Below are 144,179 nucleotides of genomic sequence, written 5' to 3'. Positions count from 1 at the left end.
GAGTGTGTGTCTGTGTGCATGTGTGTGTGTGTGTGTGTCTCTCTCTGTGTGTGTGTCTGTGTTTCTGTGTGTGTGTGTGTGTCTGCATGTGTCTCTGTGTGCGTGTGGGTGTCTGCGTGTGTGTGTCTGTGTTTCTGTGTGTGTGTCTGTATGTGTGTCCCTCTGTGTGTATGTGTGTCCCTCTGTGTGTGTGTGGGTGTTTACGTGTGTGTGTGTGTGTTTCTGTGTGCGTGTGGGTGTCTGCGTGTGTGTGTCTGTGTTTCTGTTTGTGTGTGTATCTTTGTGTGTGTCTCTCTGTGTGTTTCTGTGTGTGTGTGTGTGATTGTGTGATTTAATTTAGCTGGGCGGGAGATTGAAAGGGGTCAGATTGTGTGTGGGTTTGGAAACATGAAAAGGATTGAGGTGTTAACTTGAGGTACAAGTAAATCAGTTAGATTTAACTTTTGCATTTTTTAAATAAGTTGAGAGCTTGTTTGAATATCAATGGGGGAGTCAGATGTACCAAGATACAATTTTGCATCTTGCTGTATTTCCATAGGTAAACAAGCAATGGGGATGTTATATTTTATTGACCCAAACAGGTATACAAATCAGTCTTTGGCTTGCTTGTGAGGTGCAGATGGTGAAATGTTGTAGCCGTTAAGTTGGGTGATTCCAGTAGATCTGACTTTGGCAGTTGAGCAGTTGGCTTGGAGACACTTGGTTCAGTAGGTTGGCTGATGAAGCCGTTCTATTTCTTTTTTGATTGTGGCTCTGTTGAGCTTTGCCTCCAGCAACAGAGGGGGAGAGAGAAATAGAAAGACTTTGCCTGTAACTGGTCTTCTTGTGCCATCACTCTCATAGCACACTAGTCCTCTAGCACACTGCACTGCTCTGCAGATAGCTTTTTAACCCATTTTCCCCCTTGTATTCCTGTCAGAGAAAAATAAATGTCTTGCATCCAGAGTCTCTCATTTTTTATTTCTAACCATTTTACACATTCACAGATATGAATCAACAGAAGTTGGATTTTAGATGCCTGCTGAGATGTGGTAATCAGCCTTTGGCTTCCGCAACCACAGGAGATTAAAGTTCAGTCTTTTGCAACTTTCTTTTCTTCTTTTAAGTGTTTCTGATTAAAGAACACCATGACTGTTTGTCAGGTGCGACATTCCATGTTCCCTCAGGGCAGATCTGTCAGTATAATCCACAAAGGAATTATCCAGAAAGTGGTCACTTTACCTTTCAGCCAGCTTTTACTCAGTGTCCTTGCTTGTATTTCTTTAAAAACACATAAGCCTTCCTTAAAAAGTTCAATACACCCATAAGTAATTTGTAGCTGTAATCGGCTTTTCATGACAATAATGGCTGGACTATAAAGAATGTTAATTTCATTCTTCATACATTGAGGAAAAGCGAAATCTAAAGCCAGTCTTTTCCTTAGTCCAGGTTTATTTCAAAGTTTACAGAGAAAAGACCCAGATTGTCCACTTGGTCCCCCAACATCAAATTCTTTCGAGTTATCAACAGTCACAGATTGCAACTCTTTCGAGTACACTCACAGTTCTTGGTTTCCGGGAGTGGGACATGAACCCACAACCATCTGATTCAAAGGCGAGGGTGCTATGAACTGAGCCACAGCTGACACCTCCCTGCCCCAACATCAATGTGAACTGGTTTTATACACTTGCAATAAATCCTTAATCTTTCCCCAATTGGTGGCAGCTGCTGTTAATTACAAAACTTAAGGCTTGCACTCCATTGCAGCACTATTACTACAGTAATAAAGGAGAAGCTGTTATTTTGCAGTTAACTCTCAAGAAACTCTTTAATAACATGACAATTTCTTCTGTTGGCGTAGAATTTGCATAGAATGAATTGAGAAGGGAACAGGCCTGCGAGGCTGTGACCCAGAAGGGGAACAGGCCCAACCTGGTAGGAAGCCTGAAGTTTGCTAACTGGGAATGTACAATTTAAATAAACATACAAACATGAAGCAAGAATTTGAGTGTAAAGGGCGTATTCTCAAAGTTTCACCCAGAAGGAAAATATATTGAAAATTCAGGGTATGTTGCCCATGATGCAGATTCCCTGCAGAGATTCTCCCTAAATATTGCAGAGCTGTGTAAAGCCCAGGTACAGGTTTGTTCTCATATAAAAATGTGTTGTGTTTTCAGGGGAATTATAGTTAGAAAATGGGCAGGTTTGGATAGGGAGAGTGTTAAAGTCTTAAAACTCAGGTGCCTTCCCAAACAAACCTCTGACCCATCTACTTTTGGCTTTAACTAAAGCCAGGCTGGACAACCAATCCACGTCAAGGAGGCGAGTTGTCACTTTAAATATTATAATGAGGCTAAGAGTCTCCCTGTTCACCTTTGCCCATTAACGTGATCATCTGGGTTTCTCGAGCCTCAGGAAAACCAGTATCTACCTCCCAGACCAGGAGGTCAGGACCCTTATACCCACTCTCTGCCTGTCTATGCCCCACAATAGGGCACCCAAACCCCTTACGCTACCAACCAGGCCACCAGCCCATCCCTACACGATGCCACCCTTTCCAGAGTCTCCAACATCTTCACAAGCTTCTACCATACCCACCTGACACAACCTCCCCCCACCGAGTCATTTGATCTTGCCCCAGGACCTGGAGATTGACAGCCATCCTGGACCATCACTCCTTTCTCCTGCAGTTGACCGCCCCACCAGCTCCTGATCCACCCATCACCCTCGCCGGGAAGAGCCACTCACACCTCCCCACATCCCCATTTCAGGAGATGATCACCTTTGTCCTTCAACCTTCTCCATCCTGTTCCCGATCCGACTGGAAGCCAATCCAGGCTTCCGGGCAAGGTTCCTTTCAGTGAGGTCACACGCACGCTGTTGAGTTAAAATCCGACTTTAGGATTTCCCATATCTTTCCCACACCGCCCCTCACATCCCCATCCCCCCACACCAGGAGGGCCAAGGAAGTAACAATCCAGACCCTCATCTCCAGCGCCTTGTAGCCCAAGAGCACAATTCTTATGAACACCACTTGGAGAAAGGATTGAGTGTATCCAGGGCACTGGTGTGCTCTGATAGGCAGTTTCAATGTCCATCATCAATTGTACTTACACTGACCGAGCTGACTGAGCTCTGAAGGATGTAACTCCCAGACTAGGTTTGTGGTAAGCAGTGACAAAACCAACCCGAGAGAATTACTTATTGACCCTTGTGCTCCTCAATCAGCAATAACATTTTGCATTTATATAGCACCTTGAACATAGCTAAAATATCCCAAGGCCTCTCACATCCGATTACTTCACATCCATCTTCACCCAAGGGAATGAGGATGAAGGTATAGAACTCGGGGAGAGAGACTGCGAGGTTCTTGAGCAAATTGATATAGGGAGTGACAAGGTATTGGAGGTGTTGGCAGGCTTAAAAGTGGACAAATCTCCAGGTCCGGATGATCTGTGTCCCAGACTGCTGAGGGAGGCAAGGGAGGAGATCGCAGGGGCTCTGAACCAAGTTTTTAATTCCTCTCTGGCCACGGGGGAGGTGCCAGAGGACTGGAGAACTGCTAATGTGGTTCCGCTATTTAAAAAGGGTTGTAGAGATAAGCCAGGGAACTACAGGCCAGTGAGTCTCACATCAGTGGTAGGGAAACTATTGGAGAAATTTCTGAAGGAGAGAATCTATCTCCACTTGGAGAGGCAAGGTTTGATCAGGGATAGTCAGCATGGCTTTGTCAGAGGGAGGTCATGCCTAACAAATTTGATTGAATTTTTTGAGGAGGTGACCAGGTGTGTAGATGAGGGTAGTGCAGTTGATGTAGTTTATATGGATTTCAGCAAAGCCTTTGACAAGGTCCCACATGGGAGACTTCTAAAGAAGGCAAATGCACATGGGATACAGGGTAATTTGATAAGGTGGATTCAAAATTGGCTTAGTTGTAGGAGGCAGAGGGTGATAACAGGATGCTTTAGTGACTGGAAGCCAGTGTCCAGTGGCGTACCACAGGGATCTGTGCTGGATACCCTATTATTCGTCATTTATATAAACAACATAGATGACTATGTGGGGGGTAGGATTACTAAGTTTGCGGATGACACAAATGATTGGCCGGGTGGTTATCAGTGAGGATGAATGTCTTGGGCTACAGGAAGATATAGATGGGATGGTCAAATGGGCAGATAAGTGGCAGATGGAATTTAACCCTGAAAAGTGTGAGGTATACTCTGTGGAAGGAGAAATTTGACAAGGAAGTATTCAATGAACAGCATGGCACTACGAAGTTCTGAGGAACAAAGGGGCCTTGGCGTGTGTGTCCATAGATCTCTGAAGGCAGAGGGGCATGTTAGTGGGGTGGTGAAAAAGGCATATGGGACACTTGCCTTTATCAATCGAGGCATAGATTACAAAAGCAGGGAGGTCATGTTGGAGTTGTATAGAAACTTGGTGAGGCCACAGCTGGAGCACTGTGTGCAGTTCTGGTCGCCACATTATAGGAAGGATGTGATTGCACTGGAGGGGGTGCAGAGGAGATTCACCAGGATGTTGCCTGGGATGAAACATTTAAGTTATGAAGAAAGGTTGGATAGACTTGGGTTGTTTTTGTTGGAGCAGAGAAGACTGAGGGGCGACCTGATTGAGGTGTACAAGATTATGAGGGGCATGGACAGGTTGGATAGGGAGCCGCTATTCCCCTTAGTTGAAGGGTCAGCCAAAAGGGGACATAAGTTCAAGGTGAGGGGCAGGAGGTTTAGGGGGGATGTGAGGAAAAACTTTTGTACACAGAGGGTGGTGACGGTCTGGAATGCACTGCCTGGGAGGGTGGTGGAGGCGGGTTGCCTCACATCCTTTAAAAAGTACCTGAATGAGCACGTCATAACATTCAAGGCTATGGGCCAAGCGCTGGTAAATGAGATTAGGTAGGTAGGTCAGGTGTTTCTCATGTGTCGGTGCAGACTCGATGGGCTGAAGGGCCTCTTCTGCACTGTGTGATTCTGTGAGTTCACAGGAGCAATTATCAAACAATATTTGACATCGAGTCAGGTCCAAAACGTTTAGAGGTGAGATTCACAGCTCAACAGCATCAATACAGCAGCTGGAAGTCAGTGCAGAAAGTTCACAGATTAAAACAAACAATCTCACACACAATGACCGAGAAACAGCAGGTACCATGTATACAACAGCAAAGCAAATAACTGTTTAAAAGTCATTCAATCCCCAGCTTGAAGCAGATCTCCTGTGACGAGCACTTTGGACACCACAGGAACCGACTTTAAACCGGTAATGACAATGGATAAGGACATGGGAAATTCATCAAGGGATTTAGTAACCTCTTTACATGTTTCTCTGGGATATAATAATGTCCATGCAGGCTTTCAACACAACCTGAAAATACTTCATAAATCTTCTCCCATCGCAACTCCTGTACTCAGGCCTGTCTCTCCCATTCCCACACTGCTTGTTTGCTGGAGGTGAAGACCTGCTCCTTGAGTGTGACTGTGAAAAGGCGATGATTTCAGTGTAAATTAGGTACTCATAAATGTAGTGCAGGTAGAAGGCAACAACAACTTGCATTTACAAAGCTGCATCCACATAAAAAAAATCTCCAAAAGTTTCCTAAAAATAGAGAAATGGTGACGGACACCAAAGACGTCAAGAGAAAAATTCGAAGAGGTAATGGAAACGTTGGTCTAAATGATGGGTTTTAGAAAGGTTTCAAAATTGGAGAGAGAAGTGGAGGGTTTAGTGAGCAAGTTCCAAGCAATAGTCTGAGGCAGCTAAAGGCTTTGTTAACAGTGGTGAGGTGTGAAGTGGGAGAGAACACAGAGACAGAGCAGTGAAGAGCACAGGCGTTATTGATCTGGAGGAGGCTGTTGAGATAGGGTGGACAACACCAGGTAGAGATTTGAAGATGAGTGCAGACTATCTAGTGAATTAAGAGAGAAGCAGACAGTGAATGACTCCAGTGAAGAATGAGCAGGGCCCAAGCTCAATGCTGGGAGTTGGGCTCGATGGATTTGAACAGGTTGTTTTGTGAGTTGTAAGGATGGAAATTGGATGAAGATGCAGCAACAGGGAGCACAGATAGGGCCGAATGGTTTGTTTGAGGAGAGGATTGATGGCAGCGGTTTTAAGTATTTGAGTAATGCTACTAGTGTTTGAGCTATAGTGTAAAGGATGAAGAAGGGTCAGGGGGAGTAAGGAGTAGAAACGAGTGGGGGAGAGGGAGCCGTTGAGGAAATATGAAGAGAGTAAATGGGAGAGAGAATGGGAAGAATCTGGAATGATGGGGTTCAGGGAGGAAGAATTGGGGCGGTTGGGAATGGGGAGGATTGGCAGAGGAAGCTGAACATGTGATCATAATCTTAGAAACAAAGAAATCCTTGAGCTTTTCAGATCAGACTGTTTGATCATTTGTTTAGTATTTACCCAAGGTAATGTGAGCTGATACATTTTTCATTGAAACACTTGAGATATTTTGTAACCTTCAGACTGGTTTTGAAATTATTGATATTTTTCTCTTTGAAGGTGCAAATGCTCCAGTCCTTATCCAGTCTCCGAGTCTGGAACGTGTCACAGAGGGTCACACTGCACAGTTACAGTGCACCATGAGGAAAGCCGCAGTGACAGACACCGATGTTCACTGGTACCGGGAGCTACCAGGGAAAGATATGGAGCAGGTTTTAACACATGATATAAGGAACATCACACGACGGAGTCCAGGTTTCACTGGCCGTTTCCAGCCTTCCAGAGACACCTCCAATAACAGCTTCATTCTGACAATCACCAACGTCCAGCCCAGTGACACTGCCGTCTATTATTGCAAAGTGTGGGGAGATATCAGTGGGAATGGAACACGGCTGAATATAACCAGTAAGTATGTTTGGTTTAGTTTTATTCACAATAGCATCACTACACAGAGGGGAATTCTGTACCCATACACTCCCAGCAGAGGAATTGGGAATGTGATGTTGTAACCTTATCTCTGACCAATATCCCATGGGACTGTGACACCTCCCTGGGAGCATGACATTGTGAAATCCTTCTTCTATACACATTTCACCCTGAACGGAATTGATAAGCTTGATGTTAGTACTCTGTTTGGCCCCAAAATTGATTTCTGTTATCCAGGTAGACATTAGGAATTCAAAAGTAAATTAAAATTGAACATTACAAAACATTAATACTTGCCTTTATTAGTGGAGGCATAGAATATAAGGGCAGGGAGGTTATGTTGGAGCTGTATAAAGCAGTAGTTAGGCCACAGCTGGTGTACTGTGTGCAGTTCAGGTCGCCACATTATAGGAAGGATGTGATTGCACTGGAGGGGGTGCAGAGGAGATTCACCAGAATGTTGCCTGGGCTGGAGTGTTTCAACTATGAAGAGAGACTAGATAGGCTGGAGTTGTTTTCCTTAGAGCAGAGAAGGTTGAGGGGGGATCTGATAGAGGTCCACAAAATTATGAGGGGCATAGATAGGGTAGATAGGAAGAAACTTTTCCCCTTAGTGGAGGGATCTATAATCAAGTGGCATAGATTTAAGATAAGGGGCAGGAGGTTTATAGGGGGTTTGATGAAAGACTTTTTCACCCAGAGGGTGGTGGGAATCTGGAACTCACTGCCTGAGGGGGTGGTAGAGGCAGGAACCCTCACAACATTTAAGAAGTATTTAGATGAGCACTTGAAATGCCACAGCATACAGGGCTATGGGCCAAGTGCTGGAAAATGGGATTAGAATAGATTGGGGCTTGATGGCCTGCATGGACACAATGGGCCGAAGGGCCTGTTTCTGTGCTGTATAACTCTGTGACTCTCTGATTAATGCAATAGTAATCTGTTACAGTGCAACTCAGACAGTAGATTTTTTTCAATAATTCCTCACATTTCTCTCTATTTTCTCCTTGTGAGTGTTCATCACAGTCACTAGTACAAGTTACCACAAACCCTCCATAACATCACCATTTCATCCCAACATCAGGCCTGAACCATTCTAATAAATCCCCTCTGCACCCTCTCTAAGGCCTTGTCATCCTCCCTGAAGTGTAGTGTCCAGAATTAGACACATTTCTCCAGCTGGGGCCTTACCGATGTTTATAAAGGTTTAGCATAACGCCCTTATTTTTGTATAGTATTCCCTATTAATAAGACCCAGGGTCCTGTCTGCATTTATAAACAGCCTTCTCCACTTGTCCTATCGTTGGAAGAATTGTGCTCATTCATCCTGAGGTCTCTGTTTACAATTGTACCATTTCATTCATATTCACCTCTCCTCACACTTACCAAACTTTCCCCACTTCTCTGTGGTCAATTTCGCCTGTCATGTCTCTGTCTATTTCACCAGTCTGTCAATATCTCCCTGGAGTCTGTCTCTATTCTTCTCACTTTTTGCTACATTTATCAGCTTTGAGTCACCTGTTCACTTGGAAATTGTGCTTCCTATACCTGAGTCCATTTTAAATATTTAAAAATGTTGCTCATGTCCCCTCTCAATGAGATATCATCGGTGTGAAAAAGCATAATTCTATCATCATACTGAGCCTCCTCCATTACCTAACTGGCCCTCTGAGGGTCCTTGGCACAGCTCTCCGCACACTCAGCTGCCATCACTTTAGTGAGTGTGCACAAGAGGGCTGCAAATTATTCTCAGGTATGGGTGTGCATTGTCCCAGCCTTCCATTGGCATTTTTAGGACAATAGCGTTAAATAGGAAAAGAATGAAATAGTTGCTTTTACATAGCGCCCTTTGCAACCTCAGTGCATCCCAACACGTTTTACAGACAATGAAGAGCATTTGTGGTCACTGATGTGATGTAGGAAGCACACAAAGTTGCACAAACAGCAATTAAATAAATGGCCATCTCGCCTGGTTTAAGGATAATTATTGGCTGGGATTTTCCAGCTCCTCACACCAACGTGACCCTCTGGTCCCACTGATGTGAATGGGGATTTCAGTGGCTCACTGGCCCCTCCACAGGGAGGCTAGAAAATTCCAGCCCTTGTCTTGGATATCGGGTGAACTCTCCTGCTAATCTTTGAATAGTGTTTCACATCCAACTGTATGGGTGGACTTGGTTTAACACCTCAGTTCAGTGATGACTCCTCCTACAGTGCAGCCTCCATCATATATTCGATTGCCTAAATATGTGCTGAAATCCCTGGAGTGGGACCTGATCCCATTACCTTCTAACTCAGAGACAAGAACGCTGCCACTAAACCACACCACTAAACCGCACCTCACACTCTTGATCATGTTGAGTTGCACATTTCTCCAGCCACTCAGTTTGATGGATTAAACATCAGGCGGTCTTATAACATTACACTTTTTTATGAATTGTTGAACTTTGGATGATGGAGAAATATATTTCTTTGTGTTGAGCTCCATCTGTTCCCCACACACAGATCCATTGGCTGATCCCGTCCTTCTTCAGTATCCAAATGTTAGCAAGGTGCCAGAGGGTGTGACTGTTGAGCTACAATGTGCCATGTACAATGCCAGTGTGAATGATACCGATGTCCACTGGCACCACCAGAGACCTGGGTACAACAGCGAGTGGGCGTTGAGCCAGTTTGTGAACGGCACTATTACCAAGTCCCGGGGTTTTCACGACCGTTTTCAGCTTTCCAAGAATGTCAGCAGCAACAGTTACATTCTGACCATTGTGAATGTGACCCTCAAAGATACTGCTGTCTACAATTGCAGTGTGTGGAGCTACATCTATGGAGCAGGGACCCAGCTCAATGTAACTGGTAAGTCAATGTTAGCTAACACTGGCAGGGTGAACGTAACAGTACCTTACTGGAAACCTGTTTTACCTTCCCACAGCAGAGTAGACAAGTGGAAACATATACAGCCGCACACAATAGTGTAGTGGCCATGGAATGGAGATTGGAAATGTTGTTTGTGGAGTGAAAAATTCAAGAGTTGTATAGTGGAGATATGAGAATCAATAGTGTTTCTATCATCCATGGGATGTGGGTGTTGCTGACTAGGCCAGCATGTATTCCCCATCTTTAATTACCCCTTCAGAAGATGGTGGTGAGCTACCTTCTTGAACTTCCTCAAGCATAGATGTTTCATACAACTGAGTGTCTTGCTAAAGCACTTCAGAGGGCAGTTAAAAGTCAATCCCATTTCTGTGGGCCTGGAGTCACATGTAGGCCAGACTGGGTAAGGATGGCAAGATGTCCTTCCCTAAAGGACATCAGTGAAACAGGTGGGTTTTTATAACAATCCGATAGTTTCATGGCCACCATTACTGGGACTAAGATTTTTATTCAACATTTCTTAATTAACTGAATTCACAATCTGTAGATGCCACAAATGGATTTGACACATGAGAAATGTAAGAAAGAGGAACAGGTGTAGGACCTTTGACCTTCGAACCTGCTCCAACATTCAGTTTGCTCTTCTCCACCATCAACTCCACTTTCCCACCCTCTTCCCATCTCCTCTCATTCCACTGGAGATGAAAAATTGATCGAATTCAGTCCTGAATATACTCAACCACTGAACACCTACAGTGCTGGAGAATTCCAAGGATACACAACTATTTTGCTCCCTGGTCTCATGGCCAGGCATCTTATTTTGAAATTGTGCCCCCTAATTCTAAACTCCCCAGACAGAGGAATCATCCTCCCAGCATCTACCCTGTCAAATCCCTGAGGAATTTTTAATGCTTCAATGAGTTTATCTTTTATTCTTCTAAACTCCAGAGATGATAGGCCTTGTCTAGTCAATGGGCAGGACCTTATGGTGATTGTTTAATTCCAGATGTGAGGACCATTTCCGGTTCCTGATCTATACAGGGCATCAGCGCACAATCCAGCACCACGCTCTGGGTGGAATATTTGATGTTGTTTACGTGGATTTCAGCAAGGCTTTTGACGAGGCTGATCAGTAAATTTCAAAGCTTGCAGGATCCAAGGAAAGGAGCTGATTGGATCCAAAGTTGGTTCAGTAGAAGGAAGCAAAGAGCAATGGTTGATGAGTGTTTTGTTTGTGATTGGAAGGCTGTTTCCAGAGGAGTGTGTTACGGCTCAGTAATAGTTCTCTTGCTTTTTGTGGTGCATAATGATTATGACTTAAGCGTAGGGAGTATAATTAAGAAGTTTGCAGATAATAAGGAAATTGGCCATGTGGTTGATAGTGAGGAAGAAACCTGGAGATTGAAGAAAGATATCAATAGCCTGATCAGGTGCACAGAAAAATAGCAAATGGAGTTTTGGAAATTTATGAGGTATTTCTTGTGGGAAAGCTAACAAGGCAAGGGAATGCACAATATATTTTTCATTCTTTCATGGGATGTGGGCATCACATTGCTCATCCCTAATTGCCCTTGAGAAGGTGGTGGTGAGCCACCTACTTGAAATGCTGCAGTCTATAGTGTAGGTACACCCACAGTGCTGTTAGAGAGGGAATTCCAGGATTCTGACCCAGCGACAGTGAAGGAACAGAGATATATTTCCAAGTCAGGATGATGTGTGACTTGGAGGGGAATTTGCACATGGTGGTGTTCTCATCTGTCTGCTGTCCTGTTCCTTCTAGCTGGTGGAGTTTGGAAATTCCTGTTTAAGGAGCCTTGGTGAATTGCTGCAGTGCGTCTTGTAGATGGTGTACACACTGCTGCTACTGTGTGTCGGTGGTGGAGAGAGTGTACGTTTAAGGTGGTGGATGGGGTGCCAGTCAAGGCTGCTTTGTCCTGGATGGTGTCGAGCTTCTTCAGTGTTGTGGGAGCTGCACTCATCCAGGCAAGTGGGGTATATTCCATCACACTCCTGACTTGTGCCTTGTAGATGGTGGACAGGCTTTGGGGAGTCAGGAGGTGAGTTACTCACTGCAGGATTCCGAGCCTCTAACCTGCTCTTTTAGCCACAGTATTTATATGGCTGGGTCCAGTTCAGTTTCTGGTCAATGGTAACCCCCAGGATGTTGATAGTGGGGGATTCAGTAGTGGTAATGCCATTGGAGATGGTCATTGCCTCATTATCTGGCACTTGTGTAGCATGAATATTGCTTGCCACAGTTTAAAAATAAGGAGTCGCTCATTTAAGACAGAGATACGGAGACATTTTTTTCTCTCAGAGGGTTGTGAGTCTTTGGGACTCTCTTCCTCAAAAGGCAGTGGAAGCAGAATTTTTGAATAATTTGAAGGCAGAGCTAGATAGATCCTTGAGAAGCAAGGGGGTGAAAGGTTAAGGGGGTAGGTAAGAATGTGGAGTTGAGGTTACAATCAGATCAGCCATGATCTTATTGAATAGCAGAGTAGAGCTGAGGGGTCGAGTGGCCAACTCCTGCTCCTAATTCATATGTTCACATGCCACTTATGAACCAGGCCTGAATGTTGACCAGGTCTTGTTCCTTGGGGCACGAAACTGCTTTCATATCCGAGGAGTTGCGAATGGTGCTGAACGTTGTGCAATCATCAGCGAACATCCCCACTTCTGACCTTACGATGGAGGGAAGGTCATTGATGAAGCAGCTGAAGATGGTTGGGCCGAGGACATTACCCTGAGGAACTCCTGCAGTGATGTCCTGGAGCTGAGATGACTGACCTCCAACAACCACAACCATCTTCCTTTGTGCTCGGGATGACTCCAACCAGTGGAGAGGTGAGGTGAAAGTGAGCATTTGACCGAGTTTGGTATCAAAGTCTCCGAACAAAACTGGAGCCAATGGGAATCAGGAAGAAATGGAATTGGTAAAAAGTCCATGATTGGATTAAGTGCACATAGACATTGGAAGCTGATTAAACAGGTGGGTAGAGTCAATGATAGGGGAGGGTGTACATGGGCTGTGGGAAGTGATTATTTCAATGGGTGGATGCCATGATGCATTGTGTACAGTTTTGCAAAAAGGGGTAACAGTTGGGTGATCCATGGTGGAGTGTGGGAAGTGTGATAAAAGGAAATGAATGTCCCTTTGTTGTACTGAGGTTTATTTCTCTGGTTATCAATTGTCATTTTTATAGACACATTTCCCAACTGAGAATTATTACCAAACTTGTAAAATCATTTTTTATATATAATTAATCTCATTCAACAATTTATGTATGAACTGAGGGAAGAGAATAAAAATATTCCCACACAGCTGAATGCAGAATGAAGAGGTCAGGGTGCAGAAGCTCAGAAAACTATCCCATATTTTAATATCAGATAATATATTAACTCTTCTGATGTATTACTGGGACCTGTTCCTTTCAGGCTATAATCTATGTTACCTGATCTTTCCACTGAAACTTTGAGGACAATTTGAAGTTTACACACTGGTTAATATGTTGTTGATATCTTTTCCTAGATGCAAATGCTCCAGTCCTTATCCAGTCTCCGAGTCTGGAACGAGTCACAGAGGGTCACACTGCACAGTTACAGTGCACCATGGGGAATGTCGCAGTGACAGACACCGATGTTCACTGGTACCGGGAGCTACCAGGGAAAGATATGGAGCAGGTTTTAACACATGATATAAGGAACATCACACGACGGAGTCCAGGTTTCACTGGCCGTTTCCAGCCTTCCAGAGACACCTCCAATAACAGCTTCATTCTGACAATCACCAACGTCCAGCCCAGTGACACTGCCGCCTATTATTGCAAAGTGTGGGGAGATATCAGTGGGAATGGAACACGGCTGAATATAACCAGTAAGTATGTTGGGTTTAGTTTTATTCACAATAGCATCACTACACAGAGGGGAATTCCGTACCAATACACTCCCAGCAGAGGAATTGGGAATGTGATGTTGTAACCTAATCTCTGACCAATATCCCATGGGACTGTGACACCTCCCTGGGAGCATGACATTGTGAAATCCTTCTTCTATACACATTTCACCCCTGAATGGAATTGATAAGCTTGACGTAACTACTCTGTTTGGCCCCAAAATTGATTTCTGTTATCCAGGTAGACATTAGGAATTCAAAAGTAAATTAAAATTGAACATTACAAAACATTAATACTTGCCTTTATTAGTCGAGGCATAGAATATAAGGGCAGGGAGGTTATGTTGGAGCTGTATAAAGCAGTAGTTAGGCCACAGCTGGTGTACTGTGTGCAGTTCAGGTCGCCACATTATAGGAAGGATGTGATTGCACTGGAGGGGGTGCAGAGGAGATTCACCAGAATGTTGCCTGGGCTGGAGTGTTTCAACTATGAAGAGAGACTAGATAGGCTGGGGCTGTTTTCCTTAGAGCAGAGAAGGTTGAGGGGGGATCTGATAGAGGTCCACAAAATTATGAGGGGCATAGATAGGGTAGATAGGAAGAAACTTTTCCCCTTAGTGAAGGGGTCTATAATCAAGTGGCATAGATTTAAGATAAGGGGCAGGAGGTTTATAGGGGGTTTGATGGAAGACTTTTTCACCCAGAGGGTGGTGGGAATCAGAAACTTACTGCCTGAGGGGGTGGTAGAGGCAGGAACCCTCACAACATTTAAGAAGTATTTAGATGAGCACTTGAAATGCCACAGCATACAGGGCTATGGGCCAAGTGCTGGAAAATGGGATTAGAATAGAATGGTGCTTGATGGCCGGCATGGACACGATGGGCCGAAGGGCCTGTTTCTGTGCTGTATAATTCTGTGACTCTCTGATTAATGCAATAGTAATCTGTTACAGTGCAACTCAGACAGTAGATTTTTTTCAATAATTCCTCACATTTCTCTCTATTTTCTCCTTGTGAGAGTTCATCACAGTCACTAGTACAAGTTACCACAAACCCTCCATAACATCACCACTTCACCCCAACATCAGGCCTGAACCATTCTAATAAATCCCCTCTGCACCCTCTCTAAGGCCTTGTCATCCTCCCTGAAGTGTGGTGTCCAGAATTAGACACATTTCTCCAGCTGGGGCCTTACCGATGTTTATAAAGGTTTAGCATAACGCCCTTATTTTTGTATAGTATTCCCTATTAATAAGACCCAGGGCCCTGTCTGCATTTATAAACAGCCTTCTCCATTTGTCCTATCGTTGGAAGAATTGTGCTCATTCATCCTGAGGTCTCTGTTTACAATTGTACCATTTCATTCATATTCACCTCTCCTCACACTTACCAAACTTTCCCCACTTCTCTGTGGTCAATTTCGCCTGTCATGTCTCTGTCTATTTCACCAGTCTGTCAATATCTCCCTGGAGTCTGTCTCTATTCTTCTCACTTTTTGCTACATTTATCAGCTTTGAGTCACCTGTTCACTTGGAAATTGTGCTTCCTATACCTGAGTCCATTTTAAATATTTAAAAATCTTGCTCATGTCCCCTCTCAATGAGATATCATCGGTGTGAAAAAGCATAATTCTATCATCATACTGAGCCTCCTCCATTACCTAACTGGCCCTCTGAGGGTCCTTGGCACAGCTCTCCGCACACTCAGCTGCCATCACTTTAGTGAGTGTGCACAAGAGGGCTGCAAATTATTCTCAGGTATGGGTGTGCATTGTCCCAGCCTTCCATTGGCATTTTTAGGACAATAGCGTTAAATAGGAAAAGAATGAAATAGTTGCTTTTACATAGCGCCCTTTGCAACCTCAGTGCATCCCAACACGTTTTACAGACAATGAAGAGCATTTGTGGTCACTGATGTGATGTAGGAAGCACACAAAGTTGCACCAACAGCAATTAAATAAATGGCCATCTCGCCTGGTTCAAGGATAATTATTGGCTGGAATTTTCATATATTCGATTGCCTAAATATGTGCTGAAATCCCTGGAGTGGGACCTGATCCCATTACCTTCTAACTCAGAGACAAGAACACTGCCACTAAACCACACCTCACGCTCTTGATCATGTTGAGTTGCACATTTCTCCAGCCACTCAGTTTGATGGATTAAACATCAGGCGGTCTTATAACATTACACTTTTTTATGAATTGTTGAACTTTGGATGATGGAGAAATATATTTCTTTGTGTTGAGCTCCATCTGTTCCCCACACACAGGTCCATTGGCTGATCCCGTCCTTCTTCAGTATCCAAATGTTAGCAAGGTGCCAGAGGGTGTGACTGTCGAGCTACAATGTGCCATGTACAATGCCAGTGTGAATGATACCGATGTCCACTGGCACCACCAGAGACCTGGGTACAACAGCGAGTGGGCATTGAGCCAGTTTGTGAACGGCACTATTACCAAGTCCCGGGGTTTTCACGACCGTTTTCAACTTTCCAGGAATGTCAGCAGCAACAGTTACATTCTGACCATTGTGAATGTGACCCTCAAAGATACTGCTGTCTACAATTGCAGTGTGTGGAGCTACATCTATGGAGCAGGGACCCAGCTCAATGTAACTGGTAAGTCAATGTTAGCTAACACTGGCAGGGTGAACGTAACAGTACCTTACTGGGAGCCTGTTTTACCTTCCCACAGCAGAGTAGACAAGTGGAAACATATACAGCCGCACACAATAGTGTAGTGGCCATGGAATGGAGATTGGAAATGTTGTTTATGGAGTGAAAAATTCAAGAGTTGTATAGTGGAGATATGAGAATCAATAGTGTTTCTATCATCCATGGGATGTGGGTGTTGCTGACTAAGCCAGCATGTATTCCCCATCTTTAATTACCCCTTCAGAAGATGGTGGTGAGCTACCTTCTTGAACTTCCTCAAGCATAGATGTTTCATACAACTGAGTGTCTTGCTAAAGCACTTCAGAGGGCAGTTAAAAGTCAATCCCATTTCTGTGGGCCTGGAGTCACATGTAGGCCAGACTGGGTAAGGATGGCAAGATTTCCTTCCCCAAAGGACATCAGTGGAACAGGTGGGTTTTTATAACAATCCGATAGTTTCATGGCCACCATTACTGGGACTAAGATTTTTATTCAATATTTCTTAATTAACTGAATTCACAATCCGTAGATGCCACAAATGGATTTGACACATGAGAAATGTAAGAAAGTGGAACAGGTGTAGGACCTTTGGCCTTCGAACCTGCTCCAACATTCAGTTTGCTCTTCTCCACCATCTCCTCTCATTCCACTGGAGATGAAAAATTGATCGAATTCAGTCCTGAATATACTCAACCGCTGAACATCTAAAGCTTTCTGTGCTGGAGAATTCCAAGGATACACAACTATTTTGTTCCCTCGTCTCATGGCCAGGCATCTTATTTTGAAATTGTGCTCCCAAATTCTAACCTCCCCAGACTAGGGAAACATCCGCCCAGCATCTACCCTGTCAAATCCCTGAGGAATTTTCAATGCTTCAATGAGTTTATCTTTTATTCTTCTAAACTCCAGAGATGATAGGCCTTGTCCACTCAATGGGCAGGACCTTATGGTGATTGCTTAATTCCAGATGTGAGGACCATTTCCGGGTCCTGATCTACACAGGGCATCAGCGCACACTCCAGCACCACCCTCTGAGTGGAATATTTGATGTTGTTTACATTGATTTCAGCAAGGCTTTTGACAAGGTTCCACAGGGCAGGCTGATCAGTAAATTTCAAAGCTTGCAGGATCCAAGGAAAGGAGCTGATTGGATCCAAAGTTGGTTCGGTAGAAGGAAGCAAAGAGCCATGGTTGATGAGTGTTTTGTTTGTGATTGGAAGGTGAGTTACTCACTGAAACTTTGAGGACAATTTGAAGTTTACACACTGGTTAATATGTTGTTGATATCTTTTCCTAGATGCAAATGCTCCAGTCCTTATCCAGTCTCCGAGTCTGGAACGTGTCACAGAGGGTCACACTGCACAGTTACAGTGCACCATGGGAAATGTCGCAGTGACAGACACCGATGTTCACTGGTACCGGGAGCTACCAGGGAAAGATATGGAGTGGGTTTTAACACATGATATAAGGAACATCTCACGACGGAATCCAGGTTTCACTGGCCGTTTCCAGCCTTCCAGAGACACCTCCAATAACAGCTTCATTCTGACAATCACCAACGTCCAGCCCAGTGACACTGCCGTCTATTATTGCAAAGTGTGGGGAGATATCAGTGGGAATGGAACACGGCTGAATGTACCCAGTAAGTCCAGTTTACATGATTCTAACTGATTTCCAGTGGTGTGATTGATGGACAAGTTTGGATTTGGGGTACAGTTTTGTGCGTTTAAATTTTGAATTAATGTCTTAAAATGTTTTTAAAAATCTCAATAAATTTAAACTTTTTAGTTTTCATGAGCTTTTCAATGCTTTCAACTAACTGTTATGATCCTTAGCTGAGGCTGCCACTGTCCAAGCCTGATCCCAGGGTGGGACCCAGCTGAATAGATCCTAACTTTTATTTGTTTGTCTTGTTTTTGGTTACTGAACAGAGTCACAGGAGTTAGCTGAATAAAACTTTTATTCAACAAGAAAAAAATGAACTATATTACAATGTTCCTTCACCCACAACTATACATTTATGGATATATACAGATTTGTAAGTATAACACAACTTACAAAAGCTATCTTATACTTTAATGTCCATAGTAAGTACACAGTCCATGTACCAATAGGCATCCAATGGCCAGACACAACACACTCTGAAACCAAGTGACAGATGCCACCCCAGACAAATACCATGGGTCTCTCCTCAACTACCCCCAGACGCTTGTCACACTGTGAGCCAACCAGTCTCACTGAACTTCGTCTTTCACACGAGAGTTTCTAATCGCTACTCTCCAAGAACTTGCCTTGGAACCTACTCCCAAACCGATGCTCTCTCTCAGACATCTTCTGCAAGGGTTCACCTCCAGGGTTTCGAACTGTACTTCTGACGTTCCTCTTCCCTCCATCACCACATGCATTCAAGCTTTCTTCAATGCACTCTCTTTCTCAGTGACTCAGCTGTCAACAGTACACCACTTACTCATATGTCCATAGCAAAGAGTTACAGCTGTCTGTTTGGACCTTCTGGCTTCCTTTAAGCCTTTATCTCTTTAAGCTTGGAGCATTTATCTGCTCCTCACTCTTAAATCCACTTAACAGGACCTTTTCCAGGTTTCTGCCCTTCCTTTAACTGGAAGGTCTTCTTGGGACTTTCTCCTGTTCCACCCTCCTGGACTTGGGGACTTTCTTCCTTAGCTTGGGACTGGCTCTCTGCTCCGAAGGTGTTCCGCAAAGTGGTCACCCAGTCTGCATTTGGTCTCTCCAATGTAGAGGAAACTGCATTGGGAGCAGCGAATGCAGTAGACTAAATTGAGGGAAGTGCAAGTGAAATGGTGCTTCACTTGAAAGGAGTATTTGGGCCCTTGGACAATGAGGAGGGGTGAAGTAAAGGGGCAGGTTTTGCACCTTCTGTGGTTGCATGGGAAGGTGCCATGGGTGGGGGTTGAGGTGTAGGGGGTGATGGAGGAGTGAACCAGGGTGTCCTGAAGGTTGGATAGACTGGGGTTATTTTCCCTGGAGCAGAGGACATTGAGGGGGGATATGATTTAGATGTATAAAATTATGAGGGGCATAGATAGGGTAGACAGGATGGAACTTTTTCCCTTGGTGGAGGGATCAATAACCAGGGGGCATAGATTTAAGGTAAGGAGCAGGAGGTTTAGAGGGGATGTGAGGAAGAATTTTTTCACCCACAGGGTGGTGGGAATCTGGAACTCACTGCCTGAAAGGGTGGTAGAGGCAGAAATCCTCATAACATTTAAGAAGTATTTGGATGTGCACTTGCGATGCCATGACATACAAGGCTATGGGCCTAGTGGGATTAGAATAGTTAGGTACTTGTTTGACCAGCGCAGACTCGATGGGCCGAAGGGCCTTTTCTGTGCTGTAGAGCTGTATGACTCTCTGATTTCCACCAGGAGCAGGTTTGGGTCCTTGATACACACAATCAACAGCTAAAGCTGAGTCACGAGCAAACTCATCCACTAACATTCATGCACTACTCACCAAAGTTGTTCGTCTGGAAGACAGCTACTAGTATAAGGAGCTAACAAATATAAATTGCATTTCTATAGACCTTTCACATCACAGGACTTGCCAAAACACACCGCAGCCAATGAAGTAACTGTGAAGTGCAGTCACTTTTATAAAGTAGAAAATTCAGCAGCTAATTTTCACACAGCAAAATCCCACCAACAGCTGCTAATCTGTTTTAGTGATGTTGATTGAGGGATAAATATTGACCAGGACACAGGGGAGAGGTTCCCTACTGGGGGAGAAGTCCCCTACTCTTCTTCAAAAGAAGACCTTTTGTGCCCAACAGAGGGGCCAGGTGGAGCCTCAGCTAAATGCCACATCCGATAGATGGCACCTCCAACAGTGCAGCACTCCCTTACTACTGCACCGGTGCATCAGGCTAGATTATACGCTCGAGCCTCTCGGGTGGGATTTGAACCCACAAACTTTGGACTCATGGACGAGAGTGTTACCCACTGGACCATGCCTGACACTTACAATGAAATTCCCCATGCTTTCTTCAGCACCACATCCACTGTTCAATAAACTGGTAATCCAGGCCTCACTGGAGCTGCTGTGCTGGTCTCAGCTGCCAATGATATGTCCTGAGAGTGACAGGCCGGGAATGTCAGAACTGTCAATACCCTCACTTCACCACCTCCTACATACCAGTCCCTGTTTCAGGGGGACAGAGGATCCATCCTTTACAAGGTCCCATACTTTGTTTTATAAAGCTCCAGTGAAGCACGTTAAGATGTCTCATTATGTTAACGGCTGCAATGTAAATATAAGTTGTTGTTGTTATTGTAAGGGTAGGATCTGGACAGGCCTTATATTTGTGGCCTTTCTCCCAAATGTCTTTCGGAGTTAATGTCGGAATTTTCTGGAAGGAGTTCAGGTTTTCAGCTCAAGTGAGAGGATTTCTGAAATGCCCCATTTCAAGAGAAATGTTAAGGATATTTGAAAATTCTGGGCAGGAAAAGACCCAGTGGTCAGCCTGTCGGACCGTCAGTTGGTCAATCAGTCGGTCAGTCAGTCAGTCGGTTGATCTGTTGGTCGGTCAGTCCGTCGGCCAGTCAGTCCATTGGTCAGCCGGTCCATCAGTCGGTCGGTCAGTCAGTCAGTCGGTTGGTCTGTTGGTCGGTCAGTCCGTCGGTCAGTCAGTCCATTAGTCAGTCAGTCAGTCAGTCAGTTGGACTGTTGATTGGTCAGTCCATTGACCAGTCAGTCCATCGGTCAGCTGGACTGTTGGTCAGTCGGTCTGTTGATTGGTCAGTCGGTCTTTCAGACTGTTGGTTAGTCCATTGGTTGGTCGGTCGGTCAGTCCATCCATTTGTCAGTCATTCAGTCTGTCCATTGGACTGTCAGTCCGTCCATTGGTCAGTCAGTCGGTCAGTCTGTTGGTCCGCCTGTCCGTCCGTCCGTCCAGTGGTGATTCCTTCTGCGTCACAATACAGACGCTCCCCATTCACCCAGAACCATGTAACCCCCCCTTAAAGAGTCGAATAAATAGATAAAATCCAAAGCTGAATTAAAACCATAGCATTTTTCTTTTTGGGAGGCCGTTCAGCCCATTGTACCTTCTGCTGGCTCTTTGAAAGACCTTTGAAAATCCAATTCATCTTATGCCCCCCTGCTCTTTCCCTAAAACCAGGAAATTTTTAGTTTTCACATATTTATCCAAATCCCTTTTGAAAATTGCCACTGGACTGTTTCCAGTGCCCTTTCAGGTAGCACATTCCAGATTTAACTTACTGCACCAAATAATTTTAAACACAGTGGGAAAAAAACCTGGAAAATTCCTCTGTGACTTCTTCCAGCTCTTCACACTAAAGCAGGTGGTCAGGTTGATCCTGATTTTCATTACAGAATATTTACCTCTTGTGCGAGGTGTTTGCTGTTCCAGCTGGGAACAGGTCCAGTTCTCACTTCAAGGGATTCAGTTAATGAACTTCTGCAGTGTAAGTGACCAGCTTATTCCACAGGCTCAATACCTCTGGGAAAAGGACACGCAGCCTTTTCAATATTACACAATATTGCATATTACCCTTACATACATTGTAAGAGTGACACCTGGTCCTCCCTAACTTCTGCTGCTGAAATAAGTTATTCACATAAACACGTATCTCTTCATCATTTTATAAAGATTGATTAAGTCACCATGTTGATAGAAATATGAAAAATCTTTCTGCGATATCTCTCCTGTTGTTTCTGGCCTCACTCCCTTGGATCATAAAGCAGAATGCATGTTGACTCTGTACAAAGCGCTGTTTGTTAGAAAATGCCTGTGTGTTAACCCTGAAGAGGTCGAACATTCCCACTGCCTCATGGGAGTCCCTGCCTCGTGTCTGACCCAAATGGAAAAGGTTTTCTGGGAAGGCACCGAGCACATTGGGCGGAATCTTACAGAGCTGACGGAGGTTTTGGTGGCCCTGCCAGAGAGCTGGTGAGGACCACGTGTTGCCTCTTTTCAGGAAGGCCCACCACATCTTGAGCCAATCGGGCACTTGACAGGCCAGGATCCCGGGGGAGAAGTCCCACCCCCTGAGAGTTGCCGGCCGATCAGAGACTGGCAGCTCTATTGAACGGCAGCGCCATGGAGGAGGAGGTGGCTGTTGCCAGTATAACACCCACCTAACGCCTAGGATTGTGGATGGACCCAGGCCATAAGCTGAGTGATAGTGGGAGCGGGGTTGTGGGGTGGGGAATCAGGGGTTGGGCAGTGGGGGGGGGGGGTGGATTGACACAAGGCAGGAGTGTGGTTCTCAGCGGCACCCCCGCCTCCCAACCCCAGGTCCCCCAATCAGGCAGTGAGTGCCTTTGAACAAGGGTTTCCCTGTGAGCCCATAAGCCAGTCCCACACAGATATATTTCTAATGTTCCGGGCATGGCAAGTCCCCAGTCACCGCTGGGTTAATACCAGCAGATGCAGGATATGGCCCTTCCGTTGGCATTAATTGCTCAGTTAAGGGACTGAATTGGCAGGCCGGGTTGGAAGGCCATTCACGGACCTTCCTGCTTTAGAATTAATCAGGGTGGAGATGGGAAGGTAGCGGCGTACTCACTCACTACCACCCCACCTCATTCAATGTCACATGACCACCAAACACCCAATCGTGGAGAATCCAGCCATTGAGAGACTTTGTCGGGAACATCCAGAGGTAACATCAAGGCATCGGAGGGAGCATATAAACCTCCAAACACCTCATGTGCCTGACCCTCCAAGCACCAATCCCCACATGTGGCAGAATCTTCAGATGGCGCATCGGATTTATCAGCCAACTCTGAACCCACCAAACTGGCGGGGAAGCAAGACATCCTCAATCCTGAAGGACTGTCTAAGAGCGAGAGGATCCCACTACATTGCTTTAATAAATGAATATTTCACATCTTCACACATTTGGAAGGATAGTTCATTGTCATCCCTATTTTTGATTTTTGCTTGTTAATTTTGGACCAGTGTCATCCTCATCCAAGATTTGTGACCTGTTTACACCAACCCTGGCTGGTAAATACTTGCCAGTGAGTTCTGGGGACGGTAGAGGGGAGGAATGTTCAGATTCAAAACGAAGGGCCAAATTCCTCCCTCTACATCTGGGTTACCATCTGAAAACACACAAGTCCTTGTGTAAAGTAATGAACCATGTCTCTTGGAAATGGGCTGTCCAAAGCCTAGGTGAATGTGAAGAGTCAAAGGTCAGACTTCATCCACTCCTTTGGAAATAAACTGTCACAGGACATGTGCAAGGAATCATACTCTTGAGCATGGCCGTGTTCACAGGTGCTGGGTTGGTGGAAGGTGTCTTACGAACTAAAGTGGTCAGGGGCCCTGATATTTGATTAGACTGAGCCTCACTGACTAGGAAAGCTCTGCACTCTGTCTCTGGTCTGTGCTGAACAAAGAGATTTCAACCTGAGCCATGCTGAGTATGGGCAAGGGCAGCAGATAGATGGGAACACCAGAACCTGGCAGTTCCCCTACAAGTCACTCACCATCCTGACTTGGAAATATATCACCGTTCCTTCACTGTCGCTGGGTCAAAATCCCGGAACTCCCTCCCTAACAGCACTGTGGGGGTACCTACACCACAGGCAATGTAGCAGGTCAAGAAGGCAGCTCACCACCACCTTCTCAAGGGCAATTAGGGATGGGCAATAAATGCTGGCCCAGCCAGCGAAGCCCACATCCCATGAATGAATAAATTAAAAAAACACTTAGCAACAGTGCCTTCGGGCTAGGCAACTAATGCACCTGCGCCTGATCCCATACTTGGTGCTGGGGATTGTGTGGGGACATAATGATTGGCTATGAGTTGTAAGAAAAGGTGCCCTTCCGAATATTATAAAATTCTTATCCAATCGGCAGGCACAATACAAGACCATCTGGCAGAATACTGCTTTCTCTTCACTGTCTGGAAAAATACATAAACAGCCCCAAGTAATCAGGGCCTGGGATAAACAAAGAGACTAGCCATGGACGATAGTGCTTCCTGGGGTCTCATATGAATGCTCCTGGTAAAGGCTTCCAGGTGGACATTCCTGAGTCAATAAGATGGAGTCTTGACTCTCTTATTGTGACAACTGCCTGGCAGGAGTTAACAAATGGCACCCAGCGTGAGTTGAGCTGAGAGATGACCTCAAGCCAAAGTGGTGGACAGGGGGAAAGGCGACACTTGAGCGGGATCTCCTGCTCCCACCCACTGCCGGGATTTACCGGTGCCACTGAAGCCAATGGGCCTTTGGCAGGCTCGCCACATCCACTGCGGTTGGTGGGACCCGCGATGGTGGGGCTGGAAAATCCCGGCCCTTGGGCACCTGTCCTTTTGCTTAACAGCCAGGGATGCTCGAGCAAAGACTTGTATCCACTGGAGTTTAGAACAGTAAGAGGCGACTTGATTGATGGTGGATGTGGAGAGGATGTTTCCTCTTGTGGGAGAATCTAGAACTAGGAGTCACTGTTTAAAAATAAGGAGTGGCCCATTTAAGACAGAGATGAAGAGAAATTTTTTTCTGTCGGAGGGTTGAGAGTCTTTGGAAATCTCTTCCTCAACAGGCGGTGGAAGCAGAGTCTTTGGATATTTTTAAGGCAGAGCTGGATAGATTCTTGATTAACAAGGGGGTGAAAGGTTATCGGGGGTAGGCAGGAATGTGGGGTTGAGGTTATATTCAGATCAGCCATGATCTTATTGAATGGCAGAGCAGGCTCGAGGGGCCGAGTGGCCTACTCCTGCTCCTAATTCATATGTTTGTGTGTTGATATAGGGCAAACATCTGGCCCCTAGGAATAAAGTATATTACTGGGTGCTCAGGGATTGGAGGGGGAAGACCTCGTCAGGCAGCTGCCTTCTTTGGGATAGAGGGAGATTGGGAAGAGTGAGGAAGGTTGGGGGAAGAGCTTCCTAACACTTCGGTTGGAGAGAAAAAGGCTGTTACTGTAAGCTACAGAGATCAACACTCACTCCCCGCCATCTGTACATCCATCCTCCCGGACTGGTAAACTATTCACACCTGTCACGGGTCATATGCTTTCCATGTCTATTTAGTTTTTGGATAATTTTTGAGCCATTGCACTTTAATAAGCTACTTAATAAACTGCTTGAAAACCTCTTATGAGCTCAACCCCTTCTTGGGAATCTGTGACTCCGCAGCCTATGGATCTTCACTTGAATGGGAGTCACTGTATTCAAGAGGAAAGTCATTTAAGGGCAATCAATGTCAACATGTTTGGCTGATTGTTATCTGATTTGCCATTATTTTCCAGAGGACAGCCCCACTTGCTCTTGGTGTTCCTTCCCCTTTCTGTGGTTTGTATTCGAGCTCTGGCAACTGTATAAAGAAGTTGTGTGAAATTCAGCCTGTTCTGAAACATCAGGAATATCATATTATACTCTGTACAAAAGAACAGGAATGTAATCTGTGAAAAATAAGTTTGTTTGAAATGTTTGGCCCAACACTCTCAGCCTTGACTCTGACCTTCTGTGCCACGATGGGTAAGTAGATGCCCAGAGTTGAATTTGGTTTCATATCATTATAACTTTGAGTTTGATTTTGTGACTATGGGTGGTTGATGTGTATTTTGTCATCAGATGTTTCTGTTTAACAATTGCGATAATTTGGGTTTCTCATGGTTGAATGGGCACCCAGCCCGATTGTCTGTACGTGTGAGAACTACTGGACTGTGGAGACCGATCAGCTGCCCTTCAAGGGTGAGAAGTCTCAAAGAACAATCATTTTCATGAGGTATTGGAAGGCTGGTACCACCTGTGAGGTCAAGACAATATTAAACTAAAAGAAAAGGCTTACACAAATGCAAGAAAATGTGCAAAGGAAGGATATAAGAATGATAATGGGATAGAGAGAGAGAGGGAATAGTAAGGTGTGAAAAGGAAAGCAGAAAAAAAACTGAAGAATATCAAAGATAAAGCAAAAGTTTCTTTTAATGAGGAAATAAGTGGCTTAGGGGAATTGTAGCTCAACAAAGATGGACAGGTAAAACTAGAATAGATAATAAGGAAATGGCAGGTTTGTTAATGACAATGTTGCAGCCCCTTAGCGAAACAAATTGGATTTAATACATGTAAAAACAATGATAGTGGAGTAAGTATTGGGATTTAAGATCAATAAATTTCCATGTTAGGATTGTCAGGGGGATATAATAATGTTATTGTAAAATAGTGGTATCTGTGTCTGTGTGTGTGTGTGTGTCTGTGTGTGTGTGTGTCCGTGTGTGTGTGTGTGTGTCTGTGTGTCTGTGTGTGTGTGTGTCTGTGTGTGTGTATCTGTGTGTGTGTGTGTGTGTCTGTGTGTGTGTGTGTCCGTGTGTGTGTCTGTGTGTCTGTGTGTGTGTGTGTCCGTGTGTGTGTGTGTGTCCGTGTGTGTGTGTGTGTGTCTGTGTGTCTGTGTGTGTGTGTGTCTGTGTGTGTGTGTGTGTCTGTGTGTGTGTGTGTCCGTGTGTGTGTGTGTGTCCGTGTGTGTGTGTGTGTGTCTGTGTCTGTGTGTGTGTGTGTCTGTGTGTGTGTGTGTGTCTGTGTGTGTGTGTGTGTGTGTGTCTGTGTGTGTGTGTCTGTGTGTGTGTGTGTCTGTGTGTGTGACTTAATTGAATTAAAGACAGCTGCCTGAAGGCTTGGATGTGTTAAAAGAAAAGCTCGGTTTGAAATGTTAAGCAGGTAAACATAGGCATCAAGTAAACATTTGTATTTTTAAATAAACCAGACCAGGGGCAGAATTTTGCCGTCGGTGAGCAGGGGGGCGGGGCCCACTCGCCGATGGGTAAAATGACGCAGGATGTTGGGCAGAACCCCTGACGTTATCCGGCCCCATTTAAATTTTCAGGAAGGCTGGGGCCCAGGTAAATCAGCTGCGGGCCCACCGACCTGTCAATGGCCAATTGAGGCAATTGACAGGATCATTGAAACAATTAAAGGACCTGCCCGTCCAACCTTAAGGCTGGTGGGTCGGTCAGGAGCCCCAGCGGCAAATAGATAAAACATGAAACCTCATCTAGCGGCGGGATGAGGTTTCATGCGGGGTTTTAAAAAGTTTAATAAAGTTATAGTGTAAATTATGAACATGTCCCATCTCGTGTGACATTGTCACATGAGAGGGACATGTTAGGGAATTTTTTTTTTCTATTTTTAATCTTTTTCAAAACAGAAGCGATCTCCCCGAAGCTGCACTTAGCCTCAGGGAGATGTGCGCATGCGCAAGAGAACACACTCTCGCTTTTGGGGAAATCCCCCCGCCGCACAGGGAGTGCATAGTGCTTCCCGCCGGACGTCACGCTGGGTGGGCCTTAATTGGCCCGCCCACGTAAAATGGCGGCGGGGCCCACTTCTGCGGCGGGGATCAACTCCCCACCTGCCGGAGATTGGGTCGGGCCCGCCCGACAGGCAGAAAACCCTGCCCTAGGCTGTTTTCAAAGGAAGAGTGAAACAAGTCACTTGGGCCAGGTGAAGTTCAGAAACAGTGTGTTTATTTTTTCCAAAGATTGCTGGTAAAATTAGAACAATGAGAGATTTTTATTATCAGAAAGGTAAAAGTCCGAAGACATAGTGAAACATTGGGAATTTGCATTCAAAGGGGAAAATATGTATAAAGGAGTGAAGGCTGTGCGTAATGGTGGGCTTTATAAGATCCAACAAGTGTGAAAAGCCTCCAGCAACTAAGCCTCAAGCTGCTGTCTACAACAAACTGAAGTTAAGAAAACTCACTTTGAATTGGATTGTTCAGGGTATCATGTTTCTTTGCCTGAATCTTTTAAAATCTAAGGTAAAAGCAAAATACTGCGGATGCTGGAAATCTGAAACAAAAACAGAAAATGTTGGAAAAACTCAGCAGGTCTGACAACATCTGTGGAGAGAGAAACAGAGTTAACATTTCGAGTCCGTATGACTCTTCTTCAGGGCTTTTCCAGCATTTTCTGTTTTTGTTTCTTTTAAAATCTATGTGTCTTACTGTTGCCTTAACAACAGTGTAACTGGGATTTAAATTAATTAGAGGATTTAGAAGTTATTATAGTGGGAATTTGTAGACATATGTATGTGCTTAAAAATAACTTTTCTTGTTAATAAATGTTTAATCTAGTTTTGTAATAACCTATAAGACTCGATGGTTTTATGACCACTGAATTCAAAGCCCGCATCTCAAAACATACAACTTGCAAAATTAGTTGTAGTAGTTATTTCAAGTTTCCCCCTGGGCCTTGGGCAGCTCAGCATTTACCATCAGCTGTGCAATAACAGGATATCAAAAAAAACAGGTGAGGAAATTGTAAACGTGTTGGTCATAATTTTCCAAAGCTCCACAGAATCAAGAATTACGCCCTTGGGCTGGAAAATAACAAATGTCACTCCGTGGCCTGAATTTTGTGGTCATCGGGCACGTTGCGATCAGTGGGCCCGGGAGAGGCCAGTAAACGCACCCCCCGGTAGTGACCAACCCCTGACCACGCTTTCACGCTGGCTAGCCAATTACCCACTAGCCAGTGTGAAACGTGCGCTGAAGAGCTGAGCGCTGCTGGGGTGTGGGGTGGGAAGAGGGTGGGCGAGGGCATCACCTTGGGTGTGGGGTGAGCGCTGCGGGAGGACTTCCCGAAGGCAGGTAGCTGCCTCAGGGAGCTGCAGACCGGCAAATAATAAAACAAAGCTGTAAAAAGCTGCAAAGATAATGTCCATGAATCAGAATCAAGCCCCTGAAAGGATACCTCACAAAAATGCTGTTCCCAGATATTTATTCTTATTCTATTTCCAAACGGAAATTTCACCCCGGCCCTTGGATGAGGTTTGATGAAAAATGTAAAGGCCGCCTGACTGTTTAGCCCATTCGACAACCATATGGTTGGACAGGCCACGAAGAATCACTGACGATTGGGCCGTTAATGGGCTTAATTGTCTGCGGGTGCGCTTTGGGCTTTAGCACACACCCACCGAGCAAAATATTGTGCAAGTGCGCGATGATGTCGGGCGTGTGCCTGCCTGCGGGATGCAGAATCCTGGCCCATATTTTAAGGAGGGAGGGAAGCAGAAATCAAAATGACTGACTTGTGAGCTTATTATCGGTTAAGGGATGTTACTTGAGTCTATCATCAGAGACAGAGTTACTGAGCATTTGGGTAAGTGCGAGTTAATTGAAAAGTAAGAATTGATTTGTAAAGGCTGGTTAAACAAGTTGAATGTGTTTGGGAGGTCACTATTATTTCACTTCACGCAAAAACCACATTTGAGGATAGAGGTCGTACCTGAATCTGATATTAACCCTTTGCACACATAAATGAAAGACTTTAGACTTGCTAAATGCAGCATCATTAGTACATTCAAGGGCCCTAACACCTGTTTTAGCTGCTGTCTGTGTCCCAGTTTTGGGGTTATCTTGGGGCGTAGCGCAGAGCCTGATCAAACTGATTATTCTCACCCCCGTGTTCCATCTGGCCAGTGGGTTCAGTGATGTCTAATCTCTTAGCCAGTAACTCTCCAGAGGAAGCAGTTTGACACTGTTCATGTTCCCCTGATTGCCTCTGTTCTCAGGAAGTATCAACTCTTCTGTTACAATCAGTATTTCTATGATCTGTTTGAAATAACAATTTTCAGCGATTACCAGAAAATGTAACTATGAAGCAATTCTTTAGTAAGAGGAATTTGTGAAACTGAACCAGATTTCCTTTTGAGTTACAGTAAGTAACCATATTATACAATCTTGCTAACACTCAAATTCCTCTATTTTTACAGCTCAGTTACTAGGCCTGTATCAGAGGGAGTTGGCTGTGGGGCTGGGGGTGCAGGGGAGCAGATTCGAACATTTTCCACAACTCACCGATATAAGTCAGTTACTCCCTCTGCCCTCCCCACTTCTCCCAGGAGTTAACAGCCAGTTAATGATGTACTGGGAACTGCCCAGCACCACTGGAACTCACTGCCTGAAAGATCGGCAGGGGAGGGAACGCAAACCACATTTATTTGGATACGCAGCTGAGGTGCTGGAGCCTAAAGGCTGCAACAAAGAGCAGGGGTGTAGGATGAGGTTAGTCAGCTGTTGTTCAGGTGGGGCGGACATTACAGGCCAACTGGCTCCTTCCATGCTGTATATTTAGATGATTTTTTAAAATTCACAGTAACTGGGGGACCTCAGTTTCTTTCTGTCACCTTTTCCCCCATGATATATTCCCCCCCAAACCCTCCTCCTTTCGTGGGGGGTTAGCCCCTTTGTGGGGGTGAACTTTCACAGGTGTTGCACGCCTGCTGCCTTTTGGCCAATGACAATTGGCCCCACACGTGTTCCTTGATGATGACGCTGGCAGGATTAGACCATCAGGGGAATTAAACATTTGCATTTCTGGTATGTTTTGCTACATGACTCTCAGGAGTGTGTCTAGCTAATTTTCATCAGATTCAGAATGCCAAGGGCAGCTGTCAAATCTTTACAGTCCTGATGCAGTTCAGCTAACCCAGGGCCTGTGCTTTAAAATGGGTGTAAAGATTGTATCCATAAATGTGCGTAGCATTAAATCTACTACGCGATGTGTTGCCACCTTGGACTACCTTGCCAAGGTCAAAGCTGACCTGTTGTTTCTGCAGGAGTGTGCGATACCGCACCTCAGCTCCTACAGGCAATGGTCACGATGGTGGGTCCCACGGGCCATCGATCTGGTCGGGAGGAAGCGACTCTCGTTCCTCCGGCCTGGGTATTCTGCTGCGGGGAGGCAACTTCACTGTCTCTGAGGTTAAGGAGGTGGTGGGCGGGCGCCTCCTCGTAGCAGATGTAATGTACAAGAACGCTCCACTCCGGTTAATTAACGTCTACGCCCCGGCACAAGGGGCCGAGCGGCTGGAGGTTTTTCAGCAGCTCCCACTGCTGCTGGCGACCTCCAGGCCGGTCATTCTGGGCGGTGACGTCAACTGCAACATCGATGCGGCTGGACGATCCGGCAGGGCCGTCAGCAGATTGGACGCTACGTCCAGAACCCTGATGGAAATGCCAAGCTGCACGATGTCTTCAGCAACCCTGCAGATGGAGCGCAGCGTAGATACACCTGGTCGCGGCCAGACGGGTCCATTCGTTCCAGGATAGACTTTCTGTTTGTGTCCCGTGCATTCACAATCAGATCCACCGACGTCAAGCCAGTGTTCTTCTCTGACCACTGCCTCCTACTGGCTGACTGTCACTTAGAGGAAGACCAGAGGGTGGGCAGGGGGTCATGGAAGCTAAATGTGCAACTGCTGACCCCAGAGAACATTGAGGAGCTCAAGAGGGATTACAAAGGTTGGAGAACCGTGAAACCCCTCTTTGACTCCCTGACACACTGGTGGGAAGCGATCAAGGGAAACATCAAGAGGTTTTTCATCCTCAAAGGCATCCAGAAAGCTAGAAAGGAACAGAAGGAAATGTCCCGACTCCAGAAAAACATGCAGAATCTGCTCCGGCTGCAGTCGATGGGGGTCGATGCCAAGGAGGAACTCCAAGAGGTGAAGAGCCAGCAAGCCTCGCTCTTTGCCTCGGAGGCCTCCAAGATCATCTTCCATTCCAGAGTTCGCTCCGTGGAGCAGGATGAGACGTGCTCACGTTTCTTCCTCCAAAAGGTACACAGAGAGCGCTCTGTGATCAGCAGCCTGAAGGAAGAAGACGGCTCAGTAAAGTCATCGCAGTCCGACATTTTGAGGATCAGTAAATCCTTTTATGCCAGATTGTATGACGTGAAGCCCACAGACAGCACAGCCTCCCAGTCCTTCCTGTCCTCTATCACGGAGGTCTTAGACGACAGTACGCGGGAGAGCCTGGACAAACCGCTAACTCCTGATGAACTGACTAAGGCCCTCGAGTCCTTCGAGAAGAGTAAAACTCCCGGAAGCGACGGCTTGCCGGCGGAGTTGTATTCGGCTCTGTGGGACTTGATCGGCCCAGACCTGCTAGGAGTGTACGAGAGTATGCTCCTGGCCGGTAGTATGTCAGAATCCATGAGGAAAGGCATCATCACCCTCATCTACAAGCACAAGGGGGAAAGGGAGGAAATTAGAAATTGGCGACCTATTTCACTGTTGAATGTGGAACATAAGATTCTGTCCAAGGTCATCGCCAATCGGGTCAAGTCTGCCCTGGAGTCTGGTGATCCACCCTGACCAGACCTGCTCTGTGCCAGGCAGGAAGATCTCTGACAGCCTGGCGCTGCTCAGGGATACGATTGCCTATGTACAGGACAGGGGTGTGGACACCTTCCTCATCAGCCTGGATCAGGAGAAGGCCTTTGACAGAATATCACACACCTACATGGTGGATGTGCTCTCCAAAATGGGGTTTGGGGAGGGAATTCGCAATTGGATCCAACTGCTTTACACTAACATCAGTAGCACAGTCTCAATCAATGGGTGGGAATCAGATAGCTTTCCTATTAAATCTGGAGTCAGGCAGGGCTGCCCTCTCTCCCCTGTCCTGTTTGTGTGTTGCATAGAACCCTTTGCTGAGTCCATCAGGGAGGATCCGGGCATAAGAGGAGTGACGATCCCAGGCAGTGGAGGCACTCAGGTCAAAGCCTCCCTGTACATGGACGATGTCGCCGTCTTCTGCTCAGATCCGCTGTCGGTGCGCAGACTGATCCACATCTGCGACCAGTTCCAACTGGCCTCGGGAGTCAAGGTAAATCGTGGGAAGAGCGAGGCCACGTTCTTCGGGAACTGGGCTGACCGATCCTTTGTCCCCTTCACTGTCAGGGCTGACGGCCTGAAGGTGCTGGGGATATGGTTCGGAGGGACCGGGGCATGCGTTGAAACTGGAAGGAGTGAGTGTCTATGGTGAAAAGGAAACTGGGCACGTGGGAGCGACGCTCCCTCTCCATTGCGGGTAAGAACCTGGTCATCAGGTGTGAGGCACTCTCACTGTTGCTGTACGTGGCGCAGGTCTGGCCCATTCCACACTCCTGCACGATGATGATCACCCGAGCCATATTTCGCTTTATCTGGAAGTCGAAAATGGATAGTATCCGCAGGGACGCGATGTATAAGCCTCTAGATGAAGGGGTAAAAACGTGTCCAACATCGCCCTCATACTGATGGCCACCTTTGTGTGCAGCTGCATCAAGCTGTGTGTAGACCCTCAGTACGCAAACACCAAGTGTCACTACGTGCTGAGGTTCTACCTGTCCTCGGTGTTGCGAAGGATGGGTCTGGCCACGCTGCCGCGGAACGCTCCAAGTAGTTGGACCGTGCCGTACCACCTGTCCCTGGTGGAAAAATTTATGCAGAAAAACACCTTTGACCACAAGTCCATCAGGCAGTGGTCAGCACGTAACGTCCTAGAGGCCCTGAGGGAAAAGGAGAGGGTGGATCCTGTGGGATGGTTCCCCCAGCAGACTGTCAAAGTCATTTGGCAGAATGCCTCATCGCCAGAACTTTCCAACAAGCACCAAGACGTGGCTTGGCTGGTGGTGAGAAAGGCCCTCCCTGTCAGATCCTTCCTACACGCCAGGAGTCTCACCCCCTCTGCACGTTGCCCTCGAGGTGGCTGTGGTGGGGAAGAGACCGTTGTTCACCTCCTTGTGGATTGTGCCTTTGTAAAGAAGGTCTGGAGAGAGATGCAGTGGTTTCTGTCGAGGTTCATCCCGAGCAGTTCTGTGACACAGGACTCTGTGCTCTACGGGCTGTTCCCAGGGACACACACCGAGACAAACATCAACTGCAGCTGGAGGATCATCAACTCGGTGAAAGACGCTCTTTGTTCTGCCCGAAACTTGTTGGTTTCCAGCGCAAAGAGTTGTCCCCGACCGAGTGTTGCGGACTGGCACATTCCAAGGTCCAGGACTACGTGCTGAGGGACGCACTAAAGCTTGGGGCAGCCGCTGCAAAGGCGCAATGGGGAAAGGTCGCTGTCTAAGACCTTTCTGCCATAGTGCATCGAGGGGCTGGGAACTGTTGAGAGCCCCTCGGGCTGTACAGATCAAAATGAATGTCTGCATTGAGTACCAATCGTATTGAAGCACCTCAGAGTGCAACATGATGTATGTCGATAACTCCAATCCCATTGTCTGACTGTCTGCATTGACCATATTGAAATGATTGTAATATTCATTGATTGTATTGATGCACCTTGTGATCCATGTGTAAAAGTTGAATCTGATTGTACTTATGCGATGGTGAGTTTGAAATGGTTTGGAATGTTCTTCCAGATATTTGATGAATATAGTATATTTTTCAACAAAAAACCTGGGTCCTCCCACTGGAGCTGTGACCTGATGTGGAAGGACCATGACTTTGATCCTATCTGCTCACCCAGCGGAAGAGACCGATTAGCTCGCTGTGTCTTTAGTCGAGTGCTTCTAAGCTGGTGTGAAATTTATTGGGCTTTTTTCACTGTCCTGCTTTTCTCTATTTCAGTGTTTCTGAAATCGTGAATGTTTTTTTGGCGGAAGAAACGAGGAGTCTCTTTGATCCTCTTCAAATTCAAACAGTCCCATCTTCTTCATAAATGCAAATCCTCAATGTTTCCCACTGACAGACAATTTTCTAGTCAGAGTGAACTCATTTCTTTACTCAGAATCTAGTGCTTTCCGATACAGCTGGTGATCAGGGGGAGGAAGACAGATCGCAGGAGGGGCAAGCAAGATTCCAGGGGGGAGGGAGGGAGATTGAGGGGGGGAAGGAGGCAGTTAAGAGCAGAAAACGAGTTTGAGGAATGGGGGTGAAGCTCTCCTGCTCCCCCCGGCCCACAAACCTTGCTCCAAAATGTTCTCACTCTCTGGATCTGGCTGCCTTCACTTCCATTTGGTTGCCAGGATACCCGAGCTTTGGGGCTGCCATTATCTGACAACAGGGGCCTCATTAACATATTACTCAGACACCCTGAAACTCAGTTACACGGGAATTTGGGGTTTTCACCAAGGGTTGTGGTTAGAGCGCTGGGGGTGGGGGGTGGTTAAAACCTCCCACTGTGGGGTTGGTACAGAACACCAGCTCAACATGAGGAGGAAGACAATTGGCTCAATAACTAAAGAGGAAGTGTGAGGAAAGTGAAGAATGTTATCTCCATGCGTGACTTCAATCTGCCAAAAATAAACCGTGAAGCCCATGTGGGTGTGGATCAGAGTGGGTAGATATACCGTGTGACTGCTCCTTAACCCAATGTGTTAAGGAAGCAATGGTCACCGTGATCTGCTGTTTGTTGATGAACTGAAAAATGTAAAGGAAATGCAAGTCATAACTGAAGGTCCAGGGACCACAGAATGATACAGTTTAAGATGAGCTGGAAACCTGAAGATATAAAACCAGGACCAGGAACAGAATCTGGGCCTCCCCTTCCCCAGGCTCTCTACTCCCTCCAGGAACGTGTTCAGCTGGTGCCTCTTCCACCTCCACCCCCCACCCAAATCCACTCCCCTACACCAGTTACCCTATGCTGGGGATGTTCCCTCACACCGCACTTACTCCACATTGGAATTGCCATATTGTCTCTTTTACTGGTGTCAGACTCCTTAGTGTTGCTGTTTTTAGTGGCTCCAGAATTTGTCTCTTTCTTTTCATTTTTGCCTCTCTCGATCTGTCTTCTTGTTTCTGACTCTGTTCTGCACCATAGCTTTCCGATAAGAAGCACTGAGTGGTGTGGTGCGATGTGTGACGATCGGGGTGTGGTGCGACAGAGTGGTGTGTGCTGGGGCCGTACGGTGTGGGGCGGCATGTGTGCAATGGTGTGGTGTAGGGAGGTGGGTGAGGTGTGGAGTGATGTCGTGTGGTGAAGTCTGGTAAGGTGCAACACGCCATGGTGTCTGACAGCACAGTGTGAGAGTGAGCTGTGTGAGAGTGGGATGTGTGGGGGTGAGCTGTGTGTGGGGGTGAGCTGTGGGGGGGTGAGCTGTGTGTGGGGGTGAGATGTGTGATGGAGAGCTGTGTGGGGGTGAGCTGTTTGTGGGGGTGAGCTGTGTGGGGGTGAGCTGTGTGGGGGTGAACTGTGTGTGGGGGTGAGCTGTGTGGGGGTGAGCTGTGTGTGGGGGTGAGCTGTGTGTGGGGGTGAGCTGTGTGGGGGTGAGCTGTGTGGGGGTGAGCTGTGTGTGGGGTTGAGCTGTGTGGGGGTGAGCTCTGTGTGGGTGTGAGCTGTGTGTGGGGGTGAGCTGTGTGGGGGTGAGCTGTGTGGGGGTGAGCTGTGTGGGTGTGAGCTGTGTGGGAGTGAGCTGTGTGGGGGTGAGCTGTGTGGGGGTGAGCTGTGTGAGGGTGAACTGTGTGTGTGGGGGTGAGCTGTGTGCGGGTGAGCTGTGTGAGGGTGAGCTGTGTGTGGGGGTGAGCTGTGTGCGGGTGAGCTGTGTGGGGGTGAGCTGTGTGGGGGGGGTGAGCTGTGTGGGGGTGAGCTGTGTGGGAGGGTGAGCTGTGTGCGCGGGTGAGCTGTGTGCGGTGTGAGCTGTATGGGGGGTGAGCTGTGTGTGGGGGTGAGCTGTGTGGGGGGGTGAGCTGTGTGGGGGTGAGCTGTGTGGGGGTGAGCTGTGTGTGGGGTTGAGCTGTGTGGGGGTGAGCTGTGTGTGGGGGTGAGCTGTGTGTGGGGGTGAGCTGTGTGGGGGTGAGCTGTGTGGGGGTGAGCTGTGTTGGGGTGAGCTGTGAGGGGTGGGTGAGCTGTGTGGGGGTGAGCTGTGTGGGTGTGAGCTGTGTGGGGGTGAGCTGTGTGGGGCTGAGCTGTGTGTGGGGGTGTGAGCTGTGTGGGGGTGAGCTGTGTGGGGTTGAGCTGTGTGTTGGGGTGAGCTGTGTGGGTGTGAGCTGTGTGTGGGGGTGAGCTGTGTGGGGGTGAGCTGTGTGGGTGTGAGCTGTGTGTGGGGGTGAGCTGTGTGGGGGGTGAGTTGTGAGGGGGTGAGCTGTGTGTGGGGGTGAGCTGTGTGTGGGGGTGAGCTGTGTGTGGGGGGGTGAGCTGTGTGTGGGTGAGCTGTGTGTGGGGGTGAGCTGTGTGTGGGGGGGTGAGCTGTGTGTGGGTGAGCTGTGTGTGGGGGTGAGCTGTGTGCGGTGTGAGCTGTGTGGGAGGGTGAGCTGTGTGTGTGGGGTGAGCTGTGTGGGGGTGAGCTGTGTGTGGGGGTGAGCTGTGTGTGGGGGTGAGCTGTGTGGGGGTGAGCTGTGTGTGTGGGGTGAGCTGTGTGGGGGTGAGCTGTGTGGGGGTGAGCTGTGTGTGGGGGTGAGCTGTGTGGGGGTGAGCTGTGTGTGTGGGGTGAGCTGTGTGGGGGTGAGCTGTGTGTGGGGGTGAACTGTGTGTGGGGGTGAGCTGTGTGGGGGTGAGCTGTGTGGGGGTGAGCTGTGTGGGGGGTGTGAGCTGTGTGTGGGGGTGAGCTGTGTGGGTGTGAGCTGTGTGTGGGGGTGAGCTGTGTGGGTGTGAGCTGTGTGTGGGGGTGAGCTGTATAGGTGTGAGCTGTGTGGGGGTGAGGTGTGTGGGGGGGTGAGCAGTTTGAGAGGGAGTAATGTGAGGGTGAGCTGATTGATGAGCAGACTGTGGGTAAACGGACGTTGTGACTTGACCCGAGAAAGATTTTTTCGTGACCTTAATGAGCCTCACCCAACTTTTCCCAGCTTCTATCACCAGGCAGGGGATTTGCAGAAATTCCCCTTCTCAAACCTTGATCAATTTGCCCTCGATTACACAACCCCACCTGCTGAAAACTGCAGTTTAATCACGGACATGGGGTGAAGCAACCAAGCGCTGAGTAACAAAGATCTAATGGGTGAGAGAGTCGATTCAGTGAATGGAGCCAAGATGTTAGGGAGAGTGCTGGCTGAGGCTAACATCTGGGTTGATTAACGCAGACCCAAATTCAGGACCAAGACCTGAAAACTGCCCCATACCTTGGAAGTGGAAGTAGAGGGAGTTCACTCTCCATGTGTGGGACAGCACTCACTGTAGAGCAAGTCAATGCAAACTGAGAATAATCATTTCCGATTGGCACAGGGAAAGGGCACAGGGTCAGGGTAAGCCCTGGACGGACTTCCTTAAAGGTGGACACTAGATCACTCGATACTGGGACTATATCAGCATTGTAAATCTGGCGGGGTGCGACTGAATCAAGCTTTTTGTACGTGAACCTACTTCAGAATCTGGGGCTGGAGATTGCAAAATATCACTGAAGCTGAGAGCTTTTTTCCTGATTTTCCTGCTGCTTTTCACACCAACACCCGTAACCAGCAACAACTGGGAGGCATTATCTACAGCAGGAGTGATAGGTTCCTCAGGGCAGGCTCGGCGGGCGGGCGGGCCTGGGAGTGGTCAGGAAGCTGACCGCTGCCCGCGATCGGGCCCCTGCCCACAGTTTCACGTTGGTGGGGCAATTAACAGCCAGCCTGTGTGAATTGTGCGCTGCAGCGCTCAGTGTTGCTGGGTTGAGGGCAGGAGGAGTGTGAACACTGATGTTCATGAGGGTGCACACAGTAAAATCTCCCTGAGGGCAGGGAGCTTCCACAGGGAGCTGAAGACTTTTGAAATAAAATATAAAGATATTAAACCATCATGTGACCCTGTCACATGAGCAGGGACATGTTAAATATGAGTATTAAAAATTCTTTTTTTAAATTAACCAGTCGAAACCTCATCCAGCCCATGGCCAAAAATGCAAAGGCCACTTGACCTTTTCACCCGCCCACCAACTGAATGGTTGGATGGACAGTGGAAAATTTGAGACAATTAATTGATTAAGGGCCTTAATAAGCCATTTAATTGTCCGTGGGCGACACTGCTAACCCCTGTGTGTCCCCCAACTGAGTGTGCGATGACATTGGGATGCTCACCTGATGTCATCATGTGTCATTTTACACTCATTTGGGTTGGGCACAGGCCTGTCCAATGAGAGGAAAATTCTTCTCTATATGTGTAGTAATTATAGTTTGGGGAAATGGAGGACTGTAGCTTTAAGAATCATCTTGGGCTGTAAGATCACATGATCTATGTAAATCAATGTGTTATGAGCCCCGGGGGAACCTCTACAGGGAGAGTACTTCTTTAGTTATGGAGTTTGATGCACACGTGTAGTTGCCTCAGGTCTTGTAAATAAAGTCAAATATTTGCACTGAGAAAAGTTGTCTGAAGATCAGCTTTATAAGAATATGCTTTTGGGTTAACTTTATCCTGTTGATTGTTGGTCTGTACAGTGGAATGTGCAAGAGTGAAACTTGGGCATATGTTTAGAATAATGAGATTATTAATGGTGATAATACACAAAGTGCATTCCTAAATGTATAAAGGTTTCATCATAACACTGATTTCAAATGAGTATTTTTGTCTTTTCACATCAGTTCTGAAATTCAGTTATTTTCTAGTTGCAGGTCTGGAGGCCGATCCGGTTCTGATCCAGCACCCTGAAATTGTGAAGGTGCCTGAGGGTGGAACAGTGGAGTTTCGGTGTGACTTGCGGTCCCAAAAAGAAGGTGACACTGTGAAGAAATCTGATGTCCACTGGTACAACCAAACCATTGGAAATGTTATATTAACTTATGAAACAAATAACAACATTATCTGGGTACAGCACCACCATAACCTTGAGCCTTCCAGAGATGTTGCCAATAACAGCTACATTCTGACTATCAGAGATGTGCAGTTCCGTGACTCCACTGTCTATATCTGTGGGATTTGGGGAAGGATCTTTGGAAATGGAAGCCGGCTGAATGTAACCAGTAAGTACTTTCTACAGTATATTAATTTTATTCCTGAAAATGTTACCATATAACCATCTCATATTTAAATAAATGTTATACAATGTTGTCACGTTTACAGTAACAAACCTGAGTGGAGGTTTTAACCACAGAATAGAGTAAAATCTGGATCAAACCCAACTTGTTTCACATTGAACAAATGAATATGGGTACATGGTGCAACAAAATCACACACAGAATCCAGTAATTGTGAAGGAAAAGAGCAGTAGTGGGTATAAATAGACCTACCTGATTAAATCAGGACATTGAGTGGGATCTATTTAGTGTAAAATACGTATATTATATATAAATTCATCACCAATCTGCACTTATCAATGAAAACAAAGATCTCTTGAGATTTTCCAAGCTAAAATAAATGATGTTTTAGCTTACCTAGTGTAATTAAAGAATGTGAAATTGACTTTCATAATGTTGCGACCATTCCCCGGGCGAGGTCCCCCAATTTGTAAAATCCCCAAACGGGACCCCAATTTTGTTATGCTCCTGGGTGAGAAGGTTTAAACTGGCTCCCCTTCTTTATTCAAGCCCCTTGGTTGGTCACAACAAGGTTAATTTAAAAGGGATCCCTCCCCCCGTGGATACCTTTCCCCAGTCCAAATGTATTAGAAGGAGCCAGTTTAGCCAGGCTTTTTTGTCTGAGAATGGATGTTTTTTTTAACTTTTTTGTGGGAATATTGTGCTATTCTGTAAAGAAGGCTGGGTGTCTGTGTGTGTGTGTCTCTCTGTGTGCATGTGGGTGTCTGCGTGTGTGTGTCTGTGTTTCTGTGTGTGTGTCTGTGTGTCTGTGTGTGTGTCTCTCTGTGTGCATGTGTGCGTCTGCAAGTGTGTGTCTGTGTGCATGTGTGTGTGTGTGTGTGTCTCTCTCTGTGTGTGTGTCTGTGTTTCTGTGTGTGTGTGTGTGTCTGCATGTGTCTCTGTGTGCGTGTGGGTGTCTGCGTGTGTGTGTCTGTGTTTCTGTGTGTGTGTCTGTATGTGTGTCCCTCTGTGTGTATGTGTGTCCCTCTGTGTGTGTGTGGGTGTTTACGTGTGTGTGTGTGTGTTTCTGTGTGCGTGTGGGTGTCTGCGTGTGTGTGTCTGTGTTTCTGTTTGTGTGTTTCTCTGTGTGTGTGTCTCTCTGTGTGTTTCTGTGTGTGTGTGTGTGATTGTGTGATTTAATTTAGCTGGGCGGGAGATTGAAAGGGGTCAGATTGTGTGTGGGTTTGGAAACATGAAAAGGATTGAGGTGTTAACTTGAGGTACAAGTAAATCAGTTAGATTTAACTTTTGCATTTTTTAAATAAGTTGAGAGCTTGTTTGAATATCAATGGGGGAGTCAGATGTACCAAGATACAATTTTGCATCTTGCAGTATTTCCATAGGTAAACAAGCAATGGGGATGTTATATTTTATTGACCCAAACAGGTATACAAATCAGTCTTTGGCTTGCTTGTGAGGTGCAGATGGTGAAATGTTGTAGCCGTTAAGTTGGGTGATTCCAGTAGATCTGACTTTGGCAGTTGAGCAGTTGGCTTGGAGACACTTGGTTCAGTAGGTTGGCTGATGAAGCCGTTCTATTTCTTTTTTGATTGTGGCTCTGTTGAGCTTTGCCTCCAGCAACAGAGGGGGAGAGAGAAATAGAAAGACTTTGCCTGCAACTGGTCTTCTTGTGCCATCACTCTCATAGCACACTAGTCCTCTAGCACACTGCACTGCTCTGCAGATAGCTTTTTAACCCATTTTCCCCCTTGTATTCCTGTCAGAGAAAAATAAATGTCTTGCATCCAGAGTCTCTCATTTTTTATTTCTAACCATTTTACACATTCACAGATATGAATCAACAGAAATTGGATTTTAGATGCCTGCTGAGATGTGGTAATCAGCCTTTGGCTTCCGCAACCACAGGAGATTAAAGTTCAGTCTTTTGCAACTTTCTTTTCTTCTTTTAAGTGTTTCTGATTAAAGAACACCATGACTGTTTGTCAGGTGCGACATTCCATGTTCTCTCAGGGCAGATCTGTCAGTATAATCCACAAAGGAATTATCCAGAAAGTGGTCACTTTACCTTTCAGCCAGCTTTTACTCAGTGTCCTTGCTTGTATTTCTTTAAAAACACATAAGCCTTCCTTAAAAAGTTCAATACACCCATAAGTAATTTGTGGCTGTAATCGGCTTTTCATGACAATAATGGCTGGACTATAAAGAATGTTAATTTCATTCTTCATACATTGAGGAAAAGCGAAATCTAAAGCCAGTCTTTTCCTTAGTCCAGGTTTATTTCAAAGTTTACAGAGAAAAGACCCAGATTGTCCACTTGGTCCCCCAACATCAAATTCTTTCGAGTTATCAACAGTCACAGATTGCAACTCTTTCGAGTACACTCACAGTTCTTGGTTTCCGGGAGTGGGACATGAACCCACAACCATCTGATTCAAAGGCGAGGGTGCTATGAACTGAGCCACAGCTGACACCTCCCTGCCCCAACATCAATGTGAACTGGTTTCATACACTTGCAATAAATCCTTAATCTTTCCCCAATTGGTGGCAGCTGCTGTTAATTACAAAACTTAAGGCTTGCACTCCATTGCAGCACTATTACTACAGTAATAAAGGAGAAGCTGTTATTTTGCAGTTAACTCTCAAGAAACTCTTTAATAACATGACAATTTCTTCTGTTGGCGTAGAATTTGCATAGAATGAATTGAGAAGGGAACAGGCCTGCGAGGCTGTGACCCAGAAGGGGAACAGGCCCAACCTGGTAGGAAGCCTGAAGTTTGCTAACTGGGAATGTACAATTTAAATAAACATACAAACATGAAGCAAGAATTTGAGTGTAAAGGGCGTATTCTCAAAGTTTCACCCAGAAGGAAAATATATTGAAAATTCAGGGTATGTTGCCCATGATGCAGATTCCCTGCAGAGATTCTCCCTAAATATTGCAGAGCTGTGTAAAGCCCAGGTACAGGTTTGTTCTCATATAAAAATGTGTTGTGTTTTCAGGGGAATTATAGTTAGAAAATGGGCAGGTTTGGATAGGGAGAGTGTTAAAGTCTTAAAACTCAGGTGCCTTCCCAAACAAACCTCTGACCCATCTACTTTTGGCTTTAACTAAGGCCAGGCTGGACAACCAATCCACGTCAAGGAGGCGAGTTGACACTTTAACTATTATAATGAGGCTAAGAGTCTCCCTGTTCACCTTTGCCCATTAACGTGATCATCTGGGTTTCTCGAGCCTCAGGAAAACCAGTATCTACCTCCCAGACCAGGAGGTCAGGACCCTTATACCCACTCTCTGCCTGTCTATGCCCCTCAATAGGGCACCCAAACCCCTTAAGCTACCAACCAGGCCACCAGCCCATCCCTACACGATGCCACCCTTTCCAGAGTCTCCAACATCTTCACAAGCTTCTCCCATACCCACCTGACACAACCTCCCCCCACCGAGTCATTTGATCTTGCCCCAGGACCTGGAGATTGACAGCCATCCTGGACCATCACTCCTTTCTCCTGCAGTTGACCGCCCCACCAGCTCCTGATCCACCCATCACCCTCGCCGGGAAGAGCCACTCACACCTCCCCACATCCCCATTTCAGGAGATGATCACCTTTGTCCTTCAACCTTCTCCATCCTGTTCCCGATCCGACTGGAAGCCAATCCAGGCTTCCGGGCAAGGTTCCTATCAGTGAGGTCACACGCACACTGTTGAGTTAAAATCCGACTTTAGGATTTCCCATATCTTTCCCACACCGCCCCTCACATCCCCATCCCCCCACACCAGGAGGGCCAAGGAAGTAACAATCCAGACCCTCATCTCCAGCGCCTTGTAGCCCAAGAGCACAATTCTTATGAACACCACTTGGAGAAAGGATTGAGTGTATCCAGGGCACTGGTGTGCTCTGATAGGCAGTTTCAATGTCCATCATCAATTGTACTTACACTGACCGAGCTGACTGAGCTCTGAAGGATGTAACTCCCAGACTGGGTTTGTGGTAAGCAGTGACAAAACCAACCCGAGAGAATTACTTATTGACCCTTGTGCTCCTCAATCAGCAATAACATTTTGCATTTATATAGCACCTTGAACATAGCTAAAATATCCCAAGGCCTCTCACATCCGATTACTTCACATCCATCTTCACCCAAGGGAATGAGGATGAAGGTATAGAACTCGGGGAGAGAGACTGCGAGGTTCTTGAGCAAATTGATATAGGGAGTGACAAGGTATTGGAGGTGTTGGCAGGCTTAAAAGTGGACAAATCTCCAGGTCCGGATGATCTGTGTCCCAGACTGCTGAGGGAGGCAAGGGAGGAGATCGCAGGGGCTCTGAACCAAGTTTTTAATTCCTCTCTGGCCACGGGGGAGGTGCCAGAGGACTGGAGAACAGCTAATGTGGTTCCGCTATTTAAAAAGGGTTGTAGAGATAAGCCAGGGAACTACAGGCCAGTGAGTCTCGCATCAGTGGTAGGGAAACTATTGGAGAAATTTCTGAAGGAGAGAATCTATCTCTACTTGGAGAGGCAAGGTTTGATCAGGGATAGTCAGCATGGCTTTGTCAGAGGGAGGTCATGCCTAACAAATTTGATTGAATTTTTTGAGGAGGTGACCAGGTGTGTAGATGAGGGTAGTGCAGTTGATGTAGTTTATATGGATTTCAGCAAAGCCTTTGACAAGGTCCCACATGGGAGACTTCTAAAGAAGGCAAATGCACATGGGATACAGGGTAATTTGATAAGGTGGATTCAAAATTGGCTTAGTTGTAGGAGGCAGAGGGTGATAACAGGATGCTTTAGTGACTGGAAGCCAGTGTCCAGTGGCGTACCACAGGGATCTGTGCTGGATACCCTATTATTCGTCATTTATGTAAACAACATAGATGACTATGTGGGGGGTAGGATTACTAAGTTTGCGGATGACACAAATGATTGGCCGGGTGGTTATCAGTGAGGATGAATGTCTTGGGCTACAGGAAGATATAGATGGGATGGTCAAATGGGCAGATAAGTGGCAGATGGAATTTAACCCTGAAAAGTGTGAGGTATACTCTGTGGAAGGAGAAATTTGACAAGGAAGTATTCAATGAACAGCATGGCACTACGAAGTTCTGAGAAACAAAGGGGCCTTGGCGTGTGTGTCCATAGATCTCTGAAGGCAGAGGGGCATGTTAGTGGGGTGGTGAAAAAGGCATATGGGACACTTGCCTTTATCAATCGAGGCATAGATTACAAAAGCAGGGAGGTCATGTTGGAGTTGTATAGAAACTTGGTGAGGCCACAGCTGGAGCACTGTGTGCAGTTCTGGTCGCCACATTATAGGAAGGATGTGATTGCACTGGAGGGGGTGCAGAGGAGATTCACCAGGATGTTGCCTGGGATGAAACGTTTAAGTTATGAAGAAAGGTTGGATAGACTTGGGTTGTTTTTGTTGGAGCAGAGAAGACTGAGGGGCGACCTGATTGAGGTGTACAAGATTATGAGGGGCATGGACAGGTTGGATAGGGAGCCGCTATTCCCCTTAGTTGAAGGGTCAGCCAAAAGGGGACATAAGTTCAAGGTGAGGGGCAGGAGGTTTAGGGGGGATGTGAGTAAAAACTTTTTTACACAGAGGGTGGTGACGGTCTGGAATGCACTGCCTGGGAGGGTGGTGGAGGCGGGTTGCCTCACATCCTTTAAAAAGTACCTGAATGAGCACGTCATAACATTCAAGGCTATGGGCCAAGCGCTGGTAAATGAGATTAGGTAGGTAGGTCAGGTGTTTCTCATGTGTCGGTGCAGACTCGATGGGCTGAAGGGCCTCTTCTGCACTGTGTGATTCTGTGAGTTCACAGGAGCAATTATCAAACAATATTTGACATCGAGTCAGGTCCAAAACGTTTAGAGGTGAGATTCACAGCTCAACAGCATCAATACAGCAGCTGGAAGTCAGTGCAGAAAGTTCACAGATTAAAACAAACAATCTCACACACAATGACCGAGAAACAGCAGGTACCATGTATACAACAGCAAAGCAAATAACTGTTTAAAAGTCATTCAATCCCCAACTTGAAGCAGATCTCCTGTGACGAGCACTTTGGACACCACAGGAACCGACTTTAAACCGGTAATGACAATGGATAAGGACATGGGAAATTCATCAAGGGATTTAGTAACCTCTTTACATGTTTCTCTGGGATATAATAATGTCCATGCAGGCTTTCAACACAACCTGAAAATACTTCAGAAATCTTCTCCCATCGCAACTGCTGTATTCAGGCCTCTCTCTCCCATTCCCACACTGCTTGTTTGCTGGAGGTGAAGACCTGCTCCTTGAGTGTGACTGTGAAAAGGCAATGATTTCAGTGTAAATTAGGTACTCATAAATGCAGTGCAGGTAGAAGGCAACAACAACTTGCATTTACAAAGCTGCATCCACGTAAAAAAAATCTCCAAAAGTTTCCTAAAAATAGAGAAATGGTGACGGACACCAAAGACGTCAAGAGAAAAATTCGAAGAGGTAATGGAAACGTTGGTCTAAATGATGGGTTTTAGAAAGGTTTCAAAATTGGAGAGAGAAGTGGAGGGTTTAGTGAGCAAGTTCCAAGCAATAGTCTGAGGCAGCTAAAGGCTTTGTTAACAGTGGTGAGGTGTGAAGTGGGAGAGAACACAGAGACAGAGCAGTGAAGAGCACAGGCGTTATTGATCTGGAGGAGGCTGTTGAGATAGGGTGGACAACACCAGGTAGAGATTTGAAGATGAGTGCAGACTATCTAGTGAATTAAGAGAGAAGCAGACAGTGAATGACTCCAGTGAAGAATGAGCAGGGCCCAAGCTCAATGCTGGGAGTTGGGCTCGATGGATTTGAACAGGTTGTTTTGTGAGTTGTAAGGATGGAAATTGGATGAAGATGCAGCAACAGGGAGCACAGATAGGGCCGAATGGTTTGTTTGAGGAGAGGATTGATGGCAGCGGTTTTAAGTATTTGAGTAATGCTACTAGTGTTTGAGCTATAGTGTAAAGGATGAAGAAGGGTCAGGGGGAGTAAGGAGTAGAAACGAGTGGGGGAGAGGGAGCCGTTGAGGAAATATGAAGAGAGTAAATGGGAGAGAGAATGGGAAGAATCTGGAATGATGGGGTTCAGGGAGGAAGAATTGGGGCGGTTGGGAATGGGGAGGATTGGCAGAGGAAGCTGAACATGTGATCATAATCTTAGAAACAAAGAAATCCTTGAGCTTTTCAGATCAGACTGTTTGATCATTTGTTTAGTATTTACCCAAGGTAATGTGAGCTGATACATTTTTCATTGAAACACTTGAGATATTTTATAACCTTCAGACTGGTTTTGAAATTATTGATATTTTTCTCTTTGAAGGTGCAAATGCTCCAGTCCTTATCCAGTCTCCGAGTCTGGAACGTGTCACAGAGGGTCACACTGCACAGTTACAGTGCACCATGAGGAAAGCCGCAGTGACAGACACCGATGTTCACTGGTACCGGGAGCTACCAGGGAAAGATATGGAGCGGGTTTTAACACATGATATAAGGAACATCACACGACGGAGTCCAGGTTTCACTGGCCGTTTCCAGCCTTCCAGAGACACCTCCAATAACAGCTTCATTCTGACAATCACCAACGTCCAGCCCAGTGACACTGCCGTCTATTATTGCAAAGTGTGGGGAGATATCAGTGGGAATGGAACACGGCTGAATATAACCAGTAAGTATGTTTGGTTTAGTTTTATTCACAATAGCATCACTACACAGAGGGGAATTCTGTACCCATACACTCCCAGCAGAGGAATTGGGAATGTGATGTTGTAACCTAATCTCTGACCAATATCCCATGGGACTGTGACACCTCCCTGGGAGCATGACATTGTGAAATCCTTCTTCTATACACATTTCACCCTGAACGGAATTGATGAGCTTGATGTTAGTACTCTGTTTGGCCCCAAAATTGATTTCTGTTATCCAGGTAGACATTAGGAATTCAAAAGTAAATTAAAATTGAACATTACAAAACATTAATACTTGCCTTTATTAGTCGAGGCATAGAATATAAGGGCAGGGAGGTTATGTTGGAGCTGTATAAAGCAGTAGTTAGGCCACAGCTGGTGTACTGTGTGCAGTTCAGGTCGCCACATTATAGGAAGGATGTGATTGCACTGGAGGGGGTGCAGAGGAGATTCACCAGAATGTTGCCTGGGCTGGAGTGTTTCAACTATGAAGAGAGACTAGATAGGCTGGAGTTGTTTTCCTTAGAGCAGAGAAGGTTGAGGGCGGATCTGATAGAGGTCCACAAAATTATGAGGGGCATAGATAGGGTAGATAGGAAGAAACTTTTCCCCTTAGTGGAGGGATCTATAATCAAGTGGCATAGATTTAAGATAAGGGGCAGGAGGTTTATAGGGGGTTTGATGAAAGACTTTTTCACCCAGAGGGTGGTGGGAATCAGAAAATTACTGCCTGAGGGGGTGGTAGAGGCAGGAACCCTCACAACATTTAAGAAGTATTTAGATGAGCACTTGAAATGCCACAGCATACAGGGCTATGGGCCAAGTACTGGAAAATGGGATTAGAATAGATTGGGGCTTGATGGCCTGCATGGACACAATGGGCCGAAGGGCCTGTTTCTGTGCTGTATAACTCTGTGACTCTCTGATTAATGCAATAGTAATCTGTTACAGTGCAACTCAGACAGTAGATTTTTTTCAATAATTCCTCACATTTCTCTCTATTTTCTCCTTGTGAGTGTTCATCACAGTCACTAGTACAAGTTACCACAAACCCTCCATAACATCACCATTTCATCCCAACATCAGGCCTGAACCATTCTAATAAATCCCCTCTGCACCCTCTCTAAGGCCTTGTCATCCTCCCTGAAGTGTAGTGTCCAGAATTAGACACATTTCTCCAGCTGGGGCCTTACCGATGTTTATAAAGGTTTAGCATAACGCCCTTATTTTTGTATAGTATTCCCTATTAATAAGACCCAGGGTCCTGTCTGCATTTATAAACAGCCTTCTCCACTTGTCCTATCGTTGGAAGAATTGTGCTCATTCATCCTGAGGTCTCTGTTTACAATTGTACCATTTCATTCATATTCACCTCTCCTCACACTTACCAAACTTTCCCCACTTCTCTGTGGTCAATTTCGCCTGTCATGTCTCTGTCTATTTCACCAGTCTGTCAATATCTCCCTGGAGTCTGTCTCTATTCTTCTCACTTTTTGCTACATTTATCAGCTTTGAGTCACCTGTTCACTTGGAAATTGTGCTTCCTATACCTGAGTCCATTTTAAATATTTAAAAATGTTGCTCATGTCCCCTCTCAATGAGATATCATCGGTGTGAAAAAGCATAATTCTACCATCATACTGAGCCTCCTCCATTACTTAACTGGCCCTCTGAGGGTCCTTGGCACAGCTCTCCGCACACTCAGCTGCCATCACTTTAGTGAGTGTGCACAAGAGGGCTGCAAATTATTCTCAGGTATGGGTGTGCATTGTCCCAGCCTTCCATTGGCATTTTTAGGACAATAGCGTTAAATAGGAAAAGAATGAAATAGTTGCTTTTACATAGCGCCCTTTGCAACCTCAGTGCATCCCAACACATTTTACAGACAATGAAGAGCATTTGTGGTCACTGATGTGATGTAGGAAGCACACAAAGTTGCACAAACAGCAATTAAATAAATGGCCATCTCGCCTGGTTTAAGGATAATTATTGGCTGGGATTTTCCAGCTCCTCACACCAACGTGACCCTCTGGTCCCACTGATGTGAACGGGGATTTCAGTGGCTCACTGGCCCCTCCACAGGGAGGCTAGAAAATTCCAGCCCTTGTCTTGGATATCGGGTGAACTCTCCTGCTAATCTTTGAATAGTGTTTCACATCCAACTGTATGGGTGGACTTGGTTTAACACCTCAGTTCAGTGATGACTCCTCCTACAGTGCAGCCTCCATCATATATTCGATTGCCTAAATATGTGCTGAAATCCCTGGAGTGGGACCTGATCCCATTACCTTCTAACTCAGAGACAAGAACGCTGCCACTAAACCACACCACTAAACCGCACCTCACACTCTTGATCATGTTGAGTTGCACATTTCTCCAGCCACTCAGTTTGATGGATTAAACATCAGGCGGTCTTATAACATTACACTTTTTTATGAATTGTTGAACTTTGGATGATGGAGAAATATATTTCTTTGTGTTGAGCTCCATCTGTTCCCCACACACAGATCCATTGGCTGATCCCGTCCTTCTTCAGTATCCAAATGTTAGCAAGGTGCCAGAGGGTGTGACTGTCGAGCTACAATGTGCCATGTACAATGCCAGTGTGAATGATACCGATGTCCACTGGCACCACCAGAGACCTGGGTACAACAGCGAGTGGGCGTTGAGCCAGTTTGTGAACGGCACTATTACCAAGTCCCGGGGTTTTCACGACCGTTTTCAGCTTTCCAAGAATGTCAGCAGCAACAGTTACATTCTGACCATTGTGAATGTGACCCTCAAAGATACTGCTGTCTACAATTGCAGTGTGTGGAGCTACATCTATGGAGCAGGGACCCAGCTCAATGTAACTGGTAAGTCAATGTTAGCTAACACTGGCAGGGTGAACGTAACAGTACCTTACTGGGAACCTGTTTTACCTTCCCACAGCAGAGTAGACAAGTGGAAACATATACAGCCGCACACAATAGTGTAGTGGCCATGGAATGGAGATTGGAAATGTTGTTTGTGGAGTGAAAAATTCAAGAGTTGTATAGTGGAGATATGAGAATCAATAGTTTTTCTATCATCCATGGGATGTGGGTGTTGCTGACTAGGCCAGCATGTATTCTCCATCTTTAATTACCCCTTCAGAAGATGGTGGTGAGCTACCTTCTTGAACTTCCTCAAGCATAGATGTTTCATACAACTGAGTGTCTTGCTAAAGCACTTCAGAGGGCAGTTAAAAGTCAATCCCATTTCTGTGGGCCTGGAGTCACATGTAGGCCAGACTGGGTAAGGATGGCAAGATGTCCTTCCCCAAAGGACATCAGTGAAACAGGTGGGTTTTTATAACAATCCGATAGTTTCATGGCCACCATTACTGGGACTAAGATTTTTATTCAACATTTCTTAATTAACTGAATTCACAATCTGTAGATGCCACAAATGGATTTGACACATGAGAAATGTAAGAAAGAGGAACAGGTGTAGGACCTTTGACCTTCGAACCTGCTCCAACATTCAGTTTTCTCTTCTCCACCATCAACTCCACTTTCCCACCCTCTTCCCATCTCCTCTCATTCCACTGGAGATGAAAAATTGATCGAATTCAGTCCTGAATATACTCAACCGCTGAACACCTACAGTGCTGGAGAATTCCAAGGATACACAACTATTTTGCTCCCTGGTCTCATGGCCAGGCATCTTATTTTGAAATTGTGCCCCCTAATTCTAAACTCCCCAGACAGAGGAATCATCCTCCCAGCATCTACCCTGTCAAATCCCTGAGGAATTTTTAATGCTTCAATGAGTTTATCTTTTATTCTTCTAAACTCCAGAGATGATAGGCCTTGTCTAGTCAATGGGCAGGACCTTATGGTGATTGTTTAATTCCAGATGTGAGGACCATTTCCGGTTCCTGATCTATACAGGGCATCAGCGCACAATCCAGCACCACCCTCTGGGTGGAATATTTGATGTTGTTTACGTGGATTTCAGCAAGGCTTTTGACAAGGCTGATCAGTAAATTTCAAAGCTTGCAGGATCCAAGGAAAGGAGCTGATTGGATCCAAAGTTGGTTCAGTAGAAGGAAGCAAAGAGCAATGGTTGATGAGTGTTTTGTTTGTGATTGGAAGGCTGTTTCCAGAGGAGTGTGTTACGGCTCAGTAATAGTTCTCTTGCTTTTTGTGGTGCATAATGATTATGACTTAAGCGTAGGGAGTATAATTAAGAAGTTTGCAGATAATAAGGAAATTGGCCATGTGGTTGATAGTGAGGAAGAAACCTGGAGATTGAAGAAAGATATTAATAGCCTGATCAGGTGCACAGAAAAATAGCAAATGGAGTTTTGGAAATTTATGAGGTATTTCTTGTGGGAAAGCTAACAAGGCAAGGGAATGCACAATATATTTTTCATTCTTTCATGGGATGTGGGCATCACATTGCTCATCCCTAATTGCCCTTGAGAAGGTGGTGGTGAGCCACCTACTTGAAATGCTGCAGTCTATAGTGTAGGTACACCCACAGTGCTGTTAGAGAGGGAATTCCAGGATTCTGACCCAGCGACAGTGAAGGAACAGAGATATATTTCCAAGTCAGGATGATGTGTGACCTGGAGGGGAATTTGCACATGGTGGTGTTCTCATCTGTCTGCTGTCCTGGTCCTTCTAGCTGGTGGAGTTTGGAAATTCCTGTTTAAGGAGCCTTGGTGAATTGCTGCAGTGCGTCTTGTAGATGGTGCACAGACTGCTGCTACTGTGTGTCGGTGGTGGAGAGAGTGTACGTTTAAGGTGGTGGATGGGGTGCCAGTGAAGGCTGCTTTGTCCTGGATGGTGTCGAGCTTCTTCAGTGTTGTGGGAGCTGCACTCATCCAGGCAAGTGGGGTATATTCCATCACACTCCTGACTTGTGCCTTGTAGATGGTGGACAGGCTTTGGGGAGTCAGGAGGTGAGTTACTCGCTGCAGGATTCCGAGCCTCTAACCTGCTCTTTTAGCCACAGTATTTATATGGCTGGGTCCAGTTCAGTTTCTGGTCAATGGTAACCCCCAGGATGTTGATAGTGGGGGATTCAGTAGTGGTAATGCCATTGGAGATGGTCATTGCCTCATTATCTGGCACTTGTGTAGCATGAATATTGCTTGCCACAGTTTAAAAATAAGGAGTCGCTCATTTAAGACAGAGATACGGAGACATTTTTTTCTCTCAGAGGGTTGTGAGTCTTTGGAACTCTCTTCCTCAAAAGGCAGTGGAAGCAGAATTTTTGAATAATTTGAAGGCAGAGCTAGATAGATCCTTGAGAAGCAAGGGGGTGAAAGGTTAAGGGGGTAGGTAAGAATGTGGAGTTGAGGTTACAATCAGATCAGCCATGATCTTATTGAATAGCAGAGTAGAGCTGAGGGGTCGAGTGGCCAACTCCTGCTCCTAATTCATATGTTCACATGCCACTTATGAACCAGGCCTGAATGTTGACCAGGTCTTGTTCCTTGGGGCACGAAACTGCTTTCATATCCGAGGAGTTGCGAATGGTGCTGAACGTTGTGCAATCATCAGCGAACATCCCCACTTCTGACCTTACGATGGAGGGAAGGTCATTGATGAAGCAGCTGAAGATGGTTGGGCCGAGGACATTACCCTGAGGAACTCCTGCAGTGATGTCCTGGAGCTGAGATGACTGACCTCCAACAACCACAACCATCTTCCTTTGTGCTCGGGATGACTCCAACCAGTGGAGAGGTGAGGTGAAAGTGAGCATTTGACCGAGTTTGGTATCAAAGTCTCCGAACAAAACTGGAGCCAATGGGAATCAGGAAGAAATGGAATTGGTAAAAAGTCCATGATTGGATTAAGTGCACATAGACATTGGAAGCTGATTAAACAGGTGGGTAGAGTCAATGATAGGGGAGGGTGTACATGGGCTGTGGGAAGGGATTATTTCAATGGGTGGATGCCATGATGCATTGTGTACAGTTTTGCAAAAAGGGGTAACAGTTGGGTGATCCATGGTGGAGTGTGGGAAGTGTGATAAAAGGAAATGAATGTCCCTTTGTTGTACTGAGGTTTATTTCTCTGGTTATCAATTGTCATTTTTATAGACACATTTCCCAACTGAGAATTATTACCAAACTTGTAAAATCATTTTTTATATATAATTAATCTCATTCAACAATTTATGTATGAACTGAGGGAAGAGAATAAAAATATTCCCACACAGCTGAATGCAGAATGAAGAGGTCAGGGTGCAGAAGCTCAGAAAACTATCCCATATTTTAATATCAGATAATATATTAACTCTTCTGATGTATTACTGGGACCTGTTCCTTTCAGGCTATAATCTATGTTACCTGATCTTTCCACTGAAACTTTGAGGACAATTTGAAGTTTACACACTGGTTAATATGTTGTTGATATCTTTTCCTAGATGCAAATGCTCCAGTCCTTATCCAGTCTCCGAGTCTGGAACGAGTCACAGAGGGTCACACTGCACAGTTACAGTGCACCATGGGGAATGTCGCAGTGACAGACACCGATGTTCACTGGTACCGGGAGCTACCAGGGAAAGATATGGAGCAGGTTTTAACACATGATATAAGGAACATCACACGACGGAGTCCAGGTTTCACTGGCCGTTTCCAGCCTTCCAGAGACACCTCCAATAACAGCTTCATTCTGACAATCACCAACGTCCAGCCCAGTGACACTGCCGTCTATTATTGCAAAGTGTGGGGAGATATCAGTGGGAATGGAACACGGCTGAATATAACCAGTAAGTATGTTGGGTTTAGTTTTATTCACAATAGCATCACTACACAGAGGGGAATTCCGTACCAATACACTCCCAGCAGAGGAATTGGGAATGTGCTGTTGTAACCTAATCTCTGACCAATATCCCATGGGACTGTGACACCTCCCTGGGAGCATGACATTGTGAAATCCTTCTTCTATACACATTTCACCCTGAACGGAATTGATGAGCTTGATGTTAGTACTCTGTTTGGCCCCAAAATTGATTTCTGTTATCCAGGTAGACATTAGGAATTCTAAAGTAAATTAAAATTGAACATTACAAAACATTAATACTTGCCTTTATTAGTCGAGGCATAGAATATAAGGGCAGGGTGGTTATGTTGGAGCTGTATAAAGCAGTAGTTAGGCCACAGCTGGTGTACTGTGTGCAGTTCAGGTCGCCATATTATAGGAAGGATGTGATTGCACTGGAGGGGGTGCAGAGGAGATTCACCAGAATGTTGCCTGGGCTGGAGTGTTTCAACTATGAAGAGAGACTAGATAGGCTGGGGCTGTTTTCCTTAGAGCAGAGAATGTTGAGGGGGGATCTGATAGAGGTGTACAAAATTATGAGGGGCATAGATAGGGTAGATAGGAAGAAACTTTTCCCCTTAGTGAAGGGGTCTATAATCAAGTGGCATAGATTTAAGATAAGGGGCAGGAGGTTTATAGGGGGTTTGATGAAAGACTTTTTCACCCAGAGGGTGGTGGGAATCAGAAACTTACTGCCTGAGGGGGTGGTAGAGGCAGGAACCCTCACAACATTTAAGAAGTATTTAGATGAGCACTTGAAATGCCACAGCATACAGGGCTATGGGCCAAGTGCTGGAAAATGGGATTAGAATAGAATGGTGCTTGATGGCCGGCATGGACACGATGGGCCGAAGGGCCTGTTTCTGTGCTGTATAACTCTGTGACTCTCTGATTAATGCAATAGTAATCTGTTACAGTGCAACTCAGACAGTAGATTTTTTTCAATAATTCCTCACATTTCTCTCTATTTTCTCCTTGTGAGAGTTCATCACAGTCACTAGTACAAGTTACCACAAACCCTCCATAACATCACCACTTCACCCCAACATCAGGTCTGAACCATTCTAATAAATCCCCTCTGCACCCTCTCTAAGGCCTTGTCATCCTCCCTGAAGTGTGGTGTCCAGAATTAGACACATTTCTCCAGCTGGGGCCTTACCGATGTTTATAAAGGTTTAGCATAACGCCCTTATTTTTGTATAGTATTCCCTATTAATAAGACCCAGGGCCCTGTCTGCATTTATAAACAGCCTTCTCCACTTGTCCTATCGTTGGAAGAATTGTGCTCATTCATCCTGAGGTCTCTGTTTACAATTGTACCATTTCATTCATATTCACCTCTCCTCACACTTACCAAACTTTCCCCACTTCTCTGTGGTCAATTTCGCCTGTCATGTCTCTGTCTATTTCACCAGTCTGTCAATATCTCCCTGGAGTCTGTCTCTATTCTTCTCACTTTTTGCTACATTTATCAGCTTTGAGTCACCTGTTCACTTGGAAATTGTGCTTCCTATACCTGAGTCCATTTTAAATATTTAAAAATCTTGCTCATGTCCCCTCTCAATGAGATATCATCGGTGTGAAAAAGCATAATTCTATCATCATACTGAGCCTCCTCCATTACCTAACTGGCCCTCTGAGGGTCCTTGGCACAGCTCTCCGCACACTCAGCTGCCATCACTTTAGTGAGTGTGCACAAGAGGGCTGCAAATTATTCTCAGGTATGGGTGTGCATTGTCCCAGCCTTCCATTGGCATTTTTAGGACAATAGCGTTAAATAGGAAAAGAATGAAATAGTTGCTTTTACATAGCGCCCTTCGCAACCTCAGTGCATCCCAACACGTTTTACAGACAATGAAGAGCATTTGTGGTCACTGATGTGATGTAGGAAGCACACAAAGTTGCACCAACAGCAATTAAATAAATGGCCATCTCGCCTGGTTCAAGGATAATTATTGGCTGGAATTTTCATATATTCGATTGCCTAAATATGTGCTGAAATCCCTGGAGTGGGACCTGATCCCATTACCTTCTAACTCAGAGACAAGAACACTGCCACTAAACCACACCTCACACTCTTGATCATGTTGAGTTGCACATTTCTCCAGCCACTCAGTTTGATGGATTAAACATCAGGCGGTCTTATAACATTACACTTTTTTATGAATTGTTGAACTTTGGATGATGGAGAAATATATTTCTTTGTGTTGAGCTCCATCTGTTCCCCACACACAGATCCATTGGCTGATCCCGTCCTTCTTCAGTATCCAAATGTTACCAAGGTGCCAGAGGGTGTGACTGTCGAGCTACAATGTGCCATGTACAATGCCAGTGTGAATGATACCGATGTCCACTGGCACCACCAGAGACCTGGGTACAACAGCGAGTGGGCATTGAGCCAGTTTGTGAACGGCACTATTACCAAGTCCCGGGGTTTTCACGACCGTTTTCAACTTTCCAGGAATGTCAGCAGCAACAGTTACATTCTGACCATTGTGAATGTGACCCTCAAAGATACTGCTGTCTACAATTGCAGTGTGTGGAGCTACATCTATGGAGCAGGGACCCAGCTCAATGTAACTGGTAAGTCAATGTTAGCTAACACTGGCAGGGTGAACGTAACAGTACCTTACTGGGAACCTGTTTTACCTTCCCACAGCAGAGTAGACAAGTGGAAACATATACAGCCGCACACAATAGTGTAGTGGCCATGGAATGGAGATTGGAAATGTTGTTTATGGAGTGAAAAATTCAAGAGTTGTATAGTGGAGATATGAGAATCAATAGTTTTTCTATCATCCATGGGATGTGGGTGTTGCTGACTAAGCCAGCATGTATTCCCCATCTTTAATTACCCCTTCAGAAGATGGTGGTGAGCTACCTTCTTGAACTTCCTCAAGCATAGATATTTCATACAACTGAGTGTCTTGCTAAAACACTTCAGAGGGCAGTTAAAAGTCAATCCCATTTCTGTGGGCCTGGAGTCACATGTAGGCCAGACTGGGTAAGGATGGCAAGATTTCCTTCCCCAAAGGACATCAGTGAAACAGGTGGGTTTTTATAACAATCCGATAGTTTCATGGCCACCATTACTGGGACTAAGATTTTTATTCAATATTTCTTAATTAACTGAATTCACAATCCGTAGATGCCACAAATGGATTTGACACATGAGAAATGTAAGAAAGTGGAACAGGTGTAGGACCTTTGGCCTTCGAACCTGCTCCAACATTCAGTTTGCTCTTCTCCACCATCAACTCCACTTTCCCACCCTCTTCCCATCTCCTCTCATTCCACTGGAGATGAAAAATTGATCGAATTCAGTCCTGAATATACTCAACCGCTGAACATCTAAAGCTTTCTGTGCTGGAGAATTCCAAGGATACACAACTATTTTGTTCCCTCGTCTCATGGCCAGGCATCTTATTTTGAAATTGTGCTCCCAAATTCTAACCTCCCCAGACTAGGGAAACATCCGCCCAGCATCTACCCTGTCAAATCCCTGAGGAATTTTCAATGCTTCAATGAGTTTATCTTTTATTCTTCTAAACTCCAGAGATGATAGGCCTTGTCCACTCAATGGGCAGGACCTTATGGTGATTGCTTAATTCCAGATGTGAGGACCATTTCCGGGTCCTGATCTACACAGGGCATTAGCGCACACTCCAGCACCACCCTCTGAGTGGAATATTTGATGTCGTTTACGTTGATTTCAGCAAGGTTTTTGACAAGGTTCCACAGGGCAGGCTGATTAGTAAATTTCAAAGCTTGCAGGATCCAAGGAAAGGAGCTGATTGGATCCAAAGTTGGTTCGGTAGAAGGAAGCAAAGAGCCATGGTTGATGAGTGTTTTGTTTGTGATTGGAAGGTGAGTTACTCGCTGCAGGATTCCTAGCCTCTGACCTGCTCTTGTAGCCACAGTCTTTATATGGCTAGTCCAGTTCAGTTTCTGGTCAATGGTAACCCCCAGGATGTTGATAGTGGGGGATTCAGTGATGGTAATGCCATTAGAGATGGTCATTGCCTCATTACCTGGCACTTGTGTAGCATGAGTATTGCTTGCCACAGTTTAAAAATAAGGAGTCGCTCATTTAAATCAGAGATACGGAGACATTTTTTTCTCTCAGAAGGTTGTGAGTCTTTGGAACTCTCTTCCTCAAAAGGCAGTGGAAGCAGAATTTTTGAATAATTTGAAGGCAGAGCTAGATAGATCCTTGAGAAGCAAGGGGGTGGAAGGTTAAGGGGGTAGGTAAGAATGTGGAGTTGAGGTTACAATCAGATCAGCCATGATCTTATTTAATAGCAGAGTAGAGCTGAGGGGCCGAGTGGCCTACTCCTTCTCCTAATTTACATGTTCACATGCCACTTATGAACCAGGCCTGAATGTTGACCAGGTTTTGTTCCTTGGGGCACGAAACTGCTTTCATATCCGAGGAGTCGTGAATGGTGCTGAACATTGTGCAATCATCAGCGAACATCCCCACTTCCGACCTTACGATGGAGAGAAGGTCATTGATGAAGCAGCTGAAGATGGTTGGGCTGGGGACACCACCCTGAGGAACTCCTGCAGTGATATCCTGGAGCTGAGATGACTGACCTCCAACAACCACAACCATTTTCCTTTGTGCTCGGTATGACTCCAACCAGTGGAGAGGTGAGGTGAAAGTGATCATTTGACCGAGTTTGGTATCAAAGGCTCCGAGGAAAACTGGAGCCAATGGGAATCAGGAAGAAATGGAATTGGTAAAAAGTCCATGATAGGAGTAACTGCACATAGACAATGGGAGCTGATTGAACAGGTGGGTAGAGTCAATGATAGGGGAGGGTGTACATGGGCTGTGGGAAGTGATTATTTCAATGGGTGGATGCCATGATGCATTGTGTACAGTTTTGCAAAAAGGGGTAACAGTTGGGTGATCCATGGTGGAGTGTGGGAAGTGTGATAAAAGGAAATGAATGTCCCTTTGTTGTACTGAGGTTTATTTCTCTGGTTATCAATTGTCATTTTTGTAGACACATTTCCCAACTGAGAATTATTACCAAACTTGTAAAATCATTTTTTATATATAATTAATCTCATTCAACAATTTATGTATGAACTGAGGGAAGAGAATAAAAATATTCCCACACAGCTGAATGCAGAATGAAGAGGTCAGGGTGCAGAAGCTCAGAAAACTATCCCATATTTTAATATCAGATAATATATTAACTCTTCTGATGTATTACTGGGACCTGTTCCTTTCAGGCTATAATCTATGTTACCTGATCTTTCCACTGAAACTTTGAGGACAATTTGAAGTTTACACACTGGTTAATATGTTGTTGATATCTTTTCCTAGATGCAAATGCTCCAGTCCTTATCCAGTCTCCGAGTCTGGAACGTGTCACAGAGGGTCACACTGCACAGTTACAGTGCACCATGGGAAATGTCGCAGTGACAGACACCGATGTTCACTGGTACCGGGAGCTACCAGGGAAAGATATGGAGCAGGTTTTAACACATGATATAAGGAACATCTCACGACGGAATCCAGGTTTCACTGGCCGTTTCCAGCCTTCCAGAGACACCTCCAATAACAGCTTCATTCTGACAATCACCAACGTCCAGCCCAGTGACACTGCCGTCTATTATTGCAAAGTGTGGGGAGATATCAGTGGGAATGGAACACGGTTGAATGTACCCAGTAAGTCCAGTTTACATGATTCTAACTGATTTCCAGTGGTGTGATTGATGGACAAGTTTGGATTTGGGGTACAGTTTTGTGCGTTTAAATTTTGAATTAATGTCTTAAAATGTTTTTAAAAATCTCAATAAATTTAAACTTTTTAGTTTTCATGAGCTTTTCAATGCTTTCAACTAACTGTTATGATCCTTAGCTGAGGCTGCCACTGTCCAAGCCTGATCCCAGGGTGGGACCCAGCTGAATAGATCCTAACTTTTATTTGTTTGTCTTGTTTTTAGTTACTGAACAGAGTCACAGGAGTTAGCTGAATAAAACTTTTATTCAACAAGAAAAAAATGAACTATATTACAATGTTCCTTCACCCACAACTATACATTTATGGATATATACAGATTTGTAAGTATAACACAACTTACAAAAGCTATCTTATACTTTAATGTCCATAGTAAGTACACAGTCCATGTACCAATAGGCATCCAATGGCCAGACACAACACACTCTGAAACCAAGTGACAGATGCCACCCCAGACAAATACCATGGGTCTCTCCTCAACTACCCCCAGACGCTTGTCACACTGTGAGCCAACCAGTCTCACTGAACTTCGTCTTTCACACGAGAGTTTCTAATCGCTACTCTCCAAGAACTTGCCTTGGAACCTACTCCCAAACCGATGCTCTCTCTCAGACATCTTCTGCAAGGGTTCACCTCCAGGGTTTCGAACTGTACTTCTGACGTTCCTCTTCCCTCCATCACCACATGCATTCAAGCTTTCTTCAATGCACTCTCTTTCTCAGTGACTCAGCTGTCAACAGTACACCACTTACTCATATGTCCATAGCAAAGAGTTACAGCTGTCTGTTGGGACCTTCTGGCTTCCTTTAAGCCTTTATCTCTTTAAGCTTGGAGCATTTATCTGCTCCTCACTCTTAAATCCACTTAACAGGACCTTTTCCAGGTTTCTGCCCTTCCTTTAACTGGAAGGTCTTCTTGGGACTTTCTCCTGTTCCACCCTCCTGGACTTGGGGACTTTCTTCCTTAGCTTGGGACTGGCTCTCTGCTCCGAAGGTGTTCCGCAAAGCGGTCACCCAGTCTGCATTTGGTCTCTCCAATGTAGAGGAAACTGCATTGGGAGCAGCGAATGCAGTAGACTAAATTGAGGGAAGTGCAAGTGAAATGGTGCTTCACTTGAAAGGAGTATTTGGGCCCTTGGACAATGAGGAGGGGTGAAGTAAAGGGGCAGGTTTTGCACCTTCTGTGGTTGCATGGGAAGGTGCCATGGGTGGGGGTTGAGGTGTAGGGGGTGATGGAGGAGTGAACCAGGGTGTCCTGGAGGTTGGATAGACTGGGGTTATTTTCCCTGGAGCAGAGGACATTGAGGGGGGATATGATTTAGATGTATAAAATTATGAGGGGCATAGATAGGGTAGACAGGATGGAACTTTTCCCCTTGGTGGAGGGATCAATAACCAGGGGGCATAGATTTAAGGTAAGGAGCAGGAGGTTTAGAGGGGATGTGAGGAAGAATTTTTTCACCCACAGGGTGGTGGGAATCTGGAACTCACTGCCTGAAAGGGTGGTAGAGGCAGAAATCCTCATAACATTTAAGAAGTATTTGGATGTGCACTTGCGATGCCATGACATACAAGGCTATGGGCCTAGTGGGATTAGAATAGTTAGGTACTTGTTTGACCAGCGCAGACTCGATGGGCCGAAGGGCCTTTTCTGTGCTGTAGAGCTGTATGACTCTCTGATTTCCACCAGGAGCAGGTTTGGGTCCTTGATACACACAATCAACAGCTAAAGCTGAGTCACGAGCAAACTCATCCACTAACATTCATGCACTACTCACCAAAGTTGTTCGTCTGGAAGACAGCTACTAGTATAAGGAGCTAACAAATATAAATTGCATTTCTATAGACCTTTCACATCACAGGACTTGCCAAAACACGCCGCAGCCAATGAAGTAACTGTGAAGTGCAGTCACTTTTATAAAGTAGAAAATTCAGCAGCTAATTTTCACACAGCAAAATCCCACCAACAGCTGCTAATCTGTTTTAGTGATGTTGATTGAGGGATAAATATTGACCAGGACACAGGGGAGAGGTTCCCTACTGGGGGAGAAGTCCCCTACATTCTTCAAAAGAAGACCTTTTGTGCCCAACAGAGGGGCCAGGTGGAGCCTCAGCTAAATGCCACATCCGATAGATGGCACCTCCAACAGTGCAGCACTCCCTTACTACTGCACCGGTGCATCAGGCTAGATTATACGCTCGAGCCTCTCGGGTGGGATTTGAACCCACAAACTTTGGACTCATGGACGAGAGTGTTACCCATTGGACCATGCCTGACACTTACAATGAAATTCCCCATGCTTTCTTCAGCACCACATCCACTGTTCAATAAACTGGTAATCCAGGCCTCACTGGAGCTGCTGTGCTGGTCTCAGCTGCCAATGATATGTCCTGAGAGTGACAGGCCGGGAATGTCAGAACTGTCAATACCCTCACTTCACCACCTCCTACATACCAGTCCCTGTTTCAGGGGGACAGAGGATCCATCCTTTACAAGGTCCCATACTTTGTTTTATAAAGCTCCAGTGAAGCACGTTAAGATGTCTCATTATGTTAACGGCTGCAATGTAAATATAAGTTGTTGTTGTTATTGTAAGGGTAGGATCTGGACAGGCCTTATATTTGTGGCCTTTCTCCCAAATGTCTTTCGGAGTTAATGTCGGAATTTTCTGGAAGGAGTTCAGGTTTTCAGCTCAAGTGAGAGGATTTCTGAAATGCCCCATTTCAAGAGAAACGTTAAGGATATTAGAAAATTCTGGGCAGGAAAAGACCCAGTGGTCAGCCTGTCGGTCCGTCAGTCAGTCGGTCCGTCAGTCAGTCGGTTGGTCTGTTGGTCGGTCAGTCCGTCGGCCAGTCAGTCCATCTGTAAGTCGGTCTGTCAGTCAGTCGGTCGGTCAGTCATTCCGTTGGTTGGTCTGTTGGTTGGTCAGTCCGTTGGCCAGTCAGTCCATCGGTCAGTCGGTCTGTCGGTCAGTCGGTCTGTTGATTGGTTGGTCGGTCTTTCAGACTATCGGTTAGTCCATCAGTTGGTCGGTCAGTCAGTCCATCCATTTGTCAGTCATTCAGTCTGTCCATTGGTCTGTTAGTCCATCCATTGGTCAGTCAGTCGGTCAGTCTGTTGGTCCGCCTGTCCGTCCGTCCGTCCAGTGGTGATTCCTTCTGCGTCACAATACAGACGCTCCCCATTCACCCAGAGCCATGTAACCCCCCCTCAAAGAGACGAATAGATAGATAAAATCCAAAGCTGAATTAAAACCATAGCACTTTTCTTTTTGGGAGGCCATTCAGCCCATTGTACCTTCTGCTGGCTTTTTGAAAGACCTTTGAAAATTCAATTCATCTTATGCCCCCCTGCTGTTTCCCTAAAACCTGAACATTTTAAGTTTTCAAATATTTATCCAAATCCCTTTTGAAAATTGCTACTGGACTGTTTCCAGTGCCCTTTCAGGTAGCACATTCCAGATTTAACTTACTGCACCAAATAATTTTAAACACAGTGGGAAAAAAACCTGGAAAATTCCTCTGTGACTTCTTCCAGCTCTTCACACTAAAGCAGGTGGTCAGGTTGATCCTGATTTTCATTGCAGAATATTTACCTCTTGTGCGAGGTGTTTGCTGTTCCAGCTGGGAACAGGTCCAGTTCTCACTTCAAGGGATTCAGTTAATGAACTTCTGCAGTGTAAGTGACCAGCTTATTCCACAGGCTCAATACCTCTGGGAAAAGGACACGCAGCCTTTTCAATATTACACAATATTGCATATTACCCTTACATACATTGTAAGAGTGACACCTGGTCCTCCCAAACTTCTGCTGCTGAAATAAGTTATCCACATAAACACGTATCTCTTCATCATTTTATAAAGATTGATTAAGTCACCATGTTGATAGAAATATGAAAAATCTTTCTGCGATACCTCTCCTGTTGTTTCTGGCCTCACTCCCTTGGATCATAAAGCAGAATGCATGTTGACTCTGTACAAAGCGCTGTTTGTTAGAAAATGCCTGTGTGTTAACCCTGAAGAGGTCGAACATTCCCACTGCCTCATGGGAGTCCCTGCCTCGTGTCTGACCCAAATGGAAAAGGTTTTCTGGGAAGGCACCGAGCACATTGGGCGGAATCTTACAGAGCTGACGGAGGTTTTGGTGGCCCTGCCAGAGAGCTGGTGAGGACCACGTGTTGCCTCTTTTCAGGAAGGCCCACCACATCTTGTGCCAATCGGGCACTTGACAGGCCAGGATCCCGGGGGAGAAGTCCCACCCCCTGAGAGTTGCCGGCCGATCAGAGACTGGCAGCTCTATTGAACGGCAGCGCCATGGAGGAGGAGGTGGCTGTTGCCAGTATAACACCCACCTAACGCCTAGGATTGTGGATGGACCCAGGCCATAAGCTGAGTGATAGTGGGAGCGGGGTTGTGGGGTGGGGAATCAAGGGTTGGGCAGTGGGGGGGGGGGGTGGATTGACACAAGGCAGGAGTGTGGTTCTCAGCGGCACCCCCGCCTCCCAACCCCAGGTCCCTCAATCAGGCAGTGAGTGCCTTTGAACAAGGGTTTCCCTGTGAGCCCATAAGCCAGTCCCACACAGATATATTTCTAATGTTCCGGGCATGGCAAGTCCCCAGTCACCGCTGGGTTAATACCAGCAGATGCAGGATATGGCCCTTCCGTTGGCATTAATTGCTCAGTTAAGGGACTGAATTGGCAGGCCGGGTTGGAAGGCCATTCACGGACCTTCCTGCTTTAGAATTAATCAGGGTGGAGATGGGAAGGTAGCGGCGTACTCACTCACTACCACCCCACCTCATTCAATGTCACATGACCACCAAACACCCAATCGTGGAGAATCCAGCCATTGAGAGACTTTGTCGGGAACATCCAGAGGTAACATCAAGGCACCGGAGAGAGCATATAAACCTCCAAACACCTCATGTGCCTGACCCTCCAAGAGACTAGCCATGGACGATAGTGCTTCCTGGGGTCTCATATGAATGCTCCTGGTAAAGGCTTCCAGGTTGACATTCCTGAGTCAATAAGATGGAGTCTTGACTCTCTTATTGTGACAACTGACTGGCAGGAGTTAACAAATGGCACCCAGCGTGAGTTGAGCTGAGAGATGACCTCAAGCCAAAGTGGTGGACAGGGGGAAAGGCGACACTTGAGCGGGATCTCCTGCTCCCACCCGCTGCCGGGATTTACCGGTGCCGCTGAAGCCAATGGGCCTTTGGCAGGCTCGCCACATCCACTGCGGTTGGTGGGACCCGCGATGGTGGGACCGGAAAATCCCGGCCCTTGGGCACCTGTCCTTTGCTTAACAGCCAGGGATACTCGAGCAAAGACTTGTATCCACTGGAGTTTAGAACAGTAAAAGGCGACTTGATTGAAGGTGGATGTGGAGAGGATGTTTCCTCTTGTGGGAGAATCTAGAACTAGGGGTCACTGTTTAAAAATAAGGAGTGGCCCATTTAAGACAGAGATGAGGAGAAATTTTTTCTGTCGGAGGGTTGAGAGTCTTTGGAAATCTCTTCCTCATCAGGCAGTGGAAGCAGAGTCTGTGAATATTTTTAAGGCAGAGGTGGATAGATTTCAGGGGGTGAAAGGTTATCGGGAGTAGGCGGGAATGTGGGGTTGAGGTTACATTCAGATCAGCCATGATCTTATTGAATGGCAGAGCAGGCTCGAGGGGCCGAGTGGCCTACTCCTGCTCCTAATTCATATGTTTGTGTGTTGATATAGGGCAAACATCTGGCCCCTAGGAATAAAGTATATTACTGGGTGCTCAGGGATTGGAGGGGGAAGACCTCGTCAGGCAGCTGCCTTCTTTGGGATAGAGGGAGATTGGGAAGAGTGAGGAAGGTTGGGGGAAGAGCTTCCTAACACTTCGGTTGGAGAGAAAAAGGCTGTTACTGTAAGCTACAGAGATCAACACTCACTCCCCGCCATCTGTACATCCATCCTCCCGGACTGGTAAACTATTCACACCTGTCACGGGTCATATGCTTTCCATGTCTATTTAGTTTTTGGATAATTTTTGAGCCATTGCACTTTAATAAGCTACTTAATAAACTGCTTGAAAAACTCTTATGAGCTCAACCCCTTCTTGGGAATCTGTGACTCCGCAGCCTATGGATCTTCACTTGAATGGGAGTCACTGTATTCAAGAGGAAAGTCATTTAAGGGCAATCAATGTCAACATGTTTGGCTGATTGTTATCTGATTTGCCATTATTTTCCAGAGGACAGCCCCACTTGCTCTTGGTGTTCCTTCCCCTTTCTGTGGTTTGTATTCAAGCTCTGGCAATTGTATAAGGAAGTTGTGTGAAATTCAGCCTGTTCTGAAACATCAGGAATATCATATTATACTCTGTACAAAAGAACAGGAATTTAATCTGTGAAAAATAAGTTTGTTTGAAATGTTTGGCCCAACGCTCTCAGCCTTGACTCTGACCTTCTGTGCCACGATGGGTAAGTAGATGCCCAGAGTTGAATTTGGTTTCATATCATTATACTTTTGAGTTTGATTTTGTGACTAAGGGTGGTTGATGTGTATTTTGTCATCAGATGTTTCTGTTTAACAATTGTGATAATTTGGGTTTCTCATGGTTGAATGGGAAAATACAGTGTCAGATATGATACTGAGGCACCCAGCCCAATTGTCTGTACGTGTGAGAACTACTGGACTATGGAGACCGATCAGCTGCCCTTCAAGGATGAGAAGTCTCAAAGAACAATCATTTTCATGAGGTATTGGAAGGCTGGTACCACCTGTGAGGTCAAGACAATATTAAACTAAAAGAAAAGGCTTACACAAATGCAAGAAAATGTGCAAAGGAAGGATATAAGAATGATAATGGGATAGAGAGAGAGAGGGAATAGTAAGGTGTGAAAAGGAAAGCAGAAAAAAACTGAAGAATATCAACGCTAAAGCAAAAGTTTCTTTTAATGAGGAAATAAGTGGCTTAGGGGAATTGTAGCCCAACAAAGATGGACAGGTAGAACTAGAATAGATAATAAGGAAATGGCAGGTTTGTTAATGACAATGTTGCAGCCCCTTAGAGAAACAAATTGGATTTAATACATGTAAAAACAATGATAGTGGAGTAAGTATTGGGATTTAAGATCAATAAATTTCCATGTCAGGATTGTCAGGGGGATATAATAATGTTATTTGAATTGATTGTAAAATAGTGGTATCTGTGTCTGTGTGTGTGTGTGTGTGTGTGTCTGTGTGTGTGTGTGTCTGTGTGTGTGTGTGTGTGTGTGTGTCTGTGTGTGTGTGTCTGTGTGTGTGTATCTGTGTGTGTCTGTGTGTGTGACTTTATTGAATTAAAGACAGCTGCCTGAAGGCTTGGATGTATTAAAAGAAAAGCTCGGTTTGAAATGTTAAGCAGGTAAACATAGGCATCAAGGAAGCATTTGTATTTTTAAATAAACCAGACCAGGGGCAGAATTTTGCCGTCGGTGAGCAGGGGGGCGGGGCCCACTCGCCGATGGGTAAAATGACGCAGGATGTTGGGCAGAACCCCCGACGTCATCCGGCCCCATTTAAATTTTCAGGAAGGCTGGGGCCCAGGTAAATCAGCTGTGTGCCCTCCGACCTGTCAATGGCCAATTGAGGCACTGACAGGATCATTGAAACAATTAAAGGACCTGCCCGTCCAACCTTATGGTTGGCAGGTCGGCCAGAAGCCCCGGCGGGGGATAGAGAAAACATGAAACCTCATCTAGCGGCGGGATGAGGTTTCATGCGGGGTTTTAAAATGTTTAATAAAGTTATAGTGTAAATTATGAACATGTCCCATCTCGTGTGACATTGTCACATGAGGGGGACATGTTAGGGAATTTTTTTCTCTATTTTTAATCTTTTTCAAAACAGAAGCGATCTCCCCGAAGCTGCACTTAGCCTCAGGGAGATGTGCGCATGCGCGAGAGAACACACTCTCGCTTTTGGGGAAATCCCCCCGCCCGCACAGGGAGTGCATAGCGCTTCCCGCCGGACGTCGCGCTGGGTGGGCCTTAATTGGCCCGCCCACATAAAATGGCGGCGGGGCCCACTTTTGCGGCGGGGATCAACTCCCCACCCGCCGGAGATTGGATCAGGCCCGCCCGACAGGCAGAAAACCCTGCCCTAGGCTGTTTTCAAAGGAAGAGTGAAGCATGTCACTTGGGCCAGGTGAAGTTCAGAAACAGTGTGTTTATTTTTTCCAAAGATTGCTGGTAAAATTAGTACAATGAGAGATTTTTATTATCAGAAAGGTAAAAGTCCGAAGACATAGTGAAACATTGGGAATTTGCATTCAAAGGGGAAAATATGTATAAAGGAGTGAAGGCTGTGCGTAAGAGTAGATTTTTATGATCCAACAAGTGTGAAAAGCCTCCAAAGTCTCAGCCTTGAGCTGCTGTCTACAACAAACTGAAGTTAAGAAAACTCACTTTGAATTGGATTGTTCAGGGTATCATGTTTCTTTGCCTGAAAAATAACAAATGTCACTCCGTGGCCTGAATTTTGTGGTCATCGGGCACGTTGCGATCAGTGGGCCCGGGAGAGGCCAGTAAACGCACCCCCCGGTAGTGACCAACCCCTGACCACGCTTTCACGCTGGCTAGCCAATTACCCACTAGCCAGTGTGAAACGTGCGCTGAAGAGCTGAGCGCTGCTGGTGTGGGGGTGGGAAGAGGGTGGGCGAGGGCATCACCGTGGGTGTGGGGTGAGCGCTGCGGGAGGACTTCCCGAAGGTAGGTAGCTGCCTCAGGGAGCTGCAGACCGGCAAATAATAAAACAAAGCTGTAAAAAGCTGCAAAGATAATGTCCATGAATCAGAATCAAGCCCCTGAAAGGATACCTCACAAAAATGCTGTCCCCAGATATTTATTTTTATTCTATTTCCAAACGGAAATTTCACCCCGGCCCTTGGATGAGGTTTGATGAAAAATGTAAAAGCCGCCTGACTGTTTAGCCCGTTCGACAACCGTATGGTTGGACAGGCCACGAAGAATCACTGACGATTGGGCCATTAATGGGCTTAATTGTCTGCGGGTTCGCTTTGGGCTTTAGCACACACCCACCGAGCAAAATATTGTGCAAGTGCGCGATGATGTCGGGCGTGTGCCTGCCTGCAGGATGCAGAATCCTGGCCCATATTTTAAGGAGGGAGAGAGGCAGAAATCAAAATGACTGACTTGTGAGCTTAATATTGGTTAAGGGATGTTACTTGAGTCTATCATCAGAGACAGAGTTACTGAGCATTTGGGTAAGTGCGAGTTAATTGAAAAGTAAGAATTGATTTGTAAAGGCTGGTTAAACAAGTTGAATGTGTTTGGGAGGTCACTATTATTTCACTTCACGCAAAAACCACATTTGAGGATAGAGGTCGTACCTGAATCTGATATTAACCCTTTGCACACATAAATGAAAGACTTTAGACTTGCTAAATGCAGCATCATTAGTACATTCAAGGGCCCTAACACCTGTTTTAGCTGCTGTCTGTGTCCCAGTTTTGGGGTTATCTTGGGGCGTAGCGCAGAGCCTGATCAAACTGATTATTCTCACCCCCGTGTTCCATCTGGCCAGTGGGTTCAGTGATGTCTAATCTCTTAGCCAGTAACTCTCCAGAGGAAGCAGTTTGACACTGTTCATGTTCCCCTGATTGCCTCTGTTCTCAGGAAGTATCAACTCTTCTGTTACAATCAGTATTTCTATGATCTGTTTGAAATAACAATTTTCAGCGATTACCAGAAAATGTAACTATGAAGCAATTCTTTAGTAAGAGGAATTTGTGAAACTGAACCAGATTTCCTTTTGAGTTACAGTAAGTAACCATATTATACAATCTTGCTAACACTCAAATTCCTCTATTTTTACAGCTCAGTTACTAGGCCTGTATCAGAGGGAGTTGGCTGTGGGGCTGGGGGTGCAGGGGAGCAGATTCGAACATTTTCCACAACTCACCGATATAAGTCAGTTACTCCCTCTGCCCTCCCCACTTCTCCCAGGAGTTAACAGCCAGTTAATGATGTACTGGGAACTGCCCAGCACCACTGGAACTCACTGCCTGAAAGATCGGCAGGGGAGGGAACGCAAACCACATTTATTTGGATACGCAGCTGAGGTGCTGGAGCCTAAAGGCTGCAACAAAGAGCAGGGGTGTAGGATGAGGTTAGTCAGCTGTTGTTCAGGTGGGGCGGACATTACAGGCCAACTGGCTCCTTCCATGCTGTATATTTAGATGATTTTTTAAAATTCACAGTAACTGGGGGACCTCAGTTTCTTTCTGTCACCTTTTCCCCCATGATATATTCCCCCCCAAACCCTCCTCCTTTCGTGGGGGGTTAGCCCCTTTGTGGGGGTGAACTTTCACAGGTGTTGCACGCCTGCTGCCTTTTGGTCAATGATAATTAACCCCACACGTGTTCCTTGATGATGACGCTGGCAGGATTAGACCATCAGGGGAATTAAACAATTGCATTTCTGGTATGTTTTGCTACATGACTCTCAGGAGTGTGTCTAGCTAATTATCATCAGATTCAGAATGCCAAGGGCAGCTGTCAAATCTTTACAGTCCTGATGCAGTTCAGCTAACCCGGGGCCTGTGGCTAAGATCAAGTGTAGTTGTGAAGCAATGGCTATAACCAGTCGACCCCCAGACCATGGGGTATCTATCACCGTCCGGGTGACGGTGAAGGACAGAGATGGAGGAGCCCCCATGGATCGGGCCTTCCTCATCAAGCGGATCCTGTTGAAGGCGTGTGGATTTGAAGCGGAGGAGATCTACTCCCTGCAGGACTTCCCCAGCGCTGGATGTTTCGATGTGACTTTCAAGCGAGAGGCAGCTTGCGTCAAGTTCCTGAAGGTGTTCGAGGAGAAGAGAGACCAGCCGGAGATGAAGATCCTATTGGTGGAGCCGCTCTTTGCTCTGCTGTTGCAATGGGACCGTGTGGTGACGGTGCATCTCTCCAACCCCCACGTCCCTGTCACCGACGTGTTTACCTTCCTCACCAGGTACGTCGACAAGGTTGGGAACTGCACCGAGGTTAGAGACGCCTTCGCGATTTGGACATGCAAACGCCAGGTCAAGGTCACGCTCAAGACCGATGATAAGGGAGCCACCTTCCACCCTCCTTCCAGCTTCGCTATCGGAGGAAGCCTTGTCTACGCTGGGCAGCCCAAACTTTGTCGCTCATGCGGCAAGTCTGGTCATGTGGCGGCCAACTGCAGCGCCGCCCTCTGCAATTACTGCAAACAGGAAGGGCACCAGACAAAGGACTGCAAACAGACTAAGTGCTGCAACCTGGGTGGCGAGGCAGGTCACCTCTACAGGACCTGCCCCAAACGCTGCCTCACTTATGCACAGGCAGCCAAAGCCAACGAGGGGGAAGCAGAGGAAATGGTCAATGTCACTGCTGCCAAGGACACTTGCAACCCTCCAACCACTAAGTCCTCCAGCGAGAACAACGGGACAAAGGAGGACACGGAGAGAGACAGAGTCCTGTTTGTGTGTTGCATAGAAGCCTTTGCTGAGTCCATCAGGAAGGATCCGGGCATAAGAGGAGTGACGATCCCAGGCAGTGGAGGCACTCAGGTAAAAGCCTCCCTGTCCATGGACGATGCCGCCGTCTTCTGCTCGGATCCGCTGTCGGTGCGCAGACTGATCCACATTTGCGACCAGTTCCAACTGGCCTCAGGAGCCAAGGTAAATCGTGGGAAGAGCGAGGCCATGTTCTTTGGGAACTGGGCTGACCGATCCTTTGTCCTCTTCACCGTCAGGGCTGACGGCCTGAAGGTGCTGTGGATATGGTTCGGAGGGACCGGGGCATGCGTTAGAAACTGGAAGGAGCGAGTGGCTATGGTGAAAAGGAAACTGGGCATGTGGGAGCGACGCTCCCTCTCCATTACGGGTAAGAACCTGGTCATCAGGTGTGAGGCACTCTCGCTGTTGCTGTACGTGGCGCAGGTCTGGCCCGTTCCAGACTCCTGCGCGATGGCGATCACTCGAGCCATCTTCTGCTTTATCTGGAGGTCGAAAATGGATCGTTTCTGCAGGGACGTGATGTACAAGCCTCTAGATAAGGGGGGAGAAAACGTGCCTGACATCGCCCTCATACTGATGGCCACCTTTGTGTGTGGCTGCATCAAGCGGTGCGTAGACCCTCGGTACACAAACACCAAGTGTCACTATGTGCTGAGGTTCTACCTGTCCCCGGTGTTGTGAAGGATGGGTCTGGCCACGAATGGGGGTGAAGCTCTCCCGCTCCCCCTGGCCCACAAGCCTTGCTCCAAAATGTTCTCACTCTCTGGATCTGGCTGCCTTCACTTCCATTTGGTTGCCAGGATACCCGAGCTTTGGGGCTGCCATTATCTGACAACAGGGGCCTCATTAACATATTACTCAGACACCCTGAAACTCAGTTACACGGGAATTTGGGGTTTTCACCAAGGGTTGTGGTTAGAGCGCTGGGGGTGGGGGGTGGTTAAAACCTCCCACTGTGGGGTTGGTACAGAACACCAGCTCAACATGAGGAGGAAGACAATTGGCTCAATAACTAAAGAGGAAGTGTGAGGAAAGTGAAGAATGTTATCTCCATGCGTGACTTCAATCTGCCAAAAATAAACCGTGAAGCCCATGTGGGTGTGGATCAGAGTGGGTAGATATACCGTGTGACTGCTCCTTAACCCAATGTGTTAAGGAAGCAATGGTCACCGTGATCTGCTGTTTGTTGATGAACTGAAAAATGTAAAGGAAATGCAAGTCATAACTGAAGGTCCAGGGACCACAGAATGATACAGTTTAAGATGAGCTGGAAACCTGAAGATATAAAACCAGGACCAGGAACAGAATCTGGGCCTCCCCTTCCCCAGGCTCTCTACTCCCTCCAGGAACGTGTTCAGCTGGTGCCTCTTCCACCTCCACCCCCCACCCAAATCCACTCCCCTACACCAGTTACCCTATGCTGGGGATGTTCCCTCACACCGCACTTACTCCACATTGGAATTGCCATATAGTCTCTTTTACTGGTGTCAGACTCCTTAGTGTTGCTGTTTTTAGTGGCTCCAGAATTTGTCTCTTTCTTTTCATTTTTGCCTCTCTCGATCTGTCTTCTTGTTTCTGACTCTGTTCTGCACCATAGCTTTCCGATAAGAAGCACTGAGTGGTGTGGTGCGATGTGTGACGATCGGGGTGTGGTGCGACAGAGTGGTGTGTGCTGGGGCCGTACGGTGTGGGGCGGCATGTGTGCAATGGTGTGGTGTAGGGAGGTGGGTGAGGTGTGGAGTGATGTCGTGTGGTGAAGTCTGGTAAGGTGCAACACGCCATGGTGTCTGACAGCACAGTGTGAGAGTGAGCTGTGTGAGAGTGGGATGAGTGCTGGTGAGATGTGTGGGGGTGAGCTGTGTGGGTGTGAGCTCTGTGTGGGGTGTGAGCTCTGTGTGGGTGTGAGCTCTGTGTGGGGTGTGAGCTCTGTGTGGGGTGTGAGCTGTGTGTGAGGGTGAGCTGTGTGGGGGTGAGCTGTGTGAGAGTGAGCTGTGTGGGGGGGTGAGCTGTGTGGGGGTGAGCTGTGTGGGTGTGAGCTGTGTGGGGTGTGAGCTCTGTGTGGGGTGTGAGCTGTGTGTGAGGGTGAGCTGTGTGGGGGTGAGCTGTGTGTGGGGGTGAGCTGTGTGGGGGTGAGCTGTGTGTGGGGGTGAGCTGTGTGGGGGTGAGCTGTGTGAGGGTGAGCTGTGTTTGTGGGTGAGCTGTGTGGGGGTGAGCTGTGTGGGGGTGAGCTGTGTGGGGGGTGAGCTGTATGTGAGGGTGAGCTGTATGTGGGGGTGAGCTGTGTGAGAGTGAGCTGTGTGTGGGGATGAGCTGTGTGGGGGTGAGCTGTATGGGGGTGAGCTGTGTGAGGGTGAGCTGTGTGGGCGTGAGCTGTGTGTGGGTGAGCTGTGTGGGGGGGGTGAGCTGTGTGGGGGTGAGCTGTGTGAGGGTGAGCTGTGTGTCGGGGTGAGCTGTGTGGGGGTGAGCTGTGTGGTGGTGAGCTGTGTGTGGGGGTGAGCTGTGTGTCGGGGTGAGCTGTGTGGGGGTGAGCTGTGTGGGGGTGAGCTGTGTGGGGGGGTGAGCTGTGTGGGGGGGTGAGCTGTGTGTGAGGGTGAGCTGTATGTGTGGGGGTGAGCTGTGTGTGTGGGGGTGAGCTGTGTGTGGGGGTGAGCTGTGTGGGGGGGTGAGCTGTGTGGGGGGTGAGTTGTGTGTGGGGGTGAGCTGTGTGGGGGTGAGCTGTGTGTGAGGGTGAGCTGTGTGTGTGGGGGTGAGCTGTGTGTGTGTGGGTGAGCTGTGTGGGGGGTGAGTTGTGTGTGGGGGTGAGCTGTGTGGGGGTGAGCTGTGTGGGGGTGAGCTGTGTGTGTGAGGGTGAGCTGTGTAGGGGTGAGCTGTGTGGGGGTGAGCTGTGCGGGGTGAGCTGTGTGTGAGGGTGAGCTGTGTGTGTAGGGGTGAGCTGTGTGGGTGTGAGCTGTGTGGGTTTGAGCTGTGTGGGGGTGAGCTGTGTGTGAGGGTGAGCTGTGTGTGGGGGTGAGCTGTGTGGGGAGAGCTGTGTGTGAGGGTGAGCTGTGTGTGGGGGTGTGAGCTGTGTGTGGGGGTGTGAGCTGTGTGGGGGTGAGCTGTGTGTGAGGGTGAGCTGTGTGTGGGGGTGAGCTGTGTGGGGGTGAGCTGTGTGGGTGTGAGCTGTGTGTGGGGGTGAGCTGTGTGTGGGGGTGAGCTGTGTGTGGGGGGGTGAGCTGTGTGGGGGGTGAGCTGTGTATGTGGGGGTGAGCTGTGTATGTGGGGGTGAGCTGTGTGTGGGGGTGAGCTGTGTGTGGGGAGGTGAGCTGTGTGGAGGTGAGCTGTGTGGGTGTGAGCTGTGTGGGGGTGAGCTGTGTGTGAGGGTGAGCTGTGTGGGGGTGAGCTGTGTGGGTGTGAGCTGTGTGGGGGTGAGCTGTGTGTGAGGGTGAGCTGTGTGGGGGTGAGCTGTGTGGGGGTGAGCTGTGTGGGGAGAGCTGTGTGTGAGGGTGAGCTGTGTGTGGGGGTGTGAGCTGTGTGTGGGGGTGTGAGCTGTGTGTGGGGGTGTGAGCTGTGTGGGGGTGAGCTGTGTGTGAGGGTGAGCTGTGTGTGGGGGTGAGCTGTGTGGGGGAGAGCTGTGTGGGGGTGAGCTGTATGGGGAGAGCTGTGTGTGAGGGTGAGCTGTGTGTGGGGGTGTGAGCTGTGTGTGGGGGTGTGAGCTGTGTGTGGGGGTGAGCTGTGTGTGGGTGTGAGCTGTGTGGGGGTGAGCTGTGTATGGGGGTGAGCTGTGTGTGGGGGTGAGCTGTGTGGGGGTGAGCTGTGTGTGGGGGTGAGCTGTGTGTGGGGGTGAGCTGTGTGGGGGTGAGCTGTGTGTGGGGGTGAGCTGTGTGGGGGTGAGCTGTGTGGGTGTGAGCTGTGTGTGGGGGTGAGCTGTGTGGGGGTGAGCTGTGTGTGGGGGTGAGCTGTGTGGGGGTGAGCTGTGTATGTGGGGGTGAGCTGTGTGTGGGGGTGAGCTGTGTGGGGGTGAGCTGTGTATGTGGGGGTGAGCTGTGTGTGGGGGTGAGCTGTGTGTGGGGGTATGAGCTGTGTGGAGGTGAGCTGTGTGGGGGTGAGCTGTGTGTGGGGGTGAGCTGTGTGGGGGGTGAGCTGTGTGTGGGGGTGAGCTGTGTGGGGGTGAGCTGTGTGTGGGGGTGAGCTGTGTGTGGGGGTGAGCTGTGTGGGGGTGAGCTGTGTGTGTAGGGGTGAGCTGTGTGGGTGTGAGCTGTGTGTGGGGGTGAGCTGTGTGGGGGTGAGCTGTGTGGGTGTGAGCTGTGTGTGGGGGTGAGCTGTGTGGGGGTGAGCTGTGTGTAGGGGTGAGCTGTGTGTGGGGGTGAGCTGTGTGGGGGTGAGCTGTGTGTGGGGGTGAGCTGTGTGGGGGTGAGCTGTGTGGGGGAGAGCTGTGTGTGGGGGTGAGCTGTGTGTGGGGGTGTGAGCTGTGTGGGGGTGAGCTGTGTGGGGGTGAGCTGTGTGGGAGTGAGCTGTGTGTGTGGGTGTGAGCTGTGTGGGGTTGAGCTGTCTGTTGGGGTGAGCTGTGTGTGGGGGTGATCTGTGTGGGGGTGAGCTGTGTGTGTCGGGGTGAGCTGTGTGGGTGTGAGCTGTGTGTGGGGGTGAGCTGTGTGAGGGGTGAGCTGTGTGTGAGGGTGAGCTGTGTGTGGGGGTGAGCTGTGTGGGGAGAGCTGTGTGTGAGGGTGAGCTGTGTGTGGGGGTGTGAGCTGTGTGTGGGGGTGTGAGCTGTGTGGGGGTGAGCTGTGTGTGAGGGTGAGCTGTGTGTGGGGTGAGCTGTGTGGGGGTGAGCTGTGTGGGTGTGAGCTGTGTGTGGGGGTGAGCTGTGTGTGGGGGTGAGCTGTGTGTGGGGGGGTGAGCTGTGTGGGGGGTGAGCTGTGTATGTGGGGGTGAGCTGTGTATGTGGGGGTGAGCTGTGTGTGGGGGGGTGAGCTGTGTGGAGGTGAGCTGTGTGGGTGTGAGCTGTGTGGGGGTGAGCTGTGTGTGAGGGTGAGCTGTGTGGGGGTGAGCTGTGTGGGTGTGAGCTGTGTGGGGGTGAGCTGTGTGTGAGGGTGAGCTGTGTGGGGGTGAGCTGTGTGGGGGTGAGCTGTGTGGGGAGAGCTGTGTGTGAGGGTGAGCTGTGTGTGGGGGTGTGAGCTGTGTGTGGGGGTGTGAGCTGTGTGTGGGGGTGTGAGCTGTGTGGGGGTGAGCTGTGTGTGAGGGTGAGCTGTGTGTGGGGATGAGCTGTGTGGGGGAGAGCTGTGTGGGGGTGAGCTGTATGGGGAGAGCTGTGTGTGAGGGTGAGCTGTGTGTGGGGGTGTGAGCTGTGTGTGGGGGTGTGAGCTGTGTGTGGGGGTGAGCTGTGTGTGGGTGTGAGCTGTGTGGGGGTGAGCTGTGTATGGGGGTGAGCTGTGTGTGGGGGTGAGCTGTGTGGGGGTGAGCTGGGTGTGGGGGTGAGCTGTGTGTGGGGGTGAGCTGTGTGGGGGTGAGCTGTGTGTGGGGGTGAGCTGTGTGGGGGTGAGCTGTGTGGGTGTGAGCTGTGTGTGGGGGTGAGCTGTGTGGGGGTGAGCTGTGTGTGGGGGTGAGCTGTGTGGGGGTGAGCTGTGTATGTGGGGGTGAGCTGTGTGTGGGGGTGAGCTGTGTGGGGGTGAGCTGTGTATGTGGGGGTGAGCTGTGTGTGGGGGTGAGCTGTGTGTGGGGGTATGAGCTGTGTGGAGGTGAGCTGTGTGGGGGTGAGCTGTGTGTGGGGGTGAGCTGTGTGGGGGGTGAGCTGTGTGTGGGGGTGAGCTGTGTGGGGGTGAGCTGTGTGTGGGGGTGAGCTGTGTGTGGGGGTGAGCTGTGTGGGGGTGAGCTGTGTGTGTAGGGGTGAGCTGTGTGGGTGTGAGCTGTGTGTGGGGTTGAGCTGTGTGGGGGTGAGCTGTGTGGGTGTGAGCTGTGTGTGGGGGTGAGCTGTGTGGGGGTGAGCTGTGTGTGGGGGTGAGCTGTGTGTGGGGGTGAGCTGTGTGGGGGTGAGCTGTGTGTGGGGGTGAGCTGTGTGGGGGTGAGCTGCGTATGTGGGGGTGAGCTGTGTGTGGAGGTGAGCTGTGTGTGGGGGTGTGAGCTGTGTGGGGGTGAGCTGTGTGGGGGTGAGCTGTGTGGGAGTGAGCTGTGTGTGTGGGTGTGAGCTGTGTGGGGTTGAGCTGTCTGTTGGGGTGAGCTGTGTGTGGGGGTGATCTGTGTGGGGGTGAGCTGTGTGTGTCGGGGTGAGCTGTGTGGGGGTGAGCTGTGTGTGGGGGTGAGCTGTGTGGGGGGTGAGCTGTGTGTGGGGGTGAGCTGTGTGGGTGTGAGCTGTGTGGGGGGTGAGTTGTGTGTGGGGGTGAGCTGTGGGGGGGTGAGCTGTGTGGGGGTGAGCTGTGTGTGGGGGTGAGCTGTGTGTGGGGGTGAGCTGTGTGGGGGTGAGCTGTGTGGGGGTGAGCTGTGTGTGGGGGTGAGCTGTGTGTGGGGGTGAGCTGTGTGGGGGTGAGCTGTGTGGAGGTGAGCTGTGTGTGGGGGTGAGCTGTGTGTGGGGGTGAGCTGTGGGGTGGTGAGCTGTGTGGGGGTGAGCTGTGTGTGGGGGTGAGCTGTGGGGGGGTGAGCTGTGTGGGGGTGAGCTGTGTGTGGGGGTGAGCTGTGTGTGAGTGAGCTGTGTGGCGGTGAGCTGTGTGTGGGGGTGAGCTGTGTGGGGGTGAGCTGTGTGTGGGGGTGAGCTGTGTGGGGGGTGTGAGCTGTGTGGGGGTGAGCTGTGTGGGGGTGAGCTGTGTGGTGGGGTGAGCTGTGTGGGTGTGAGCTGTGTGGGGGTGAGCTGTGTGTGGCGGTGAGCTGTGTGGGGGGGTGAGCTGTGTGGGGGTGAGCTGTGTGGGGGGGTGAGCTGTGTGGGGGTGAGCTGTGTGGGGGTGAGCTGTGTGTGGCGGTGAGCTGTGTGTGTGGGGTGAGCTGTGTGGGGGTGAGCTGTGTGTGGGGGTGAGCTGTGTGTGGGTGTGAGCTGTGTGGGGGGTGAGCTGTGTGTGGGTGTGAGCTGTGTGTGGGTGTGAGCTGTGTGGGGGGTGAGTTGTGTGTGTGAGTGAGCTGTGTGGCGGTGAGCTGTGTGGGGGGGTGAGCTGTGTGGGGGGGGTGAGCTGTGTGGGGGTGAGCTGTGTGGGGGGGTGAGCTGTGTGGGGGTGAGCTGTGTGGGTGTGAGCTGTGTGTGGGGGTGAGCTGTATAGGTGTGAGCTGTGTGGGGGTGAGGTGTGTGGGGGGCTGAGCAGTTTGAGAGGGAGTAATGTGGGGGTGAGCTGATTGATGAGCAGACTGTGGGTAAACGGACGTTGTGACTTGACCCGAGAAAGATTTTTTCCTGACCTTAATGAGCCTCACCCAACTTTTCCCAGCTTCTGTCACCAGGCAGAGGATATGCAGAAATTCCCCTTCTCAAACCTTGATCAATTTGCCCTCGATTACACAACCCCACCTGCTGAAAACTGCAGTTTAATCACGGACATGGGGTGAAGCAACCAAGCGCTGAGTAACAAAGATCTAATGGGTGAGAGAGTGGATTCAGCGAATGGAGCCAAGATGTTAGGAAGAGTGCTGGCTGAGGCTAACATCTGGGTTGATTAACGCAGACCCAAATTCAGGACCAAGACCTGAAAACTGCCCCATACCTTGGAAGTGGAAGTAGAGGGAGTTCACTCTCCATGTGTGGGACAGCACTCACTGTAGAGCAAGTCAATGCAAACTGAGAATAATCATTTCCGATTGGCACAGGGAAAGGGCACAGGGTCAGGGTAAGCCCTGGACGGACTTCCTTAAAGGTGGACACTAGATCACTCGATACTGGGACTATATCAGCATTGTAAATCTGGCGGGGTGCGACTGAATCAAGCTTTTTGTACGTGAACCTACTTCAGAATCTGGGGCTGGAGATTGCAAAATATCACTGAAGCTGAGAGCTTTTTTCCTGATTTTCCTGCTGCTTTTCACACCAACACCCGTAACCAGCAACAACTGGGAGGCATTATCTACAGCAGGAGTGATAGGTTCCTCAGGGCAGGCTCGGCGGGCGGGCGGGCCTGGGAGTGGTCAGGAAGCTGACCGCTGCCCGCGATCGGGCCCCTGCCCACGGTTTCACGCTGGTGGGGCAATTAACAGCCAGCCTGTGTGAATTGTGTGCTGCAGCGCTCAGTGTTGCTGGGTTGAGGGCAGGAGGAGTGTGAACACTGATGTTCATGAGGGCGCACACAGTAAAATCTCCCTGAGGGCAGGGAGCTTCCACAGGGAGCTGAAGACTTTTGAAATAAAATATGAAGATATTAAAAATAATGAAAACATGTCCCATCATGTGACCCTGTCACATGAGCAGGGACATGTTAAATATGAGTATTAAAAAGTCTTTTCTTTTAATTCACCGGTCGAAACCTCATCCAGCCCATGGCCAAAAATGCAAAGGCCACTTGACCTTTTCACCCGCCCACCAACTGAATGGTTGGATGGACAGTGGAAAATTTGAGACAATTAATTGATTAAGGGCCTTAATAAGCCATTTAATTGTCCGTGGGCGACACTGCTAACCCCTGTGGGTCCCCCAACTGAGTGCGCGATGACATTGGGATGCTCACCTGATGTCATTATGTGTCATTTTACACTCATTTGGGTTGGGCACAGGCCTGCCCAATGAGAGGAAAATTCTTCTCTATATGTGTAGTAATTATAGTTTGGGGAAATGGAGGACTGTAGCTTTAAGAATCATCTTGGGCTGTAAGATCACATGATCTATGTAAATCAATGTGTTATGAGCCCCGGGGAGAGTACTTCTTTAGTTATGGAGTTTGATGCACACGTGTAGTTGCCTCAGATCTTGTAAATAAAGTCAAATATTTGTACTGAGAAAAGTTGTCTGAAGATCAGCTTTATAAGAATATGCTTTTGGGTTAACTTTATCCTGTTGATTGTTGGTCTGTACAGTGGAATGTGAAAGAGTGAAACTTGGGGATATGTTTAGAATAATGAGATTATTAGTGGTGATAATACACAAAGTGCATTCCTAAATGTATAGAGGTTTCATCATAACACTGATTTCAAATGAGTATTTTTGTCTTTTCACATCAGTTCTGAAATTCAGTTATTTTCTAGTTGCAGGTCTGGAGGCCGATCCGGTTCTGATCCAGCACCCTGAAATTGTGAAGGTGCCTGAGGGTGGAACAGTGGAGTTTCGGTGTGACTTGCGGTACCAAAATGAAAGTGACACTGTGAAGAAATTTGATGTCCACTGGTTCAACCAAACCACTGGAAATGTTATATTATCTTATGAAACAAATAACAACATTATCTGGGTACAGCAACACCATAACCTTGAGCCTTCCAGAGATGTTGCCAATAACAGCTACATTCTGACTATCAGAGATGTGCAGTTCCGTGACTCCACTGTCTATATCTGTGGGATTTGGGGAAGGATCTATGGAAATGGAAGCCGGCTGAATGTAACCAGTAAGTACTTTCTACAGTATATTGATTTTATTCCTGAAAATGTTACCATATAACCATCTCATATTTAAATAAATGTTATACAATGTTGTCACGTTTACAGTAACAAACCTGAGTGGAGGTTTTAACCACAGAATAGAGTAAAATCTGGATCAAACCCAACTTGTTTCACATTGAACAAATGAGTATGGGTACATGGTGCAACAAAATCACACACAGAATCCAGTAATTGTGGAAGGAAAAGAGCAGTAGTGGGTATAAATAGACCTACCTGATTAAATCAGGACATTGAGTGGGATCTATTTAGTATAAAATATGTTTATTATATATAAATTCATCACCAATCTGCACTTATCAATGAAAACAAAGATCTCTTGAGATTTTCCAAGCTAAAATAAATGATGTTTTAGCTTATCTAGTGTAATTAAAGAATGTGAAATTGACTTTCATAATGTTGCGACCATTCCCCAGGCGAGGTCCCCCAATTTGTTAAATCCCCAAACGGGACCCCAATTTTGTTATGCTCCTGGGTGAGAAGGTTTAAACTGGCTCCCCTTCTTTATTCAAGCCCCTTGGTTGGTCACAACAAGGTTAATTTAAAAGGGATCCCTTCCCCCGTGGATACCTTTCCCTAGTCCAAATGTATTAGAAGGAGCCAGTTTAGCCAGGCTTTTTTGTGTGTGAATGGATTTTTAAAAAAACTTTTTTGTGGGAATATTGTGCTATTCTGTAAAGAAGGCTGGGTGTCTGTGTGTGTGTGTCTCTCTGTGTGCATGTGGGTGTCTGCGTGTGTGTGTCTGTGTGTGTGTGTGTGTGTGTGTCTCTCTGTGTGCGTGTGGGTGTCTGCGTGTGCGTGTCTGTGTTTCTGTGTGTGTGTCTGTGTGTCTCTCTGTGTGCATGTGGGTGTCTGCATGTGTGTGTCTGTGTTTCTGTGTGTGTGTGTGTGTCTCTCTGTGTGTGTGTGGGTGTCAACGTGTGTGTGTCTGTGTATGCGTGTGTTTCTTTGTGTGTGTGTCTCTCTGTGTGTTTCTGTGTGTGTGTGTGTGATTGTGTGATTTAATTTAGCTGGGCGGGAGATTGAAAGGAGTCAGATTGTGTGTGGGTTTGGAAACATGAAAAGGATTGAGGTGTTAACTTGAGGTACAAGTAAATCAGTTAGATTTAACTTTTGCATTTTTTAAATAAGTTGAGAGCTTGTTTGAATATCAATGGGGGAGTCAGATGTACCATGAAACATTTTTGCATCTTGCTGTATTTCCATAGGTAAACAAGCAATGGGGATGTTATATTTTATTGACCCAAACAGGTATACAAATCAGTCTTTGGCTTGCTTGTGAGGTGCAGATGGTGAAATGTTGTAGCCATTAAGTTGGGTGATTCCAGTAGATCTGACTTTGGCAGTTGAGCAGTTGGCTTGGAGACACTTGGTTCAGTAGGTTGGCTGATGAAGCCGTTCTATTTCTTTTTTGATTGTGGCTCTGTTGAGCTTTGCCTCCAGCAACAAAGGGAGAGAGAGAAATAGAAAGACTTTGCCTGTAACTGGTCTTCTTGTGCCATCACTCTCATAGCACACTAGTCCTCTAGCACACTGCACTGCTCTGCAGATAGCTTTTTAACCCATTTTCCCCCTTGTATTCCTGTCAGAGAAAAATGAATGTCTTGCATCCAGAGTCTCTCTTTTTTTATTTCTAACCATCTTACACATTCTCAGATATGAATCAACAGAAGTTGGATTTTAGATGCCTGCTGAGATGTGGTAATCAGCCTTTGGCTTCTGCAACCACAGGAGATTAAATTTCAGTCTTTTGCATCTTTCTTTTCTCCTTTTAAGTGTCTCTGATTAAAGAACACCATGACTGTTTGTCAGGTGCGACATTCCATGTTCCCTCAGGGCAGATCTGTCAGTATAATCCACATAGGAATTATCCAGAAAGTGGTCACTTTACCTTTCAGCCAGCTTTTACTCAGTGTCCTTGCTTGTATTTCTTTAAAAACACATAAGCCTTCCTTAAAAAGTTCAATACACCCGTAAGTAATTTGTGGCTGTAATCGGCTTTTCATGACAAAAATAGCTGGACTATAAAGAATGTTAATTTCATTCTTCATACATTGAGGAAAAGCGAAATCTAAAGCCAGTCTTTTCCTTAGTCCAGGTTTATTTTAAAGTTTACAGAGAAAAGACCCAGATTGTCCTCTTGGTCCCCCAACATCAAATTCTTTCGAGTTATCAACAGTCACAGATTGCAACTCTTTCGAGTACAATCACAGTTCTTGGTTTCCGGGAGTGGGACACGAACCCACAACCTTCTGATTCAAAGGCGAGGGTGCTATGGACTGAGCCACTGCTGACACCTCTTAAAAATTATTTCGAGTTATCAACAGTCACAGATTGCAACTCTTTTGAGTACAATCACAGTTCTTGGTTTCCAGGAGTGGGACATGAACCCACAACCTTCTGATTCAAAGGCGAGGGTGCTATGGACTGAGCCACAGCTGACACCTCTGAATGGAAACTCTTTCGAGTTACCAACAGTCACAGATTGCAACTCTTTCGAGTACACTCACAGTTCTTGGTTTCCGGGAGTGGGACATGAAACCACAACCTTCTGATTCAAAGGTGAGGGTGCTATGAACTGAGCCACAGCTGACACCTCCCTGCCCCAACATCAATGTGAACTGGTTTTATACACTTGCAATAAATCCTTAATCTTTCCCCAATTGGTGGCAGCTGCTGTTAATTACAAAACTTAAGGCTTGCACTCCATTGCAGCACTATTACTACAGTAATAAAGGAGAAGCTGTTATTTTACAGTTAACTCTCAGGAAACTCTTTAATAACATGACAATTTCTTCTGTTGGCGTAGAATTTGCATAGAATGTATTGAGAAGGGAACAGGCCTGTGAGGCTGTGACCAGAAGGGGAACAGACCCAACCTGGTAGGAAGCCTGAAGGTTGCTAACTGGGAATCTACAATTTAAATAAACATACAAACATGAAGCAAGAATTTGAGTGTAAAGGGCGTATTCTCAAAGTTTCACCCACAGGGAAAATATATTGAAAATTGAGGCTATGTTGCCCATGATGCAGATTCCCTGCAGAGATTCTCCCTAAATATTGCAGAGCTGTGTAAAGCCCAGGTACAGGTTTGTTCTCATATAAAAATGTGCTGTGTTTTCAGGGGAATTATAGTTAGAAAATGGGCAGGTTTGGATAGGGAGAGCGTTAAAGTCTTAAAAATCAGGTCCCTTCCCAAACAAACCTACGACCCATCTACTTTTGGCTTTAACTAAAGCCAGGCTGGACAACCAATCCACGTCAAGGAGGCGAGTTGTCACTTTAAATATTATAATGAGGCTGAGAGTCTCCATGTTCACCTTTGCCCATTAACGTGATCATCTGGGTTTCTCGAGCCTCAGGAAAACCAGTACCTACCTCCCAGACCAGGAGGTCAGGACCCTTATACCCACTCTCTGCCTGTCTATGCCCCTCAATAGGGCACCCAAACCCCTTAAGCTACCAACCAGGCCTCCAGCCCATCCCTACACGATGCCACCCTTTCCAGAGTCTCCAACATCTTCACAAGCTTCTCCCATACCCACCTGACACAACCTCCCCCCACCGAGTCATTTGATCTTGCCCCAGGACCTGGAGATTGACAGCCATCCTGGACCATCACTCCTTTCTCCTGCAGTTGACCGCCCCACCAGCTCCTGATCCACCCATCACCCTCGCCGGGAAGAGCCACTCACACCTCCCCACATCCCCATTTCAGGAGATGATCACCTTTGTCCTTCAACCTTCTCCATCCTGTTCCCGATCCGACTGGAAGCCAATCCAGGCTTCCGGGCAAGGTTCCTATCAGTGAGGTCACACGCACGCTGTTGAGTTAAAATCCGACTTTAGGATTTCCCATATCTTTCCCACACCGCCCCTCACATCCCCATCCCCCCACACCAGGAGGGCCAAGGAAGTAACAATCCAGACCCTCATCTCCAGCGCCTTGTAGCCCAAGAGCACAATTCTTATGAACACCACTTGGAGAAAGGATTGAGTGTATCCAGGGCACTGGTGTGCTCTGATAGGCAGTTTCAATGTCCATCATCAATTGTACTTACACTGACCGAGCTGACTGAGCTCTGAAGGATGTAACTCCCAGACTGGGTTTGTGGTAAGCAGTGACAAAACCAACCCGAGAGAATTACTTATTGACCCTTGTGCTCCTCAATCAGCAATAACATTTTGCATTTATATAGCACCTTGAACATAGCTAAAATATCCCAAGGCATCTCACATCCGATTACTTCACATCCGTCTTCATCCAAGAGAATGAGGATGAAGGTTTCGAACTCGGGGAGAGAGACTGCGAGGTTCTTGAGCAAATTGATACAGGGAGTGACAAGGTATTGGAGGTGTTGGCAGGCTTAAAAGTGGACAAATCTCCAGGTCCAGATGATCTGGGTCCCAGACTGCTGAGGGAGGTGAGGGAGGAGATCGCAGGGGCTCTGAACCAAGTTTTTAATTCCTCTCTGGCCACGGGGGTGGTACCAGAGGATTGGAGAACTGCTAATGTGGTTCTGCTATTTAAGAAGGGTTGTAGAGATAAGCCAGGGAACTACAGGTCACTGAGTCTCACGTCAGTGGTAGGGAAACTATTGGAGAAATTTCTGAAGGAGAGAATCTATCTCCACTTGGAGAGGCAAGGTTTGATCAGGGATAGTCAGCATGGCTTTGTCAGAGGGAGGTCATGCCTAACAAATTTGATTGAATTTTTTGAGTAGGTGACCAGGTGTGTAAATGAGGGTAGTGTAGTTGATGTAGTTTATATGGATTTCAGCAAAGCCTTTGACAAGGTCCCACATGGGAGACTTCTAAAGAAGGCAAATGCACATGGGATACAGGGTAATTTGATAAGGTGGATTCAAATTTGGCTTAGTTGTAGGAGACAGAGGGTGATAACAGGATGCTTTAGTGACTGGAAGCCAGTGTCCAGTGACGTACCACAGGGATCTGTGCTGGATCCCCTATTATTCGTCATTTATATAAACGACATAGATGACAATGTGGGGGGTAGGATTAGTAAGTTTGCGGATGACACAAATGATTGGCCGGGAGGTTAACAGTGAGGTTGAGTGTCTTGGGTTACAGGAAGATATAGACGGGATGGTCAAATGGGCAGATAAGAGGCAGACGGAATTTAACCCTGAAAAGTGTGAGGTGATACACTTTGGAAGGAATAATTTGACAAGGAAGTATTCAACGAATGGCATGACACTAGGAAGTTCTGAGGAACAAAGGGACCTTGGCGTGTGTGTCCATAGATCTCTGAAGGCAGGGGGGGCATGTTAGTGGGGTGGTGAAAAAGGCAAATGGGACACTCGCCTTTATCAGTCGAGGCATAGATTACAAAAGCAGAGAGGTCATGTTGGAGTTGTATAGAACCTTGGTGAGGCCACAGCTGGAGTACTGTGTGCAGTACTGGTCGCCACATTATAGGAAGGATGTGGTTGCACTGGACGGGGTACAGAGGAGATTCACCAGGATGTTGCCTGGGATGAAACATTTAAGTTATGAAGAGAGGTTGGATAGACTTGGGTTGTTTTCGTTGGAGCAGAGAAGTCTGAGGGGCGACCTGATTGAGGTGTACAAGATTGTGAGGGGTATGGACAGGGTAGATAGGGAGTAGCTGTTCCCCTTAGTTGAAGGGTCAGCCAAAAGGGGACATAAGTTCAATGTGAGGGGCAGGAAGTTTAGGGGGGATGTGAGGAAAAACTTTTTTACACAGAGGGTGGTGATGATCTGGAATGCACTGCCTGTGAGGGTGGTGGAGGCGGGTTGCCTCACATCCTTTAAAAAGTACCTGGATGAGCACTTGGCACGTCATAACATTCAAGGCTATGGGCCAAGTGCTGGTAAATGGGATTAGGTCAGGTGTTTCTCACGTGTCGGTGCAGACTCGATGAGCCGAAGGGCCTCTTCTGCACTGTGTGATTCTGTGATTCTGTGAGTTCACAGGAGCAATTATCAAACAATATTTGACATCGAGTCAGGTCCAAAATGTTTAGAGGTGAGATTCACAGCTCAACAGCATCAATACAGCAGCTGGAAGTCAGTGCAGAAAGTTCACAGCTTAAAACAAACAATCTCACACACAATGACCGAGAAACAGCAGGTACCATGTCTACAACAGCAAAGCAAATAACTGTTTAAAAGTCATTCAATCCCCAGCTTGAAGCAGATCTCCTGTGACGAGCAGTTTGGACACCACAGGAACCGATTTTAAACCGGCAATGACAATGGATAAGGACATGGGAAATTCATCATGGGATTTAGTAACCTCTTTACATGTTTCTCTGGGATATAATAATGTCCATGCAGGCTTTCAACACAACCTGAAAATACTTCAGAAATCTTCTCCCATCGCAACTGCTTTATTCAGGCCTCTCTCTCCCATTCCCACACTGCTTGTTTGCTGGAGGTGAAGACCTGCTCCTTGAGTGTGACTGTGAAAAGGCAATGATTTCAGTGTAAATTAGGTACTCATAAATGCAGTGCAGGTAGAAGGCAACAACAACTTGCATTTACAAAGCTGCATCCACGTAAAAAAAATCTCCAAGCGTTTCATAAACAGAGAGAAAGGCTGACGGGCACCAAAGACGTCAAGAGAAAAATTCGAAGAGGTAATGGAAACGTTGGTCTAAATGATGGATTTTAGAAAGGTTTCAAAATTGGAGAGAGAAGTGGAGGGTTTAGTGAGCAAGTTCCAAGCAATAGGCTGAAGCAGCTAAAGGCTTTGTTAACAGTGGTGAGGTGTGAAGTGGGAGAGAACACAGAGACAGAGCAGTGAAGAGCACAGGCGTTATTGATCTGGAGGAGGCTATTGAGATAGGGTGGACAACACCAGGTAGGGATTTGAAGATGAGTGCAGACTATCTAGTGAATTAAGAGAGAAGCAGACAGTGTATAACTCCGGTGAAGAATGAGCAGGGCCCAAGCTCAATGCTGGGAGTTGGGCTCGATGGATTTGAACAGGTTGTTTTGTGAGTTGTAAGGATGGAAATGGGATGAAGATGCAGCAACAGGGAGCACAGATAGGGCCGAATGGTTTGTTTGAGGAGAGGATTGATGGCAGCGGTTTTAAGTATTTGAGTAATGCTACTAGTGTTTGAGCTATAGTGTAAAGGATGAAGAAGGGTCAGGGGGAGTAAGGAGTAGAAATGAGTGGGGGAGAGGGAGCTGTTGAGGAAATATGAAGAGCGGAAATGGGAGAGAGAATGGGAAGAATTGGGGAGGTTGGGAATGGGGAGGATTGGCAGAGGAAGCTGAACATGTGATCATAATCTTAGAAACAAAGAAATCCTTGAGCTTTTCAGATCAGACTGTTTGATCATTTGTTTAGTATTTACCCAAGGTAATGTGAGCTGATACATTTTTCATTGAAACACTTGAGATATTTTATAACCTTCAGACTGGTTTTGAAATTATTGATATTTTTCTCTTTGAAGGTGCAAATGCTCCAGTCCTTATCCAGTCTCCGAGTCTGGAACGTGTCACAGAGGGTCACACTGCACAGTTACAGTGCACCATGAGGAAAGCCGCAGTGACAGACACCGATGTTCACTGGTACCGGGAGCTACCAGGGAAAGATATGGAGCGGGTTTTAACACATGATATAAGGAACATCACACGACGGAGTCCAGGTTTCACTGGCCGTTTCCAGCCTTCCAGAGACACCTCCAATAACAGCTTCATTCTGACAATCACCAACGTCCAGCCCAGTGACACTGCCGCCTATTATTGCAAAGTGTGGGGAGATATCAGTGGGAATGGAACACGGCTGAATATAACCAGTAAGTATGTTGGGTTTAGTTTTATTCATAATAGCATCACTACACAGAGGGGAATTCTGTACCCATACACTCCCAGCAGAGGAATTGGGAATGTGATGTTGTAACCTTATCTCTGACCAATATCCCATGGGACTGTGACACCTCCCTGGGAGCATGACATTGTGAAATCCTTCTTCTATACACATTTCACCCTGAACGGAATTGATAAGCTTGACGTAAGTACTCTGTTTGGCCCCAAAATTGATTTCTGTTATCCAGGTAGACATTAGGAATTGTAAAGTAAATTAAAATTGAACATTACAAAACATTAATACTTGCCTTTATTAGTCGAGGCATAGAATATAAGAGCAGGGTGGTTATGTTGGAGCTGTATAAAGCAGTAGTTAGGCCACAGCTGGAGTACTGTGTGCAGTTCAGGTCGCCACATTATAGGAAGGATGTGATTGCACTGGAGGGGGTGCAGAGGAGATTCACCACAATGTTGCCTGGGCTGGAGTGTTTCAGCTATGAAGGGAGACTATATAGGCTGGAGTTGTTTTCCTTAGAGCAGAGAAGGCTGAGGGGGGACCTGATAGAGGTGTACAAAATTATGAGGGGCATAGATAGAGTAGATAGGAAGAAACTTTTCCCCTTAGTGAAGGGGTCTATAATCAAGTGGCATAGATTTAAGATAAGGGGCAGGAGGTTTATAGGGGGTTTGATGAAAGACTTTTTCACCCAGAGGGTGGTGGGAATCTGGAACTCACTGCCTGAGGGGGTGGTAGAGGCAGAAACCCTCACAACATTTAAGAAGTATTTAGATGAGCACTTGAAATGCCATAACATACAGGGCTATGGGCCAAGTGCTGGAAAATGGGATTAGAATAAATAGGGGCTTGATGGCCGGCACGGACACAATGGGCCGAAAGGCCTGTTTCTGTGCTGTATAACTCTGTGACTCTCTGATTAATGCAATAGTAATCTGTTACAGTGCAACTCAGACAGTAGATTTTTTTCAATAATTCCTCACATTTCTCTCTATTTTCTCCTTGTGAGAGTTCATCACAGTTACTGGTACAAGTTACCAATAACCCTCCCTAACATCACCATTTCATCCCAACATCAGGCCTGAACCATTCTAATAAATCCCCTCTGCACCCTCTCTAAGGCCTTGTCATCCTCCCTGAAGTGTAGTGTCCAGAATTAGACACATTTCTCCAGCTGGGGCCTTACCGATGTTTATAAAGGTTTAGCATAACGCCCTTATTTTTGTATAGTATTCCCTATTAATAAGACCCAGGGTCCTGTCTGCATTTATAAACAGCCTTCTCCACTTGTCCTATCGTTGGAAGAATTGCGCACAAACCGAGGTCTGTGTTTACAATTGTACCATTTCATTCATATTCACCTCTCCTCACACTTACCAAACTTTCCCTACTTCTCTGTGGTCAATTTCGCCTGTCATGTCTCTGTCTATTTCACCAGTCTGTCAATATCTCCCTGGAGTCTGTCTCTATTCTTCTCACTTTTTGCTACATTTATCAGCTTTGAGTCACCTGTTCACTTGGAAATTGTGCTTCCTATACCTGAGTCCATTTTAAATATTTAAAAATCTTGCTCATGTCCCCTCTCAATGAGATATCATCGGTGTGAAATAGCATAATTCTACCATCGTACTGAGCCTCCTCCATTACCTAACTGGCCCTCTGAGGGTCCTTGGCACAGCTCTCCGCACACTCAGCTGCCATCACTTTAGTGAGTGTGCACAAGAGGGCTGCAAATTATTCTCAGGTATGGGTGTGCATTGTCCCAGCCTTCCATTGGCATTTTTAGGACAATAGCGTTAAATAGGAAAAGAATGAAATAGTTGCTTTTACATAGCGCCCTTCGCAACCTCAGTGCATCCCAACACGTTTTAAAGACAATGAAGAGCATTTGTGGTCACTGAGGTGATGTAGGAAGCACACAAAGTTCCACAAACAGCAATTAAATAAATGGCCATCTCGCCTGGTTTAAGGATAATTATTGGCTGGGTTTTTCATATATTCGATTGCCTAAATATCTGCTAAAATCCCTGGAGTGGGACCTGATCCCATTACCTTCTAACTCAGAGACAAGAACGCTGCCACTAAACCACACCACTAAACCGCACCTCACACTCTTGATCATGTTGAGTTGCACATTTCTCCAGCCACTCAGTTTGATGGATTAAACATCAGGCGGTCTTATAACATTACACTTTTTTATGAATTGTTGAACTTTGGATGATGGAGAAATATATTTCTTTATGTTGAGCTCCATCTGTTCCCCACACACAGGTCCATTGGCTGATCCCGTCCTTCTTCAGTATCCAAATCTTAGCAAGGTGCCAGAGGGTGAGACTGTCGAGCTACAATGTGCCATGTACAATGCCAGTGTGAATGATACCGATGTCCACTGGCACCACCAGAGACCTGGGTACAACAGCGAGTGGGCGTTTAGCCAGTTTGTGAACGGCACTATTACCAAGTCCCGGGGTTTTCACGACCGTTTTCAGCTTTCCAGGAATGTCAGCAGCAACAGTTACATTCTGACCATTGTGAATGTGACCCTCAATGATACTGCTGTCTACAATTGCAGTGTGTGGAGCTACATCTATGGAGCAGGGACCCAGCTCAATGTAACTGGTAAGTCAATGTTAGCTAACACTGGCAGGGTGAACGTAACAGTACCTTACTGGGAACCTGTTTTACCTTCCCACAGCAGAGTAGACAAGTGGAAACATATACAGCCGCACACAATAGTGTAGTGGCCATGGAATAGAGAGTGGAAATGTTGTTTGTGGAGTGATAAATGCAAGAGTTGTATAGTGGAGATATGAGAATCAATAGTGTTTCTATCATCCATGGGATGTGGGTGTTGCTGACTAGGCCAGCATGTATTCCCCATCTTTAATTACCCTTCAGAAGATGGTGGTGAGCTACCTTCTTGAACTTCCTCAAGCATAGATATTTCATACAACTGAGTGTCTTGCTAAAGCACTTCAGAGGGCAGTTAAAAGTCAATCCCATTTCTGTGGGCCTGGAGTCACATGTAGGCCAGACTGGGTAAGGATGGCAAGATTTCCTTCCCCAAAGGACATCAGTGAAACAGGTGGGTTTTTATAACAATCCGATAGTTTCATGGCCACCATTACTGGGACTAGGATTTTTATTCAATATTTCTTAATTAACTGAATTCACAATCCGTAGATGCCACAAATGGATTTGACACATGAGAAATATAAGAAGGAGGAACAGGTGTAGGACCTTTGGCCTTCGAACCTGCTCCAACATTCAGTTTGCTCTTCTCCACCATCAACTCCACTTTCCCACCCTCTTCCCATCTCCTCTCATTCCACTGGAGATGAAAATTTGATCGAATTCAGTGATTGGAAGGCTGTTTCCAGAGGAGTGTGTTATGGCTCAGTATTAGTTCTCTTGCTTTTTGTGGTACATAATGATTTTGACTTAAGCGTAGGGAGTATAATTAAGAAGTTTGCAGATAATAAGGAAATTGGCCATGTGGTTGATAGTGAGGAAGAAACCTGGAGATTGAAGAAAGATATCAATAGCCTGATCAGGTGCACAGAAAAATAGCAAATGGAGTTTTGGAAATTTATGAGGTATTTCTTGTGGGAAAGCTAACAAGGCAAGGGAATGCACAATATATTTTTCATTCTTTCATGGGATGTGGGCATCACATTGCTCATCCCTAATTGCCCTTGAGAAGGTGGTGGTGAGCCACCTACTTGAAATGCTGCAGTCTGTGGTGTAGGTACACCCACAGTGCTGTTAGGGAGAGAATTCCAGGTCTCTGACCCAGCAACAGTGAAGGAACAGAGATATATTTCCAAGTCAGGATGGTGAGTGACTTGGAGGGGAACTTGCACGTGGTAGTGTATCCTATCTGTCTGCTTTCCTGGTCCTTCTAGCTGGTGGAGGTTGGAAAATGCTGTTTAAGGAGCCTTGATGAGTTGCTGCAGTGCGTCTTGTAGATGGTGCACACTGCTGCTACTGTGTGTCGGTGGTGGAGAGAGTGTACGTTTAAGGTGGTGAATGGGGTGCCAATCAAGGCTGCTTTCTCCTGGATGGTGTCGAGCTTCTTCAGTGTTGTGGGAGCTGCACTCATCCAGGCAAGTGGGGAGTATTCCATCACACTCCTGACTTGTGCCTTGTAGATGGTGGACAGGCTTTGGGGAGTCAGGAGGTGAGTTACTCGCTGCAGGATTCCCAGCCTCTAACCTGCTCTTGTAGCCACAGTATTTATATGGCTAGTCCAGTTCAGTTTCTGGTCAATGGTAACCCCCAGGATGTTGATAGTGGGGGATTCAGTGATGGTAATGTCATTGGAGATGGTCATTGCCTCATTACCTAGCACTTGTGTAGCATGAATATTGCTTGGCACAGTTTAAAAATAAGGGGTCGCTCATTTAAGACAGAGATACGGAGACATTTTTTCCTCTCAGAGGGTTGTGAGTCTTTGGAACTCTCTTCCTCAAAAGGCAGTGGAAGCAGAATTTTTGAATAATTTGAAGGCAGAGCTAGATAGATCCTTGAGAAGCAAGGGGGTGAAAGGTTAAGGGGGTAGGTAAGAATGTGGAGTTGAGGTTACAATCAGATCAGCCATGATCTTATTGAATAGCAGAGTAGAGCTGAGGGGCCGAGTGGCCTACTCCTGCTCCTAATTCATATGTTCACATGCCACTTATGAACCAGGCCTGAATGTTGACCAGGTCTTGTTCCTTGGGGCACAAAACTGCTTTCATATCCGAGGAGTCGCGAATGGTGCTGAACATTGTGCAATCATCAGCGAACATCCCCACTTCTGACCTTACGATGGAGGGAAGGTCATTGATGAAACAGCTGAAGATGGTTGGGCCGAGGACACCACCCTGAGGAACTCCTGCAGTGATGTCCTTGAACTGAGATGACTGACCTCCAACAACCACAACCATCTTCCTTTGTGCTCGGGATGACTCCAACCAGTGGAGAGGTGAGGTGAAAGTGAGCATTTGACCGAGTTTGGCATCAAATTTTCCGAGCAAAACTGGAGCCAATGGGAATCAGGAAGAAATGGAATTGGTAAAAAGTCCATGATAGGAGTAACTGCACATAGACAATGGGAGCTGATTAAACAGGTGGGTAGAGTCAATGATAGGGGAGGGTGTACATGGGCTGTGGGAAGGGATTATTTCAATGGGTGGATGCCATGATGCATTGTGTACAGTTTTACAAAAAGGGGTAACAGTTGGGTGATCCATGGTGGAGTGTGGGAAGTGTGATAAAAGGAAATGAATGTCCCTTTGTTGTACTGAGGTTTATTTCTCTGGTTATCAATTGTCATTTTTATAGACACATTTCCCAACTGAGAATTATTACCAAACTTGTAAAATTATTTTTTATCTATAATTAATCTCATTCAACAGTTTATGTATGAACTGAGGGAAGAGAATAAAAATATTCCCACACAGCTGAATGCAGAATGAAGAGGCCAGGGTGCAGAAGCTCAGAAAATTATCCCATATTTTAATATCAGATAATATATTAACTCTTCTGATATATTACTGGGACCTGTTCCTTTCAGGCTATAATCTATGTTACCTGATCTTTCCACTAAAACTTTGAGGACAATTTGAAGTTTACACACTGGTTAATATGTTGTTGATATCTTTTCCTAGATGCAAATGCTCCAGTCCTTATCCAGTCTCTGAGTCTGGAACGTGTCACAGAGGGTCACACTGCACAGTTACAGTGCACCATGGGGAATGCCGCAGTGACAGACACCGATGTTCACTGGTACCGGGAGCTACCAGGGAAAGATATGGAGTGGGTTTTAACACATGATAAAAGGAACATCACACGACGGAGTCCAGGTTTCACTGAGCGTTTCCAGTCTTCCAGAGACACCTCCATTAACAGCTTCATTCTGACAATCACCAACGTCCAGCCCAGTGACACTGCCGCCTATTATTGCAAAGTGTGGGGAGATATCAGTGGGAATGGAACACGGCTGAATGTACCCGGTAAGTCCAGTTTACATGATTCTAACTGATTTCCAGTGGTGTGATTGATGGACAGGTTGGGATTTGGGGAACAGTTTTGTGTGTTTAAATTTTGAATTAATGTCTTAAAATGTTTTTAAAAATCTCAAAAAATTTAAACTTTTTAGTTTTCATGAGCTTTTCAATGCTTTCAACTAATTGTTATGATCCTTAGCTGAGGCTGCCACTGTCCAAGCCTGATCCCAGGGTGGGACCCAGCTGAATAGATCCTAACTTTTATTTGTTTGTCTGTGGATACTGAACAGAGTCACAGGAGTTAGCTGAATAGAACATTTATTCAACAAGAAAAAAATGAACCATATTACAATGTTCCTTCACCCACAACTATACATTTATGGATATATACAGATTTGTAAGTATAACACAACTTACAAAAGCTATCTTATACTTTAATGTCCATAGTAATTACACAGTCCATGTACCAATAGGCATCCAATGGCCAGACACACCACACTCTGAAACCAAGTGACAGATGCCACCCCAGACAAATGCCATTGGTCTCTCCTCAGCTACCCCCAGACGCATGTCACACTGTGAACCAACCAGTCTCACTGAACTTCGTCTTTCACACGAGAGTTTCCAATCTCTACTCTCCAAGAACTCGCCTTGGAACCTACTCCCAAACCGATGCTCTCTCTCAGACACCTTCTGCAAGGGTTTACCTCCAGGGTTTCGAACTCTACTTCTGATGTTCCTCTTCCCTCCATCACCACATGCATTCAAGCTTTCTTCAATGCACTCTCTTTTTCAGTGACTCAGCTGTCAACAGTACACCACTTACTCATATGTCCATAGCAAAGAGTTACAGCTGTCTGTTTGGACCTTCTGGCTTCCTACAGGCCTTTATCTCTTTAAGCTTGGAGCCTTTATCTGCTCCTCACTCTTAAATCCACTTAACGGGACCTTTTCCAGGTTTCTGTCCTTCCTTTGACTGGAAGGTCTTCTTGGAACTTTCTCCTGTTCCACCCTCCTGGACTTGGGGACTTTCTTCCTTAGCTTGGGACTGGCTCTCTGCTCCTTCCAGGCTGCTTCTGCCTGCTTCAAATCCAACTGAACTCAAACAGATCCCAAATCAAAGCTGCTGTTTCTAGTTTCTTCCCTGTGTGCCCGTGGGAGGGACCTGCCTCTCTGGACCCCTGTTGCTAAGCAACACTCCAGTTTTTCTACTCTGGTTTGTTTAATTTAGCTTCAGCCGTCATAAAACTCTCATTAGAAATCAGGCACCTTTCAAAGTGAAGCTAAAATTCAATTTGACCTTTTCTTAACACACAGATACAGAAATACAAATCAAACTTAAACATTAAAGCTAAAATTCATTCCTAACACCCACAAATACCAATATAACTGACAAACTTTTTACTCTATTTCCATCTGCATTTGTATATTTTGGAGACAATTCTGATTGGGTGATTGCTTCACCGAATACCTCCATTCATTCCTGTGTCACTTGTCGTTTTAGTTTTCTCTCTCACTCCCACTCTGATGTCTGACCTTGGCCTCAGACGCTGTTTGATTGAAACTCAATGGAAGCTCGAGCAATCTCCACTTTGGTTTCAGAGTTTTTCAGCCTCCCCAACTCAATGCTGAGCTCAACAATTTCAGGTCAATATCACAGCCCCCATTTTCTCTGGCAGTGGTAATGAGTCTGCTGTTCATTTAATCTCTCCCATCTTCCAGCCTGTCACAAACCTTCCCTTTTGCTCTATCCTCCCCTCCGCATCCTCCTCTCGCAACTCTTTGCACTTGCTTAACACCTGTTATATTTTTTAGGGTACAACTTACTATCACCAACTGTAGCCACCCATCTAATTGCCACACATCATCTGGCCATGACAAAATCTTTCACTGGTGGATCAGCCGATGGCTGTGAAGGCAGATGAAAGGTTGCAGCAGCATCTTGTCCTCATTCTACAGACCCCCCCCTGATCACTGACAATCGCCAATGTCTCACCAGGACAGTGTGAGGCTGGCTGTCCGGGCCTCTGACTCTAAACGACAGCACGCACAGATCCTCCTGTAGTGATGGATAGATAGATGCTCTACCCTATCAGCCATGCTAGCCACACATTTAATCTCCCAAAGCCCACATACACTCTCTCTCATCATGGACTCCATTTTTATTTAACGCGCTGAAGAAAAGTTCTGCAAGAAATCTCTTTAAACTCTACATATATTGCAGCAGAACCATCCAATATCGATGGACATACACCTTTACCTATTCAAACCTCAGCCAGTTTGCAGCTCACTGATAACATGGTAATGATTGCAGTTTCACAGCTTTAATCAGATGATCGGGCGTTTAAGAAATAGCAGCTGTGGTCAAGCATTTGGTTCATCTCACTTCTCGTATCAAGCTTCAAAGCGACACTTCTCTCTTCCCAAAGACATCTCCTGTTTTATGAACACATCCATCCCATCCACTTCCATACGTTCTCCAAATAGCCTATTCCAGACCTTCATTAACCCCTAGCTAAAAATGCTCTTCACCCTGTGTCCTCTTATTCCTAACAGTCCGGAAGTACACGCTTCTCCTCGATAAAAACATTTGGAGACGCTAACGAGAAAGCCAAGTTCTGCGGGATGCTGGAAGTCTGAAATCAAAGCAGAGCATGCTGGAGATGTTCAGCAGGTTAGGCAGCACCAGGGGGAAAGGGAAAAACTGAGTTAATGTTTCAGATCAAAGACCTTTCATCAGAACTGGAAGAAGTTATAAATGTTACCGGCTTTAAGCAGGTGAAATATGGGAGATTGGAAAGAAGACAAAAGTGAAGGCCTTCTTAAAAAATTCTTTCATGGGACGTGGGCGTCGCTGGTGAGGACAGAATTCTTATTGCCCATCCCTAATTGCCCTTGAGAAGGTTGGTGCCCGACATCAATGTTATGAGAGAGAGCCCTCTGCATTAAACCTGGTTTTTGAATGTCCTTTCTCAATTCATTTTACTGATGTTAAACTGTACAAAATATCTTGATATTTTCCAGAACAGCCTGATAAACAGTCACTGTATGTCAGCAGCACTGTAGCCTGCTCCTTGGCATTTTTCATCTTACTCTGCATACTAATCATTACAATACTCTACATGAAAAAATGGGCATGCTTTCAAAGCAGATTAAAACTGGAAAGGTAAATGCAATTTCATTTTATTTCTCATTTGAATATAATGTTGTATTAAGGATTGGTGCAGGGATGAAATCAGCCAAGGAATCGAGTGAAAGAAGCTTTGATTTCTCGATCTTCTCTTTCTGAGGAGGTAAATGCAGAGACATAAAGAGCGGGCTGGATTTTACACCCCCACCACCACCCCCACCCCACCCCTACCCGGCTGGCAGCCCACACATGGACCCCGCAGCCACAACGTGCTCCCGGCAGGCTGAACAGGCAGAGAGCGGGACTCCCACTCCTCAGTAGCAGGAAAGCCCAATGTTGAGAGCTGCTGACCAATTCTGATTAACCAGCAGCTCCAGCAGCAAAAGGTCTGAGTAGAGGGTGTGTTGCCGGTGCTGCCCGCAGGCCCACAGAGGAGGCATCCATCAGGCTGAATTTTGCTGTCGGCGAGCAGTGGGGGCGGGGCCCACTCGCCGATGGGTAAAATGACTCGGGATAACGTTGGGCGGAACCCCCGATGTCACCGCGACCCATTTAAATCTTCAGGAAGGCGGGGACGCAGCAAAATCAGCTGCGGGCCCACCGACCTGTCAATGGCCAATTGAGGCCATTGACAGGGTCATTAAAACAATTAAAGGACCTGCCCGTCCAACCTTAAGGTCGGCGGGTCGGCCAGGAGCCCCGGCGGCGAATAGAGAAAACATGAAACCTCATCCAGCGGCGGGATGAGGTTTCACGCAGGGTTTTTAAAATGTTGAATGAAGTTTTAGTGAAATTTATTAACATGTCCCATCTTGTGTGACATTGTCACATGAGGGGGACATGTTAAGGATTTTTTTTCTTTTTTTACTGTTTTCACAACTGTCAGCGATCCCCCTGAGACTGCACTTAGCCTCAGGAAGATGTGCGCTCTTCGGTGCGCATGTGCGATAGAGCGCACTCTCGCTTTTGGGGAATCCCTCCCGCCCGCACAGGGGAGCGCATAGCGCTTCCTGCCGGGCGTCACGCTGTGTGGGCCTTAATTGGCCCGCCCACATAAAATGGCGGCGGGGCCCACTTCTCCAGCAGAGATCAGCTCCCCGCCCGCCGGAAATTGGGTCGGGCCCGCCCACCCGACAGACAGAAAATTCTGCCCTTGGTGTCCGGACACAGATCAATCACTGACCTGGGACGGGGGTGGGGGAGGGGACGTTGGGCAGCCTAGTGGGGAGGCTGGGGACAGGGAGTGGAGTGGGGTGTGGTGAGGGGAATGGGAAGGCCCATTTTGGAGGCCAGGCAGGTGAAAACAAAGGGCAGGGTAACATCTTGGCGGGGGTGCCATTTACCCGCAAAGGGTAGCCCCCAATGACGTGCCCCACTTCCTTGTCACCTTTATAAAAATTCCTTTAAAATCCACCCGCCTGTGCCAACCATTTTATGGCATGGGCTGCATGTTATACGGGTCGATTGGCTCAGCAACAAACCCAATTAACCCTTTATTTTTCATTGTAAAATGGCAGGAGGGCTGCATTTTGGCTCCCACCCACCTACCATATTATGGGAATAGCTTGGGGTTGGGCAGGAAGATGGTGGGCTAGCCACTCTGCATTTATCAAACGCCCCCACCCCGTGAAAAACACACCCGGAGGGAAGCAGTAAGTTGTCCAGTTATAAAATACACCACAATTTTTTGGCTGATTAAAGGAGTTTTGGATTTCAAAACATGTGTATGATTTCTGTTGTTGACTCCTCCCTCTCCCCTTTCAATGGTTTCTCCTTTTCTCCACTTGTCACTGTCCATTCTCTCTTATTCACTTCTTATTACATCAATAATGAACCTTTATAACTTCACTGTTACCCCCTGAGAAATATTACAACATAACCTGATATTAGTAACGTAATGACATAATGAAGAAGAGCTACACATTAGAAACACAGAGATTATAGTACAGGAGGGGCCATTTAACCATTTCCCCCTGGTTATCTTTCTTGAGGAGTAATTTCATAGAGTCACAGTTTCCCATTCTTTTTCCTCAATCATTTTATATTTTCCCTGAATTATCAGTTGACTTTTACAATGCCTTGGTCACCACGTGTCAGAGAATTCTACACTACTGGAAAAGGTTTTCCTAATCTCATCTGAGGTTTAAGTTGTAACCATGGCCTTGTGTCTGCCAATGAACACTGTCTATCAGTGTTTAACTTAACTGTTCTTTTTATCATTTCAAACTTGTCTGTCAAATCTTCCCTCAATCTTCCTATTTCCAGGATATTCGACACTAATTGCTCTAACGTGTCCTGAGCACTATGTTTTAAATCACTCTACCATGCCGACACTCATGAAGGAAAAGGCAGCCTGGGATTGTGGCTCCTGAAAGGCAAATGCTAGCCGTGGAGACCTGTTTCATGACATTATTGTAACAACCAGGAACAAAGATGCAACAATGAATTTATAATCCTGGCCATGTTTACAGAATGCAGCCTTAACAACACTGACCCATGTACTAACCCAACCACCATAGATTGCTGCTTTATTATCTGTTAATATTGAATTCTGTTTTACCTTTTAGTCACAATTTGATGAATCTCTCATTCACAGCATCATTATGGTACAGGTGGAGGCCATTCAGCCCATTGAGTCTATGCCAGCTCCCTGTAGAGGAACTCAGTTGGTCCTATTATCCTACTTTATTCATGTAAACTTGCAAGTTAATTTCCTCAAGTGCCCCACCCAATTTCATTTTGAAACCATTCATCGTCTCTGCCTCCCTCCCCACCCTCATGGGCAGCAAGTTCCAGGTCATTGCCACTCACGGTGTAAAAAAGTTCTTCCCCCCAGCACGTCCTTGTCTGCAACATTAAATCTGTGTCCACCAGCCCTTGAACCACCAGAAAATGGAAACTGCTTTACTTTGCCTTACCTAAACCTGTCAAAGTCACCTCAGAAAGAGCTGTATGACACCAATACCAAACAATTATAACGTGCAGAGTTTTATTATAAAGAGTAAGTGATGTCCTTTAATGTTCTTTTCTACTCAGTGCAGTCTCAGTGTTAAATTGTTCCATTGAAATGTTCACTGTTATTTCTGCTGTAAATGAATCATTAACTTTGTTTCTGCACCGTTTGCCTAGGACCCCTGCAGAAGAAGTAAACACAGTGTCCGCGTCAATCTACGGTAAGAAAAGTAATTCAGTACCCCTACAGCCGATGTTTGCTCTTCAGTATTGTTTCTAAGAATCAGTTGAATAAGTTTTGTACTCATTGTTATCTTGGAAAAATGGACCATTTTCCCATTTCGAGCACTCGATATCTGCATCAAGCTATTGGACAGGCAGCTGCAGATTAATGCTCCGTCTCTCCTGCATCGCTAATACGCCTCAGACTTGGAATTTCTGTTGCAATTCCTGCAGCCATTCTGAGCAAGTTTGGTGTTAGCACAAATTAGGGACATTAAGGACTTAGTTATGAGAGTCGAGCACAAGAGAATTTTCATCCTTTAATTTCTGGCCGAATTCATACCCAATGATGAACAGGCACAGTACCATTACCCGCTCACCGTTGGAATTTAAACCTTGGATCCTCAACTCTCTCATTTAGTTCTGTATAGATGTGCAGTGTTCACTCAGTACTGGCCCTTCCCCAATGCAGCATTCCTTCAGCATCAGTGCAGCTCTCCCTCGGTATTGCCCAACCAATTGTGCAGCACTACCTCAGCACTGAGCCTCCGACAGTGCGGCACTCCCTCAATACTGACCATCCAATAGTGCAGCACTCTCTCAGTACTGACCCTCCAACAGTGCAGCACTCCCTCAGTACTGACACTCCGACAATGTAGCACTCCCTCAGTACTGACCCTCTGACAGCGCAGCACTCCCTCAGTACTAACCCTCCGACAATGCAGCGCTCCCTCAGTATTGACCCTCTTCTTCTTATCGTGTCCACGGACAGTCTATACATGGCCCAGCCAGAACTGGACACATTTTTGCGCCTTGTTGTTGAATTCGGCAAGATCTGCAACAGTGCAGGGTTCCTCTAGCGATAGACATTGCAGGAGATGTTGCATAGTCTGTGGCTCAGTTCCACATTCACAAGTTGTCGGGCTGGTTGTATATCCCCATTTACTTAGTGACACCTTTGAATGACCTACACCAGTCCTAAGTCTGTTAAGGCACTTCCAGGTTGCCCGGTTGCAATTAGCTTCTGTGGGAAGGCTTTCATCCGGTAGAATTTCCATCGCTGGGGGTTGTTCGAGACTGGCGAGCCGATCTTTCCACAAGGCGATGCGGGCTTCAGATGGGGTTGATTGTAATGGAACAACACTGTTCATGAAGCTCTTCCTTGACTTTAGGCGGCTGGGTGTAGGTGTATGACCATGTAGAGGGTGCCTCTCATCTGATGTTTGACGGAGTCGCTCTTTCTCGCTGGCTACCGTTCTTCTTATATCACTGACCCTCTGACAGTGCAGCACTCCCTCAGTACTGATCTTCTAACAGTGCAGCATCCCCTCAGTACTGACACTCCGACAGTGCAGCGCTCCCTCAGTACTGACCCTCCAACAGTGCAGCACTCCCTCAGTACTGACCCTCCAACAGTGCAGCACTCCCTCAGTACTGACCCTCCAACAGTGCAGCACTCCCTCAGTACTGACCCTCCAACAGTGCAGCACTCCCTCAGTACTGACCCTCCAACAGTGCAGCACTCCCTCAGTACTGACCCTCCAACAGTGCAGCACTCCCTCAGTACTGACCCTCTAACAGTGCAGCACTCCCTCAGTACTGACCCTCCAACAGTGCAGCACTCCCTCAGTACTGACCCTCCAACAGTGCAGCACTCCCTCAGTACTGACCCTCTAACAGTGCAGCACTCCCTCAGTACTGACCCTCCAACAGTGCAGCACTCCCTCAGTACTGACGCTCCAACAGTGCAGTTCTCCCTCAGTGCTGCATTGGAGTGTGAACATGGATTACATGCTCCAATCGCTGGAGTGGGTCTTGAACCCACAACCTTCTCAATCAGAGGTAAGAGCCCCCACTGAGGTAAAGCTGAATCCATGGTGTATTTGTGTACAGAATGAGCTAAGAGTGTACGGTTCATCCCCACCGAGTGGGCTGCAGTCTAACTCGAAGTTTTTGACAACACTGCAGTTTCTCTGTGGTTACCGGTCACAAATGGCAGTTATAATAAACTCAAAGATTCTTATTTTATTACAGGTAAACTGCAGAATAACACACCGGAGGATGCCACCTCTACAGTGGTAAGAGCTTTCAGATATCGTGCTGTTAAATAGAGGTCATTCTTCACTAGAATTTGATTTATTTCGACGTTAGGAGCCCCATTGAATGGAATCATGGCCGATATTTATTTCTCCTCTATTTACCCGTCTTGCTTCCGCACCCTACTCCTGCTGAACAAAGACTGATTGATCTCAGTTTTGAAATGTTCAAGTGACCCTCCTACCTTCGTTTTTTGAGGAAAGCGAGAGAGTTCCAGATTCCCTCCACTAACCTTTGTGTGAAGAAGTGCTTCCTGACATCACCCCTGAGCGGCCTGGCTCAAATTTTAAGGTAATGGCCCCGAGCTCTGGACGCACGCTTCCTCCCCCAACAGAGAGAGTGTGTTGTCAGGTGACTGAATGGAGGAGGGCACTGGTCAGGTGACCATTCCAGTGGTGATGAAGTCTCCCACCTGCCGCCGACTGTGACCCCACCCCCCGTCCCCAGCCTCATCTAAATCAGTAATCCCCTCCCCCTCAGAGCTGGGTGGAGTGAACACACCCCAGTTCCAACCAGCTCGAACCTAAGCTGCCCAGGGGCTTCGGACTCCTTACCTCACCTCCAGCTCCCTGACTGTAGCCTGGAATCCTGCCTTAGTTTGGGCAAGACACCAATGTGGGCTATCCAGAAGACAGCTGAGAGTTCAAAACTTCCTGGGCTTCACACCATGGAGGTCCTGAGAAACTCTTCTTCCTCCATCGGCCCCAGCTAACACAGCTCTTGCCAGGAGCAATGGCTGTGAGCCCGTGTACCCCACACCCCTGGAGTTCTACAAATGGCCAATATCTTTAGCAGAAAAATTGACGGGACATTGATATTTATGAGATGGGATCCAGACTTTGCCTCTGATGTGGATTGATGGGGTTTTGGGTTTGTTCTATGGGGCAGGTTGGGGGTGCATCTGTTTGATGGGGCAGGTTGGGGGTGGATCTGTTTGATGGGGCAGGTTGGGGGTGGATCTGTTCTATGGGGCAGGTTGGGGGTTGGGTCTGTTCTATGGGGCAGGTTTGGGGTGGGTCTGTTCTATGGGACAGGTTGGGGGTGGGTTTGTTCAATGGGGCAGGTTGGGGGTGGATCTGTTTGATGGGGCAGGTTGGGGGTGGATCTGTTCTATGGGGCAGGTTGGGGGTGGATCTGTTTGATGGGGCAGGTTGGGGGTTGGGTCTGTTCTATGGGGCAGGTTGGGGGCGGGTCTGTTCTATGGGACAGGTTGGGGGTGGGTTTGTTCAATGGGGCAGGTTGGGGGTGGATCTGTTTGATGGGGCAGGTTGGGGGTGGATCTGTTTGATGGGGCAGGTGGGGGGTGGATCTGTTCTATGGGGCAGTTTGGGGGTGGGTCTGTTCAATGGGGCAGGTTGGGGTGGGTCTGTTCGATGGGGCAGGTTGGGGGTGGATCGGTTCTATGGGGCAGGTTGGGGGTGGGTCTGTCCTATGGGGCAGGTTTGGGGGTGGGTCTGTTCTATGGGGCAGGTTTGGGGGTGGGTCTGTTTGATGGGGTAGGTTGGGGTGGGTCTGATTGATGGGGTAGGTTGGGGGTGGGTCTGTTCTATGGGGCAGGTTGGGAGTGGGTCTGTTCGATGGGGTAGGTTGGGGTGGGTCTTTTTGATGGGGTAGGTTGGGGTGGGTCGGTTCGATGGGGCAGGTTGGGGTGGGTCTGTTTGATGGGGTAGGTTGGAGGTGGGTCTGTTCTATGGGGCAGGTTTGGGGTGGGTCTGTTCTATGGGGTTGGTAGGGGGTGAGTCTGTTCTATGGGGTAGGTTGGGGTTGGGTCTGTTTGATGGGGTAGGTTTGGGGGTGGGTCTGTTCTATGGGGTAGGTTGGGGTGGGTCTGTTCAATGGGGCAGGTTGGGGTGGGTCTGTTCGATGGGGTAGGTTGGTGTAGGTCTGTTCGATGGGGCAGGTTGAGGTTGGGTCTGTTCGATGGGGCAGGTTGGGGTGGGTCTGTTCGATGGGGTAGGTTTGGGGTGGGTCTGTTCTATTGGGCAGGTTTGGGGTGGGTCTGTTCTGTGGGGCAGGTTGGGGGTGGGTCTGTTCGATGGGGCAGGTTTGGGGTGGGTCTGTTCTATGGGGCAGGTTGGGGGTGCGTCTGTTCTTTGGGGCAGTTTGGGGGTGGGTTTGTTCTAAGGGGCAGGTTGGGGGTGGATCTGTTTGGGGCAGGTTGGGGGTTGGGTCTGTTCTATGGAGTAGGTTGGGGTGGGTCTGTTTGATGGGGCAGGTTTGGGGTGGGTCTGTTCTATGGGGTAGGTTGGGGTGGGTTTGTTCGATGGGGTAGGTTTGGGTTGGGTCTGTTTGATGGGGCAGGTTGGGGTGGGTCTGTTCTATGGGGTAGGTTGGGGTTGGTCTGTTTGATAGGGTAGGTTTGGGGGTGGGTCTCTTCTATGGGGCAGGTTTGGGGTGGGTCTGTTCGATGAGGCACGTTGGGGTGGGTCTGTTTGATGGGGCAGGTTGAGGGTGGGTCTGTTCTATGGGGCAGGTTGGGGGTGGGTCTGTTTGATGCGGCAGGTTGGGGGTGGATCTGTTCGATGGGGCAGGTTGGGGTGGGTCTGTTTGATGGGGCAGGTTGGAGGTGGGTCTGTTTGATGGGGCAGGTTGGGGGTGGGTCTGTTCTATGGGGCAGGTTGGGGTGGGTCTGTTCGATGGGGCAGGTTGGGGGTGGGTCTGTTCGATGGGGCAGGTTGGGGTTGTGTCTGTTCTATGGGGCAGGTTGGGGGTGGGTCTGTTCGTTGGGGCTGGTTGGGGGTGGGTCTGTTCTACGGGGTAGGTTGGGGTTGGTCTGTTTGATGGGGTAGGTTTGGGGGTGGGTCTGTTCTATGGGGTAGGTTGGGGTGGGTCTGTTTGATGGGGCAGGTTGTGGTGGGTCTGTTCAATGGGGTATGTTGGGGTGGGTCTGTTCGATGGGGTAGGTTGGGGTGGGTCTGTTTGATGGGGCAGGTTGGGGTGGGTCTGTTCGATGGGGTAGGTTGGGGGTGGGTCTGTTCTATGGGGCAGGTTGGGGGCGGGTCTGTTTGATGGGGTAGGTTGGGGGTGGGTCTGTTCTATGGGGTGCGTTGGGGGTGGGTTTGTTCTATGGGGCAGGTTGGGTGTGGGTCTGTTTATGGGGCAGGTTGGGGGTGGGTCTGTTCTATGGAGCAGGTTTGGAGTGGGTCTGTTCTATGGGGCAGGTTTGGGGTGGGTCTGTTCTATGGGGCAGGTTTGGGGTGGGTCTGTTCTATGGGGCTGGTTGGGGGTGGGTCTGTTCTATGGGGCAGGTTGGGGGTGGGTCTGTTCGATGGGGCAGGTTTGGGGTCGGTATGTTCTATGGGGCAGGTTGGGGGTGGGTCTGTTCTATGGGGTAGGTTGGGGGTGGGTCTGTTCTATGGGGTAGGTTGGGGGTGGGTCTGTTCGATGGGGCAGGTTGGGGGCGGGTCCGTTCTATGGGGCAGGTTGGGGGTGGGTCTGCTCTATGGGGCAAGTTCGGGTTGGGTCTGTTCGATGGGGCAGGTTGGGGGTGGGTCTGTTCGCTGGGGCAAGTTTGGGTTGGGTCTGTTCGACGGGGCAGGTTCGGGTTGGGTCTGTTCAATGGGGCAGGTTTGTGGTGGGTCTGTTCGATGAGGTGAGTTTGTTTTAAACCCCTGTGTATTTCATTGTGTTTCAGTTAGATGAAGGGGAATTGTATTACGCCGATATTCAGTTCTTGCGACAGAAAACCAGAAACCCGACTCCAATGATCGTTGAGGAGAAAACAATATACTCTGCCATCAAATTCAAGCAGTGATTGGAAAACAATTCTTTAGCAACTACAAGTGATTTGTCCCCTACAATAGGAGGATGTTTAGGTTCACGGACTCCCAGGACACTTGCCCTTTTTGCGGTCTTGTGGAGTCCGTGGACCATGCATATATAGGGTGTCTTAGGCTGCACTCCCTTTTTAATTATTTAAAAAATCTTTTATTACAATTTTGTTTGCACTTCAGTCCCACGCTCCTGATCTACGGACACCCGGTGCGGAAGGGGGTCGGGAAGGAGGAGGACCTCCTCGTGAACATGCTCCTGGGCCTGGCCAAGTTGGCCATCAACAGGTCCAGGCAGCGGGCGATCGACGGGGGTGTCCCGCCCGATTGTTTGTCCCTCTTCCGCGGCTACGTTCGCGGCCGGGTGTCCCTGGAAAGGGAGCACGCGGTGTCTGCCGGCACCATCAAGGCCTTCCATGCCCGGTGGGCACCGCGGGGACTGGGGTGTTTTGTTGACCCCTTTAATCACATCTTAGTTGATGTTTGTAAGGTTCCTTTAAAGTTTTTTCTTGATTTTACAGCTGACCTGACTTAGGGGCTGTGCTTGATTTCTCCCTTGTTTTTGTTAATTTAGTTTATTGTTTTGACTCAGAAGAGTTACAAGTGATTTGATGAAGGGCAGTGTTAGCTCCTAAACCAGCAGGACTGGGTCTACAGATCTTCACAATAGTTTATTGGTATCTTTGCTTAACAATTGTTACATTGAATTCACCTAAGGTGCGGATTCCTGATGGACAGAAACCTCAGGTTAGTGAGGCCAGTGCACAGCACTGGGACCCTGTCTCAGGTTAGTGAGGCCAGTGCACAGCACTGGGACCCTGTCCCAGACCAGTGAGGCCAGTGCACAGCACTGGGACCCTGTCCCAGACCAGTGAGGCTAGTGCACAGCACTGGGACCCTGTCCCAGGCCAGTGAGGCCAGAGCACAGCACTGGGACCCTGTCCCAGGCCAGCGAAGCCAATGCACAGCACTGGGACCCTGTCCTAGGTTAGTGAGGCCAGTGCACAGCACTGGGACCCTGCCCCAGGTTAGTGAGGCCAGTGCACAGCACTGGGACCCTGTCCCAGGTTAGTGAGGCCAGTGCACAGCACTGGGACTCTGTCCCAGGTTAGTGAGGCCAGTGCGCAGCACTGGGATGCCTCTCATCTCTTTGCCTCAGTACCCCACCTAACTTTCACAGGAGGTTCTCTATTATTAAAATTGAATAAATAAAAATGAATATTATAAAACTGTCCTGGTACACAAGAACATGATATTGATTAGGATGACCCTGGTTCTTCCTTACGTTTTCTCGCAGTGACAGGTTCAGTTGGGCTGGTGTTGATTTGCTAAACCCCCCCTGGCTCGGGTCCTGTGACTAACAGAGAAACAATGACCTGATTTTTCCTGAATGCTGCTCGCTGGTCACTCCAATGGCCTAATGCTTAGTGGCTGGATAAAACAAGCAAAAAATCCATTTGGAGAAAAGATTCAGCCAACCAGGGATTGGCTTAAATCACTTAGGGGAATGTTATTACTTTTTTTTAACGCTTAAAGCAGAATGGTTAACAGATAAATAATGATAAATGAAAATTCAAATAATGAGGATAAGGATAGGGAAAAATGATAATGGAAGAAATGCTCCCAGAACAGAAATGCTTTTAAATCATTTATGACATGAATTTAACCTTTTAGGGGTATGTGTAAGAGTGAGAATAGATTTTTAAAAATATTTTGGGGAATATTGTGTTATTATGTAAAGAAGGATGGGTGTCTATGTGTGTGTGTGTGTATGTGTCTGGGTGTCTGTGTGTGTATGTGTCTGGGTGTCTGTGTGTGTGTATGTGTCTGGGTGTCTGTGTGTGTATGTGTCTGGGTGTTTGTGTGTGTGTGATTCAATTAAGCTGGACAGAGTTTGGTATGAGTCAGGTTGTCTAGGGAGTTTGGAAACATGAAAAGGATAGAAGTGTAAAGTTTGAGGTGCAAGGAAAGAGGTTAGATCTAACATTTAGCTTTTTAGATAAGTTGAGAGTTTGTTTGAATATCAAAGGGGAGTCAGAGTGTCAAGAAATATGTTTGCATCTTGCAAGAGTCCACAGGTAAATAGTGGTGGGGATATTATATTTTGTTGACCCAAAAGCAAAGAAAAGATGGAAACATGAAAGATCTTATATTTGGAAGGGTCTGTGTTTCAAAGTGGTGTGAGGCCAATGGGACTGATATGAAGGGGGGAAGGTGTTTTCGAGTTACTGTAGATAGCTGGATATAGCTGTTGAGCTAGAGATGGCTGGAGATAGCTGGAGCTGTTTGAGCTGTAGAGATAGCTGGAGCTCTGGGCTGGGAGAGGATGCAGTTTGAATCACCCGTCCGGTCAAGCCAGAAAAGCCTTGGGCCGCAGAAAGCAGTTTTATTCTGGAGTGGATTCCGCTGCAAAGTGGAAGAGGGTAAACCTTTTTTTGAAGCTATAGCGGTTTGCCTTGTGTAATATTACTGGATTTAATAGTAGACATCTATAAGGGAGTGTTGCCTGGAAGGTGTTTATATAGAAACATAGAAAATAGGAGCAGGAGTAGGTCATATGGCCCTTTGAGCCTGCTTTGCAATTCACTGTGATCATAGCTGATCTCCATATCAATGTCGTACTCCTGTGTTCTCCCCTTGATGCCTTTAGATTCCAGAAATCTATCTATTTCTTTCTTAAATATATTCAGTGACTTGGCCTCACAGCCTCTGTAGTAAAGAATTTCATAGGTTCACCACTCACTGAGTTAAGATGTTCATCCTCATCTCAGCCCTAAATGGTCAACCCTGATCTTCCCACCTCCTTTTTTAAATAGCGTGGCTACATTTGCCGCCCTCCAATCTGTTGGGGCTGTCCCAGAATCTATGCTGGGACTGTACCACTTGTGGCCATTGACAGAGGCAATTATATAATTAAAGGACCTGCCCGTCCAACCTTAAGGCTGGCGGACAGGCCAGGAGCCCTGGTGGGAACTAGAAAAAGCATCAAACCTCATCCACAGGCGGGATGAGGTTTCATGTAGGCTTTAAAAAATTTTAATAAAGGTTTTGTAAAAATTATGGACATTTTCACATGAGGGGACATGTTAGAGAAATTTTAGTTTTCTATTTTTATCTTTTTTACATTTACAGCTGACCTCCCTGAGGCTAAGTGCAGCCTCAGGGAGATGAGTGCGCTCTTTTGTGCGCATGTGCGAAAGAGCGCACTCTCAATTTTGGGATTCCCCTCCCCGCCTGCACAGGGAGTGCATAGTGCTTCTGTGTGGACGTCACGGTGGGTGGACCTTAATTGGCCCGCCCACGTAAAATGGCAGCACACCTCTGATCGGGGGCGCCGATCGGAAGCACGCCTGTACATGCCCAATGGGGAATTCAGCCCCAGGTGTGATCTCACCAAGGCTCTGTACAGCTACAGTAAGGCATCCTTGCTCCTGTACTCAAGTCCTCTCGCAATGGAGGCCAACATACCATTTGCCTTCTTAACTGCTTGCTGCACCTGCATGCTTCCTTTCAGTGATTGGTGTACAAGGACACCCAGGTCACTTTGTACATCAACATTTCCCAACCTATCACTATTTAACTAACACTCTGCCATTCTGTTTTTCCTACCAAATTGGATAACTTCACCCTTGAAGCCTCTTAACACCTTCCTCATCGCTTACATTCCCACCAAGTTTCGACACGAAAGTGACACATCGGCAAACTTGGAAATATTACATTTGGTTCCCTCATCCAAATCAGTGATATATATTGTGAATAGCTGGATCCCAAGTACTGATCCCTGCGGTGCCCCACTAGTCACCGCCTGACACTCTGACAAAGGCCCATTTATTCCTACTCTCTGTTTCCTGTCTGCTAACCAGTTCTCAATCCATGCCAATATATTACCCCCAATCCCCTATGCTTTAATTTTACACACTAACCTCTTATGTGGGACTTTATCAAAAGTTTTCTGAAAATCCAAATAACCACATCCACTGGTTCTCCCTTATCTATTCTGCTAGTTACGTCCTCAAAAAACCCCAGTAGTTTGTCAAACATGATTTCCCTTCATAAATCCATGTTGACTTTGTCTAATCCCATTGATGTTTTATAAATGTCCTGTTATCACATCCTTTATAATAGACTCTAGCATTTTCCCTACTACTGAGGTTAGGCTAACCAGCCTGTCAAGGGCAACTAGGGATGGACAATAAATGCTGGCCCAGCCAGTGAAGCCCACATCCCATGGATGAATTAAAAAAATCGCTGTTTTCTCCCCGCCTCCTTTTTTAAATAGCGTGGCTACATTTGCCACCCTCCAATCTGCTGGGGCTGTCCCAGAATCTATGCTGGGACTGTACCACTTGTGGGTTTGACCAAGAAGAGAGTTTTTGGGGGAATGTTTTGTAAGACTAACCTTAATTTTGTAACTGTAATCTTGTGTGCTTAAGTTTTCTTTTATTCTTGTAAATAAAGCTTTTACTTTAAATTTTTAATATCCCAAAAGTGTTACTGAATCTCTTACCTGCTGAAATCAGTACCTCTTCTCATTAACAGAATACAAAAAAAAAATGGTTGTGACACATAAGCCAAGTTTCCCTCTGGGATTTGGTTTGCACAGCAATTCACATCAGCAGTGGTCAGAACGGTAAGGTTGAACTCAATAGAAAGAGAAGTGAGGTGGGGTGCATAGTGGGGCTGACTCTTTTACTGCTCATTTCTCCCATCACTGAGAGTTAAACTCAGCCCTGTCATTCTTAAATTGTAAAATGGTATATTTTAGCAATCCAAAATGTGAATAATAGTCACTCTTGAAATCATTGCAGCTTTATAGTATTGTTTCTCACATTGCCACTGTCTGTGATGCTGGAATATGGAAGCAGGTCCATAAGTTTCAGGTCTCCAGAGGTTACGGTGAGGCCACGCAGTGTCCTGGTCAAGACACCTCCAGAATACTCTGCCCTCAAGCTTGGAATCAGTGTCCCCAGTCGCTGCCAGGTACTCCATTGTGTAAAAAGGCTAAGCAATGTTGAATGGTGCGATAAGCCAAGCTTGTCAGCTCCCAAGACCAATGTCAAATAAGATGCTACGCATACAGCATAAGCTATGGCCCAGAGGTAGCCCTCTCACGTCTGATGGTCTTAGGTTCAATATCACTTTACTGTTTGTGGGAGCTTGCTGTGTACAATTTGGCTGCTGTCTTTCCCACATTACATTCAAAGTAATGCAATGGGTGTAAAGTATTTTGGGACACCATGATGCAGTGAGAGGAGCTAGGTAAATGCAAGCCTTCTTTTCTTAAGGCTTTATTATAGAAAAACATAAGATAGCAAGTTAGAGAAAATAAATTCAAAAAACAGTGAGTTCATGCAATCTGCAAAGGAATATAGACAGGTTAAGTGAATGGGTAAGGATGTGGCAGATGTGGAGAATTGTGGGGATATTCATCTTGGTAGCAAAAATAGTGAAATAGGTTATATTTTAAAATAGGGGAAACTATTAATTGTTGCTGTTCAGAGGGATTTGGATGTCCTTATACATGAAAGACAGAAAGTTAGCATACAAGAACATCAAGAAATTAGGAAGGCAAATGGCACGTTGGCCTTTATTGCAAGGGGGTTGGAGAATAAGAGTAAGGAAGCCTTTCAGTGATTGTGCAGGACTTTGGTGAGGCCACATCTGGCAAACACAAGAACACAAGAAATAGCACCAGCAGTGGACCACATTGCCATTTGCCTTCCTAATTGCTTGCTGTATTTGTATGTTAACTTTCTGCATTCCTTGTACACCTAAGTCTCCTTGAACATCAACACTCATAAGTTTCACACCTTTAATTTAATGTTCTGCTTTTCTATTCTTTCGACCAAAGTGAATAACTTCATCCTTCCCCATATTATACGCCATCTGCCATCTTGTTGCCCACACACATAGCCTGTCTGTATCTCTTTGCAGTCTCTCTGTGTCCTCCCCACAGCTTATCTTCCCGCCCAGCTTTGTATCATCAGCAAACTTCAATACATTACTCTCCATCTCTTCACCTAAGTCATTAATATAGATTGAAAATAGCTGAGTCCCCAGCACTGATCCTTGAGGCACTCTACTACATACTGCCTGCTAGCTTGAAAAAGCCTTGTTTATGCTCATTCACTGCTTTCTATCCATCAACCAACCCTCTATCCAGGCTAATATATTATCCCACACTCCATAATCCCTTATCTTACCTATTAACCTTTTGTTACGCACCTTATTGAATGCCTTTTCCTAGCCCAGGTGTACCACATTCACTGGTTTTCCTTTATCTACCCTACAAGTTGTTTTTCTAAGTGCATTGTTAATATTTCCTTAATAATAGATTTGAGCAACAGGTAAAGCTAGCTGTTTCACACTGTTACTATGCAATCGCAACACGAGTGGTATTCACCACTAACAAGATATTGCCATCAAGCCAAAAAAGATGTTCTGCCTATCACACAAATGAGTATTGTGGTATATGAGTTTCAGTGCCGGTGTGATGCCAGTGTTAAGGACAGGAGGGGGTGGGGCTAATTTAAACAGTGTTAATTCCTGCTCTCACCACCCATCCGTAAACAGAAATGTCCCTTTTACAAGTGGTGGTGTATCTCGCAACCCCTCAGTTTGAGTGAGCTCCAATTTCTATTGATAACTCCACCACAAACTTCAGATAAGATGAACTCAATGGGTTACTTTATTTGAACATGCTCCAAATGCGGGAGGAGGGTCGCAACATTTGCCTCCTTTGCATTCATACAGTAAAAGGGGCATAGAGGAAAGAAAGATTTACAGTGCAGAGACCACAGAGAAAAGAAATATTGTTTCATGTGTGTTCCAGTATCCAGAATCAAAGTCCAATGTGGTATTCCTTCATGTAGATCAGCAGGCTGAATACCAATGCTGTACAATTCTCTTTTCCAGTGGTATTGACTTCACACAATGAGATAGGCATGCAGAAATGAATTAGTCTTGTAGGCAATGGTACAGAATTTCCGGTAGAAGCAGTATAGATATGGCCAGGAGTCCAATCTGGGCCAGAGCTCCTTGTCTGTGAGGCTGCTAGTCAGATGATTAAAAAAGCAGACTGAGACTTTGCAGGTCAGCAAGGCATTATTACTAGTTCCACAAGCCAGAGGCCCATGTAACATGACTTCCACTTCGCCACGCTGTCTTTGAGAAAGGACATGTATCCCTTGTCTGTGTCCCTGATATTGTTAAATGTCTCAACCATTAAAAATTTAAATGAAGGTTGCAGGGCCCCTTTGTCTTTGCAGACAAGCGGACTCCTGTTGGCCAGCCTGGGTTATGAAATGCAGGTAGCCTTTGTGTAGCTCTCTTAGAAGAAGGGCTATACACTCACAGGGAGTCGTTAGTTGCTCTTCAGGGATAATGATATGTGAGTTTATCTGATACTGCCAGTTAGCATCTCTTCTTCAGAGTCACAGCCCGACATGGATTCAGCCATTTTAGTTCCTTGCCCAGTTTGAAATTTTTAGAGATAGCAATGAGCATAGTCCCTCACACTAGCTATATAGGCCGTATGTCCCAAAGACTGGTGGATCATATCAAATAGCACACCTCTTCAGCTGTTCACAACAGGCAATATATACTGACTATACCCAACCAGCCCGTACTTGCAAAACTTAAAGCATAGTGTCCAACATTAGATGTGATTCTACAATTGAAGAACACCTGCTAAACAATCCTGATTTTGCTAAGAATTACACTGGAAAACAATTTAAGATTGTCAGTCATGCTCACAGTGTGGCTCACTTATGTATGAAAGAAGTTCACATACAGGGCCCTGTCCTTTGCAGACAGAAGGAACATGTCCACTTATTGTGCCTGTTTCAGCTAAACAAAAGCTCGGGGAACATTCATTCCCTGGTTAATTGCCCAGGGCAATACCTAGAACAAACAGAGTCAACCTGCCTGCTTTGAATTTGAACAAAGCTGGGCAGTTAACTGTTCCATGCTGCATTCTTCATGACAACTCCTCCACCAATCAGAGTCCATTTGTCAACCAATCAGCACTCTCTTCTCATGCAGTATAAATTGTTGTTCCCCTTTTATTATTAGAAATTTCTTGAGAGCTGTCCTGATGAGTGCAAGATGAAACGTTTTGATAGCATGTCTCTTATTTTAGCAATAATAATAAAAGATTCCAGCATTCTCTCAATGACTGATGTTAGGCTAACTGGCCTATAGTTCACTGTTTTCTCACTTCCTCCTTTCTTGAAAAGCAGTGTAATGTTTGCCAACTTCCAATCTGATTGGACTGTTCCTGAATCTAACAAATTCGGAAAAACCATAGCCAGCACACCCACTATCTCTGCAGCTCTCTCTTTTAGAACCCTAGGGTGTAGCCAGCAGGTCCCAGGGATTTGTTGGATTTTAGTCCCTTCTCCAATACTTTTTCTCTGCTGATATTAATTTCCTCACTCCTTTTAGCCCCTAGGTTACTGTCTATTTCTGGTATGAAATTTATGTTTTCTACTGTGCAGACAGCACAAAATATTTGTTCAAAGTCTCCATGATTTCCTCATTCCCCATGATAATTCCTCCTGCCTCTGATTCTAAGGTCTGAACGTTTACTTTAGCTACTTTCTTCCTTTTTATATACTTATAAAAGCTCTTCCAATCTGTTTTTATATTTTTGGTTAGTTTACTCTCATTCTATTTTTTTTCCCCATTTTATCAACTTTTTGATGGCCCTTTGCTGGTTTACTTCCAAGCATCAAACTTGCTACCATTTTTGGTAACATTGTAAGTCTCTTTTTTAACCTAATACTATCATTAACTCCCTGAGTGAGTCTTTCTTGCTGAGTTTTTGTTTTTCAACTGGAATGTTGAACATTTTGAATTGTTTCTTTAATTGTTTTCCACTCTTCATTTACCACCATAACTTTTAGGCCAATTATCCAATTAACCTTGGCCAGTTCTCCTTCATACCAATGTAATTGGTTTTGTTTAAGTTTAAGATTCTTGTTTGTGATTGGAGTATGTCATTTTCAAACTTAACCTGGAATTCAATGATATTATGATCACTATTGCCCTATGACATTACTATTTAACCCTGCTTCATTACACAACGTTAGATCTAGGGTAGCTTGATCCCAAGTCGGTTCCACTACATGCTGCTCTAAGAAACTGTCACAAAAACATTCTAAAAATTCATCTTCTAGACTATTCTTGCCAATTTGATTGTCTACATGAAGATTAAAGTCCCCCACAATGATTACATTTCCTTTGTTACAAGCTCCAATAATTTCTTATTTAATTTTCTGTCCAATGGTCTAATTACTGTTAGGGGGCCTATAAACTACTCCCACCAGCGTTTTTTGGTCTTGCTATTCCTAATTTCCACCTATACTGATTCTACTCCATGATCTTCAGAGGCCAGATCCTTCCTCACTAATGCCCTTATGTCATCCTTTACTGTCTGGGCTGCCCCTAATCCTTTGCCATTCTGCCTGTTTTTCCAAAACATTGTACACCTTGGAGTATTTATTTCTGAACATTGACCATCTTGTAACTTTGCCTCCCTAACGGCAATTAAATCTAAATCATTTACCTCTCTTTGTATCCCTAGTTCATGTATCTTATTGCAATATGGTGTGCCATTATATCTGTATCGAAGGAAGAATATACTTACCTCAGAAAAGGTGAAACCGAGGTTCACTAGATTGATTCTGAGGATGAAAGGGTTGTCTTATGAAGTGAGATCGAGTAAAATATGTCTATACTCTCTGGAGTTTTGAAGAATGAGAGGTGATCTGATTGCATCTTTCAAGATCCTGATAGTGTTGGATGGAGTAGATGCTGAGAGGCTTTTTCCCCTGTCTGGAGAGGACCATAGGTCATATTCTCCGCACAAGAGACTGATCACTTAGGGTTAAGATGAAGATAAATTTCTTCACCCAGGATTGTGAATGTCTGGAATTCTCTACCCCAGAAGCTTGTAGATGTTCAGTCATTGAGTAGATTCAAGACTGGGATCAATAGATTTTTGGTTGCTCAGGGAAGCAAGGATTGGGACATTGGAATCCAGTGGGAAAATGAGTTGAGGCAGAAGATCAGCCATGATCATTTTAAATGGTGGAACTGGCTCGAGGGGCCAAATGGTCTCCTGCTCCTATTTCTAATTTTCTTACTAATACTTGCAGGAAAAGCAGGTAAAGGTTCAGATTACAGAGGGTAATGTTAGGATAGACATAGAGGCTGATCAACATCTGAAAAGCTTTTCCAGGTCACAGGATTCATTTAAGGATCAGCTGGATGGGACGTGGGGGGTTGGTGTTCTGGAAGGAGTGTTTAAATGGATCAGAGGCTTTCTTCATTCACACAATCACAGAATTTTAACAGCACAGAAGGTGGCCATTCGGCCCATCGTGTTTGCACCGGCTCTCCAAATGAGCATCATGACCTAGTGCCAATCTCCTGCCTTTTCCCTGTACCCCTGCACATTGTTTCTATTCAAATAATCACCCAATGCCCTCTTGAATGCCTCGATTGAACCTGCCTCCACCACACTTCCAGGCAGCGCATTCCAAGCCCAAACCACTAAGTTTTATCTCACGAGACATTTGCTTCTTTTCCAAATCACTTTAAATCTGTATCCTCTCGTTCTTGAGTGCGCTCTCGTTCATTCAAATGCATCTTGAGAGGGTTGTTGAGAGATAGTTGCAAAACTAGGGAAGAGTGGGTACTTCCTGTTTGCAATGGAAAAAAGACAAAAAACAGAAACAAATTAATGAACGTTACTATAATAAAAGCAAAATACTGCGGACGCTGGAAATCTGAAAGCGAAACAAAAAGTGCTGGAAAAGCTCAGCAGGTCTAACAGCATCCGTGGAGAGAGATACAGAGAGAATTCTGAAGAAGGGTCATACGGACTCAAAACGTTAACTCTTTCTCTCCACAGATGCTGTCAGACCTGCTGAGCTTTTCCAGCATTTTTTTGTTTTTGTTGAAGAATATGACTGTTATAGATAGCCTAGGCCACAATGCAATGGGTGATATTTCCTCATAACCCATACAGTGAGATATTGTTACTGTTGGTGTGCAATGGATTGTGCCTGTAACTGTATAAAAACAAAAAGCTAAAAGCTACTGCGGATGCTGGAAATCCAAAACAAAAACAGAATTACCTGGAAAAACTCAGCAGGTCTGGCAGCATCGGCGGAGAAGAAAAGACTCGACGTTTCGAGTCCTCATGACCCTTCGGCAGAACTGAAGTATAGTTAGGAGAGGGGTGAAATATAAGCTGGTTTAAGGTGGTGGGGCGGGGGGGGGAGAGAAGTTGAGGGGGGCGGGGTGGTTGTGGGGACAAGCAAGCAGTGATAGGAGCAGATAATCAAAAGATGTCACAGACAAAAGGATCAAAGAGGTGTTGAAGGTGGTGATATTATCTAAGAAAATGTGCTAATTAAGAATGGATGGCAGGACACTCAAGGTACAGCTCTAGTGGGGGTGGGGTGGAAAGACCAACAAGGTATTAGTTGTAGATTTAAAAATAATGGAAATAGGTGGGAAAAGAAGAATCTATATAAATTATTGAAAAAAATTTCAATTGTAAAAATTGTAACTGTATTATGCTTGTCCCCTTGTTTGTACTTTCCATTAAAAATACAAATTGTATTTCAATGTTCAGATTGATTGTGAATCTCCCCAAACGACATAAAGAACATTTTCTACTTATATTAACTTAAAACACCTCCACATGCTGTGTGTAATTTACTTAAATGCATAAAATAGGTACGCACTGACTAATTACCAACAATCCCAAGAACAGCTTAAAAAAAGCAAGCTGAAGGGAAGGTTTACCCGACCCCTGACAACCCCTCCGAGGGTTAATGCCTTATGCTTCAGTCTCTGGGGACCAATGTTAGTGTCTCACCCAATTAGCATTTTAGCCACTTTTTATCTCGGGGGCATCTTTAAATTTGTTTGCACACACCTAGATTTACAAAATCCAATTATTTTAAATGCGGCTCTTTTCCAAGTCCTTTCTCTGGGCAAATGGTCAAAAGAATTCCAAAGCATTAAAAACAAGTTTTCGAGGACTGAAATGGAAATAAGCTGCTTACGCTGACTTTCCAACTGCTTGTTCATTGGGAAAATTTAGGTATAAATCTGGACAGGTCTAAGGAACAGATTGGTGATAGCTGAGGAAGATATGAGGAATTGAAGGCATGTTTCATAATAGGGTGATAAAAAAATTGAGAGTCTCAATTTCCCTGCTCCGTCCTGACTCAGCAGGGCCATCAGGGCCGACAGGGCTACCCACCTGCTCAAGGCAGGTATCTCCAGGCCCATGAAGAGTTAAGATGAGGCCCATTCAAGGCTCCCAGAGGCAGTCTCGCAGCAGCAGATCACAGGTTCAGTGCTGCAGGCAGCTCGACAGGACAGGACTTCCCTCCCGGCCTGAATGCAGCAGCAGCCACAGGTCACCCTGTGAAAGCCCAAAACCTCACCTCGACCCCCTCACCACCTCACCACCTCACCTCGACCCCCTCACCACCTCACCTCAACCTCCTCACCACCTCACCTCGAGCCCCTCACCACCTCACCTCAACCCTCACCACCTCACCTCGACCCCTCCCCTCGACCCCCTCACCACCTCACCTCAACCCCTCACCACCTCACCTCGACCCCCTCACCACCTCACCTCAACCCCTCACCTCGACCCCCTCACCACCTCCCCTCAAACCCTCCCCTCAACCTCAAGTCGACCCCACACCTCGACCCTCTCACCACCTCACATCGACCCCTCTCCTCAATCCCCTCACCACCTCAATTCGACCCCCTCACCACCTCACCTCGACCCCCTCACTACCTCACCTCCACCCCTCCCCCAATACCCTCACCACCTCACCTCAACCCATCCCCTCAATCCCCTCACCACCTCACCTCGACCCCTCCCCTCAAACGCCCTCACCACCTCACCTCGACCCCTCCCAACAATCCCCTCATGATCTCAATACCCCCCTCCCCCAACCCCCTCACCACCTCATCTCCACCCCTCCCCAACCCCCTCACCGCCTCACCTTGACCCCTCCCCCCAGCCCCCTCACCAACTCACCTCAACCCCTCCCCTCAAACCCCTCACCAATTCACCTCCACCCCTCCCCCAATCCCCTCACCAGCTCACCTTGACCCCTCCCCTCAACTCCCTCACCACCTCATCTCCAAACCTCCCCCAACCCCCTCACTACCTCACCTCCACCCCTCCCCCTAACCCCCTTACCACCTCAGCTTGACCCCTCCCCTCAAACCCCTCACCACCTCACCTTGACCCTTCCCCTCAACCCCCTCACCACCTCACCTTGACCCCACCCCTCAACCCCCTCACCACCTCACCTTGACCCCTCCCCTCAAACCCCTCACCACCTCATCTCCAACCCTCCCCCAACCCCCTCACCACCTGACCTCAACCCCTCCCCTCAAACCGCTCACCATCTCACCTCCACCCCTCCCCCAACCCACTCACCACCTCACCTCCCCCCTCCCTGCAACCCCCTCACCACCTCACCTCCACCCCTCACCCAACCACCTCATCTCCCCCCTTCCCCAACCACTTCACCTCCGCCCCTCCCCCAATGTCCTCACCACGTTACTGCCACCCCTCCCCCAGCCCGCTCACCACCTCACCTCCACCCCTCCTTACAATCCCCTCACCACCTCACCTCCACCCCCTCACCACCTCATCTCCCCCTTCCCCCAACCCCCTCACCATCTCAGCTCTACCCCTCCCCCAACCCCCTCACCATCTCACCTCTACCCCTCCCCCAACCCCCTCACCAACTCACCTCTACCCCTCCCCCCAACTCCCTTACTTCCTCACCTCCAACCATCCCCCCAAACCTCTTACCACCAACCCACCCCCCCAACTCCCTCACCACCTCACCTCCACCCCTCCCCCTCACCCTCACCACCTCACCTGCACCCCCCCCCGCAACTCCTTCACCACCTCACCTCCACCGCTTCCCCAACCCCCTCTCCACCACCCCTTCCCCATCCCCCTCACCACCAGCCCTTCCCCCAATCCCCTCACAACCACCCCGCACCCCCCTCAATCCCTCCACAGTGGTGACCTGGCTTCAGAAACCATTTTTTAATAAAAGATTTTAAAATATTTGGAGAGTGACACCACCATGTAGAAGCCCCTTCTCTCTTCCTTACCTTAGAGTGATTCTCCTGCCCAGCTGCAAGTCCTCTGATTGGCCATCGAGGTTTAAGAGCCCGCCAGCTCTCTTTCATTGGACAGCCAGCCTGTCTCCAGGTCAACTCCAATACCCACCCCCACCCCTTGAAAATCACAGAAGGTTCTGTTTCCCTCTGGCGGCAGGTTTAGCGCTGGAAACCCCACCCCCAGTGGGGGAAATCCAGCTCAATGCTTCATATTGATGACCTTTCATCAGAACTAGAAAAAGTCAAAGCTGTAACATGTTTTAAGTGAGTTTTGTGTTGCCTGCAAACTTCAAATTGACTGTCCCCAAGTCCAGGCCACAGGTCATCAACACATCAGAAAGGCCAGTGGTTCTCTTGCTGCTGTTTGGGGGACCCGACTCTATAATTCTCTAATCCATTCACCACTATGCTCCTTTTCTGCCCCTTACCCAAATTTGTATCATTCACTGCGCATGTGTGTGAATGCACAGAGTGTGAGAAATAAGATTGGGGAGTTACAGGCGCAGATTGCCAAGTGGAAATATGATGTTGTGGCGATAACAGAGACCTGGCTCCAGGAAGGGCAGGACTGGGTGTTAAATATTCCTGGATAAAAGTTGTTCAGAAAAGATAGAAAAAGAGGACAGTTGGCTAAATGAATTAAGGAGAGCATTGCAGTGCTGGAGAAAGAGGATGTCCCAGAGGGTTCGAGGGCAGAATCAATTTGGCTCGAGCTAAGGAACAAAAAAGGTGCAATTTCATTGCTCGGTGTAGTCTATAGCCCACCAAATAGCGGAAAAGATGTAGAAGAACAAATCTGCAGGGAAATTACAGAGAGGTTCAAAAATTATAGAGTAGTTATAATGGGGGACCTATATCCAAATATAGACTGGCATAGTCATTGGATAAAGGACAGAGAGGACAAGAGTTCCTAGAGTGTGTTCAGGATAATTTTCTACATCATTATGTGTCCAATCCAACAAGAAAGGAGGCGCTGCTTGGTCTGGCTCTTTGAAATGAGGTGGGAAAGTAGATCAAGTGTCAGTGGGGGTACACTCAGGTGACAATGATGATTGTATCATAAGGTTTAGGCTGACTATGGAAAAGGACAAAGAACAATCCAGAGTAAGAATAATTAACTGGGGGAAAGCCAACTTCAGTGGGGTAAGAATGGATTTGGGCCGAATAAATTGGAGTCAAAGGTCGGCAGGGGAAATGATAGCCGAATAATGGGCTACCTTCAAAGAAGAGATCGTTGAGGCACAGTCAAGGTGTATTTCCTCAAAAGGGAAAGGCAGGGCAAACAAACCCAGAGCTCCCTGGGTGACAGAGATCCAAATTAAAGGAAAGAAGATAAAGTGTGCTTATGACAGGTGTCAGGTAGAAAATACAATTGAGAACCAAGAGGAATACAAAAGGTTCAGAGGGGAGGTGAAAGAAACAGATAGGAGAAGCAAAGAGGGAGTATGAAAAGAGACTGGCAGCTAACTTATAAGGAAATACCAAAGTTTTCTATAAGGCATATAAATAGTAAAAGGCTGGTAAAAGGAGGCCAATTAGGGACCAAAAAGCGGATTTCCATATGGAGATGGGGGCGTGGCTGCGGTATTAAATGAATAATTTACATCTGTCTTTACCAAGGAAGAAGATTCTACTCAGGCCATGGTAAAAAAATGAGGCAATTCAGACACTCGAAAGGTTTAAAATTGAGAAGGAGGAGGTATTGGATAGGCGTTTGTACTTAAAGTTGATAAGGCACCAGGACGGGATGAGATGCATCCACGATACTGAGGGAAGCGAGAGTGGAAATTGCAGAGGCACTGGCCATAATTTTCCAGTTTTCCTTAGACTCAGGGGTGGTGCTGGAGAACTGGAGAACTGGAGAACTGTAAATGTTACACCCTTGTTCAAAAAAGGGTGTAAGGATAAGCCCACCAACTACAGGCCAGTCAGTTTAGCTTCGGTGGTGGGGGAGCTTTTAGAAATTATGGATGGAATTTTACACCAGCGGGATTTTACAGTCCCGCCAAAGCCAATGGACTTTTGAAAGGCTCAGCACACTTTACAGCCCCACCCCCCACCGCCACGCCCTATAATTCAGGAAAAAGTTAATAGTCGCATAGAAAAATGGGGTTAATTAAGGGCTAGCATGGATTTCTTAAGCATAAATCCTGTTCACTAACTTCCTGAAGAGGAAACTGTCGTGATATTTACCTGCATGCATTGTAATGTAAAGGCGCTTGGCAGACCAAGGGTTAACATGGGACTGGAGAATAGCACAGCCCGTGGTATGATGTATAGAGTCACGTGGTATAGTGTCACAGAACTCTCTAGAACAGCGCTCTGTAAGCAGTCTACCTGCCTGGCAGTAACAGCTCCATGAAGGATAGTAACTTGGGAACTGGAAATAGTTAACGATTAAGGGCAGGCTTTCCCCCTGTCGGGGGTGGGAATTGATGTGCGGACCCATGGAGGCACCTCCGATCTGCGCCCCCGATTGGGGGCATGCCGCCATTTTATGTGGGAGGGCCAGTTAAGGCCTGCCCAGTGTGATGCCTGCATGGAAGCGCTGTGCACTCCCTGTGTGGGCAGGGAATCTCTAAACCTGAGAGTGTGCGCGAAAGAGCGCACTCATCTCCCTGAGGCTAAGTGCAGCCTCAGGGAGATCGTCTCTACTATACAAATGACTAAAAATAGAAAAAAAAATCCCTGATATGTCCTCTCATGTAAAAAAAAATATAATTAACTTGCAGCTGTCTCCTAGTTGCTCTGACCTACTGAGAACCACATACACACTACCAGAAAAGGGCAACTCCTTTTTCAATTTTCCTCACCCGTCTTGTCTCTGGGCCTCATTTTATGTGTTGGCGAGTGGGCCCCAACCACCAGCCCCCCTCTCACCGACGGGAAAATCCTGCCCTAACAGTAAAAAGTTCATCTTTCAACACACAGTCTGCAGGATCTCATCAATGAGCCATCCTCCCACCACCACAACACGAACACATACCATGATGTGGCTAGTGAGGCCCTGGGAGCATCTCAATGATATCACTGCGGCGATGGGACCATAAAGACGTGGTGATCAGTGGTGATGTAATAGAAGGCATCCTAAGCGATGAACCCGGAACATATCCCAAGGTATGAGAGACTGAAGCCTAACTGGAGAGACGTGCACCGGAGAAGCTGTGGCCCTGAGCGATGCAGAGTGATCATACCTGCTCAGATGACCAGACGGGTAAACAGAAGTACAGAAATATTGCAAGACCTGAGACCGAGAATCCACAAGACGGGTAAGCAAAATGTAAAAAGTAGTTCTCCTTTTCTTGTGTGTTGGTGACAGTCCCAGAGCTCAATAGGTCAGAGTAACTAGACGACAGCTGCAAGTTAAAGTTGGCAAAGGTCCATATAGAAACCTGCAATGCACAGTCAAAAGTTAAAAAGAAGGCATTTCTGCAGAGCTAACAGCAAGAGGTTGCTGCAGCTTTAAAAAGTTTTTAAAGAATAAGCACAGCAAACAAACAGATGCGCTGTTGCTTTAAATTTACAAAAAACGGCTGCCATCTTTCCTGGGATGTCGAACAGCAAAAGGACCTGCAGACTGAACACATAAAAACCTATAAAATCGCCCAGAAAAGACATGCTGCAGTGTTCTCCTTAAAAACTGTCTCAAAAAGGAAGCAGCCACATGTGCCGGTGAGCCTACCGAAACCCGAAAAGTGTCATAGAGCCATACAGGTCTATAGCACAGAAAAAGGCCCTTCGGCCCATCGGGTCTGTGCCAGTCAAGCAAGTACCTAACTATTCTAATCCCATTTTCCAGCACTAGGCCCATAGCCTTGTATGCCATGGCACTGCAAGAGCACATCCAAATACTTCTTAAATGTTATGAGGGTTTTAGCCTCTACCACCCTTTCAGGCAGTGAGTTCCAGATTCCCACCACCCTCTGGGTGAAAAAATTCTTCCTCACATCCCCTCTAAACCTCCTGCCCCTTACCTTAAATCTATGCCCCTGGTTATTGATCCCTCCACCAAGGGGACAAGTTCCTTCCTGTCTACCCTATCTATGCCCCTCATAATTTTATACACTTCAATCATGTCCCCCCTCAATCTCCTCTGCTCCAGGGAAAATAACCCCAGTCTATCCAATCTCTCCTCATAACTAAAACTCTCCAGCCCAGGCAACATCCTGGTAAATCCCCTCTGCACTCTCTGTAGTGCAATCACATCCTTCCTATAATGCAGATTCCAGAACTGCATGCAATACTCTAGCTGTGGCCTAACCAGTGTTTTATACAGTTCCAGCATAACCTCCCTGCTCTTATATTCTATGCCTCAGCTAATAAAGGCAAGTATCCCATGTGCCTTCTTAACCACCTTATCTACCTGTCCCGCTACCTTAAGGGACCAGCGGACATGTACAACAAGATATACCGCAAACAGCAAGGGACCCAACACCGATCCCTGTGGAACCCCAATGGACACAGGCATCCAGTCACAAAAACACCCCTCGACCATCACCCTCTGCTTCCTGCCACTCAGCCAATTCTGGATACAATTTGCCAAATTGCCTTGGATTCCATGGGCTCTTACCTTAGTTATCAATCTCCCATGTGGGGCCTTATCAAAAGCCTTGCTGAAGTCCAAGTAGACTACATCAAATGCATTGCCCTCATCTACACACCTGGTCACCTCTTCAAAAAATTAAATCAAATTGGTCAGACATGACCTCCCCTTAACAAAACCATGCTGACTGTCCTTGATTAATCCCTGCCTCTCCAAGTGTAGACTAATTCTGTCCATCAGAATTGCTTCCAATAGTTTCCCCACCACTGAGGTTAGACTGACTGGCCTGTAGTTCTCTGGTTTATCCTTTCCTCCCTTCTTGAATAACGGTACCACATTGGCTGTCCTCCAGTCCTCCAGTCCTCTGGCACCTCTCCTGAGGCCAGAGAGGCATTGAAAATTATTGCCAGCACCCCTGCTATCTCCTCCCTTGCCTCACTCAACAGCCTGGGATATATTTCATCCAGGCCTGGAGATTTATCTACTTTTAAGCCTGCCAGGCCACGTAGAACCTCCTCCCTTTCTATGCTAATTCCTTTAATCATATCACAGTCCTTCTGCCTGATTTCCACACCCACGGCATCACTCTCACTTGTGAACACCGACACAAAGTATTCATTTAGAGGCCTACCTACATCTTCCGGCTCCACACACAAATTACCACTATGGTCCTTATTGGGCCCTACTCTTTCTCTAGTTGCCCTCTTACTCTTAATGTACTTGTAAAATAACTTTGGATTTTCCTTTATTTTACCTGCCAATGTTTTTTCATGCTCCCTTTTTGCTCTCCTAATTTCTTTTTTTAAATTCCTCCCTACACATTCTATACTCCTCTAGGACTCCACTGTTTTGAGCCCTAGGTATCTGCCTTAAGCCTTCCTTTATCTCTTTATCCAAACCTGTATACCCCTCAACATTCACCCTTTGCTTTTACTGGAATATGTTAGCCCTGTGCTCTCCCTATTTCCTTCTTGTATGAGTCCCACTGCTCTGACGCAGATTTACCTAAAGGTAGCTGCTCCCAGTCCACTCTGGCAAAATCATATCTGATCTTATTAAAATCAGCCTTCCCCCAATTTAGAACTCTGATTTCTGGCCCATCCTTGTCCTTTTCCATAACAGCCTTGAATCTAACAGAGTTATGGTCACTATCTGCAAAATGCTCCCCCACTGATACCTCTATCACTTTCCTGGCTTTATTCCCAAAAATTAAATCCAGGACTGCCCCCTCTCTTGTAGGACCTTCTACGTACTGGCTTAAAAAGCTCTCCTGGATGCATTTTAAGAATTCCGCTCCCTCTCAACCTATCACACTATGACTAACCCAGTTAATGTTAGGAAAGTTGAAATCCCCCACTATTACTCCCCTATTATTTTTATACTTCTTTGAAATCTGCCTACATATCTGCTCTTGTATTTCTCTCTGACTGTTTGGGGGCCTATAGTACTCTCCCAGCAATGTGATTGCTCCTTTTTTGTTTTTCAGTTCTACCCATATGGCTTCATTTGAGGAGCCTTCTAAGATGTCATCCCTCCTTACTGCTGTAATTGATTCCTTGATCAATATTGTGATACCCCCTCCTCTTTTACCTCCTTCCCTGTCTCGCCTGAAGACCCTGTATCCTGGAATATTGAGCTGCCAATCCTGCCCCTCTCTCAACCATGTCTCTGTGACAGCAATGACATCACACTTCCATGTGTTAATTTGTGCCCTCAACTCATCTACCTTATTCATCAGACTCCTTGCATTAAAACAAACACCATCCAACCTTGCCAAACTCCCTTGTGCCTTAGCTGGTCTATAATTTCTTTGCCTTCCAGACTCACTTGCTCTCTCTTCTAATTTTGGCTGTGCATCTCCCCCTCTGGATTCTTACCTTCTCTTGATCTTTTCATTGAGAACTGTCGGCGTGACATTAGCCGTCTCAATTTCTCTGCTCCTCTCACCCACTCTAATCTGTCTCTCTCTGAACTTGCTGAACTCCGTTCTCTCAGGTCCAACCCTGACATTGTCATCAAAGCTGCTGACAAGGGTGGTGCTGTTGTTGTCTGGCGCACTGACCTCTACCTCGCGGAGGCTGAGTGTCAACTCGCAGACACTTCCTCCTACCTCTCCCTGGACCATGACCCCACCACTGAACATCAAGCCATTGTTTCCAGGACTGTTACTGACCTCATCTCCTCTGGAGATCTTCCTTTCACAGCTTCCAACCTGATAGTCTCCCAACCTCGGACGGCCCGCTTCTACCTCCTACCCAAAATCCACAAACAGGACTCTCCCGGCAGACTGATCGTGTCAGCCTGTTCCTGCCCCACGGAACTCATTTCTTGCTATCTTGACTCCCTTCTCTCTCCCCTTGTCCAGTCCCTTCCCGCCTACATCCGTGATTCCTCTGACATCTTACATCACATCAACAATTTCCAGTTCCCTGGCCCCAACCACCTCCTCTTCATCAATAACGTCCAATCCCTCTACACCTCCATCCCTCACCAGGATGGTCTGAGGGCTTTCTGCTTCTTCCTCGAACAGAGGCCCCAACAATCCCCATCCACCACTACTCTCCTCCGTCTGGCTGAACTTGTTCTCACACTGAACAATTTCTCCTTAACCTCCTCTCACTTCCTCCAAATAAAAGGTGTGGCTATGGGTACCCGCATGGGCCCCAGTTATGCCTGTCTCTTTATGGGGTATGTGGAACATTCCTTGTTCCAGTCCTACTCCGGCCCCCTCCCACAACTCTTTCTCCGGTACATCGATGATTGCTTCGGTGCTGCTTCATGCTCTCGTCGGGACCTGGAAAAATTTATTAATTTTGCTTCCAATTTCCACCCCTTCATCATTTTCACATGGTCCATCTCTGACATTTCCCTTCCCCTCCTTGACCTCTCTGTCTCAATTTCTGGTGATAGACTGTCCACCAATATCCATTACAAGCCTACCGACTCCCACAGCTACCTCGACTACAGCTCCTCACACCCCGCTTCCTGTAAGGACTCCATCCTATTCTCTCAGTTCCTTTCACCTCCATCGCATCTGTTCTGATGATGCTACCTTCAAAAACAGTTCCTCTGACAGGTCCTCCTTCTTCCTTAACCGAGGTTTTCCACCCACGGTGGTTGACAGGGCCCTCAACCTTGTCCGGCCCATCTCCCGCGCATCCGCCCTCACACCTTCCTCTCCCTCCCAGAAACATGATAGGGCCCCCCTTGTCCTCACTTATCACCCCACCAGCCTCCGCATTTAAAGGATCATCCTCCGCCATTTCCGCCAACTCCAGCATGATGCCACCACCAAACACATCTTCCCTTCACCCCCTCGGTGGCATTCCGTAGGGATCGTTCCCTCCGTGACACCCTGGTCCACTCCTCCATCACCCCCTACACCTCAACCCCATCCCACGGCACCTTCCCATGCAACCGCAGAAGGTGCAACACCTGCCCCTTTACTTCCCCTCTCCTCACATTCCAAGGGCCCAAACTCTCCTTTCAAGTGAAGCAGCATTTCACTTGCACTTCCCTCAACTTAGTCTACTGCATTTGTTGCTCCCAATGCAGTTTCCTCTACATTGCAGAGACCAAACGCAGACTGGGTGAACGCTTTGCAGAACACCTTTGGTCTGTCCGCAAGCATTACTCAGACCTCCCTGTCGCTTGCCATTTTAACACCCCACCCTGGTCTCATGCCCACATGTCCGTCCTTGGCCTGCTGCATTGTTCCAGTGAAGCTCAACGCAAACTGGAGGAACAGCAGCTCATCTTCTGACTAGGTACTTTACAGCCTTCCGGACTGAATATTGAGTTCAACAATTTTAGATCATGAACTTTCTCCTCTATCCCCACCCCCTTTCCGATTTCCCCCCTCCTTTTTGTTTTTTCCAATAATTTATATAGATTTTTCTTTTCCCACCTATTTCCATTATTTTTAAATGTATTTCCATCCATTGTGTTATCTCTACCTTTTAGCCTTTTTCGATTCGTTCCCCCCACCCCACCCCCACTAGGGCTATCTGTACCTTGCTCGTCCTGCTTTCTACCCTTAATTAGCACATTCCTTAGATAATATCACCACCTTCAACACCTCTTTGTTCTTTTGTCTGTGACATCTTTTGGTTATTTCCACCTATCACTGGCCCTCTATCCAGCTCTACTTGTCCCACCACCCCCACTTAACCCAGCTTATATTTCACCTCTTTTCTATTTTTTCTTAGTTCTGTTGAAGAGTCATACGGACTCGAAACGTTAACTGTGTTCCTCTCCGCAGATGCTGTCAGACCTGCTGAGTTTTTCCAGGTATTTTTGTTTTTGGCAAGGTAATGGAATTGGTAGAATGTGACACAGCTGCCCCACAGGGATCTGTATTTGGGCTTCAATTATTCACCAAATTTATTAACCACTTAGATGATGGGATAGAAAGCTACATATCCAAATTTGAACATGGACTTTCAAGAGGGGCTTGGTAAAGTGCCACATTACTGGCTTGTTAACAAGCCCTTGGAATGAAAGGAACAGCGGTAGCATGGATATGAGTTGGATAAAATGTGAAAAAACGTCAGGTTATTCACTTTGATAGTAAGAATGGAAAGGAGAATATTTTTTAGAAGGCATGAAACTTTTAAATGATGATGTTCAGAGGGACTTGGGTGTACTCCTGTCAGGTTTCGCTAGCACCACCCATATAAATGTTGGGGGATATGGATATCAGCCTGTGATGCCAACACAACTAAAGCAGAGGCAGAAGGAACACAGAAAGTTAACATGCAGGTACAGCAAGAAATTCAGAAGGCAAATGGCATGTTGACCTTTATTACAAGGGGATTGGAGTGCAAGGATAAGAAAGTCTTATTACAATTGTACAGGGTTTTGGTGAGACCACATCTGGAACCTGTGCGCTGTTTTGGTCTGCACATTTAAGAAAGGAAAAACTTGCACTGGACGTGGTACAGCAAAGGTTCACCAGGTTGGTCCCTGGGATGAAGGGGTTGTCCTATGATGAGAGGCTGAGTAAATTGGGTCTCTTTTCTCTGAAGTTTAGAAGAATGAGAGGCGATCTCATTGAAACATCCAAGATTCTGAAGGGGTTTGACAGGGTGGACGCTGAGAGATTGTTTCCACTGGTCAGAGAATCTGAAACACGGGGGCACAGTATCAGGATAAGGGGCCGATCATTTAGGACTGAGCTGAGCAGAAGTTGCTTCACTCAAAGGGTTATGAATTTTTGGAATTCTTTAACCCAGGGGGTTATGGATTCCCCATCATTGAATATATTTAAGGCTGGGGTAGATTGATTTTTGGTCTCTCAGGGAATTAAGAAATATGGGGAGTGGGTAGGAAAGTGGAGTTAAAGCCCAAGATTAGCCACGATCATACTGAATGGCAAAGCAGACTCAGTGGGCCATGTGATCTACTCGTGCTCCGAATCTTACATTTCTGTATTCTTAAGTCGGCTGAATGACATCAAAAAGAGTCATAGCGACCGGCTGTGTTTTGGGCTGCGGGAAGTTTTATGATAGGGTTTCCCAAGGGTTTCCATTAGAATCACTGCTTTTCTTGATTTATATTAATGAGCTAGACTTGTGTGTCCAGGGCACAATTTCAAAATGTGCAGATAGCGCAAAACTTGGAAGTGTCATGAACTGTGAGGAGGATAGTGATAGGATTCAATTGGACAGAGATAGGCTTGTGGAATGGGTGGACATGTGACAGGTAAAAGTTAATGCAGAGATGTGTGAAGTAACATATTTTGATAGAAAGAATAAGGAGAGACAATATAAACTAAAGGGTATAATTCTTATGGGGTTGCAGGATTAGCTTGATTGATCCGCTTTATTGGCACCCCAGCCACAAACATTCACTCCCTCCACCAAAGACGCACAGTAGCAGCAGTGTGTACCATCTACAAGATACATTGCAGGAATTCACCAAGGCTCCTTAGACAGCACCTTCCAAACCCACAAACACTACCATCTAGAAGGACAAGGGAACACCATGTAAATACTGTGGCTACAAGAACAGGTCAGAGGCCAGAAATCCTGTGGCAAATAACTCACCTCCTGACTCCCCAAAGCCTGTTCACCATCTACAAGGCACAAGTCAAGAGTGTGATGGAATACTCCCCACTTGCCTGGATGAGTGCAGCTCCAATAACACTCAATAAGCTTGACACCGTCCAGGATAAAGCAACTCACTTGATTGGCACCACATCCACAAACATTTAGTCCCTCCACTATAGATGAACAGGGGCAGCAGTGTGTACAATCTACAAGATGCACAACAGGAACTCACCAAGGCTCCTTAGCAGCACCTTCCAAACCACTACCATCTGGATAGACAAGGGCAGCAGATAGATGGGAACATCACCACCTGGAAGTTCCCCTCCAAGCCACTCACCAACCTGACTTGGAAATATATCACAGTTCCTTCACTGTCGCTGGGTCAAAATCCTGGAACTCCCTCCCTAACAGCACTGTGGGTGCACCTACACCACAGGCACTGTAGCAGGTCAAGAAGACAGCTCACCACCACCTTCTCAAGGGCAATTAGGGATGGGCAATAAATGCTGGCCCAGCCAGCAAAGCCCACATCCCATGAATGAATGAAAAGAAGGAGCAGGGTTACCTGGGTGAACATGTGCATAAATCATTGAAGGTGGCAGAGCAGTGAAAAAGTGGTTAACAAGGTTTATGTGCTTTCTAAATAGGGACATAGACTAAAAGCAAGGACATTCTGGTCAACCTTTCTAAACTACTGGCATGACCACAGCTGGAATTTTGTGTCCAGTTCTGGGCGCCGCATTTAGAAGGCATTGGAGAGAGTGCAGAAAAGATTTACGAGAATGGTTCGAGGTTGGGGAATTTCTGTTATGTGGTCTGCAGCAGTGTGTACAATCTACGAGATGCACAACAGGAACTCACCAAGGCTCCTTAGCAGCATCTTCCAAACCACTACCATCTGGATAGACAAGGGCAGCAGATAGATGGGAACATCACCACCGGAAGTTCCCCTCCAAGCCATTCACCAACCTGACTTGGAAATATATCACCGTTCCTTCACTGTCGCTGGGTCAAAATCCTGGAACTCCCTCCCTAACAGCACTGTGGGTGGGGCGGGGGCTCACCAGCACCAGGCAAGAAGGTCCCATCGAGGTGGTGAGGCATGTGGGGCACTGGACATGCTTGGGCGAGGGGAGTATGGAAGATCTTGGGGAGGGTGCCCAAATGGGCCCAGTGGGCCCTTAGAGGAGGACCCGACATTGCCAGTCAGCAATGCACACAATGGAAGCAGTCGGGCTGCACGCTTGGCATGGGCCTCTTCTGCCACTGGTTAAATCCCAGCAGCGGCAGAATGATTGGCCCAATTGACCCGTGGGCAGGGTGGGCCTCCTTACAGCTCCCTCGCCTTTGGTAACATTGCGATGGGGTCAGAGTGGGTGGGTAGGTGGCAGGAACACACCCTTGGATTGTAGGTCTGGTTCCAGAGGTGCACAGCTCTGTATGATGGAATCACGGATGATACACACTCTGCTCCTGGTTTTAGGTGGAGGGAAGAAAAATGCTCTCTCAACACTGTGGGCGGATAAGGCTTCCTGCTGAGGGCCATCCTCCCCCTCTTCCTCCCCCTCCTCCTCTCTCTATGAGCAGCTATTCTTCCTCTTTGCTGCCTCTTCTCCACCTCCCTCCCATTCCCCAAGAGGGAAATGCTATCATTCAGAGACAAAGTGGTTTGCCTGGACCTTGTGCTCCAAACCCACACCTTCCACATGTGTAGCCGCTCTTCCTGTGGATTACAGTAACAGTTAACCCAACTCCTCAAACTACCCAGCACTTCCTCAAACTCAAACAGAGTCAGCAGAAAGTAAGCGGCAATTAACTTGTAAGTGATTGCTGATCCCTATAACTATCTCCGCTGGTGCTGGGGGACTTTCCTTTTGTTGAAAGCACATTCAGTTGTGTGGGTTTGAGAGAGGGTGTTAGTTGAAGCAGCCAAATGGCAGTACTGGCTGGCATCAGGGGAGGCGCTGGCATACTGGTAATGTCACTAGACTAGTTGAGGCCCAGGTTAATGGCCGGGGGGGGATTGGTTCAGATCACACCATGACAGCTGGTGGAATTTAAATTCAATTAATTAATAAATCAGGAATTAAAAGCTAGTCCCAGTAATAATGGGCATTGTTGTAAAAACCCATCTGATTCCCTCTAGGGAAGGAAATCTACCATCCTTACCTCGTCTGCCCCGCATGTGACTCCAGACCCACAGCAATGTGGTTGACTCTTAACTGCCCTCTGAAATGGCCTAGCAAACCACTCAGTTGTAACAAGCATCTCAAAGGAATGAAACCAGACGGACCACCCGGCATCGACCTAGGCACCGGAAGTGACAACAGCAAACCCAGCCCTGTCGACCCTGCAAAGTCCTCCTGACTAACATCTGGGAGAGCTGTCACACAGACTAGTCAAGCCTGATATAGTCATTCTCATGGAATCATATCTTACAGATAATGTCCCAGGCACCACCGTCACCATCCTGGGGTATGTCCTGTCCCACCGGCAGGACAGGCCAACCAGAGGTGGAGGCACAGTGGTATAAGGTCAGGAGGGAGTTGCCCTGGAGTGCTCAATATTGACCAGACCCCAGGAAGTCTCATGGCATCAGGTGAAACATTAGCAAGGAAACCTCCTGCTAATTACCACGTACTGCCCCCACCTCAGCTGATGAATCAATGCTCCTCCATGCTGAACATCACTTGGAGGAAGCACTGAGGGTGGCAAGGGCGCAGAATGCACTCTGGGTGGGGGACTTCAATGTCCATCACCAAGAGTGGCTCGGTAGCACCACTACTGACCGAGCTGGCTGAGTCCTAAAGGACATAGCTGCTAGACTGGGTCTGCAGCAGGTGATGAGGGAACCAACAAGAGGGAAAAACATACTTAACCTCATCCTTACCAACCTGCCTGCTGCAGATGCATCTGTCCATGACAGTATCGGTAGGAGTGACCACCGCACCGTCGTTGTGGAGGTGAAGTCCCAGCTTCGCATTGAGGATTCCCTCCATCGTGTTGTGTGGCACTGCTATCGTGCTAAATGGGATACATTTTGAACAGATCTAGTAACTAAACACTGGACATCCATGAGGTGCTGTGGGCCATCAGCAACTGCAGAATTGCACTCGAACACAATCTGTAACCTCATGGTCTGGCATATCCCCCACTCTACCATTACCATCAAGTCAGGGGATCAACCCTGGTTCGATGAAGAGGGCAGGAGGGCATGCCAGGGGCAGCACCAGGCATACCTAAAAATGAGGAGTCAACCTGGTGAAGCTACAACACAAGGCTACTTGTGTGCCAAACAGCATAGGCAGCAAGTGATAGACAAAGCTAAGCAATTCCATTACCAATGGATCAGATCTAAGCTCTGCAGTCCTGCGAAATCCAGTCGTGAATGGTGGTGGACAGTTAAACAACTCACTGGAGGAGGAGGTTCCACAAATATCCCCATCCTCAATGATGGAGGAGCCCAGCGCATCAGTGCAAAAGATAAGGCTGCAGGTGGGGTTTTCCAGTCCCGCCAGGAGTGGGCATCATGGTGGGTGGGGCTGGAGAATTTGGCGTGTCGCCGAAAGTCAGTTTTCCGTCAGTGAGAGTACACGTCACAATTTTCCTTCTTGACTTTCATGGCAGGTCGTGTTTTCCACGGCTCCATGTCGGGAATTGGATTAGCCCATGCCTTTGCATCTCATGAATACTCATTAAAAACCCGGCTTGCCAGAATCAGGTTTGCACTCCCAGTCTGATTCCCCTGCCGGAGAATAATTAGGGCCGTTCTGATTCATGACCAGATACAAGTGATGTTCCTTTTACTGTTATTTTGTTTGCACTTCAGCCCCACGCTCCAGGTCTACGGGCACCCGGTGTGGAGGGGACGCCGGGAGGGAGCAGGACCTCCTCGTGAACCTGCTCCTGGGCCTGGCCAAGTTGGCCATTAACAGGTCCAAGCAGCGGGCGATCGAGGGGGTCGCCTGACCCAACTGTCTGCCCCTCTTCCGTGGTTGTGTTCGCAGCCGGGTGTCCCTAGAGAGGGAGCACGTGGTGTCTGCCAACACCCACCAGGCCTTCCATGCTCGGTGGGCACTGCAGGGACTGCAATGTTTTATTGACCCCTTTAATCACATTTCCATTTAATCTTGGTAAGTTTCCTTTGCATTTTGTCTTTTGTTCTCGCAGTTTCCCTTCAAGGGGCTGCTATTTACTTTGTCCCTTGATTTGTTAATGTCGTTTATTTGTTTTGTAACAAAAAAGCTACAAGCGGTGTGCACCCGGCAACCTGCACACTCGTGACCTCAAGGTTTCTTCACGCATCATTCGCCCACCTTTCACTGCGCTGCTCCCACGGCTGCTCCGACTCCACGGCAAGGCTGTTCGGCAAGACCAGCGGGAATGGAAAGGTGGGGGGCATGTCTGTGCTGTGCCAGTCATGCACAGTATGGTGTGCAGGGTGTGACCAGTCCCTCACACATTTGGGTCCTGGGGCTTGGTGGCTTGATGCTTGGCAGCAGATGGCACAGTCACAGTAAGGGGAGGCATCTGCAGCCTGCAAGTGGGGAACTGGTAAAGTCAGAGGGAGGCACTCGATGGGCATGCGGGGGGGCATCTCAGTCGGTCACTGTGCATAGACCCTCAAGATGGGGAAGGGTTAAGTCAACATGGGGCATGGGGACATCCACAAAAAACAGTTCAGTGGGGAGGACAGGGATATCCACAAGGGGAGGCGATGGCGGTAGTGGTATTGTCGCTGGTCTAGTAATCCAGGGACCCAGGGTCTCTAAGGACCTGGGTTCAAATCCTACCATGGCAGATGGTGGAATTTGAATTCAATAAAAAGTGAAACAATTGTTGATTGTTGTTTAAAAACCCATCTAGTTCACTGATGTCCTTTAGGGAAGGAAATCTGCCGCCCTTACCTGGTCTGGCCTACATGTGACTCCAGACCCACAGCAATGGTTGACTCTTAAATGCCCTCTGAAAAAGGGAAATTAGGGATGGGCAATAAATACTGGCCAACCAGTGATGCCCATGTCCAGTGAATAAATATAAAAACAAGAATAACGACAGGCTCTAGGGTTAAAGGGGGAGGCAGGAGAGTGATCGGAGGGATGGAAAATTGCAGATGATGCTCTTCCAAGACAATAGGAGGGACTTGGACGGCCATGGGGGGAGTTGAAATCTGGTCTCGTAATGGAAGTGGAGCAGTTCCATCCTTACAGCTGGTGGAATGACGGAGCTGAAATTAACCAGGGGAGGGGTCTGATGACTTGTGGGAGGAGTCGTCCACCACTTTTGGACCGATTGAATGGGCACCCTAATAATTGCTGCATCAGGACATGGAGAGCAAGGCTCAGCTGAGACATGTTAGGAAAATTCAAATCCCAATTGAAGGATTTGGGCACCTTAACTCATGGGGTGCATTCTTACGAGGATCCATCAGGGCTTGGGGCCAAATGTTGATTGAGTTTGAATGACCATGGAAAGGTGCAAAGGTCAGAAGGATCCAACTATAAAGGGACCACAGCTACAGTACATGTGTAAAATGCACCAAACTACCTCACATATTGCAGCTGAGAGATTTAGGGTTTAAACAGCTCAACGAATGCAGTCATCACATTAGTGGAAGACGGGGCTCTAGTCTACTCCAAAGGAAGCAGCCTGACACAGCCCTAACTGAGGCTGATAGTGCCTGACTGTACTTACCCAGGTCCAACTCCCTGTGTGAATGCAGCATCATGCCTGTAGCGATGAGGGGGTGGGGGTGGTGCCGGGGAAACTCAGCTACCAATTATAGTTAAGGCTGTGTGACAGATGCCAGGGAGGATTTCGGGATGGAATGTCTGGAATGAGGGCAGCCCAAAGGCTTCACAATGACTCCCTCGCTTGGCGATGGAGGCTGATCATTGCAGGGTAAGGTCCAGTCATGTCTTTAATTAATTTTTCCACAGACACGAGGAGGAGTGCAGAATGTAGTCAGCAGGTAGTGCTGCCCTCTTCATGGCTTGGATGTGAGTGAGGAGGAGAAGAAGGGCCAGTCCCTGTCAGGCAGGGCAAAGGGAAGAGCCTCACCCTGAGGAACATTGAACAGCAGGTTCCCGTAAAGACCCAGAAGCTGAGAAGAAGGAGAGACCAATTCCAGGGAGGCATTCGGCATGACCCAGGGTTACCGATGATGCCTCTCGTGAGTGAGAGGAAATGCCAAAGGTGTCTTCGGGACTCTGTGGCTCACATCTGTCACATTCTCCAGGAGGTCCTGATGCCGCAGGGACTGGGAGGCCATCCATTGCCAGTGGCCCTAAAGGTACCACTGCACTCAACCTTTCTGAGAGTGGCTTGTTCCAGGGCTCCACTGCGGACCTCTGCAGAATCTCACAATTCTTCACTCATAAATGCATCCGAGAGGTCACCAACACCCTATTCAGTAAGGCACGTGCTTACGTCCAGTACTCCCTGGATGAAGCCAGCCAGGCTGCTAGAGCAGTGGGATTTACAGTGATCTCCATCTTCCCACAGGCACGAGGTGCCATTGACTTGCACGCGTGTGGCTTTAAGAGCTCCATGGCAGCAGCCAGTAAAATTCATCAATAGAAAAGGCTTGCACTCTCCAAACATCCACCGACCTGTGATCACTGAAACCAGGTTATGCATGTCTGTGCGAGGTACCCTGGGAGCTTGCAGGACCCTTAGACCTTGAGCCACTTGCAGGTCCCACAGATCTTCAAGGGCCTGCAGAACATCCATAGTTGGCTCCTTGGTGACAAAGGCTACCCGGAAAAGATGTGGCTAATGATACCTGTTTGGGGGCCACAAAGGGCCTCAGAGGAGAGGTATCATGTGGCTCATTCTGCAATATGCTCGGTGATTGAGCAGACCATTGGCACGTTGAAGATGGACTGGTCAGGCGCCGCTCTCCAGTACTCTCCCCAGAGGGTGTTCCACATCAGCATGGTTTGCTGCACTCCACATAACCTGACACTTGAAAGAGAAGATGAGTTGTCAGATGGAGAAATGGAGGAGCTGCACGTCTCCTCCGGTGAGGAGGAGGCCAAAATGTTTGATATTGAAGAGGGCGAGGATGATGGTGCCCCACAGGAAGAGGCAATTGCACAGGCCAGATGCAGCAGATGTGCCAGTGAGACCCTGATAGCAACAAGGTTCCAGGCTGATGAAGACAACGAGCTCCATATGAACCCATTTCACCTGTCCCTTCAATGCAGGGTAGACACTAATACCTTCTTGGTAATCCTCAACATCTCAATGAAGGACATCAATCTCAGAATGAGTAGTCAAAATTGTGCATCACAATGGCCTCATCCTTGGAAGGCTAGGCAGTCTCTGGATCATCTGGCCATTCTGTAATGGGATAAGAACACCACCTGCGCTCACTGTGTCGCAAGTAAACATGGTGCAGCCCTTTCAATCATTGTGCCAACACTTCACTGCCTATGGCAGCCTTCAAGAGGCAGGAACAGCATTGCAAATATCCATGCACTCACGGCAGTATGCCTGGAGCGTTGCAAGGTGCCTCCCGAAGGACAATCACCCATCTCGATTGACTGTCTGAGGACTGGCCAATCTCCGGACTGTGGCACCTCTCCTCAGACCAGCCCTCATGCATGAATAATGTTCTGGCCTCACCCTCGTACCGAGCCCCCAGGATGAGGTCACTCTGCAGGACACTGACCTGTCACTCTCAATCAGGGATGCGAGTCTGTGAGTCAGGTCACCCTTGTGTGCACAGAGAGAGCTTTAGTGGCACCATCATCTGATCATTAACAAGCACTCATGACCCAGTCTTCGTCAGAGCTTCCGAAGTTTACATCCAGCATTGCCAGTTAGGCTCAACACTGCATTTAAGGATTACTTAGTAACTTTGTTAATACTAACTACCACACAGCAGGTGTACTGGAGCTACACTCTCATCCCAATTGAATCCTCCGCATTTTCATTCTAGCAGATTGAGATATACACGAGGAAGCCTAGGACACCGATGGCACTGTCACGATCAGATAACCATGTCGATTGCCCTTCTGAGACAGGGATTCTATCAAACAGGTAAGCCAGAGCTCGAGGTGCAAAGCACCACACTCACCTTTAATAGGCTGGCATCATGAGGCTGGGCACTCACCTATAACATCACATAATCGTGGCACGTACAGACATTTCAAGAGTCACCACGTGCTAATTAGATCTATTGCTCTGCATCATGCAGATGGAGAGTGGGAACTATTACAGAGGTAATGTTTAACTGTAAACGGGGTCACGAGCTAATGCTGCAGGCCTCCACGAAAGGCTGAGGTCCCTGACGATTACTTAAAGTGTAACCCACGCCCAAACCTGACAGACATTACATGAAGGCCATTGAAAAACACACCTGATTGGAATGACTCCCCGGTGGGTCACCTTTAAAACCTGTAACATCCACAGAGAACAGGCCTCAGTGCCTCATCCACAGAGAACAGGCCTCAGTGCCTCATCCACAGAGAACAGGCCTCAGTGCTTCATCCACAGAGAACAGGCCTCAGTGCCTCATCCACAGAGAACAGGCCTCAGTGCCTCATCCACAGAGAACAGGCCTCAGTGCCTCATCCACAGAGAGCAGGCCTCAGTGCCTCATCCACAGAGAACAGGCCTCAGTGCTTCATCCACAGAGAATAGGCCTCAGTGCCTCATCCACAGAGAACAGGCCTCAGTGCTTCATCCACAGAGAGTAGGCCTCAGTGCCTCATCCACAGAGAACAGGCCTCAGTGCTTCATCCACAGAGAACAGGCCTCAGTGCTTCATCCACAGAGAATAGGCCTCAGTGCTTCATCCACAGGGAACAGGCCTCAGTGCCTCATCCACAGAGAACAGGCCTCAGTGCCTCATCCACAGAGAGCAGGCCTCAGTGCAGCAGCATCAGGAGAATAAACAAAACTGCAAAATCCAAACTCATGAGGCCACATGTCGTGTTCCTGTGACAAAATCTTACATATCCATTCTCCAGCCACCATGTTCACAGAGAAACTGGCTTTGTTCAGGTTGCTTCTGTGGACATAAAGGTGACTGACTGAGCTGAGATTGAGCGAGACACCATAGCCCTGAGGGGCATGATCAAAGCTGAGTGGGGAGCGGAGGGAGGCATCTGTTACACTTAGATAACCTCAGAGCATTGCATCAGGGAGAAGAGCCATTCACTCGATGAGACTTTCAGATAAATAAACTATGGGAAAAATGTCCCTCCCATTGTGGTGGGTTGTGCGGGGGTCAGGGGGGCGGGGTCAGGCGGGCAGGGACAGGCACGAACCCAATCAGCACCCCCGATTGGGGCCACGCCACCATTTTAAGTGGGTGGGGCCAATTCAGGCCTGCCCAGCGTGAAGCTCGCCCGGAAGTGCTGAGCGCTCTCTGTGCGGGTGGGAGGGGGGTTACCTGAGTCGGGACCTGTGCTCTTTCTCGCATGCAGGTGACAGAGAACAGAAATCTCCCTGAGGCACAGGGGTTGGGCTGGAAGCTCATTGAACTGCTTAAATTCGTTTTTAACAGGCCTTAATAGGCCTTTGACAGTTCGGCAGGCGCACAGTCAACTTGGCGGCACGCCCACCGAACTGGAAATCTAAATGATGCACGGTGATGCGCGGTGACGCACGCCCGACATCACCATGCGCCATTTTACACGTCGGAGAGCAGGCCCCGCCCCCACTCACTGACCAGAGAATTCAGCCCTATGTTTAAAGATGTGCAAAGTGTATACAGTGAGTGAATTCTGTGTCACCATTGCTCTCTCAGACCTTCTTAATTTTTCTAACTCTAACACTACGTCTAGGTACATCTCGAAATCCACAGCAGAGGTGGAGGCAGCCTTTTGTTTTATTTATTCTTGGGATGTGGGCACCTCTGGCTGGGCCAGCATTTGTTGCCCACCCCTAGTTGCCCCTTGAGTAGGTGGTGGTGAGCTGCCTTCTTGAACCGCTGCAGTCCATGTGGTGTAGGTACACCCCCAGTGCTGTTAGGGAGGGAGTTCCAGGATTTTGACCCAGTGACAGTGAAGGAGAATGTTGACTTACCATGGTGGAATAGATGAGATCATTATTCCTCTTCCTGTACAGCAGGGCACTCCTCCTCTGAGGTCCGCAGGTGCTGACCTCCCTGGAGACCCCCCACCCCGAGCTGGTGTGGTGAGGCTGGTGGACGTTCAGCTCCCATCACAAGGGTAGAGGACCAACCACTAATCCTCTCCTGTCTGAGGGGAGCCTCTCCAGGCGCTTGTTGCTGAACTTTGGGGCACAGGCTTTGCTTCTTCTTGGGGCCATTCCTGTCTTCACCATAACAAGTGCTGGGCTGCAGAGAGTGAGCGTGTGCCTAGGTGCCGTTTAAATATGGCGCCCAGTCCTTTGACCCGATGAGGTAATGCCAGACGGACGAATCCCAGCCCAGCCCACCACAAGATTGGACGAAATGCTCCTTTATGCACATGTGACGAGGTGAAACGTGGACAATCTGCTGCTCTGGGACCCCACCAGCCAGTGGGAGCTGCACTGGCTTTCGCACTGGCCACTACACTTAGTCTCTGGAGTGGAAAATCCCCCCCCCTCCGAAGCATTCGCAACAATCTTCAGCCAGAAGTGCCGAGTGGATGATCCATCTCGGCCTCCTCTGGAGGTCCCCGGCATCACAGGTGCCAGCCTTCAGCCAATTCGATTCACTCCACGTGAAACATCTGAAGGCACTGGATACTGCAAAGGCTATGGGCCCTGACAATATTCCAGCAATAGTACTGAAGACTTGTGCTCCAGAATTTGCCGTGCCCCTAGCCAAGCTGCCCAGTACAGCTACAACACTGGCATCTACCCCGCTCTGTGGAAAATTGCCCAGGTATGTCTTGTACACAAAAAGCAGAACAAATCCAACCCGGCCAATTACCACCCCATCAGTCTACTCTCCATCATCGGTAAAGTAATGGAAGGTGTTGTTGATAGTGCTATTAAGCGGCACTTACACTGCAATAACCTGCCACTCAGCTCTTGACCTCATTAAATGCTTGGTCCAAACATGGACAAAAGAGCTGAGCTCATGAGGTGAGGATGAATCTACTGCTCTCTCCGGTGAGGAAGCAGTTGGAGGCGGCGTCAGACCCAAACCCCAATGCCTTTCCAGTGTTCTTGGTGGGAAGGCCCAAGGTCAACCTTTCTGCCCTGCTGCCAATTGAGACCTTAAAGGGGCCAATTAATGACCACGAGGGGCCTCATCCCACCAGTGATGGTATTGGCCCAGCTGCAGTTGGGCCTGTTGCCAAGCGGTTGCATCGAAGCTAAAACCCTGCAGCTTGTCACCTCCGGCGGGAAGTGGAGGGCCCCTTGATCAAAGGGGCTCGATGCCTGATTGAGAGACTGGACATTGGGAAGAGTGGAGATGGGGGTGGGGGTGGGAGGGGAGTCATTGAGAGCCATGTCCTTGCCCTTGCTGCCAACGCCCCTGCATCCCTCTCCTCACATTACTTACCTGTGGCCTGGGTCACACCGCGATCCTTCTGGCAGCAGCCACAGCACCCCCACTGCACCATCCCCCACCCCACCCCACCCCACCACCAGCGGAGCTGCTGAGCACAAGGCGTTGGAATCTGATTGGCCATCAGCTCTCCATAGGTGAGACTTCTGCCACTGGGGTCTTGAATCTAGGGGAAGGCCCACCACTGGCCTTGCTACTACCTGATTGGCTTGTTGTTCAGTGGGACCTCCCTAAAAGGAGGTCTCTCACTGGCTCTCCATCTGACAGGCAAACTCCCAATGGCTCAACAAGATTCCACCTGTGAGGTGAGAGTGACTGCCTTTGACATCAAGGCTGCATTTGACTGAGTGTGGCATCAAGGGGCCCTAGCAAGACTGGAGTCAATGGGAATCAGGGGGAAAACTCTCTACTGGTTGGAGTCATACCTAGCACAAAGGAAGGTGGTTGTGGTTGTTGGAGGTCAGTCATCTCAGCTCCAGGACATCACTGCAGGAGTTCCTCAGGGTAGTGTCCTCAGCCCAACCATCTTCAGCTGCTTCATCGTGAACTCCCTTCCATCATAAGGTCAGAAGTGGGGATGTTCGCTGATGATTGCACAATGTTCAGCACCATTCACGATGCTGAACTAGTCTGTACCCATATGCAACAAAATCTGGACAATATTCAGGCTCAGGATAATAAGTGATAACTAACATTCCTGAATCATAGGTGCCATGACCATCTCC

At 47.2% G+C, this 144,179-nt stretch overlaps 1 protein-coding gene across 1 annotated transcript; it reads left to right on the top strand.

The window, feature by feature from the left end:
* Nucleotides 1-39,742: 39,742 nt before the first annotated feature.
* LOC144690011 (immunoglobulin superfamily member 3-like) lies at nt 39,743-97,627 on the top strand. The gene is made up of 11 exons (XM_078557542.1): nt 39,743-39,888; nt 47,249-47,593; nt 50,120-50,467; nt 54,015-54,359; nt 56,648-56,995; nt 59,751-60,095; nt 80,786-81,163; nt 88,664-89,008; nt 91,306-91,653; nt 94,686-95,030; nt 97,581-97,627. The coding sequence occupies exons 2-11, from the start codon at nt 47,329-47,331 to the stop codon at nt 97,625-97,627; spliced, it is 3,114 nt and encodes a 1,037-aa protein (XP_078413668.1). The 5' UTR covers nt 39,743-39,888; nt 47,249-47,328.
* The last annotated feature ends 46,552 nt before the right edge of the window (nt 97,628-144,179 follow it).

The sequence above is a fragment of the Cetorhinus maximus genome, chromosome 14 (genome assembly GCF_964194155.1).
Source record: "Cetorhinus maximus chromosome 14, sCetMax3.hap1.1, whole genome shotgun sequence".
NCBI classification, from domain to species: domain Eukaryota; kingdom Metazoa; phylum Chordata; class Chondrichthyes; order Lamniformes; family Cetorhinidae; genus Cetorhinus; species Cetorhinus maximus.
This window is presented reverse-complemented; position numbering and strand designations above follow the sequence as displayed.

Coding starts and splice junctions, on each gene's coding strand:
- LOC144690011 (XM_078557542.1), top strand. CDS start 47,329: ATGAGGAAAGCCGCAGTGACAGACACCGATGTTCACTGGTACCGGGAG. Junction 56,996..59,750: donor GACCCAGCTCAATGTAACTG/GTAAGTCAATGT, acceptor ATCTTTTCCTAG/ATGCAAATGCTCCAGTCCTT. Junction 89,009..91,305: donor AACACGGCTGAATATAACCA/GTAAGTATGTTG, acceptor CCCCACACACAG/GTCCATTGGCTGATCCCGTC.